At 41.2% G+C, this 113,572-nt stretch overlaps 2 protein-coding genes across 2 annotated transcripts; one reads left to right on the forward strand and one right to left on the reverse strand.

Annotated features, from left to right (window-relative positions):
• Positions 1–11,051: 11,051 nt before the first annotated feature.
• Positions 11,052–53,786, reverse strand: LOC119661729 (retinol dehydrogenase 12-like). Its single transcript, XM_038071196.1, has 4 exons — positions 53,195–53,786; positions 12,015–12,278; positions 11,534–11,941; positions 11,052–11,477 (listed from the first exon to the last, which is right to left on the reverse strand). The coding sequence occupies exons 1-4, from the start codon at positions 53,353–53,355 to the stop codon at positions 11,195–11,197; spliced, it is 1,116 nt and encodes a 371-aa protein (XP_037927124.1). The 5' UTR covers positions 53,356–53,786; the 3' UTR covers positions 11,052–11,194.
• A 43,456-nt stretch (positions 53,787–97,242) lies between these two features.
• Positions 97,243–108,904, forward strand: LOC119646608 (protein MTO1 homolog, mitochondrial). Its single transcript, XM_038047109.1, has 10 exons — positions 97,243–97,294; positions 97,357–97,493; positions 106,585–106,703; positions 106,811–107,473; positions 107,527–107,826; positions 107,886–108,056; positions 108,118–108,281; positions 108,344–108,565; positions 108,626–108,686; positions 108,767–108,904. Exons 1-10 carry the CDS (start codon positions 97,260–97,262, stop codon positions 108,884–108,886), a joined length of 1,992 nt encoding a protein of 663 aa, XP_037903037.1. The 5' UTR covers positions 97,243–97,259; the 3' UTR covers positions 108,887–108,904.
• The last annotated feature ends 4,668 nt before the right edge of the window (positions 108,905–113,572 follow it).

Here is a 113,572-nt window from a genome sequence, read left to right on the forward strand (position 1 = left end):
TTTGATCTTCAAAACAATGTAAATAAAAACTTTAGACACACACACATTATAAAAAATAAATAAATATTTTCCGATGCATACAATAGTTTTTATTGAGTTTTGAAAAAAGGAAGTTATGCTGCCGCACCCTGTATATTGAGATTTCTGGTTAAATACAAACTTTACGTTTGAGATTGAATTTCATTTAAAGGGAAAACGGTATGTAGATTGCTCTGAGATATATTACCTGTCGAATCTATGAATACTCATATTAAAATTGCTTCATTCCATGTTTGTGCATATTTTGCTCATACCACATTTCACTTTATACATAATTGTTTTTATCCAAAGCCTTAACATGATCGCTTCAATAAACAAAGTGCACAGTACAAGATTGCTCTGTAAATATACATACATGCAATAGTCATATTTGCTAAATTTACAAAACAGAAGTGCATCCACTATGCACACAGTACACCTCATCAATATGCCATCCAATATCGCCTCACCAATTAAATCGACTCACATCTCGCTGGAGCGGGTGTTAGCGTGCTAATTGTGCCGTTGAGAATGTGCTGATGTGCTATCGCATCAATTAAGGCGGTTCGATGTTTTCGGCTGGCCTCTCTTGTGATGAGTCACTCACGTGCATCACTGAACTGAGTAGCACAATTGAGTCGACTCACTCATGAGTTGCTCATCTCCAGTGGCCACCGCAAAGACATTTACACAAAAACACGATCCAAATCGGGACAACAAGATCGTTGCTCACCATTATAGCCTCTATTATAACATAATTTCTCCTATCTAGGGTCGAAAATCACAACCGACAACAGCTAAGATGATGAAATCCGCGCACGGTTGCTGGCAGCCAACAGAGCCTATTTCAGCTTACAAAAACTGTCGAAACGTCTCACCACAGGGTCAAAGCTCTTACTGTACAAGACAATGATCTTGCCAGTCCTCATGTATTCCTCGGAGAATTGGATTCTTAGGAAGAAGAATTGCGAACTCTTAGCCGCGTTCAAGAGAAGAAACCTCCGAAGAATTTTTGACCCCCTAGATGAGGATGGACGATTCCGCAGCCTACATAACGACGAAATCTATGAGCGATACCATGACCGTCCGGTTGTGGATAAAATCCGGCTCAATAGATTACGGTGGGCGGGTCACTTAATCCGTATGGATGAGGATGATCCAGCCCGGAAAGTCTATAAGGGCAATATCTATGGTAGAAAAAGAAGACGAGGCAGACCCTGCCTAAGATGGAGCGATGGCGTAGGTCAGGACGCCAGAGAGCTTTTAAGGATATCGAATTGGTGGATCTCGGCGCAAAACCGGGATGTCTAGAGTTCCTTATTAAGGCAGGCCTAGGCCGGATACCGGTTGTTGCGCCGTTGTTGATGTTGATGATGATTATAACATAAGAGGGCAGTTAACGAAAATTCTTAAAAGGTCCATTGGTTATTTTTTTTCTTTATCTCGTTCCGGCGGAAATGGGGAACGTCTCGCAGCCTCACAAGACGACTCGAAGTTAAGGGTTGGAATTCCCAACTGACTAGTAATTATTTATTCGCAGATATTTATAGAATAATTTTGCTTACTACGCTAACTACGTTTTTTAAAAAATACAAATTTTGTAATTCTGTGAGCAAGTATATGTACTATACAGATACTAGATATTATTAAGTTTATTGCTCCGTAAATATGCATTGAGTTGTGAGAATTGCAATAATTGAAATTTACCATTCAATGCTCTTTCACTCCGGCCACCAAGGGCCGCCCGGGTCTTAAACTGGATGCTCTTCCTACCAGGCTGACGATGAGACAAATACTCTTGACTCCATTGGGACCAGAATGAATGCTTCATGGATTGTACTAATTTCCACCTCTTTATAAGAGTTTTACTTGTCTCACTGGATTCATTTCGCAACTCAAATGAGTTGTCCACGAGGAGAAAATCCCCAGAATTAAAGCTGAAGCATGTGTTTGATCACTATTGATTTCTGTAAGTGACCGTGAATTCAGGCAAGCCTCTATTTGCGCAGACAGTGTGTTAAATTCTTCTAGGTTTAAGAGTTGTCCAATCGTTTCGTAGAGATCTGTGGAGATGGCACTTCATGGACACCGACTTCTCCGAGCTCATCAAAGTGGAGATAAGTATGAATTTCCACGCCCTCCGTTCCATTTTATAGCGAGGTAAGACTGGCATTAATTGTTCTCTGGATCTAGTGATCATTTTCCTTTCCCACTTCCTCCTATTATCCAGTGAATCAATTGTAAGGTGGTCAAAATTATTTGTCCACCCCCATGTAGTGTTTGAAGGTGTGCTCTTTGAGTTAATAACTTTGCTAATGTCCATTTTTGTAGGATCGCAGGATGCGTAGTTTCTTTTCCAACCAATGCATGGTTGCAATATGGACTGTGTTTTCAGCGGGGCTACCTTGGACTTCGATGCTACAAACCGCACACTTATTGATGAAGGAGTAATTACTCAGTATGTAGATAGCATCAGTATAGACCTTTGATGATGCATCGCAAAGCCCATGGCGCTCTAGTCGATTTGTCGGGCAATATCCTGTCCAACGTGTAATGCGTAAATTACGAAGTGATCAGCTCCCATCACTTCGTAATCAGCATGACTGAGATAATAACTTTATCGAATGCGTTTCTCTCTCCGTTTTGTGGAGAGGATGCAAGACGATATCAAACACAATGTCCTCACTTCTGCCGTGATCATAGCGAGTTATACCACTAATCCAACATATATTCGTCTGTGTAACCGCGAGGCATCGTAGACTATCTTCACTAGTTGTACAGCGGTCAAATCTATATATGACGACAGAGCAAACGATGCTATCATAGATTTTGGTTTTGAGGCGTTCATTGATACATCGGTCTCAAAGAACACCAGTTGAGGATTGCACTTCATCCAAGTTGTGCTGATACATGAAGTAATCTACGGGATGGTTCATCACCGACACCAGATACTAAAATCACTAAGTTCTGGGCCGCACGCCGTTGACTAAGAAGGCGCTCATCGTAGATCCAGTCCCAAAGAGATATATGGTACAGTTCAACTTGAATTTTGTAAATTACACCTTTTCATCTAGGCAGCATTCATTCCATTTTCGAACTTTCATCGGTTATCGTCAACGATCAGCACCAGGTCGCTTTAGAGGAGCGCAGTCGACCTACTTCATCATCAACGGCGCACCAACCGGTATCTGGTCTGTGCCTGTTTTTCGCCGAGGTCCATCAATTCGATATTCCTGTCTGGCGTCCTGGCCTACATCATCGCTCCATATGAATTAAGTCTTATTTTCTTATCATAAATATTTCCCTTATAGATTTTCTGGGCTGGATCATTCTCATCCATACGGATTAAGTAACCCGCCCACCGCAACCTCTTGAGCTCTACAAGCAGACGGTCGTGGCGAAATGGCGAAATATATGAACGATAATAAATTTCGCCATTATATAATTTATGAAGTCGTCCAAACTCGTGTAGGGGGCCAGAAGTTCTTCGAAGGATTCTCCTCTCGAATACGACTGAAAGTTCATATTTTTTCTTGCTAAAAACTAGAAATTCAGAGTAGAGGAGTTTTTGGAAAAAAAAAATTTCGATATTTAAAACAAGTCGGGAAAACGGAAACTAGATACTTCAGGTATAAACGTTTTTGTGTAACCTCATAAAACTAAATAAGTATATCAAACAATATATGTAGCAGAAGCAATAAATCGGTGTCTTTGCATATAAGTTTGCTTAAATTATATCGGCGCAAAATATAGAATATTCCACCAAGACTAATTTAACCAATTCGGAATTCAAGAAAGATGGTATTTGTATCAATGAATAAGACAAAGATGCTTCAATTATTTATGGTATTTCTGATGTTGACAACTTCGCCTCTACACAACTCTTATCGATAAGTTTCTTTCAAAATCTGTCATTCAAAGACCACTGCAATATTCTGTAACTTCCTTCGTGCATGGAGCATAATGACGTTTAAGGTACTTAATTGTTTTTCAGCCTTTCCCCCGTTCAGAAGTGGGGTCGTCTCATCTTGGTCGGCTCCTCAATTTTGCCAAAGAGAAGAGTCCTGCGAAGAATTTTTGGCCCCCCTACATGAGGATGGACGATTCCATAGCCTACATAACGACGAAATCTATGAGAAATACCATGACCGTCAGGTTGTGGATAAAATCCGGCTCAATAGGTTACGGTGGGCGGGTCACTTAATCCGATGGACGAGGATGATCCAGCAGGAAAAGCCTATAAGGGCAATATCTATGGTAAAAAAAAAAAAGGGGCAGATTCTGCCTAAGATGGAGCGGACGCCAGACAGCTTTTAGGCCGTTGATGATGATGATGAAAAGCCTCATTTGGATACAGTCGCGAAACTATCAAATCACCATCCAGCATAACAAACCATCATCGTTGTTTCGGCAGACCTTTGGTCGTTTCTCATCGACTTCGATGTTCAGACACTTGAGGGTACCATTGAAGACGCCTCTTGCAATTTTTCCACGATTGATGTATCCGTTCCGGATATCCTCATATAGTCCACCAATACTCAGAACCATCGAAGGCGACAGGGCCGACAAGACTGCGGTAAATTTTCGATTTAAGATGTTCGTTGATACGTCGATCACAAAGAACACTGGGTAGGTAGGTCGCTGACAGTGATAGTGCCTGCTTCATTAGGATCTGTCGCCGAAAATTATGTTTTATTCGGATTCAATCTGAGCCAGTGTTGCATAAGGCAATCATTCCATTTTTGAACAAGTTGCTCGAGATCAGCTTTATAGGGTGCAGGAAGCTGAGTGTCCCGTGTGCATATGAGCACTCTCACATGGGACATTCAACAAGATTAAAGAGGAGTGATGACAGAACGCTTCCTTGAACACCGACGGAGACACGAAGTGGTTTTAATATGTCGCCATACTTCGAACTTTACTTTTCGAATCGTGGTAGAGCAATTTAACCCAGTGCACCTGTTCTTTTGGCACTGTGTATTCCCGGAGAGCATACTAGATTAGTAGAGCCACACGGTTTCTAGATCCAGAAATGCAATGCCAATAGGACGATGCTTCTCATGGTGTTTCTACATGAGTGACCGCGCAGTGTGTATTGCTTCAGTAGTTCCAGAGTTCTTGACAAACCGGAGTTGATTCACGATTATTTGAACGATATCGCGAATACAGTCAAGAATACGTTCAAAAATCTTCATAGTATGGGACAACAACCCATAACCGATTTTTTTTATGAATAATGTTACTTACATACTGTAGGGAGGAAATTATCATAATTTTCCTGCATTGATCTAAAGTATAATGAGGATCGTTTGTAGTTCTTCTTCATACTTTTCTTTAATCTTTGTTCCGTTCGGTAGCGGAGTCGCTTCGTCTAGACCGAATTCGCCATTTTTTTGGTTATAGGCTTAGCCGGAATACAAATCACTACCTAGAATATCAAGTTATCGTTGTTTGGGTCGGCCTTTGATTGTCTTCTCCAGTTTCATCCTAACACTTTTACTGCATTTATATCCATATAATCATTCATGCAGCTGTTAGCGGAATATTGATGAGCAGAACAAAGGCAGTATTCGGTATAAATTATTGTTCAAAGAAACATCTGGCTGATTCTTTTAATTTCGTTTTACATATAATCTCACCCACCTAATTGGTATTTTAATATTGAAGATGGTTTAAGAAGCAAGCAAGATATTAAGAAAAATACGAAGAAAATACGAAGATGACAATGCTTTGACTTATTCGGTTCCTTGTGTAAACTTCCCTTAAATTAATTCAATTACGATGATATTCAAATATAGAAGCTTTTTCTTCTGTAACTAGCGGAACATTTAAAATCACAGACTTGGAATCTACCTCAAATCTACCGACAAAAGTTGCTTTGCTTGTTATCTTTCAAATGATATGTAAAAATAATAAGACCATTATTTTATGATCATCATCATCATCAACGGCGCAACAACCGGTATCCGGTCTAGGCCTGCCTTAATAAGGAACTCCAGGCATCCCGGTTTTGCGCCGAGGTCCACCAATTCGATATCCCTAAAAGCTATCTGGCGTCCTGACCCACGCCATCGCTCCATCTTACGGATTACGTGACCCGCCCACCGTAATCTATTGAGCCGGATTTTATCCACAACCGGACGGTCATGGTATTGCTCATAGATTTCGTCATTGTGTAGGCTACGGAATCGTCCATCCTCATGTAGGGGGCCAAAAATTCTTCGGAGGATTCTTCTCTCGAACGCGGCCAAGAGTTCGCAATTTTTCTTGCTAAGAACCCAAGTTTCCGAGGAATACATGAGGACTGGCAAGATCATAGTCTTGTACAGTAAGAGCTTTGACCCTATGGTGAGACGTTTCGAGCGGAACAGTCTTTGTAAGCTGAAATAGGCTCTGTTGGCTGACAACAACCGTGCGCGGATTTCATCATCGTAGTTGTTATCGGTTGTGATTTTCGACCCTAGATAGGAGAAATTGTCAACGGTCTCAAAGTTGTATTCTCCTATCCTTATTCTTCTTCGTGTTTGACCAGTGCGGTTTGATGTTGTTGGTTGATTCGTCTTCGGTGCTGACGTTGCCACCATATATTTTGTCTTGCCTTCATTGATGTGCAGCCCAAGATCTCGCGCCGCCTGCTCGATCTGGATGAAGGCAGTTTGTACATCTCGGGTGGTTCTTCCCATGATATCGATATCGTCAGCATAGGCCAGTAGTTGGGTGGACTTAAAGAGGATCGTACCTCTTGCATTTACCTCGACATCACGGATCACTTTCTCGAGGGCCAGGTTAAAGAGGACGCATGATAGGGCATCCCCTTGTCGTAGACCGTTGTTAATGTCGAATGGTCTTGAGAGTGATCCTGCTGCGTTTATCTGGCCTCGCACATTGGTCAGGGTCAGCCTAGTCAGTCTTATTAATTTCGTCGGGATACCGAATTCTCTCATGGCCGTGTACAGTTTTACCCTGGCTATGCTATCATAGGCGGCTTTAAAGTCGATGAACAGATGGCGCAACTGTTGTCCATATTCCAACAGTTATTCCATCGCTTGCCGCAGAGAGAAAATCTGATCTGTCGCTGATTTGCCTGGAGTGAAGCCTCTTTGGTATGGGCCAATGATGTTCTGGGTGTATGGGGCTATCCGGCCTAGCAAGATAGTGGAGAATATCTTATAGATGGTACTCAGCAACGTAATACCTCTATAATTGCTGCACTGTGTGATATCTCCCTTTTTATGTATGAGACAGATAATGCCTCTTTGCCAGTCGTCAGGCATTGATTCGCTGTCCCATACCTTGAGCACAAGTTGATGAACCACTTGGTGTAACTGGTCGCCTCCATATTTAACTAATTCGGCTGTAATTCCATCGGCTCCTGGCGACTTATGATTTTTTAGCCTATGAATTGCACGGACTGTTTCTCCTAAACTTGGTGGTGGCAGTATTTGTCCGTCGTCTTCAGTTGGCGGGACCTCCAACTCGCCGATGTTCTGGTTGTTCAGTAGCTCATCGAAGTACTCAACCCATCGCTCTAATATGCCCATTCTGTCAGAAATCAGATTTCCCTCTTTGTCTCGGGAGGATGAGCATCGAGGTGTATAAGGTTTCATCCTGCTGACTTGTTGGTAAAACTTCCGCGCCTGGTGCGGTTGCTCCCTGTACTTTTCTAGTTCACAGACTTGTTGGTTCTCCCAGGCTTCCTTTTTCCGTCTGTTAAGTCGCTTCTCCGCTCGACGGAGTTCGTGGTAAGTCTCTGCGCGTGCCCGCGTTCTTTGAGAATGCAACATTACTCGGTATGCGGCATTCTTCCGTTCCGTTGCTAGCTTACATTCATCGTCAAACCAGCCGTTCCGACTCCTTTTGCGGCTGGGGCCAAGTATGTTTGTGGCCGTATCCATGATAAAGTTCTTCAGGTGATTGTGAAGATCATTTGTTGATGCTTCATCTCCAGGTCCTCTGTTGACTTTAGATATTGCGGCATCCATTTCCCTCTTATAGGTGTCGCGGAGGGTTGTGTTGTGGATGGCTTCAGTGTTCACTCTCAGCTGATTGTCAGAGGGGATTCTAGGTGGTATTGTTATTCGAGCTCGGAGCACCATGCCAACGAGATAGTGATCCGAGTCTATATTGGCCCTCCTATATGTTCTGACATTCATCAAGGCTGAGAGGTGGCGGCGTTCGATCAACACGTGGTGAATTTGGTTGGAAGTGGTCCCGTCTGGAGAGGCCCACGTATGTTTGTGGACCGCTTTCCGCGCAAACCAGGTACTTCCAACAACCATTTCGTGTGACCCTGCTAATTGAATAGTCCGCAGTCCGTTATCATTTGTATTTTCGTGTAAGCTATGGGAGCCAACGTATCGCCTGAATACGGGCTCCTTCCCTACTTGGCTGTTAAAATCCCCAAGTATGATTTTGATATCATATCTGGGACAGGCTTCGAGGGTTGGTTCTACTGCCTCGTAGAAGGTATCCTTCTCCGACTCTGCAATCTCCTCTGTAGGGGCGTGAACGTTGATCAGGCTTATATTTCCAAACTTGCCTCGCAAGCGCAGAGTGCATAGCCGTTCGCTTATGTTTTCAAAGCCGATAACAGCAGGTTTCATTTTTTGGCTGACTAAGAAACCTACTCCGAGCACATGGTTTACTGGATGACCGCTGTAATATATGGTGTAGTGGCTCTTCTCCAGGAAACCGGTCCCTGTCATTCGCATTTCTTGCAACGCTGTTATATCAGCCCTATATTGGGACAGGGTATCGGCTAGCTGCTCATCAGCTTCATATCTGTACAGGGAGCGCACGTTCCATGAGAAAATGCGCAAATCGTTATTCCGTGTTCGTTGCCGGGTCCGTCGTTTTAAAATCCGTGCTGTCCGAGGCTCCTGTTGTGGCTTCGTAACAAGTTGTTTTCCGTGTAGGGTTGTCAGCCCTACCCAACCCCCAACCTGGAGGACCAGTTGGTACAATTTGTTCCGTTTTTAGGCGCCGGAGACTCGCCTTCATCCTTCTCCGTCTGCAGGTTTTCGTTAAGAAAGAGCTCCCAGCGGTCACCACGTGGAGGTGGAGATAGAGTTTGGTAGTAGAGCTGTTATTTTATGATATTTATGAGAAATTTACGAATATTACGAATTATGGGGGTCATCCCGTGTGTCGGATCCGCGAAATCGATTTTTTTTTTGGCATCAGTTGTATCTAGATATAGTGTAGAATATATGGGTAAAGTGATTTTTTGATATTCGGAGTCGTTCGAAATTATAGTGTTGAACATGTGATAGGTCACATGCCAGATGTATGTCGATCGCCGTAATAAAGCTCGTATTTATCGGTCCGAATGATGTTTGAATGACTTCGCTAAAAAGACAAGAATTGAAGCCAATACTATACATGTGCTTCCTCAAGAATCCTAAGGTTTATGGACTAGGTATAGCAGATTATTAGTCAGTTAAGATTTTATGGCCAAACATCGCATTCTACTTTTTAAATGCGTTTTTCTCGAAACCGCATGTTGAAAATCGGCCAAAATTTATCCAACGAAATTCTTTGAAACTTATTCAGAACATATTTGTACGGTCCGTAAACCTTCACAAAAAATTTCTAAATAAACGCAAAAAGAACGGCCTACACACGGGATGACCCCCTTAAGAGGCTATCCTAATGTAAAAGTTCCAAATGTAGTTACTTTTTCGGGAATTTTTTAAATAAAAAGTGCTAAATCAATTGTTTCCAAAATTTACAGAAGAATTTAACACAATATAGAGTATATGTAAAAACATATTTACAATTATTCGTTCTATGTACCATTTGTTGAGACTGTACAAAAAATTAGCGCCACTGCTGCAGGGCTGATTACTGATAGAGTACCTGAAGTATCCGTATCTGCCACTAAATGTCCCTGGATTTTGGACAATAGATATATCCCCTCCCCTTATTTTGGAATCGACTTCATTTCTCAGCATTTGATGCAAGGCAGCTAAATTTAGAGGACGCGATCGATGGGAGGAAGGGCATCCTGAAGGCCAAGACCCGGAATAGGCTGTAAAACCTTAACGTATTTAAGCTAATTTCCTTACGGTTACGGTTACGTATAATATTCGTAAATTTTTCATAATTAAGTCCCTTATTTTTAGCTTTCGAATGGCAGCTAATATAATGGAGCAACTGAAATTTAGATGAATATATAATATTATATTATATAAAATTTTTTGAAATTTCTAAAAATGATACCAAATCTGAAAGTGGAAAATTGTGATTTTCTTGGGCAAGTCAAGCTTTTTGACACTTTTCATGAAAAACAGTATAACTGTTCAACGGTAAAAGAGAGAGTGGCCTTTCTACAGAACAATTTCCCTCAATCGAGTGGTAATATATCCCCTTCAAATTTCTACCATCGTCAACGGGACACCATATATAGTAGTAGTAGTAGTAGTTATTAGAGAACTGAATCTAGTTCTTCTGAATCTCGAATCCCCATCTAGCAATCTAGCAAATATAAAGTTAGCCTCAAGCGTATAGAAAATTCACATAGACCAAAAATATATGGCAGTTTGTACTGAAGTAACTACGCTGGGTACCTGGTCGATGTGGCGTAAAAAGAAATGAAATATCGAAAGCCTTAGAAAACAGAGTTGACGTTCCCACATTCCGGAACCAAGGGCTTAAGTGTCGGTAGCAGTAGCAAATGTTACTATCAAACACTGGTTGCAAGTTTCCACAAGAACAACTGGCAGAGTAGAGTCTAAATTCGGCGGCTAAAATCACGATACACAAACATACTGCAAAGTTGATCCTGTTGAACAGCAGGAAGAATAGAAGCATTGGAAAATGGTACGTGCCCTCCTGTTGCGAAAAGACGGAAGCCAATGGATCATCGGACGACAGATTTTTGGTGCTGATGTACTACTCTCTATTCAGTGAGATATAAAAAGCATAACCTAGCCTTTCCGCAACTCCTCTCAGTTTACACCTCCTTTACACATATTTAATAGAACCGCCCCTCCAAATAATGAGTAATTTTATTCTAATTAAAACAAAACACCTTAAGTTCCTAACTATTTATTCTTATCAACAAAATAAAATAATTAAGACAAATTGTCGTTACAAATCGCGTCGGGAGTAACACATTACAATTGAATGCCGCCAATAAACCATTGAACAAAATTAGCATTGCAAATTCGTTAAATTATTTTGTCTTTTCAACCACTTTCCCCTCACTGCTAATATCTATTTCAATTGTCGATTTCTCGGTTTTCGGGGCCAAACCAGTCCATTCTTCACTTACTTTCCATAGCCATTCTGCTGTACTATCGTCTTTAGTTCGGTTCAGTGTTGGGAATTTAATGCAATCACTGTAATAATTTCCGGAAACCTTCTCCATATCTGGATCAATAGCTAACTTGATAGAAGTCTGTGCTCCAGATTTCGCAGTTTTAAAGAAGCAAGACATCAGTGGTGAGGTAATATTCCTAAAAATGATGGTGTTCAGTTATGACATACTTGATAAAAAATTATTTCAACATACTTCCATACACCGGAGACGATGTGCCGACCGAGCTCAGTCTTAACAACCCCTGGGTGACAACAATTTACGACAACACCTGTACCTTCCAATTTTTTGCTCAAATAGCGTGTGAATAATATGTTTGCAAGTTTGCTTTGTGAATAGGCAGCAACTTTGTTGTACGACTTTTCACTGTTTAGATCAGCTTTGTTGATTTTTCCGGTCATGTAAGCATGGCTGGAGAGAACAACGATGCGACTTGGTGCGGATTCTTTCAAACGGTCCAGCAAAAGGTTTGTCAACAAGAAGTGTCCCATGTGATTCACACCAATCTGCAGTTCGAAGCCATCTTTTGTGAGACCCTTTGGGCAAGCCATGATCCCTGCGTTGTTTATCAAAATGTCTAGTCTTGATTCCTCTTCTTTGAACCTGAAAAATAAAAATGCATGTGTTTTCTGAATCGAAGTAAATTAGCAATTTCGCACATCAGAATTCAACCTACTTAGCTGCAAATTTCCTAACTGACTCCAACGACGACAGATCTAGCGTTCTATTGAAAATATTCGTGTTCTTGGTTTTATCGATGATTTCTAATCGAGCTTCCTCACAGCGCTTAGGATCTCGACATGCCATATAAATTTTACCTCCTCGTTTAGCCAACTCCTTGGCGGTTTCTTTGCCAATCCCAGTATTGCATCCGGTTATTATAACTACTTTACCGTCAATTCGATTTTTCTTCATATATTGGCCACCTTGAATGAATTTCCTGAAAAACATGAATGCAAACACGGAATTAGTATTAGAATGGCCCCAAAATGAGTATTGTTTTATACATGTATGCAAAAAAGTGATGATAGAAAATCACAAGAAGCTAACCGCAAATGGAGACGCATTTGCAATATTTGTTGGAAGCTACAAATCAACGAAGTTCACACTAATCTGCAAAAGCAAAATTGTACTAGCCTTCAAATAATATACCACCAAGGTTAAATATTCTTCAGTAAGCAAATAATCTGAGGTTTCAAATTTAGTATTAGAGGACAAGCCAATGCCAGAAGATTAATACTACAGAAGAAGTCCTTCAGGGCTTATTTGCAAAGAAAAATGTAACAAATTTTACTTTGAAAATCGTGCTGCATGTACTTTATGAAATACCATTTTAAATAACGTAGTGTGCAGTATATTTTTATTATCTTTATTTAAAATTATATTAGAATAGAATATATTTTTCGCGAGATACGTTTTTAAAATGGCATCCATTACCACACACTTCGAGGTTCCTAAAACTTAAGCTGTAACTTCCCTTTTTCTCAACAGGTATTAAAGCTTACGCTAGTTCCGAAAAGTACTAATTAAGCACTTTCAATACTTCCGACCTGTCAGTTGAGTTTTAAGAATATATTCAAAGTATTCTCTGCTCTCGTAAAAGACGACTAAATGGATACAGATATGTATATATATAAATTATATTGCTACCGAAATGTCAACAACGACTCGGACAGGGACTAATTTCATGGCTACAACCCTTGGCTATCAAAGACAGGTTATAATTGCTTTCTCAAATATAAGCACGTTCCTCGATAACCGTATCGAGGGCTCTCAGAATGCTCCATTTCTCCAACTGGAACGGTGATATAGGCTGGAAATTCTGGGCCTAAGCGAAGTGAAATTGTAGGGGTCTGGAGAGTATACCTCTCCCTCTTGCCATGCTTATGGCACTGTACTTTTGTATTGAGAAAAGCCAACTTCTAGTTGACGCGAATTTGGTTTCTTCCAATCTAATGGGGAAGGATACTGTTATGTACTTCGCTTTATGTAGTTTCGTCTCTAGTTACTATTTGCTTTACATAGACTCGTATTACTGGATTGCGTAGCACTAGACAAAACCCCGTTCTATAACTTCAATATAAGCGTTTATTTTACATTTCCTTTTATAACCGTACTGCACAATTAATTATAGAACAATTCCTTAACTGGTTCAATTCGAGGCGTATTCATAACTGACGCAATCTATTCTAACTCTAGAACTAGACTGACCCCGTGGGCGGACCTCCGGCCCGCGGAACATTCCAGAAAGGTATGCAAACACTTCACTAGGAAATTACTTTGCGCCTCTGACAAGATCTCCTTTCCGGCATTAGAGTCATCTGTTAACAATTATCCTAACTAAATATTCGCCCATTCGGAATTCTATTTCCGTCCGACTTTGTCCACTTCGCCTAATTTAGTTAATAGCGTCCTAACTATCTCCCGTACTTTCCCATAACTATCTCCCCGTAGTCCTTTCAGTTTCGAAGGTGACTTTCGCTTATCTTCCTTCTTGGGCTGTGGAAAAATACTAGTTGGCCCCGGAAGGTGCTGCGTCCTGATAACGGCTTTGCTTCAATTATAAAATCCCATTCGAATGGCGGTTCCAAGTTCACATATCAGCATCTCACTGGTTACTACTTCATGATGTTCCAAAATAATGCCTCTTGCTCGTAACGCAACAATCAACATTTGTACGGCTCCGCAACATTCGTTTACGGAAACGTTAAATAGGTATCTTCTCACTTGCAGAAGATTCCAGATTCCTTAGCCATCCAAATTTTCACCATTAATTCAATCGAATTTCGTCTCTGGTACTGCTCCTCCCAACTAATTGCTACCTTCACTTTTACTACTTTTTCAGAGCCTTGCCATACTTGCTCGAAAGTCAGCTTTTTCTCTGCCGTGCCATTCAAACGATAAACACTGCTGTATCGTTCCACGATACCCACTCCTGTGTCCTTGTTACTTTTCAATTCATTTTATTTATCATTTCGCTTTCTTCACAGTAATTATCCCAAAACTCTTGCCTTTTCCGTGTCTATTTGAACTTGGCGGACCATTGCTTTCAAGACACTAAGCGAATTGTACACTGTTGTTAGATTCTACCTCTGTCCTTCAAGGTAACAAGTTCTTCTCAATCGCTTTTCGCCACTTCACACTTTCCGTCTGCCAACATATCACTTCTCCAATAGTCATCTCCTCCGGCTTTGCACGGTCCTGCCAGATATGCCCAACCTGCTTACCAATTTCTTTTTCCTGTTTCGTATCTTCTCGCATGGCCTCCTCCTGCCATTTTACACCTTCACTTATGACCTCTCCATGGTCCACTGCTTCTCGGTTTGGCTCCTCTTTAGTCACCTTCTGACTGATCACTTCTTGTGATTTTCGAATATCCTGACTGGACTGCAACTTGCCAACTTTCTCCTGCCGTTTTTCAATTTCTTGCAATATCCCGACTACGCTGGTGATATCCGCATTCTCTCTCTCACTGAGTCATGGTTCTCGATGTGGATAAACAGGTAAGTGGAGGTGGACTGACTAAACAATTGAGGCTGTTCCGCACCAGCGTCTTCCCTGTGCTATTATATGGAGTAATGCAAGGAAAGTGACCACCAATGTTTCTCATAAGCTTCAAGCATTCATCAATTCTTGTTTGCGCCTTACCATCGAGGTATTCTGACTTAATCCCGATTGCAGGTTAAAAGCGTAGCGCATCGTAGCGTGTATTATCCAATGAAGTGTAAGCGCAAAAAAGCGTAAACTTTGCACATTGGAGGCGTAGCATAGGGCAGCGTAATTATAATACGTATGTATTTTAGTGTTTTCTGTTCACGTTCTAGCTCCTTAACAATTGCGCCGTCATCGCAAGTAGTTACAATGATGGAAAATTATTTAAAGTGATGACTTTGGTTTTTTAAAGGCGCCATGCCTGCAAAAATACGTCTCCCATTTTCGTTCAAACGTATTTACCGTAAAAAGAAATTGTTTCGCGTGCAGGAGCAAATCGGCATACATGAAATAAATAAATTCCTCCGTGAACCAATTGCATCAAAAGTAGGACTGAGTGAAATACTTATCTCAATTGATATTTGTAATTTTTGCGTAAATTATTTTATAAATGAAAATAAACTTTTGAGAAATAAAAAGTTGCCGTCTTTGTCCTCGTCTCTGCCTCTTGGACAATATACATTTCTAATGACCTAATTGTTTTATATTCTCAAAGAATCATCCTTGGTCCTGAATGGTCGCTTTCGAAGTTTCGACATTTTTTTCCTAGTACCACTAAAGGGATAATTTCCAACCCCATTTCCAGAGAAAGGCGATGTTTCCCGCGTCAAGCTCGACGAAAACTCAGCATGGTAAAGTTCGAATTCAATTTTTAAACCTATTCCCGGAGGGCGAGAGAATAGTGTACATAGGAGAAAGAGGAAAGTCCATCCTTTCTAGCGAGTATCGTCGCGATATTTCCCCCTTGAAAAGTTATAGCGTCAAAAAGTGGGATAATTTTAATGCAAAAACGATAGGGTTTAATTTTGTATGCAACCCTCGAAGGGTGGTAGGAAGGTGATTAAAGAAGAAGGGCTTCTCGTTAAAAAAATTGCATCAGTAACCCCCCCCCCCCCCCCTAAAAATGATTGCTTTTCAAAAAATACTATTTTGATAACATGATAAATTCTTATTTGCCAACCTCACTCCATCCTCGCAAGAGAAAAGGGGTATAAGAGAAGAAAAAAAGCCCCTTCCTACACTCGCTAAAAATTTGCAGTTGTCGCCTACGCATACAGAGTTGCAACTTACTGGTAAGACAATTATCGGCGCCACGAATAAACCTACTAATGATATGAAATTAACCCCTAATTGGGCTGCCATAACTTTTAAAGGCTGTATCTACCGCCGTAGTCCTTTAACGGATCAAACAAAGAGGAGTTTCCTATCCTTCCTACATACTCTTCTTGCCCCCTACCCTCCGGGGGACCGGCTCAATTTTTCTGTGGGGTTTAATAGGGAGGGTGTCCGTGGGCAGTGGGATTTGTATCGTGATTTGACGTCGGATACCAGTCGACTCGGTCTTGAATGAAGTGCTCTAACACACTTCAAGGCCCTGATCCAATATGAATTGTTGCGCCGACGATTATTATTATATGGAGGACCTCTTCCTCCCCTCTAATTGAAAATTCAAAAATAGCTTCAGCTACAGCCAAAAGAAACGCTTTGGAGATATTTCCTCCGGTTTCTAAGAGCATTAATTAATATTTTTTATTCACTCAATAGGGGACATCCACACAATCTCATGGTCAAAACCAAAAAGCAGTGGCTACATGTAGTTTAGTGCCTATAATGTGCTGGGAAAAACATACATTTGCAAATCTGGTCCATTGAGTGTAATTATTAGATGTACCGTGGACGTGTTGATTAGAAAGCAAATGAGATCACATGTTAAGGAAGGCGGGTTATGCTAAGCAATACAACCCACTATTCCGGAATGGCTGGCGAGTAGGTCGCCTTAAAACTATATGGCGTAGAACAGCGAAGAAGGAAAGCAAGCTTCCCGGAAATTTGTGGAAACTGTTGAAGCTGCTTGCCAGATACCTACAGCAATGACGCGCAAGTATGCTTCAAGCACTATGCCCCACATAGGGTTTTATGGAAATCTGTAATTGACACTCCATATGACCATATTTTGAGAAAAGTTCACAAATGTGGTCGTTTTCGGGCATTAAATCTATTTTAGGACACTGCTACAGGACTGTAAATAGCTGGGAAGTTAATTCGAAACATCCAGCGATGACTGACTAAAAAAACCATAGCCCAGGCAGATAACTGCTCAAGTAAAATTAATAATATTACATTGGTGCGTTTTGGAAATTTACTACTACACTCTTAGTTTAAGAGTAAAAAATACAAGTCTTGACATAGGCCATAAAACTGGAAAGTTATGTGTTATGTAACCCACTGTAATTAATGAAGTTTAGCCAAGCTTTTCGTGAGAATTTACGCGAAGACATCAAATGTGTATTGTGAATTGGAATTGTCAATTTTTTCAATTAAAAATAAAAAGTCCACATTTTCATTTGATAAACATTTTTATAAACATGTATCGTTTGCACATAATCATTGAATTTTAATTATTCCAACAGATTTTAGGGTCCAGCGGTTCCACTAGTGAAAAGATCAATGGTCAGAAAATCCAAGTTAAAGGACTGTTGCGTTCTGAAACCATTGCTATTTCATTGTATTGTCATTTCAAAGCACCATTGTTTGATTTTACTATTAACTATTTTGTTATTCAGTTGGAATTACTTAGACAGTTTAGAAGAATAGAATGCATTAATTCTACGGCATTCAATCACATATTTAATATTAAAATGCAGTGTTTAGTCTCTATCGAATACATGATACCATACGAAAGATTTGCGCGTTGGAGAGATACAACATATAATACATATGTGTATGTACTATATTATAGCCTTGGGTATAATCTCATGTGTGTAGTAACAATAAATTTGTTTCTAGTAATTTGTTTACATAAATATTATTTAGAAGTAATGTTATTTGGGAAAATGATGTAAAAGTTGACAATAAAGGGGAGTGTCTCTGTAGAAGCTGGTAGGGGCTGTATGGAAGTCAACAAATAATAAACTTCCACACAATATCGAATAATAAATCTCTATTTTGTTGGTTTCATAATGAGGAAAATTACACCAGCCATGAGTGAGCGAGTGAGTGTAAACACTTCGGGACATTGCTCTTGACGATTTAACGATTCCTTCAAGGCCGCATTACTAATATACCTGTCAAAAATTGGTATTATTACATTTTTAACAATTATGTTTATAAGGGTTGTCAAATAAAATAGTTGAAACTATGTTATTATAATTGATCCTGTTTTCATCTTAATTCAAGGTATGAAACTGGGGGTTCAAAATTTAAAGTTCCAGGAGCAGTATGTCTGCAACTGTTGTTAAAACTGTTACAATAGAACTAAGAACATTCTTTCGTTATCAAAATTTCTTTGATACAGTAGTTTTAATAATAGTTTTTTTCTGAGCCACCAATTGTATACCGTATAAAATTATGTTGTTATAATGGGATTGGAACGGTTCGGATGATGCATATGCGTAGTTATTTTTAATGTTTTTGAAAATCATAAGGTTTTCAAAAATGTGTTCACTGACTGTTTGTCTGTCTGGTTGTTTTTTTTTATTTTTTATGGCAGAAGGAGGACATTATAAAAGGGCACAGATTCTCAACCACTAAAACTAAACCCACTTTGTCATTCGTCATCCCTCAGAGCCGTCGCAAAGCATCACTTCACGAAGCGTGACCACGCCCTCTGCACTTGGGGTTTCCTTTGTGCGCTTCCCCTCGTGACTTCATGCAATACAGATACTTTCTTTAATCACCATGCCACGTCAGGTGGTAATTTATGGTCATGGTTATGGGCAATGTTGTCAACATTGCGCTCGCCCGAGATTATTACCCTGATTTGACTGAGGTACTTATTCAAAGCTGAGTCGACTGGTATTGGATTTTCAATCACGAAAGCAAACCCCTTTGCCACCAGTGAGATTTGACAGCTCAGCGATCAAACCACTTGAGCCATCCGGACACATTTGATAACCGGCTTTAAAGCGATGGCATATCTTTCTATGGCTGACCTTACACGATCAGTATTCCATCAGCCTGTCATAAGTCAACCCAACAAAAGTTGACTGATGGACTGATTTGCTTGGTATAAACGAGACAACAAAAAACCATTTCTTGCAAGTATTTAAATGTCCGCGCCATTCGGTTGTGTTGCTTTTATAAAAGAAATACACAAAATCGTTCTTACCGGAAAACCTGATCTTCGGTTTCCGCCTTATGCGCGAGTAACGGCTTAAAATGTACAAACTTAAAGTGAGACACGACTCATTTTTGGAAAATAATCATTCCGATATCTGCTTAAATAAATTTGATAATAGTAAATTAGCAACTTTTTGAAAACGTGACTAACCTTTACATATATGGAAAAATGGGATGCACCTAATTAAAAAGTTTCTTATAACCTTGTGTGTAACGGTTTGCAAGTACACTCAAATTCTTTCTCTGTATTGAGAACCAAACGTACATTTATGTACGTAAATTGAATATCGCTGGTACTAAAGTCAAAATATATCACAAGTTTGCTTGAGATATACATGTACAGTCTGTTTCAAATAATTGATACTGATATATAAATAACTAATCATAAGTCGCCAGGAGCCGATGGAATTACAGCCGAGGCAATCAGTTACACCAAGTGGTTCATCAACTTGTGCTCAAGGTATAGGACAGCGAATCAATGCCTGACAATTGGCAACGAGGCATTATCTGTCTCATACATAAAAAGGGAGATATCACACAGTGCAGCAATTATAGACGTATCATGTTGCTGAGTACCATCTATAAGATATTCTCTTCTATCTTGCTAGGCCGGAAAGCCCCATACGCCCAAAACATCATTGGCCCATACCAAAGAGGCTTCACTCCAAGCAAATCAGCAACAGATCAGATTTTCACTCTGCGGCAAGCGATGGAAAAACTGTTGGAATGTGGACAACAGTTGCACCATCTGTTCATCGACTTTAAAGCCGCCTATGATAGCATTGCCAGGGTAAAACTGTACCCGGCCATGAGAGAATTCGGTATCCCGACGAAATTATGATAATAAGACTGACTAGGCTGACCCTGACCAATGTGCGAGGCCAGATAAAAGCAGCAGGATCACTCTCAAGACCATTCGACATCAACAGCGGTCTACGACAAGGGGATGCCCTATCATGCGTCCTCTTTAACCTGGCCCTCGAGAAAGTGATCCGTGATGCTGAGATAAATGCAAGAGGTACGATCCTCTTCAAGTCCACGCAACTACTGGCCTATGTTGACAATATCGACATCATGGCAAGAACAACCCGAGACGTACAAACTGCCTTCATCCAGATCGAGCAGGCGGAGACTGGCGCGAGATCTTGGGCTGCACATCAATGAAGGCAAGACAAAATATATGGTGGCAACGTCAGCACGGAAGACGAATCAACCAACAATATCAAACCGCACTGGTCAAACACAAACACGAAGAAGAATAAGGATAGGAGAATACAACTTTGAGACCGTTGACAATTTCTCCTATCTAGGGTCGAAAATCACAACCGATAACAGCTACGATGATGAAATCCGCGCACGGTTGTTGTCAGCCAACAGAGCCCATTTAGGCTTACAAAAACTGTTCCGCTCGAAACGTCTCACCACAGGGTCAAAGCTCTTACTGTACAAGACTATGATCTTGCCAGTCCTCATGTATTCCTCGGAAACTTGGGTTCTTAGCAAGAAAAATTGCGAACTCTTAGCCGCGTTCGAGAGAAGAATCCACCGAAGAATTTTTGGCCCCCTACATGAGGATGGACGATTCCGTAGCCTACACAATGACGAAATCTATGAGCGATACCATGACCGTCCGGTTGTGGATAAAATCCGGCTCAATAGGTTACGGTGGGCGGGTCACTTAATCCGTATGGATGAGGATGATCCCACCCGGAAAGTCTATAAGGGCAATATCTATGGTAGAAAAAGAAGACGAGGCAGACCCTGCCTAAGACGGAGCGATGGCGTAGGTCAGGGATGCCAGACAGCTTCTAGGGATATCGAATTGGTGGACCTCGGCGCAAAACCGGGATGTCTAGAGTTCCTTATTAAGGCAGGCCTAGACCGGATACCGGTTGTTCGCGTCGTTGATGATGATATATAAATAACTAACAAGTCGGGAAACCGGAAGCTTGGAAAGTTTTGTTTGTTCCTTCAGTGAGAATATTTGAGTTCAGAACAATTCCATTTATACATAGCCCGTTATGTATATGTATCAGCATGTGAGACTACTCACTTTAGCGTGATATTGATATTTAGTTGCAGTAAATTTACACGGTAAATTCAACTTTGAGCTACTGTAACTTTGTTATTAATAGTACAATTTTGATCAGACTTGGGGATAACATGCTCCATACTATAATCTGTATTACTACAACTTTACTTATTTTAGTTTTATAATTCTAGGATAAACAATTCCCCAAAAATATAGTAATATATTATACTATTATTAACTTAATTTGAGCAGATGTCGATATGGAGACTATTTCGAGACCTGGACACTGTGTAGAGGTAGCTTCATGATTTTTTTTCGATTTTTTGGTTGGGTAGTTTCTGAGAATGGGTCCGTTAACAAAAGCATTACTTTCGACCCCTCCCACCTCCCGCCTTTCCCACAAATGTCAAAACCAAGACCGGGTTCGAAAAGTACTAATCAAGATCTTTCATTGACTACATTCGGTGAGAAAAACTTTTAAACCCTCCTTTTGTATGTATGAGCACCCTCCTACCCTCTTAATATCAACGTTGGAAGATGTTACTCATGCATGTCTGGGCATTCACAGTTCCCACCTTCTCATCAAATTTCGTGTCGATCGATGTAGCCATTTCCGAGAAAAGTGCGTGTAACAGACAGACAGACAGCCATTGAAGTGATTTTAATAAGGTTTTGTTTGGCAAACAAAACTTTAAAAAAGCTAAAAAGGGAAAAATAAGCTGTTATCATGCGGACGTGCCATTCAGCTCTCAAATTCTCATGCTAGAAGTACAAAATTTGGTAGTGATATAAGGGATAAAATAAGGCACAACTTTTGGAAGTTTAAAGGAAACCCAAATATTATTAACAAAATTAAAGAAAGTGAAACTTTAACATTTTATGTATATTTCGTGCATTCTAAAACGCGTATGACATCATCATAACATATCAATTCGGGAATACCACAACAAAGTGAGCTGATATGAATGGGGGATCACAGGAAAACATGTCGTTTTATTGTTTTAATCATTGTATCAATATCAATTACTCGGGATATGTATGTGCTAATCAAGCTTTGGGACAATGCACATTAAACCAGTGGTATTCAATGTACGTACTGTATATGTACATATGTATGCTTTTGTGCACCAAGTAAATCAGAAATATGTGTACGATCAATTTATATACGTGCATGTATAAGTATAGTGTTCGGTAATAGGCAATATTTGTTTGTTTAGGGTGAGTATAATATCTATGTATGTAATATGTACCTAAATCTTGTAATTTGAATAAAATATGAAGGCATATTTTGGGTTCTTAGCCATATACGAATGGTCGTAGAAAATTTCTAACATAAGATGAACAGAAAACCTTTATACCGGAAGCACCAGCTTCCGATATTCCGACTTGTTTGTATCTCATCATCATCATCAACGGCGCAACAACCGGTATCCGGTCTAGGCTTGCCTTAATAACGAACTCCAGGCATCTCGGTTTTGAGCCGAGGTCCACCAATTCGATATTCCTAAAATCTGTCTGGCGTCCTGACCTACGCCATCGCTCCATCTTAGGCAGGGTCTGCCTCGTCTTCTTTTTCTACCATAGATATTGCCCTTATAGACTTTCCGGGTGGGATCATCCTCATCCATACGGATTAAGTGACCTGCCCACCGTAACCTATTGAGCCGGATTTTATCTACAACCGGACGGTCATGGTATCGCTTATAGATTTGGTCATTGTGTAGGCTACAGAATCGTCCATCCTCATGTAAGGGGCCAAATATTCTTCAGAGGATTCGTCTCTCGAACGCGGTTAAGAGTTCGCAATTTTTCTTGCTAAGAACCCAAGTTTCCGAGGAATACATGAGGACTGGCAAGATCATAGTCTTGTACAGTAAGAGCTTTGACCCTATGGTGAGACGTTTCGAGCGGAATAGTTTTTGTAAACTGAAATAGGCTCTGTTGGCTGGCAACAACCGTGCGCGGTATCTGTTGTAGGTTAACTTCTTCTTCATATTTCCTAATAATATTGAACTCCTAGCGTGAAGCGTACTTGTTTTATATAAATTTAGTAAAGTTTCTTAGTTCCTTCGTAGATGATAATAATGGTTATACTTATTAATAACAATACATTGGTTAGTACTTTTTGGACGAATCTTTAGTTTAAATTACAAGTTAGGGTGTCGAAGAGTAAAGACTTAAAGCGTGTGAAACTATTCAACTGGAAGCCCGAAAAAGGACGTCTCAAATACAAAATATTTGTTACTTTTCTCTAAATAAATTGAATAATATCAAATAAATAAAATTAATATATTTAATTGTAATTAGTTGGAAGTTCATTGTAGGAAACCAATTTATCCTTGACTACAGAATAAGCTAAGAAAGAGTATGTAATAATGCAGTACCAGAAGATTGTATGGAACAGTGCGTCTAAGCATAATGTGTTAACAGTCAGACTGTACTTCAGTTTCACAATCATCACACTTGACGCTATAAAACTGATAAGCCCACAACAGCGAGACAAACACAGGACGAATGCAGACACTCATGACGACTGGGATTCAAACCCAGAGAAGAGAGATTGAGCTCCTGACGCTCTACCCGTTCAACCATCGCACTGCCATGCTGCCCCGAAATTTATGCATGCATACAAAGGGCCCAGAAACATTTCTCAATTCAATTAACCAATTTCCGGTTTCCGACTTATTTTCACTGCACAAAATAATATTAGAGCATAAAAAGCGGTTTTTAATATAACACAACTCTTTCTTATTATTGCAGTAAAAACCTTTCTGAAAACTAGACAATATTATATCAGTCACGAATTATTAACTTTCCGTACATTTCCCTCTCACCCAAAACGATCATCATCAATAATACAATTTATGCATGTCCATTGACAATGAAAAAACTATTATAGCGCAAATATGCGGACTTACATTCAGTATTATCATCACCACTTAAGTTCCAAAAAAGATTATCATACGAAATTTTATTCGACGTTATCCCGTTAGTCACAATGGTTTTGGAAGCAGCAGCTAGGTCATTGAATGTAAAATTAAGCTTTCATTCATTCAGCACATGCCTGACATTGCTGAATTTTATACGCCGATATATAACCCAACTTATTAATAGATCCGGATAGCTGAGTGGTTAGAGTATAAGGCTGTCGTACGGAAGATCGCGGCTCAAATCTCGCTGGCGGCAGTGGGATTTGTATCGTGATTTGACGTCGGATACCAGTCGACTCAGCTGTGAATGAGTACCTGAGTCAAATCGGGGTAATAATCTCGGGCGAGCGTAATGCTGACCACATTGCCTCCTACAGTGCTCTGTAGTGTACCGTTACGGTCTTGAATGAAGTGCTCTAACACACTTCAAGGCCCTGATCCAATATGGATTGTTGTGCCAACGATTATTATTATTATTATTAATAGAGTCTATTATTTTTAGAGTTAATTTGCAATACGTATGATAATGTAGAATAGCATCTTCATGAGATTCAACGAGAAAGACTAGCTAATTATTAATCCTATTAACAATGAAGATATTTGAATGATAAGTAAAGGGAAACGATTTTGACCTAAGTCTGCTCCCAATTATTTGAAAAGGTCTTTCGAAAATTCAACACTCTACTTTGAAGCTAATGGTTATTGATTCTAGACACTGGGAGCACTCAAACAGTAGTGGCCTATTGCACTCGACGCTCCGTCTAAGGGAATATCCTAGATTCGTTTATGTATCGCAGGAATGCCCTTAGGGGATGTGATATTATCTGCTCCACCTGGAGTATATCAGCACTAAAAAATCTGAAGACTGATGCTCCTATAAGCAGGTCAGTCATATAGGAGTTGCTCCGTGGATTCCACTTCCTCATTACAGGGTACGCATCATCTTGTAGAATTCCTATTCTGAACATAATTCCAGCTAATGAATTATGGCCAGCCATAATACCAACAATATTTCTGCATGTCTTCCAGTAGAACGAAGGTTAATGGGATTCAAAGAACCGCGGAGGCAGGTGCTACCGGGGCTCTGCAGTCCTGCCCGGCAGATGCTCTTTATGTACTCCTGTTGTGTACAAAACCAGCACTGAAGGAGGGCACATGTTGTGTCCGAAACAGTAAAACCGAAAACTGTTTCTTTTAATAGTTTTACTTTACGGTGGACTTTCCAACCAGAGCCCAGTGGAAGATTGACCGTGTGTTGGAGTGTGGGAGTTTATTCCAAGTCCAAGTATTGGCGATACTGGAGGCCTATCAATGGGTGGAGCATTATCAAAACCCCAAGCGTAAGATAGCCTTTCTGACTGAGAAGCCAAGCAACTATTAAGGCCTTTTACTCAGTGGCGACATGGGGTGGGACAGCGCAGAAATGCGTAGCACAGTCCGGGTAGCACACTCAAGATCACCCTCCTCTAAGTTGCCGGTCATAGGAAACATAGAGGAAAATGAGCGGTAACCCTTCGGTCACTACAGTCTGTGTCCTGTTGATGACTTTTAAGGATGGAATCTACTCTATTTAGCGGCCTCGTGCCACAGATGGCGAAGGCCCACCTATAACAAAACAAGATCGTGAGAGCTCTTGTGCCAGACCCGTGCAAATGCATACACGATTACGGCGGTCTGAACGGGGCACTGGCCTATAACGGACCATGATGCCAGACTCGGCATACCCCACAATTCGCATTTCCGAAGCTGCGGAGAAGAGCCAGGCTACGGGTACAAAGTTAACCGTTCTTTGAGGATGCTGTCAAGAAAATGCAAAAGTTGATAGGGTTTTCACATGGTCAATGTGTTCTTCGGAAAGGTAAGGACACCTATTTGATGAACCACAGGTATAGATTTTATTCATGCGACGGAAACTCGAGTTGATCGGTCGCATCGAATAAGCGGATAAGGGCGCTTTTCCTAATTGGAAGTGATATATCAAGCAGGTCCAGGTCCAAATTTGACTACTGCGCCATCGAAAATACGAAAGTGAGTAAATACTGTAGAGCTTTACAAAAAGTTAAGACCACAATGAAACGCAAACGTACATACTTATCCTCTAATAGAAAATGTGAGTTTTGAGCAGTGGACCATCATCATCAACGGCGCAACAGCCAGTATCCGGTGTTGGCCTACCTTAATATCTGTCTGTCTGGCGTCCTGACCTACGCTATCGCTCCATCTCAGGCAGGGTCTGCCTCGTCTTCTTTTTCTACCATAGATATTACCCTTATAGACTTTCCGGAGCCGGATTTTATCCACCACGTGGTATCGCTCATAAATTTCGTCGTTATGTAGACTACGGAATTGTCCATCCTCATGTAGGGAGCCAAAAAATCCTCGGAGGTTTCTTCTCTCGAACGCAGCCAAGAGTTCGGAGTTTTTTTTGGTAAGAATCCATGTTTCCGAGGAATACATAAGGACTCGCAAGATCGCAGTCTTGTATAGTCAGAATTTTGACCCTATGGTTAGACGTTTCCAGCGAAACAGTTTTTGTAAGCTGAAATAGGCTCTGTTGGAAGCCAACAATCATGTGCGGATTTCATCGTCATAGTTATTATCGGTTGTGATTTTCGACCCTAGGTAGGAGGAATTTTCAATGGCCTCAAAGTTGTAGTCTCCTAGCTTCAATATTTTCGTTTGACCAGTGCGATTCGATGTTGTTCGTTCTTTCGGTTTTGATTTTGGCGTTGACGTTGCCACCCTGTACTTCGTCTTACCTTCAGTTATGTGCAGCCTAAGATCTCGCGCCACCTGCGCGAGCTGGATAAAGGTAGACTGTACATTTCGAGTTGTTCTTCTCATGATGTCAATATCGTCAGCGTGGGCCAGTAGTTGGGTGGACTTGAAGAGGATAGTGCTTCTCGCATTGACATCGCATCGCGAATCACTTTATCCAGGGCCAGGTTAAAGACGCATGATAGGGTATCCCCTTGTCTTAGATCGTTCTTGATGTTGAATGGTCTTGAGAGTGATCCTGCTGCTTTTATCTGACCTCACACATTGGTCAGGGTCAGCCTAGTCAGTCTTATCAATTTCGTGGGGATACCGAATTCTTTCAAGGCCGCGTACAGTTTTACCCTGGCTATGCTATCATAGGTGGCTTTAAAGTCGATCAATAAATGGTGCAACTGATGTCCATATTCCAACAGTTTTTCCATCGCTCGCCGCAGAGAGAAAATCTGATCTGTTGCTGATTTGCCTGGAGTGAAGCCTCTTTGGTATGGGCCAATGATGTTCTGGGCATACGGGGCTATCCATACTCAACAACATGATACCTCTATAATTCCTGCACTGCGTGATATCTCCCTTTTTATGTATGGAACAGATAATGCCCCGCTGTCATTCGTCAAGCATTGATTCACTGTCCCATACTTTGAATATAAGTCGATAAACCACTGGGTGTAATTGGTCGCCTCCATATTTAACCAATTCGGCTGTAATTCCATCGGCTCTTGGTGACATATGGTTTTTAGCCGATGGATTGCACGGACTGTTTCTTCTATGCTTGGTGGGGGCAGCATTTGTCCATCGTCTTCTGTTGGCGGGACCTCCAACTTTGTTCATCAAAATATTCAACCCATCGCTCTAAAATGCCCATTCTGTCGGAAATCAACAGGATGAGCATCGACGTGTATAAGGCTTCATCCTGCTGACTTGTTGATAAAGCTTCCGCGTATGATGCGGTTGCTCCCTGTACTTTTCAAGTTGTTGGTTCTTCCAGGATTCCTTTTTTTGTCTGTGAAGTCGCTTCTCCGCTCGACGGAGTTCGTGATAAGCCTTTGCGAATGCAACATTACTCGGTATGCAGCATTTTTCCGTTCATTTCCTAGCTTACATTCATCGTCGAACCAGCCGTTCCGACTTTTCTTGTGGCTGGGATATGTTTGTAGGCGTATCAATAATAACATTCTTCAGGTGGTTGTGAAGATCATTTGTTGATGCTTCATCTCCAGGACATCTGTTAGCGGCGGTTATTGGGGCATCCATTTCCCTCTTATAGGTGTTATGGAGGGCTGCATTCGTCAAAGCTGAGCCGCTGAAAAAAAAAATATTTTAGTGGCCCTTTTGCTCACCAAGGATAGGTAGCAATAGGAGATGAAATGTTTTCCTGGTTTATTTACCCCAACGCCGGATAAAGTGAGGCACAGCCTTGAGTGCTTACCCATCCTGGCTTTTCTCAAGTCTAAAAAAAATGTTGGCCATCATTACCTATAGTTACCTTTGTTCATCACAATCCTTCATGACTATATGACTAGAAAACTTGTTGTCTCTTTTCATATCTTCCATTCACAAACAGACAATAAACCGATTTTTATGTGTTTTTTTATTACATAACAAGGGCTATGCTTTCTTTCTAAAATAACATATCGTAATACTGCCAGCAACTTGTAAAATCTTTACCTGATAATTAGGCAAAAGCAAAGTATAAGAAATATTAACTGAATATTCTACTGAAAAATTATTGTAGATACTATAGAGATAAGATGACTAAATTTAACATTTATATCTATACGCATCGTTAACATGTAGAGAGCAATAACTTTATTAATACTACCAGACCATATTGACTACAAAACTCTCATGAAGAAGGCATTAAAAAACCCAGAAAGAAATGTCCTTATCATTTCCAACAATCAATGTCATTAAACTAATTGACTGGAGATAGGTGAAATGCATGCCCGAAACATACTTATCCAACCAAAAGCATTAAATTTTGATGTCCTGGCTATTAATGTTGTCCCTGTTCATGCCAGAACGTGGAAAGAGGCTATTAAGCCAGGAATAGACGTTGGTAGGTATTGACCCAATTCTGGGAAAGTACCATCGGTTTGGTGCTCATTATGAATAACAAAAGTGAGTAATAATTGTCCAAAATAATCAAAGTAGTGAAGCAAAGTAGGGAGCACTAATATGATGGCATTTATTATTCGCATATATGATGACACTAAGGTCTTTCGAAGGAAAAACCAGGCCCGAGGTAAAAAGCATGCGGGCCTTTCTGGAATTGCATAATTCATTTAATTAATTAAGGCAACTTTTCTCTACTCCGGGCCAACGGGAGAGTTCCATCCGCGGGGAATCTCACCTCTCTCGACGGAGCTGGAGGTGACTCAGAAACCATTTGAAGTAGAATTGATTCAATGTGCTCTTTATATAATATATACGCGAATCCTAGAAAAATAAACTAAAATTTCGCAGCGTATAACTAAGTTCTCTTTCTAAACACAACAAAGATAATGATAATTTTATAGATAATGGAAATTTGCGTATAATGTTTCTAAATATTCGGAGTTACGTTGAACATATATCTTATCTTAAACAGAAAAACACCTGGACCATGTGTACCTTGAAACTACTGCAAGTATGTAATTTATTTTATGTTCTGTCTAATAGTGAAATACGTAGCGTCTCAGGGGGTAGGTGAGGAAACTGCAGCAACTTTGCAGTCTTGCAGATTACTAAGAGAGGAAGCTATCATCACACTTGGCACTTAAATATAAAACCGCCACGATGACCAGGAGCGTTGCTCCACCTGCTGCAGCTGTTTCGCCACAATCTGTGGCGAACAATTCAGCAGGTTCGCGTAGGGAGCGGATAAAATGAACTGAGGAAATGAATCTCTTCATCATCCGCTCCTACTATGAAATAGCGGCGGAGGCGGATACAACATCTTACCGCCCCTTATTGCACCTGAGAATTGTCGGGCGTTTCCCGCAATTCGCGCATGTGACTGTGCAGCGAGTCTCAAACCAGTACCGCTTTATAACTCGCAGCGACCCAATCCCGGCCATCATCAGGGAGCGTGTTCGACTTGAGGTCACCGCGGAAACTGGTGATCGAGAGTCGATGGGGGCAAAAGCGGCGGTATCAACAACACCACGCCGTCCAGCTGAGATTTCCGTTGAGGTTCGGGACGAATGCCAACGAACGTGTATAGAATTCTTGGAAATGGATCCTTTGCATAGACCAGGTATTCCTAGGTTCTATGCACCTCCAGCAACTCCAAGAATTCTATCTCAAATCAATGATGAGTTTGCATCTCGACTGTGTGCTGATATGGCGCTGTTGCAACTTAAATCACTTGTGTTTTGTGGTGCAGTTGCGGCTGTCAGATTGCAGATGCAGATTGGTTTGAGTGATCGAAGAGATCTACCATAGAAAAGTTTTTAGTGACAGTTATGGGAGGGTCCTTCATCTGAGGGTCCCGATATTTCATATACGGAGGGGCATCTTCCAGAGGAATTCTTTGATTTTACATGGCACTGGACCTCCTTTCATGGCTACTGAATGATGCTAGAGGGCATAGTTTTTCAATAAAGTATGGCCTACGTGCTTAGTGCGAACTGACACACTTGATGTACTTAGATGACATCAGGTTGTATGCTGGTGCTGACGACACACCTTAGTAGTCTGTTTGGAGTAGTAGACATGTTCAGCCGTGATATTCGGATGGAGTTTGGACTAAACAAGTGTCGAATCCAAGCCATCCGCAAAGGTCATCACGAGCCGTATGGCAGACATAGCATTGGCGACCTCCACATCAAAGTTAGGACCAAAACAGACTTCTGCAGGTATGTGTATTGTATATATCAGTATGCGTTAATAGATGGCATAAGATTTATGTCTTCGATATGTACATATGTATATCTGAAAGTTTGGAAATACGTATATGGAGGAACATTTTGAATTTGTAGCTATCGATGATAAAACGCTGGCCAATTGGCAAATTTATAAGAATGCCGACCGACAAGCCAAGAAGGTGCTCGCTGTCACACGAGCGGTCCATTACGAAGACCTTTACGATAAATTGGGCACTCGGGATGGCGAGCGAGATCTGGATCGACTTGTCAAAAGCCAACACCAACACACACAGTATATCGAACAATTCCGTTGCGTTACTGACAAGAACGGAAATTAGCTTGCGCAAACGTTGCCGCGAAAGATACACTTCCGCAAGCAAATTACCAAACTACCTTCAGGTCCGGTTACAGAACCGAATTTGGGACGAGTAACCGTAAATCAAGTCGAGTTTGTCAAGAATTGCGGAACTCTTGACGCAACACACACTGCGCGGTTACTCATGGAGAAACACGGTAAGTAGCGTCGCCCTCTTTACATTGCATTTCTGGATCTGGAGAAAGCGTTTGACCGTGTATCACACAAACTCATCTGGTAGCTCTACGACAATACCCAGTACCAGAAGAACTCGTGCGCTTCGTTAAATTACTCTACCACGATCCGACAAGTAAAGCTGGAAGTGTGGCGGGTGTATCAAAACCGACTCGTGTCTCTGCCGTGGTTAATCAAGGAAACACCCTTTCACCACTCTTCTTTATGCTTGTTATGGACCCTATCATACGGGACATCCAATGTCCAACACCATATATACTGCTTTAGGCAAATGATCTCAAGCAACTTGTCCAAAAATTGAATGATCGCCCTATGCAAAGCGGTCTCAGATTGAATCTAATTAAAGCGGCATTTTTGACGACCGCCCAGCTTCCGGTGTTGCCACTTATTTCAGATATATGCAATACAGACGCACAATGGACGATGTCAACCCTTTCGCATAATCGATAGAACAAGTAAATAGAATTCTTTGGTCTCGGTTTTTTGTTGTCCTACAGGTACCAAGTCAAAGCAAGTTATTCGTTACAGCCCCTGCATGGAACACGAAAGCCACTCTTCCCTTCCGATATCTTGTTGGCCTCGACGTGGGCATTAATCATTTCGCTAATATCGGAGGTTATAAGTTTGTAGAGGGTTGGTAAGCAAGTTATTGATCTTCTGTCTTTTGATATGGGATTCCTTCGGCTGGCTATAGATCCGATTTATATTATGTACGACGGTGTATATTGATAAATATTTTGTACCATAAAATCTGTACCCCATCCATGGGGTGCTACTCGAGCCGACTGCATGCGAAGCAGCTTCGGGAGACCCTGCTCAGACGTTGAATCGGCCCCGACACAACTCAGAACAGCCACCAGATCAGACCACTTCCGGCGATTATTCGAACCAGTCCCTAAATTATTTCTCATCCTTTTTGGATTTGGATTTTATATGGTGTTGGATTTTATATCTGGCTGCCAGGTACTATGATAGCTGTCCTATTGAGCAGTCTGCGGGACCACACCTACGTCGCTTCCCTTTGAGGCGCAATGATCGTCTTCACACAATCAGACTGAAGCTTTTCATTCCTTTTCATTCTTCTTCCTTCCTCCTTCTTGGATTGATTTTAAACTCTTTAGAGTTCCAATCCATTGAATAAACTTTTATTTAGTTTCCAATATGTTGACAAATTGATAAAGACAAAAGGTAAATACAATTGGGGTTATATTTTTAATATTTGATTATACGACGAGAGTGTTATTTCGTCATATTCTGTTATATTGGAAAACATTCCAAATAAATTCGTAATCAAAGGAGACCATCACTTAGAAGTCATGAATTTGTTTATCTTCTCCTCGAGTATATTACCTCTGAGTGTAGATAGGCCCTGCCTGTGGAGTTTAAAGGAAATTCTCTTTAATGAGACCTTTGGACATTGGTTTCAGGCTTCGCACATTAAATACATTCTTAATCGTCGATAAGATTTGTCTTGAAATGGTCCATTCAAATTTACTATCGGAACTGGTAGGCTTTCTTTTCATTCCTTTGGGAAGCATAAGTATCCATACAATGTTTATTAGCATTGTTCGTATTATTTTCTTTTCCTTTAATTTTTTATGGATTTCAATGATAATGTTCTTGAGTTTTATTATCAACGCCCTTAATGCTGCGCAAGTGATAAACAGGAGCAGGATACAGGGTATTATTATTATTTTGTTAAGGGAAAGTCGCACCGCGTCCTTGAAGAACTATTGTGCCCCTTTTACTGGTTATAGTGTACCTGTTGATCATAGTATCTCAAGCAGGCCAGTGACCGTTAGGAACTTTAGTATGTTCCCCACTTCCAGAAGTTTCAGCTTTGCATCTGGTATTAAGTGTTCTCCCAGATGTATCGACCTACTTTGCACAAGTGCTGGACACTGTCCCAGGACGTGCATAGAGGTTTCGTCCTCCTCCTCACAGAACCTGCAGGCAGTGTCCGTAGATATCCCTAGCTTCCCTAGGTGGTAGTTCAGCCGACAATGACCAGTGAGAATTCCCACTATGATTCGGAGGTTCTTTTTGGTGAGGTTTAGGCAATCCTTTGTGCGCATGGGTTCGTATCCCCCAATAAGCACCCTGGACTGCTCCATCCCTGGTAGGCCCGCCCAATATAAGGATACAGGGTAACTCAAAGGCGAAGCATCCTGAATGAACCAAGATTGAAATCCGAGGCAACGAGATGGAGAAGCTTGCACTCAACAAGCTCGACCACCCCACAGTCGCAGATGTATGATAATTGCCTGCATCTCTTGAAAAAACCTTAGAATTACTAATAGTATTTAAAATATGTTGTTTTATAGAAGAACGAATTGACGAAGAATATTAACGAGTGCTAGTCATCCATCAAAAGAATTCCAGTAACGAGTACCTACATTGGTTATATACTAAATGTTTTAACAGATACGAATGCCAGCGTGTAAAAGCGAATTGATAAAGGCCATGAAGTAAGAAGAATATTTGTTTTAACAAGTCGGGAAACCGGAAGCTGGGCGCTTCAGGTATGAAAGGTTTTGTTTGCTTCTTCTGTGAGTATATTTAAGTGTAGAACTATTCCATTTGTACGTAGCCCGTTATGTATTTGTCTGACTACCCACTTCAATGTGATATTGATATTTAGTTGCAGTAAATTTACAGGGGAGAGTAAATTTTGAGCTAGGGTAACTTTGTCACTAATAGTATGGTTTCGATCAAATGCTCATATGCTTCATGTTATATTTTATACTACTATCAACTTTTATAACTCTGGGATAAACTTAAGAGGGGTTTTACTCAATTTCCCCAAAAATATGGTAATATACTGTTATTTACTTAATAACAGATATCGATATGGAGAGTATTTTGAGGCCTGGGCACCATACAGAGGCAACTTCGTGAAATTTTTTCAAATTTTTCGGTTGTGTAGTTTCTGAGAATGGGTCCGTTAAAGAAATCATCACTTTCCACCTCTCCCACTCCCCGCCTTTTTAACAAATCTCAAAACTAAGACCGACTTCGAAAAGTACTAATCGAAACCTTTCATTTGATACCCCACATGGCTACATTCGGTGGAAAAAATTTGTACACCCCCCTTTTACATCTATGGGGACCCCCCCTTAAATTCAACCTAGAAGAATATCACTCACTGCAGGTCTGGGGGTCCACAGTTTCCATCTTCTCACCAAATTTCGTGTCAATCGGTATAGCCGTTTCTGAGAAAAGTGCTTCTGACAGACAGACAGACATTGAACCGATTTTAATAAGGTTTTGTTTTGGAAACAAAACCTTAAAAATGTAGTAGGGATATGTCCAACTTTTTCCATATGAATGGTCTGTAACAGACAGATAATTAAGCAGCAACTTTTCGGAAGCCAAATCCACCGCAGAGAAAAACTATTTCGTATGTTTCGCCCAATTTTTGAAGCCATTTTTCCCTACTTTTTGTCAATTCAGTCGTTCTCCAGGAAAACCGTGACTTACGCCTTTTGACAACATCTTTTCTTTAATAATGAAATGTGTGACCTAGCGTAATGAAATTTATAAGGGAAATGGTGACTGTACATTTATTTATATATACAGTCAGACTCAACGGCCTACGTAGCACTGATGATGAGTTCAGCTTGGAAGAGTTTTCCCGAAATATTTGAATGTTTTCTCGGGATGTCTGTTCTTAGCAATATATGTACGTAGTCGAGTCATAATTGGAATTTTGGCTTAACTTCGGCACTAATTTGCGTCTGCAGCCCCAACGATTCAAAGGTCAACTTATCTTTGTTTTTCAACTCAAGGCAATATTTCTGGATATTGTAGAACATTGAAAGCGAGTAAATTAATTACGTTCAATCATTACGTTGTAATTGAGAAAAGCGCTATATTATTATTTTACATTTAGGACGCTGTAATTGCGTGCTTTAATTACGCGTACAAAATAACAATTGAGCTGGACTCTGGACTCAATAAATTACAAAGTCTAATCATTAGAATTGAGAAAGCATTCTCACTTCAAAATGATGCATACTCCATCTCTCGTGCGATTTTCATTACATACATGCGCATTTACAATATGTAAATATATAGATCTGCAGAGGGTTGCTAACGCATATATTGAAGCAAATGTCATTTTATATTCATGTCACGTATGTGTTTCCCATTGAAATGTACGATATAGACGAACTTTGTATATATTTAATTACATACAAATCTTGTAAACCACTCAGCACAAAAATTCGTTATCATATGTACATAAGTGACTTTTCGGACCTTATTATTTGACATTATTGCAGCAGTCACTTTGGTATTTGTGATAAGTGAAAACACACGAAAATTGTTTTTGTTTTTCATTCATTTTATTATGATATTAATATTTATGTCTCTGACGGTGACTTCATATAAAGTTGATTAAGAAAAATTTGGTTAATATCTAAGTTACTTTCCGAATAAATGTTTAGCTCTAGCTTTTAACTGCATCAGTTTTTGAAGCTCACCTGGGAGGACTCGAAAAGATTGTTTTTATATAAACAAAATTTTAATTCTAAACTGGATCCCATGATTATGCGCAAAACATTTGAAAACAATAAATCTTCCAGAATAGAGTTATTCTGGTTTATACCAGTTCTCAAATCTAAATTTAAACTGCAGTTAAACCATAATATAACTTGTTCGGCCTGCTTGAACCCGTTCATCTTGTTCTAACAGAAAATTAGTGATTCTCTTCACCATACTCATCACTCGACACAGATTATTTTCCTTCTCATAACAATTTTTTTTCAAAACCATCTAATAAAATATTTTTTTTTACATTCATTTTGATAATTTTATGGTATTTTGAATATTTCGAAGTTAAATTCCGATAAAAACTAGTTGGTTCGAATTGATCATATTTTAAAAGATGAATGAAAACTAGCGTTATTCATCGTAATTTTTTATAGTATAAGAAGGTAGATAAGCGCCAAAGGCATGTAATACACTCTTCAAAATCTTCGATAAAGTGCGGGAAGCTATAATTACGGTTTTGTGTGAAACTAAGCCTTATTAGAATCGATTCCATGTCTGTCTGTCACACCCAATTTATTCGTAAACGGCTAAACCAATTGTCCCGTAATTTTGGCGAGGATATGTGAATCCCTGTGAATCCTTTTACATACAGCAAGTTGTGTCATTTCCTGTTGAGTGTAAGGATGGGCTCCCCATACATGTGAGTGGGGAGTGTGGATTTTTTCAGAGAATGTAGGCAGTAGGGTAGCAAGTGAAAGAACTCAATAAGTACTTTCCGAAACAATTATTTTTGATAGTAGATTAAACATAGAGTAGTGAGGGCCTAGAACGTGTGCCGCAAAAAGCGTAATAGGTCTTGTTCTCAGAACCTATCCAACCAACAAAAAGTCTGAAAAAAATCACAATGGTGAATCCATACGGAATCTAGGTTCTTAAAATACATCCCATTCCGATATCCGTTTAAATAAAGTTGATAATAGTATATTACCATATTTTTGAAATTTACTCGAAAAACCCCTCTAAGATCATCCCATAAGTAAGAACTCTGGTACGATTATAAACGATAATATTAGGTTGAGGAAAAAGTAATGTCGTATTTTGTCAAAAGATGGCGACACTTAAACATATCTTGTGTACTTATCGCATCGGGTCATACTACACGGCGATTTGAAGACGACAATCTGGGCTACAGGTGTCTCTTTGGCAGTTTTATGATCGTACGTTTCAGTCTCAAGTTATAGCGCGTCAAAGATGGAGTCCACCAAGGAAGAAATTCGTCACATTTTACATTTTTACTACCTGAGAGGTAAAAATGCAACGAAGGCGGCCGAAAAAATTTGTGAAGTTTATGGGTCCGATACTGTAACGATTCGCACAGCACAGCGTTGGTTCGATCGATTTCGTTCTGGTGTAGTGTATGTCGAAATCATCCAAGTAAACCGGCATGTGAGCATTCGCTCGATTGGCCAGGAACTGGGTATAGACTACAAAACCGTTTGGAACAATTTGCAGAAGATTAAATTCCAAAAAACCTGGATGTTTGGGTACCACACGAGTTGACGGAAAAAAATCTCTTGGAGCAAATCAACGCCTGCGATGCACTGTTGAAACGGAACGAATCCGACCCATTTTTGAAGCGGATGGTGACTGGTGATGAAAAGTGGATCACGTACGAAAATCTCAAGTGAAAAAGATCGTGGTCGAAGCGCGGCGAATCGGCCCAAACCACCGCCAAGCCCGGATTGACGGCCAGGAAGGTTTTGCTGTGTTTGGTGGGATTGGAAGGGAGTCATCCACTATGAGCTGCTCAACTATGGCCAGACTCTCAATTCGGTCCTCTACTGTGAGCAACTCGACCGTTTGAAACAGGCGATTGACTAGAAGCGGCCAGGATTGGTCAATAGGAATGTTGTTCAGGATAACGCTCGGCCTCACACATCTTTGATGACCCGTCAGAAGCTATGGGATGGAAGCTGGGGATGGGATGGGATGTCCTATCGCACCCAACGTATAGTCCGGACCTGGCACCAAGTGATTACCATCTCTTCCGGTCCATGCAAAACGCTCTTGGTGCTACTAAGTTGGCCTCAAAAGAGGCTTGCGAATACTGGCTGTCTGAGTTTTTTGCAAACAAGGAGGGGGGGGGGGGCGGGGTTCATAAGAGGGGGATAGTGGAGTTGCCTTCTAAATGGCAACAAGTTTGCGAACAAAACAGCGCATATTCGACTTAAAACGGATAATTGTAAGTATGTTAAATAAAGCGTTAAAATTCGATCACAAATACGACATTACTTTTTCCCAACCCAATATAATGGACAATTCGTGAATTCATCCGACTCTAAGACGTGTATGCCGTCATCATCATATGCGCTAAAGTGAACGCATATGGACTGTGAATTTGGAGTTTGGAAGTACATATGTACATCAAGGAATATTTTGAGTTGCGGTATATACGAATGGGAAAACGTGAAGAAGGTATTTCTCACACAAGGTGAACACAAAACTTTTATACCTGAAGCGTCCAACTCCAGGAATTCCGACTTGTTTCTAAACTGTTGAGGATTTGGCTCATAGCCTTTCGCAATCACCAAACAGTACCACCAAGCACAATATATGATAACACGATACTCTTTGGATTTAGATTCCTCCCAGAATGTACTAAAAATTTCGGGTGTAAGGTAAATTTGGAACAAGTTTGCAACCAAAAACTGTTTTGAAATGGACCTCCTTATATAACAGCTGGGGAAGTCCAATAATTGTAGTAGAAGTTGATGAAGCAAATGGTGAAAGTGGTCATCCGGGTTAATTGTGTTCAACCACGGGGGCAGAAATATTCCAAAACCAGCAAAAGTAGCGACAGCTCCACAGAAGTTTTCTATCGTGACGCACTTGCATGTCTCTACGCTAGCCAGGCTCGGAAATGTGGAAGTTGGGGTCATTTTGGAAACTTCAATCACTTAAACGTCATGAACAATACTTCAAGTGGTGCTGCGTTGGCATCAAACTGAAATATCAGTTTGGGTAAATCCGCGAGAAGTTCTGATAAACGGCACGCGAAAAAAATTGGGAAAACGAAGAAAATATCCGCCCGACCGCACACAGGATACTGGAGAACTCGCGTCCTGAAGGCCTGAAGGTCATCAAATCTTCGTCCGATGCCTTTTCTGTCTCAGATGTCGATGAAGCGCGGCCTATGAGAATGAATATGGAGATGCCCATTTCGTGTAAGATTTCCGGGGAGTAAGGAAAAGGGATCATCAAATTAGAGGAAAATGAATTAATAAGTCATTATAGTTACCACAAAATTTATCAAGTAAATTTCATCTCAATAAAAAGAAAAAGATATACTAAAAACAAAAATAATTAAAAACTGACATAACGGAACGTTAAGAATTCAAACCAAACCGAAACCGTGCAAAAATCGGTAGAAAGGGGCAAATATGAAATTAAAAAAATACCGGAAGCCGGGGGCTTTGGGTATAAAGGTATTGTGTTCATGTTATGTGAGAAACTCGCTATGCACGATTTTCCATTCCTATATAGCTAAGAAATATTCCATCATATTTTGCCAAACTCCAAGATTCACATATCTACATATATTACAAATAAAGACCCTAATAAACAAACATTGTCTACTACCGCATGACGATGCAGGCCTATATATGTGCCCATCTAAATTCGTGTAACCACCCATTTCCACTTTACTCCGTGCACAAAAGCATACATATAATATATGTTAGGTACATAAGTTAAAAACCGCTGGTAACCACAACGCACATGTCTATTATATTAGTTACTACCGGCAAGCTTTATTACCATATACATATATATACACATGTCTACCTGGAGTAATGGACACTGAAATGCAAATAACTAAGTGGGGAAACCGGAAGCTAGGCGCTTCAGATATGAAAGCTTTTGTGTATTTCTTTTATAAAGAGATTTGAGTGTACATTTGTTCCATTAGTATGTAGCACGTAATATATGCATATATTATGTGAGAATATCAACTTTCAAGCGATATTGACATTCAAAGTCTTGAATTTGCACAGAAGCGACAACTTTGACCTATTATAACTTTGTTAGTAATAGTGCAATTTTCTCCAAAATTGGTAGGCTCATGCTCTATGCTGTAGCATACATTGCTGCAAAATTTCGTGATTTTAGGAAGAACTTAAGGGGAGTTTTCCTGCCAATTACTAAAAATTATAGTAATGTAATATTATTAACTTCATTTGAGCAGGTATCGGTATGGAGAGTATTTTGGGGCCTAGCTACCATTCAACGGCAGCCTTTTGACTTTTTTCAGAGTGCTCCGGTTAAGTAGTTTCTGGGAATGGGTCCGTTATAGAAATGGACACTTTCAACCCCCCGCACTCCCCACCTTTCCAACAAATGCCAAATCTAAGACCGGCTTCGAAAAGTACTAATCGAAACCTTTAATTTGATACTACACATGAGTATATTTGATGAAAAACAAAATTACACCCTCTTTTGCATGTATGGGGACCCCCTCTTAAATTTGACATAAAAGGATATAACTCACTATATGCGTGAGTGTTCCCAACTTCTACCAAATTTGGTGCCAATCACTGCAACCGTCTTCGAAACAAATGCGGACAGACAGACAGACACAGTCAGACAATAAACCGATTTTAAAAAGCCAAGGAAAACTAAAACGTTCCCACGACCCCGCCGTTCATATAAGTTCACTTTATAAGATGATGACGTCATACCTGTCCTGGGCGCCACAAATTTACCTGAAATGCCAAGCTTTGACCTCCTATAACTTAATATAATCGGATTGCCTTCAAACTTTCCAGGATGCGCCCATCCTCATGTAAGGGGCAAAAATTCTTCGAAGGATTCTTCTCTCGAACGCAGGCAAAAGTTCGCATTTTTTTTGCTAAGAACCCAAGTCTCCGAGGAATACATAAGGATTGGCAAAATTATAGTTTTGTACAGTAAGAACTTTTTTTACCCTATGGTGAAACGTTTCGAGCGAAACAATTTTTGTAAGCTGAAATAGGCTCTATTCGCTGCCAACAACCGGGCGTGGATTTCATCGTCATAGCTGCTATCGGTTGTAGTCTCCTGACTTCATTGTTTTACTTTGACTAGTGCGATTCAATGTTGTTCATTCTTTGGGTTTTGGCACTGGCATTGCACCATGTAGCCAAATTGGAGCTTGGAATCACCACCTTAACCTCCTCGTACCTCTTGTGTAAACATCCATAGGTTTTATTTCGAAGAATTTTCATCACTATGTGCAAGTAAGCGAATGCCAGTGATATTCATGTCAAACGGGGGTCCACAATTTTTTCACAGAATATGGAATATGTATGGTAGCAAATGAAAGGGCTCGATTAGTACTTTTCGAAATTGGTATTATTTCTGATACTGGGTGAAACATAGGGGAATGTGTGCTTCAAAAAGTGTAACAGATTCCGTTCTCAGAACCTACTCAACCGAAAAATCTAAAAAAAAATCAAAATGGTTCATGTAGGTTCCAAAATACATCCTATTTCGATATCTGCTCAAGTAAAGTTAGTAAACATCTCTCTTAAGTTCATCTTGGACTTACAAAATTTTCCACCAGAGTAAATAATAATACAGGACCAGCTCGAAAATTAGAAAAAAAAATTTTTACCAATTCCAATTTCTAATAAATTCTAATTTCCGAGCGCTCTTATTAATGACAAAAATAAAGTCCAGGATCAGATTTCAAAGGAATTTCACATAAGATTAATTATGTGTATGTATTCAACATATTCAACGTTAAAAAAAACCTCGATAATACATGTAGCTCGCTGCTGGCAGGAGCTAGCCGACGAGGTGGAGGTTATTAACCCAAAAATTCGAAATGATGCGGAAACCCTGTACACTTAATGCTGAACAGATGGGCCGACTTTTGTGGACATTATTCCCTGCAGATCTTGTTCGAATTGATGACAAAAACATGCAACGAGGGTTGCCCACTTTTGGCTATGAAAGAGCTAGAAGCCCTTTCTATGAAAATCGAATAGGCGCCAGGATCTGACAGTATCGCGGCAGATATATATAACCTGGTGTTTCACCATTTGTCAGACCTACTGCGCGGCGCATCCAATGTTTGCTTGAAGTTTGACATTTTTATTTGCCCTTGGAAGGTGGTGCTCAAAGTGGTGGGGATTCAACGAGGCAGCAACCCTGTCGACCAAACCAAAACCAAGTGGCTAAGGAAGCTGTGGTGGCACCGGGAAACGCTGCACTCACTTTGGTTTGCTGAGCTTGATGCAATAGGCGAATACTTCATAGCCTAATTAGGGCGACCAGATCCGAACCTGCACGGTGACTTATCTGAAGTGGCTTCGGTCACGAAACCTCATATTGAGGAGAAATTCTTGAGCAGTGAATTCAGCACGGTTGTTTGCGGTTAACGTTTAAGCGAACAAGATACCCTCGGGCTTCAAACGTGGTGTTGCGGTTTAACACGAGTGCCGGGCTCCAAAGTTCGCTAGAGATTCGGTCTTGCATCCACCAGTATGAATAAACTAAGCCACCAGCTCAATATAGACTGGTACCGTTGTGCTTGTCTCAGCGGCCCTCCTCTCCTGGATATTCTCAGCGAAGAGTATATAAGTCTATGTATATAATAAGCGCCTTACTCAGATACCGAGACCGTGTGCCTACTGCGGTGTATCATAACCGGCAGTGTAGGTGCCAATGGACATGATCTAAGTTATCCTCTTTCCTAAGGAATGCAAAACCATTCACAAGCACAAGGGAGACGGCTCAAGAAATATACTAATATATCATACTAATATTAACTCGTCTGTGGGCAATATTGCATAATATTTCAAGTCAAGTAAATAACCAGGTATCCTTATAACTGCTGATTTCTTCAAACATTCATCAAACATCTACAGTATCTCTAGAGAAAATGAATGCGGGGCTAGAAAATAGTCATTTATTTTAAGAACCCATTCTCAGAAATTACCCAAAAGTCTGGAAAATATCATAATGGTGCTCGTACACGGCATCTAGATCTTAAAATATACTCCGTTCCGTCCTTCCGGGGCAGGGCGAGGTAGCGTCTGATGAGTTGCCCCCGTCCTGGACGAAATCGTCAATTGCCTCTTTTTGTAAAACTACTTTGTTGTTAGTAGAAGCTTATTTACTTCTCTATCTGTATTATTCAACAAGCTCGTTCTTGCTGCATATAGTATATAATTTCACGTCGAGAAACAACTATATTTTAGAAAATTGGTTAACAAGTTTCTCACTTTCGACTTTCGTGTAGCCTGAATCTAATTGAACACTTGTTGATTTCACACAGCACGGCAAAAAATGGATAAAGTTTTGATTTCTTTTCATTAAAATCTATCTTTCTATTATGACTTTTATCTACGAAACATAAATATAAGTTTCGGAAGCAAAGATGAGATCGCTTTCTCATAAAATACATCCCCCCGTTAGTAAACAATCCGAGACCATGTTATTGTTTCCGACTCTTGTTAGTATTTTATGAAAGACAAGATTTTATTAAAATCGATACGTCGTCTTTTTTATGAAGTGTGTTTAGAGAATGAATTGCTATGAGACAATAGCAAAGTTTTTCCACTCACACCTCTGAATATAGCCATAATATATGAAATGAAATTTATTACGATTCTTGAAACTGGTCCTTCTTTAGACATCAGAGGAAGCGTTACCGAAGGAAACATTAGGTTGTATGACGGGAAGTGGAGTACTTACCTTCTAATATTAGCATTAGAATCTTTTTAGGTTTGGATTCATGTAGTGCGTTATGATAGGACCTTAGTCAAGGATTAGTCAACTATGTAACACCGTATCTAAAGTATTATCGTAAACGATATAGCAAATAAAGCAACTTTCAATCAATACCTCCCCACTAGAATTTACGCCATACACTGGATATTCTGGAATTATACGAGGTCAGATGATTTGACTCTGAGAGTACTCCACTCCCTCTCTCCTAACACACTGTGATGCTGTACTTTGGAAGGCCTGCCTGGCAAAGCGCGCTTTCACTACCTTGAAAGTCGGTTCAGATTAAGGAACATTTCAATAATATGTTGTTAGGCCTCGACGGCGATTTCCGATGCAGAAGAGAAGAATTCTTTCTATCAGTAATTGAATGTAGTCAAGGAAATACTTCTTTAAAATTAAATTGCGATCGTAATGGGTGCCCTGAATGCCAAGCTGGGCTCTGAAAACACCTTGCCCGCGTATATGGTATAATGGGGAAATAAAGTCTAGCGACCGTAACGATGATACTGCCAGCCTTACGAATTACTGCAGCTCCCACCGCGTTGTTATTGGTAGCACAGTGTTCGAATACAGAGCCAGCTATAAGCTCAGTTGGGTCACTATAGACCGGTGAGGTGTTATCCTCTGGATATGCATAACATGAAGAACGCTAGCACCGGCCTCGAACGGGATCATCATCTGATGATCGCGGCTTCTATAAGAGAATTATCTTATTGATGGAAAAACAAGACCTAGCTGACTTCGGTAACGTAAAAACGGGTCGAGGAGCTGAGAGCTTGTTGATTGCTGCAAGCTTGGTTGAGGAAGGCGGACAAGTATAGTGTAAAAAATTCAATATTGTGTTAGTAAAGAAAACAGAATCTGCCGCGAAAAACATCTTTCGATAGTCTCCTTAATCGTCCTTAATTGGACGTTAACAGTACGCTGCCCATCAACGATGATAAGCAGTTTAAGAGACGGGATTGGCATTTCACCGCTATACTTAATCGTGTGACATTCGGTGAAGCTCCTTCTTCCTTTTGAGGTGAAATGCTAGTCACCGAAACGATACGAAGTGCTCCGCCAAAACGATCCTCTCCGCGGTACTCTCCATGGCAGCGCCTGCATTTTCTGCACCCGAAAATTCTGAGTATTTATTTATTTATTTAATCTAATGGACAACAAACAGAGAAAACTCCAATTCATTCCTCGGAAGTTTTGTCACAAAGAGGAAAAAACAGCAAAAAACCCCAGCAAAAATTGCAGAAGGTGTGCTTCCCCAGGATCCTAACGACTGGGGAAGGACACCTTCTGCAATTTTTGCCGGGGTTTGTGCTTGCTCTCTGTCGGCTTCAAGATAATTGTTATAATAATTCTGGAACGGATCCAAGAGCAATTTCAGAGAGGTAGAAAAAGAGGGAGAGAGAGACAACGGTCCATTTTCCGTTTTGATCCTCTTATACTGACCATATTAACACATTAATAATATTTAGATGCCTGCTCCACATGTCCGTCGATTTCCAGATGGCTGCCGACAACGTGAACAGGGAGTATATCTGGAATATTCAACGCAGCAGGATACTCCGTGAAACTCAGCAATAAAAAGTATTATCAGAGCGACATATGATGACACAAAATGACACGGACTGCATCGAGATAAAATCTTAGACGAGTTTGAAATCTGCCACGGTAGCATTTTGTTGCCGATATTGTTCTTTTTTTTTATCGATGACGTTCTCTATGTTGCATTGGCTGTAAGGCATAGAGGGGTTCAATGGAACATGACGTCTTTTCTCAAACACCTCGACTACACTGATGATATCTGCTAATTTTAAAACCGAGTCGTGGATCCTAGCGAAATAGCCCTGGATTTGGATAAGGAAGCAAGCAGACTCGGACTAAAGATTAAAACAAGGTTTAACTGGTCTTCGCACGCTTCCTATCTGCATTAATGGGCAGAATATCTAGAGAAGTATTGTACCAACGAACTCGATGTCGCCCAACATATTGCAGCGCTAAATCCGCCTCCATCCGCCAAAGGCCCAAATTATAGCCTTTCAGAAATATAATCAATAGATTTTTCGATACGCTATAAAAGATAAATTTTACCAAATATGTCTTGTTGGGTATGAATCAAAGTATCAATTATCAATGTCCTAACGATTCCAGGCAAAAAATTTTCCAAATCTGGCCCTACTAGTCTAATAGACCTATTTTAATTTTTCACTGACAAGATAATGGTTTTCCGATCAGGGAAAAATTAAAATAGATTTATTAGAATATTTGCAAAATATTTGGAAGTTTTTTTGGTTGGAAACGTTAGTATATTGAAATCTATATATTTTGATTCACGTTTAGCCAGACTTATTTGGTCCAATTAATCTTTATAGTGTGTTGAAAAATCGACTGATCATTTTTAAAAATGTGGATACCTCAAATAGAGGTACTCCTAGGGACAATACATGGAACCATTGAGACTCCGAAGCTTCAAGATTTCATCAACACTTGTCGGTGCCTTGCCAACAGAATACTCCTGCCTGAGACAATAATAAAAGAATAATTCCATTAGAGTTACCATAGTCGTATCGACTGGAGGGCGGAAGTAGCAGTGTACAAGCTACATTTCAAAAAAGGACAATAACTTCATTGCTGACTACACCAATAGAATCTACTATCCCAGGATGACTGACGAGTCATAGCCCCAGAAATACATGGTGGACTGTGGGAGGAGTACAAGTTTCTCGGGAAACTATGGTGGTAGTTTACGTTTATGTTTACGTTTCAATAAACCGACAACGATTAATCGTTGCTGTGACTGATGCGCTAGCGCACAAAACTGTTTACATTTACTATATATGTATATTGTCATTCTGATAACAAAAATATATTATGTTGATCGCATTACACTCAAGAAACACCGACAGCGGTGAGTCATACGCCTTGAAAAAATTATTCCATTTTTTGAAGGATGAAGTAGACCTTGGTTATCCATGCCAAAAATGCGAAAAGTGTCAAACATCTCAGTATATATTTAACATTACTCCACCGATGACGATACTGGGATGAATAGTGTCTGGCGCACTAATAGCGCTTAATTTGGCTAAAAACTACTAACAAAACGTGGGTTTTGTAAATTTTCTCAAACCATTTATATTTGATCAATTTTTCATTTCATTTTATAGTCATTCTTTCTCATATCATATTGCATGGTCATATTGCAAAACTAGAAGAAAATTTTGTCGTGGGCGAAGCTTTCATGACAAATATGCTTATAATAGAGGCGTAGTACGAAGTATTAGTGATTATTTCAATAGGATCATCTCAAAGATGTATTACCTTATCCACCTTCGTGATCAGGTGAATCCAAAATAACTTTGAGCAGGCAGCTAATGATGGAATAGTCGAGCTTGACGCTCGCCGCATATTGACTCAAGTCATATAACAGCAACACCATCAAATGTGAGTCGATGGCATGGGAATGCTTCTTGATAACTCTCAACTCCATATTTACTGCTCATGACTTTTTTATAGTTCAATTTGTTATTTGTTAACTTTTAATCTTTTCTTTGATAAAAAAAACCCAGGTTACTGAATGACTAAATTAATTCCGTGAGTTTTTTACTATTTATATTTTCTGCACATGTACACATACCATTCATACATATATGGGCACATAACTAAAATTTTAGTCAAGCAAACTTCGAAAAATATTAGCAGCGACCCAAGTAATCACAACGTCAATTAATAAAGAAGCGTAAAAAGCATCTAGTGGCGTCAGCCCAGTTACCCAGACGCATATTGCGCAAACAATTCTTCAAGAAAAGTAATAATTTCACTAATTTTTCTGCAGCAAAAATAGTAACACCACATTGTGCTAAAAGTCAACCATGCGGTTCGAAAATGTACTTGTTGCAACATTTGGTGATAACAACATATATAAACACGTTATTGTCAATACTTGAACTTTGAGACTCTACGAATAGGAAGACAACACCCTGTAGAAGTGGAACTCATCGAACTAGCATTTATGTAAATGATTGTGGGTGGATTTTCTGACAAAATACCGACTTGGGCCATACTCATGGATAGAAGAAGTAAACAAATGATTGCCAGATTTAGATATAAAGTCGACTTTTTTATCAATCTGTTGTTTCGGTACTAAAAAAAATTATTAGCAATCAATAGAGAGAAAGAATATTGCTCAATGAAACAAACTGCTCGCTGTAGTAATACTCAGATTATGGAGAATAATTATTTATGGTGTTGAACTCTTTTGAAAGAATGATGCTATTCTGTACTATAAACGTCAAATTGAAAAAATGCAACGAGATTTTATTCTGATGTTAAAATGAAATATAATGTATATAATCGAAGCCTATACATCACCGCAGTTCTCTTCTTATGTAATTAGTAACATTGACTACAAGATAAACTACGTTTTCAGCTATAAAGTCCATAACATTGAGCTTGCTAGAAATCTGTATAACACTTAGTACGATTACGCAATTATTTTAATAACTGCCCAACCGGAGTATAAAGTTCTAGTTCTCAAGGTCTATGACAAGTTAGATTTTAGAATTATTGAAGTTAACAAGTGCTTACTTTGAAATCATATAAAGGGATAGTTTGAAAACAAAAGTTTAGATATATACTATACTATAAAAGGATGTCATCTGCACAGTTCAACAAATTTCAAATTTTGAAGAAACCAAGCAATCTGTGACCATATTTCCACTTCCATTATCCGTTTATGTTTGATGAAACCTTTTCATTGCATCCATAGCAGTAATTGAATAATATTGTTCCAATTTGCGGGAGGCAGATCATTTCGCCATTTACAATTTTGCTTATGGTTTGTGACAGCTTGAGGGGAGTACACTACATGAAAATTGATAAAACGCAGCAGTTTCGTCCTATGTGGTTCAATATTACATCTCTGTGGCCCAAATGGAAGTATTCGATTGTCATAGCCAGTCTAAGGAAAATTGGCACCCTCCTTTCATAACTTTTTCAATATCCAATAAAGCAGGAAGGTTTACCATTTAGGCGGTTTTTGGCCTCAGAAATATAAAACTCCCATTTTAATTTTGCGAATCATATGAATGGGTATAAATGAAAAATGGTGCCCAATCTAGGAAAAGTCTCAAATACATATTTTTTGAGAATTGTGGGGTCCTAAGTCCGCATCAACTTAATGCCAGACCGTTGTCTGTGTTATTTTTTTAATAAAGAGGGAAGACATGAAACGCAAAGGACCCGACCATCTTTCCAAAGTAGTGGTGCTTGGCGGCCTATACCTAGATGCGGATGATGATAAATGGTCAACACTTACAAGCTTTTCAGATTTTTTGAAGTTTTGCTATTCTTTGTATCATTGTGATCATCTCCGGTTTTCTGGATCATTATGGGTTACAGACTTTAGACTTTAACCACATGCAAAAAAATACCATTCTGTTCTTTACGGACTAACAAGTCATAAATGCTCTTCAATGTATGATTCTTCTTACTTTGTATTCTAGATGCCAAGGATTAAGTTACAACCGACGTTAATTGTTAATCTAAGATACTTTTTTATAATTTATCCCGCCATTTCTTGACAAACCATCGTTTAATATGAAGATTTTAGCTCATAGGTCCAGACCGTAAAAAGAATATCTGGACCACAATTATACTGCTCCGGGGTGAAAATTATGTTTGAGGCCAGTGCATCAACGTAGTTCTCTTCTTATTGAGATGTAGTTTAAAGAACAAGAACATTCTAAGACTTTGAAAAAACTCTAGAAACAGAGAGATTAATCGAGAAAACTTGGGAGGAACCTGCGTAATTGTCTCAGAGGAATCAACAAGTTGACAAGAGGGGAGTCGAATAAAAGGTAGTGTAATTTGAGTACATAGAAATATCAGCTAAATTACGGCAGGAGACCTCAACAATATTGGTATTGAGAAAGATAAGCTGTGGTTTTTAAGAGCAAGGATTAAAGTAAGACATAGAGAGTTACGGTTTTATAATATATTACATTACACAGCAATATTAAATACTTTTTTAAATTGACCGAGAAACTCCCGTTAGATTTATATATCAGATAGTACTGAATATTTTTCCCTTGTTATTACGACGAAGATGTAATTTCAGGATGAATTTACTTCATCCTATGGTATAAACATAAAATGTAATTTGAAATAATCAGACGGTTTCTGCCCTTTCACATATATAGCTACGTTTTCCCATTTCTTTTCGAGGTTTTGGGCGAAACAAAATCCTATTAAAAGCGATTTACTGTCTGTCTATTGGTCCTTCTGTCTGTCTGGTGCAGCGAGCAACATAGTTCCACGTTGAGTTTAAGGAGGATCTCCATACATGCGAACGGTGGGTGTAAAATTATTTTCACCGAATATAGCCATGTGGGGTATCAAATCAAAACTCTGGATTAGTACTTTCCGAAGCCGTCTTGTTTTGATATTAATTTCACAGGGGAAGTGTGCAGGGGCCCGAAAAAAGTTACTTCAAAGACCCGTCATAGGAAATTACCCAACCCAAATGTTTGAAAAGAAATATGGTGGGCCATGCACATGGTATCTAGACCTCAAAATATTCTCCAAATAAAGTTACTAACAGTATATTACCATATTTATTGTAAGTAATTTTTTTAGAAATCGCCTGGGAGTCCCCTTAAGTTTATCCTAGAATTATAAATTTTTGCGGTAATATAGGCTATAATATAGAACATTATACTTGATGCATGAGTTTGATGAAAATCGCACTATTACTAAGAAAGTTATAATAGTTCACAGTTGCCACTTTTGTGCAAATTGCTTGCTTTCTAAGACTATCCTACAAAAGTAAAGAGTCTGGCAAACTAAATGCATAAACATTACGAGCTAAGTACAAATGAGACAAATGCCCATTCAAATATGCTTATATAAGCAATACCCAAAAACTTTCATACCTGAAGCTTCCGGTTTCTCGACTTGATTGTATCTACTCATACTTTAAGGGGACTTTTTATAGACAGCATTTTTTGCAATTTTTTTATTTATTAATTTGATCGAATGGAGCATCAAGAATCAAGTCGAAACTCGCATTTTTTGAATTTTTTTTAAGACAAGTCAAGAAATTTCATACAAGTCACTAACTAACAAGGGATACAAAACATTTCATATGAATTATGTTTGTGACACCTCGTTTTTCCGAAATTGTTCGGCGATTTATCATTCCATTTGCTTGATTCTCTCTTTGTTTTATTCTATGGATTTACCATAACAAAAACCCGCACTTTGAAATTTTGCACGCGTTTATCTCATTTTTCCCAGGAACTATCGGGTCGCTTTTTTATTAAAATGATCGCGACACTCATTATTATAGCCGAAACATGAATTTCGGAGATTTGTTGATATTAAGTGCTTTTTTTCGGTGTTTTAGATAGAAAAAATGAGGGCAATTTTGAAATTTAAGTTTTAAAAAGCTACCAAAATTCTATTTTTCAACCAATCCCGTTAGTTCTATTTTGAGCAATAACTGCATGTGTTCTAAACTTTACGTTTACACTTTCTTCTTCGTCCAAAAAAGCAGAAGTTGGATGAATTTCTCAAAAAAGCAGAATTTCAATATCAAACAACAACAACCAGAACCAGATACATTTTTTATTGAGAATTCATTCTTTATATTCAAAATAAAAACAACGCAAATCAATGAGTAATTTCATTTTTGAGAAATCGCAGATTTGAATATTAGTCGCGCACTGATTGTCAAAAGTGCCATTAAGGGAACTTCTGCATTTTTGCTAAATTGTTCAAATCTGGCTGGTGACAGTGGGATTTGCATCGCATTATTTAAGGGGTTAACCTCACTTGTAACTTTGAAAAAAAACTAGTTTTCATTGCATTTTTTCAAGTGGAATTATCTGAAAATACGTCCTCCAAATTTCAATCAGAATTAAATTGACTGAGATATAGCTTAAAACCGGTGACCGAAATTACTCGAAAACTATTGAGCCAATCCTCTTGAAATTTGACGATTTAGTATTTAACCGTTTTTTTTTTCAATAAAAAATGGACGTTCTATAGCCCAGAAATTACCATTTTTTCAAAGAATAATGGAAATATTAAGTTTGACTGTGTACCACCAAAATCATTCGATCAAACACTAGCTTATACTGTTATTTACCTATATCCATCGAAATCACAATTTTGGTTACCGCAAAACATCAAAATAAAAATACATTTTTTGACGACCATTCATAACAAAACTGTGGAATATTTTTCAATAAAAAAAATTATGAAAGCTTTTCAATGTGTGTACTTCAAAATGATATAATGATCTTTAAAAAAGTTTCGCAGTTTTCCTAAAAGAAATCATGAAAATGACCTATTTTTCTGCGCCGTAAATGGGGTCGAACAAGAGCTAAAAAATCCCCTTAAAAAGAGAGTTAAGAATATCGAAATGCCGCAATGTTGTCCTTTTTCATACAAAATTCTTCTCAATCAAGCAATTTAACTATCAAACCATTTGAACTGGGCTAATCTCGTCAACAATAATTTCAATTATCTAAAGGCGTGTTGACGGTTGTTGATGCTTAGCTCAACTATTCTTCAACTTCCCCCAATTATTTAAACACTTTTGGTAAATGGACTTAAAAAACTTAAAATAGTAAACAAACAACAGCATTATGCTTGAGAAAAATATGAAAAAAACTCAGGAAAGGCACCAAAAACATGTTGGTTGTTTTCTATAGTATTAATTGAATCGAGTATCTTTTTTCTGTGATCTGTTATATCATTACTTTGAATTTAATGATACCCATAAATGTTAGAACCTTGCTTACCTTGATGCATTGGACTAAAATCAAGGTGTTGTACTTTGTTTCGATTTAGGTGAATAAATTTGTAAAGCATGAGAAAAATGAATATAATCTGTACCAATTAAAAGATTAAAGTTTCTATAGTGCGTTTCATCTTATTGGCATTGTTTTTTTATGAATTATTGAGATTCAGCACCGCAATCCAATTATGCAAAACGTATTTGATGCACGATTTTCACAAATTAGCGGGAAAAATTTCACTGTACTTATTCATAAATATTTAGATATAAATAAGTCGCATATTCACAGAAACGTTTTTTTTTTGTAGATCAAAAATTTACCTCATTCGTGTGACTCTCTGAAAGAAGCGAGAAAACACGTCGCTTTTTGGGATTACCTGCAAAGTTAATTTTACCACCAATCAAATTTTTTAAGCATGACACATAAATAGAACCAAACAAGGTATTTCAATGGAAATATTTTTTCAAACTCCCAAGGTCATGTACGTAGCTAAATTTCGGCGCATATTCCATGACCCACGCGGTTTATTAATTGTGCCACTGCAAGAACGAATCAAAGAGAACACAAATCGCCAAAAGTGGCTAAACCAGACCAGTCCAGACAGTCACAAAAAATGTAAACAGCACTAGAAACTATGCCTTCACAGCCACAACAGTGGAAAGCGCACACATTTTAGAAATTTGGAGCGTTGATTTCGTCGATGATTAATATACAAGAAAGTTCTCATTAGCACCTGTGAAATGTATTGTGGCACGGTGAAAGTAAAGCATGCCGGCAGTTAAATATTTCACTGGGTATGTTGTTTTTCTGGTGTAGAAACACTCACCGAATAAGATACATTAGGATGAGTACTCCGAGGATAATCCCAATCACGGTGAGCACCAGCTTCCAAACCTCTTGATCCTGCTCGCCGGCTTCGCCCTTCTTCACACTGTCGCCGCTGTCACTGCTGTTAGTAAAAAGTTGTTCGGAGCGAGTGATTTCCATGGCTGAACCGTCTATCGAAATGTTTCTTTCACCTCAATTTTCACTATTGTTATTGTACTATGCCATTCACTAAAACCACGAAGTACTAAACTGTATTAGCGTCGACTCATGTATCTGGACGCACTGTAATCGGTCAACCACACTCGCTTCTGATGCCACTGATTTCCAAATATGGATACAAGAACTGCGCTCGCAGGGGGCAGCTCCCATACGAATGGACAAAGATCAAGTTCGGTTCCTCGAACCGGCTTCTGCCAACTGTATGCGGTCAAGTTAGCGATTCGACTGAGCGCCAACTTAGAAAACACTAAGCTGGACTACCTTCATCTTAGCGAACTGATAACGTGGCCAGGTATTTGAGAGTAACATCGGAATGTTGAATCGAATTTCCAGGTGAGTCCACGAGAAATCCACGTGTGGTTTAACCGAGCCATGCGCTGAAGCCCATTGCTGCAACTCTAGCGAACCTCCAAGCCAGCAGATTAGAGTATCATTGGAATTTGATGTAATGGAACTTTGGGGCTCAATCTAGTGTTGTTATTCTTGGATAATTCCTTTCTTATAAAGAAAATAGAAGATGTCGTTCTTATGTGTATCTGAAATGTAAGATAAATGACCTGTTTATGTGCCATATTAATGCAATATGTGCAACAATAACAGAAATTTGAAAATTGATTAAAATAAATTCTTTAGAAAAATTACGTAAAACTGGAAAAACAATAGTTGAGGCGGGAGGTTGATGAACCACTGAACATCTCCCAATGAATGAAACAATCCAAAGCTATCTCACTTATGTGGGTGGGTATAAATCCTCACATCCTAATAGAAAATTAAGATTTAAATAACTAAAATTGTGATTCTCGAAATTACAACCTTGACAATCTTAATTTAGGCAGAATATCTGTTGAACTTTCTACTAACCGTTCCTGGCGATGCATTTGGATAGCTCCCACGATTTGATTGAGATAATTCTTTTCGTCCATTATATCTTATTTTATTTGACGAGCACCGTACATGTAGCAGTCCATTCATTCCAATAAAGTCGAGAAACCGGAAGTTGGATGCTCCATGTATGAAAGGTTTTGTTGAATTTTTATTGAAGAATATTTGGGTACACGATAGTTCCACTTATATATATTTCATGGCATATATACGTTGAATATACCCGATATTCAATTCGATGAGGTGCTGACATTTTATCTTGTGGGCGATTTTAACCTACTATCACTTTGTTAATAATAATAACATTTTCACCGAACTTTTCAGCATGATACTCCATATCAAATCCTATACTACTGCAACGTTCACGGATCTAAGATGAATTCAAGGGGTTCGAAGTAAATTTTCAATATATAATAATATACAGGGTGCGGCAGCATAACTTCCTTTTTTCGAAAACTATTGTATGCATCGGAAAATATTGATTTATTTTTTATAATGTACGTTCATATCTAAAGTTTTTACTTACATTGTTTTGAAGATCAAATCTGTTAGGTGACGTCTCCCATTCTCCATACATGGCGTAAACCTATTTCTGGCGTTTGTCATGACTCTTGTTAGCAACATTGACGCTCTCACTGCTTCATTGTTCTCAGGTGATCTAACGGGCCGAGGGACTCCAGTTCTTCTTTTTGTCGCACTTGCAGTTTGTCTGAATGTAGTGACCCATGTAATAATTGATTTGCGATTCCGAAATGCACGCTGTGTTGCAATAACCGAACATCCGCTTGAAAAGTAAACCTCAACGGCAAAGGCACGCTTTTTTTTGAAACTTTACAGTATCCCCTCTTGAACGAGACCACCAGCGCTCCGCTATGACATCAACTAACTGAGTGGCGCGCATTTTAAAAAAGGAAGTTATGCTGCCGCACCCTGTATAATTCATTTGAGCAAATATCGCGGCGAGGAGTAGAGCGATGTTACTTATTGCATGCAAGGGGATTCACAGTTCCCGCCTTTCGTTGTATCAATAGGTGTAGCTGTTTCCGCGAAAATGGGTGTGACAGATAGACATACAGGCGGACGAGCAGACAGACAGACGGTAAACCGATTTTATAATAAATAAAGTTGTGTTTTTGATAAAACCTTAAAAATGTGACAAAGTCACGGTTCCTCAATCCTTATACGCAAAGTTCATTTCGGCCAAACTTAGGTGTAAGCAAGGCAATGTTTTTATTTTCATTGGTTATTCCGTACCCATCGGATCTGTGAAAAAATTGAGCGATCAAAACCTGCGGCCAGTTTCGATCAAGCTACTCCCAGAGTTTAACGAGCTGTTCCTGCCCTGAACAAAAGTGCCAGTTGTTCTTTTTTAAGAAGCTTGGGGGCTTAGCCCGAAAAATGGGTCCGTGGACCAAAAAAGTAAAAGAACCGATGTAACAAGAGTGACACATTGGCAGTTGCTTGTCGTTGCTTAGGATGACGGTTGTGATAAACAAATAGGAAAAAATGTTGTTTTGAATTGTGGCATTTTTCTTGTTAGTAAGTTAAACAAGGAGGTAGAAATATGGCAGAAGGTAAATAACAACATGCTACTCATTTCGAAATACATATGTCACTGTTGTCGAATCATGTTGAAGCATTTTAATAATCTGATGAATTGAGATAACTTTGATATCGATGGATCGATCGATGGATCCACAACCGTCTTACTTTACAGGTATTAACGTGCAATATTTTGCTAGGCATGTCCGATCACTTCGCAGTTGAGCTAAAACACCCCTTTTCCTCTCAGCTGCAAAAGCGTGTACCAAACAAAATTAGATCTTTCACCCACACTAACTGGGATAAGTTCAGGTCAGAATTAACAATGAAGCTAAATCTGAGAAAACTCACAGTCAAACAAAATCTAACGCACAAAGAAAAAATTTTCGAAGAAGCATGGCCAGTGAGGTTGATCCAGCACCGCGATCAGACAAGCATTATTACGAACCACCAGACCAAGCACGGAACTTAACTCGTACTAAGCTACCTTCACGAGACAGTGAATAGCAGACTTAACGTTAACAACAAAACTACAGTATTATGTGCGATCCTTGAGAGCGGCAAGGCAGCTAATGCAATTGAGAGTAAGTGGTACGTAATGAGCAGTTCTCGAATGAATGAAATTCAAATTCATTCAATGAAATACTTCGGGATAGTATTTCATGAGCATCTAAAATCTAATCCCCCCCTTGAGCTCGCTCTTAGCAAAGCACGCGGTGAAGTAACTAGTATCTACTCTATTATTCGTAAAAGAGAAAAGCTAAGCACTAAAACTAAATTTTCTCTACAAAGTTACCGTGCCCTTACATGAATCACACACAAAAGCTGTAAGGAAAAGTAAGTCCTTGAGTGCAGAATCTTCAGGCCGTGTACCGGCTCGTCGTACAATTGGAAAAGCAAGAAATGCGGCCACAATGCCCAAGTGTGACGTCTTCGAGAATTCGCTCTCATTCTGAAACTTTTCGCAAGACCGGAGAATCATTCCAATCCACTTATGAGACAACTGTATCTGCAGGGTAACTCACTCTGGTGAGGCTGCCTCACCTCTGTCTGATAAGTTGCCTCTGACCTGGACGAAACCGTTAACTCGTCGTTCCTCCTTTTGGAATATTTGGGTGTAATGCCCTCTATTTGGTCTATCTGGTCCAGTGCAACTAAAAGTAGATGTGAACTTAAGTTCCCTCATAACCCTAAAAAAATGAAAATGTGTTTGTGGTAAGAAAATTGATCAGTCAGCTCGAATTGAAATCTTTAAAAATTAACGGGTCTCGCTGATTGACAAGAACAAAAAGAGTTCGTCATGAGGCACACAACATTTATAAAACCAAAATATCGATATTCAAATATCTAAAATTTAAGAAGCACGAAAACCATTGCACTTTTGCTCTGATTTTAAAAATAGAGTGAAAAAGTTTGTTGACGTTATTCCTAGAATCGAGTTACATTACCTAAAGATCCAAACTACGCAAGAGTTTATAGATATTGGTAGGTGCCTAACAGACCTCCATCTCGATTACAAACATAGCTAACAAGAAAACTGATCACATCCAAATGCGGCCATATTACAATATTCCTTTTTATATGCCAACAAGTTTGGAAATCGGAAGCTGGACGCCTCAAGTATGGAAGGTTTTGTGTATTTCTTTTATAAAAACATTTGAATGGACATTTGTTCCATTAGTACTTAAGATGACAATATCCACTTTCGGGTGATACTGACATTCAGAGTCTTGAATTTGCACAGAAACGACAACTTTGACCTATTATAACTTTGTTAGTAATAGTGCGATTTATACCAAACTTGGTAGGATCATACTCCATATTATAGCCTATATTACTGCAATTCTTTTGTTTCACGTGAACTGCTCATTACTGTACTACTTACTCTCAATTGCATTAGTTGCCTTAACGGGTCGGAGGCTAAATAAGAAGATAAGCATGTCGTCAGCAAAAATAGATTAAGGTAATATACTACTACAAATTATAGTAATATACTATAATATACTGTTATTAATATACTGTTATTAACTTTATTCATACAGCTCTCGGTATGGATGAAATTTCGGAACCTAGGCACCATATAGTGGCAACCTCTTGATTTTTTCAGATTTTTTTAGTAGTTTCTGAGAACGAAACCGTGGAAGAAATGATTACTTTCAACCCCCGAAATCCCCACCTTTCCAACAAATGTCAAAACTAACCGGCTTCTGAAAGTACTAATCGAGACCTTTCACTTGATACCCCACATGACTATATTTGGTGAAAACAAATTTTACACCCGCCTTTTGCATGTAGGGAACCTTACCTTAAATTTCACGTCGAACGATGTAGCTCACTGTATGCGGGAGCATCCACAGTTCCCACCTCCCCACTAAATTTGCTTCAATCGAAATGACCTTTTGTGAGAAAAATAAGTGTGATAGACAGACAGACAGACATTAAACCGATTTTAAAAAGGTTTTGTGTAAAACAAAAAAGAACCAATGCGATCAATGTAAATCATTCAAAAATTCCGAAAAAGCCATTACTTGACGCCTACAACCTGCACCAGAGGGAAAGTTTTGAAAGAGGGAGAAAGAAGCACCACACAATGAAAAAGATCAAAAATGATTTTTGACTTGTGTCATACGTTTGCGATATATAATATTGAAATTCTTAAATTCCCCAGATAACACATGTGGCCAAAATATTTTTACATTTACATAATTAAAGTCCTCTCTCTTCTTTAAAATGTCTTCTCATTTTATTAGGGTAGATCCAAAGCTCATGGATAAATTTTATCGTAATCCATTGATAGGAGGAATTTCTTTCATATTCGAATAGTTATAACACTGCTTCCGAATGATTAAACCGAACTAATCGAGTTGATTAGTCATGTCTGTTGTTAAAGTGGTGGTCAATGTACCTCTATTTCAATTATCAGTTTTTTTACTTATTCCTATGTGAGTATATTTTCGAATTCAGCAACACTGAACTTGACACGATTTCTAGACCGCATAAATTTATCGTTATGAATCGCACGAACGATTTCCACTAGGTGTATTCAGTTTTCTACGGTATCTGCTTTCTTTTGGGCGATGAAACTGCAAACAGTGCAGCGTTTGCGCATTCAATTCACCGCATAAATTGAAGTCAAAACCGAGTTACTGAGGAGCAAGGCAGAGTTACTATAGCGTGAAAGTGGACAAGTTTTCCCGCTCGATAGCTGAACGTTTTGGAAGCGTCAGTTTCCTCACCAAGCAGGCGACCACGAGTTGCACTCAGATAGCCCCGATAAAGTTCAGTTAGTAAGGTCGTTGCTTGAGATACTCGTTGCCATTGAAATGAGGCGAGCTAAACCAATAAGTCGTTCCAACGAGTTTTGTATGCCTTATTCAATTACCAACGAGTGAGCTAATCCACATGAGCAGTGGACGCAAAGCGTTAATTCCTTTCTACCATCTTCGGAGTATAATCTCAACTCAATCATAGATTACCTGTTTTCAGTAGATTATCGAAAGCAAATGGAAAATCGAGAAGTCTATATGCAATTATGAGAGATTTTCCTAGGAAAAGCACGAAAAGTAATAATAGTTGAATATGCGATACTTGAAAATGAGAAGTACAGTATCAGTTGCATTTCTGGTGTTGAGAATTTCAGTCCTCAGAATATGTTCGTAGTCAGAATTAGCTGCCTAGAAGATTACCGTTTCCATGGCGTCTCAATTTGGCAATAAATTGTACTCTTGATTATAAATTCTTCTTGAGTACTTTTCGGGAAATCCAAGGCTGAAATTTTCGATTTTTCGCTTCAGGTATGAAAGGATTGGTGTATTTCTTCCTTGAGAATATTTCTGTTCATGACAGTTTCATTTTCACGTAACTATTTAGTGTCACACTCTTCACGATACGAACAATTTACATATTGTAACGAAAATGTCGTCAGTTTAAATTTGCAGTAACGGCATTTAGAGAAGACGCAAAAACTGTATAAGGGTAAGATGCATCTGCTATCTATCTTGGTAAGTGCATCTGCAATCTATCTTTTACAGCCAATGTCAACACCAAAGCCTCTTTTAATTGATACCTTTTCTAAATGAGAGCTCTCCAATTTGAGTCCAACCATGGCTATTTTTGGTGGGAAACATTTGACAACCCCTTGGCATATATGAAGATTCCTTCCCTCCTCAAACCCAACGTAAAATGATGTTATTCACTACATGCATTATTCAACACAGATTTAACATTTCTAATAAATTTAAAGCAATAAGTGGTACCACCTACCAGACAGTGAACTGATTTTAATAAGCTTTTGTACAAAACAAAACCTTCATACCTTCACTGCTCTGTCTTCTATATACGTCTTTCAAGATAATATAATAATCATTAACCATTTCCAAACTAGCAACTCTTTTCTCTATTTGATTAAACGTACAGTAGAACATTCTAAATTACCTGTTTTTTTTTGTTTTTCTATCGATCTTTTAGTCGGGAAATGCGCCAAGGGAAAGTATGTTTCATTCGTACTAAAATGGGAACCTCTCTGTTCGTTATTCTCGAAGTCTTTAATGGTTCCAACCTAACACTTTCTTAGCTCTTTTATTTTTTATATGATCACGCAACTTTTTTTTTCTAATTGCGTACCAATTATCATCATTTAGCTATTTTATAGAAGACGCCAAAGTTGACACCGCAAAAACGAACGGTAGCGAAGATGATTGTATACGGGGGTGAAACTGGTCGCTTCAGGTATGAAAAATTTTGTGTATGTGTTCCATAGACATAGAATTATGTAACTCACTGTATGCGTGAGCGTTCACAGTTCCCACCTTTCCACCAAATTTGGTGTAAATCGCTAGAGACAACTGCGTGGGACAGACAGACAGGTAGGCAGATAGACAGACCCTTGAGTGGGGTACCAGAGAATCAAATGCCAGGGCTGCAGTTTATTAGAAGCTTTTGTGCAGATGGACATAGTTTTGGCTAACCAAGGTGCTGTGAACACCTTTCAGAAGGGGGGTCCGGTTCAGTTCTAGACCTGACCTTTGTCAGCCCTACGCTGGCGCTTGGTATGGGCTGGTACGTCAGCGAACGCTACATCCACAACGATCACCAGGCGATCTTCTTCGAGACATATGTCCAGCCACAGGGCAAAGACCTATCATGCCCGAAACCAAGAAAGATTCCACGCTGGCCTGCAAAATCTTTGGATGAGGAGACCTTCATAGAGGTGTGGTTAGGCGCCTCTACAGAAAGAGCCGTCCATATGACGTGCCCATGCCTAGGAGGTGCTCATTCCCCAGTAGGAGACCAAACTACTGGTGGAATGGTGAACTGGCTGGTCTTCGAGCGCCGGGACTGGACGGAGTGCCGAATAAGGCCGTTAAGCTTGTAGTGAAATCCAGACCGGACATGTTCGCTGAGTTGTTCGAAGCGGCAGAAGTGGGTACTTCTGCCTAAGCCAGGTAAACCTCCAGGTGAACCATCCTCATACCGACCCATACGTCTTTTGGACACGGTGGGGAAAATGTTAGAGCGGGTAATCTATAATAGATTACCCCCGGTTGTTGAGAGCCAAGGCGGCCTTTCAGATCGGCAATATGGGTTCCGTAAAGCCAGATCAACCATTGATGCCATCAAATTAGTTACTGGCTTGGCCGAGGATGCAATTCACGGAAAGGGTAGTACCAGCAAATATTGCGTGGTAGTAACCCTGGATGTGAAAAATGCATTCAATTCGGCCAATTGGAAACTAATACGGAAATCTTTAGCGAAGGTGGGTATTCCCGCCTATCTCGCTACTATCGTCGATAGTTATTTAACTGAAAGGAGGCTCTGGTATGACACCGATGACTGACCCCAGGAGTACGTTGTTTCCGCGGATGTCTACTGTGGAACATCATGTACAACGATGTACTTAATCTTCCCCTTCCGAGGGAAGCCACAGTGGTGGGTTGCGTGGGTTACATAGCGCTGGTTGTTGTCGCAAAGCATCTTGAAGATGCTGAGTTATACTCAAGCGAGGCAATCAGTGCTGTTAAAAGTTGGCTAAAAAGCTCTGGTCTTTCACTTGCGGAGGAAAAAACAGAAGCGGTCCTCATTACTAACCGCCGGAAGAGAAATTACGCCTGTATTAGAATCGGGAATCATATCATCACTTCCAAGCAGACCATCAAATACTTGGATTCGGTGATAGACAGTAAGCTTAGCAAATATGGCCCTGGCAAGGATGATGCCGAACGTTTGAGGGCCACGGCATACCTCTAGGTTGCTTATAGCCAGGGTGGTGACCTCAATCATGTTCTATGCAACCCCAGTTTGGAGGGAGGCGTTGCGGATGTCAAGGAGCGCTACCAAACTGAGTTCAGTCTACATATGTTGAGGTATTGTCTGTTGTATTCCTCTAGCACTTCTATATATGTGAATCCATGTATAGTAACAAGGCAACAAATTTTGAAAGAAACATTGTCATATTATTCGGATCGCCGCGTTCTACGACTGATTTTGACATCAAGCTGGAAAAATTGTATTACAAATGCAGCCAAATGCACTAACACCGTGAAACAAATGGGAACCAATACTAATGAAGAATGTAACTGCGACCTTGACTGCACACCGGACGTTATATTTTTTATCTTGAAAAAATGTAATTAGCCAGTCTCATCCTGTGAATTGTCTTCTTGACGCCAGCTAATCTAAAAATTGGAAAGTTTAAAAATTTGATAAAGACAAAAAATTGCTGAATTTAAAAAAAAAATTTGAAAAATTATCCCTTTTTTTCAGTCGTTTCTTCCATGCCAAAATTTTTTTGCGGACCGCACGAGCTTCAATGTACAATTTGTTTTTTTAAACTCGACCCTCACTCTGTCCTTTTGGTCACTCCTATGTGGAAAAGAAAGTGTTTGTATGTTTTAGTATGTGGCAAGTTTTCGATATTATTTATGAGTTTCTTTTAACACTACTATCTCACTAGCAATCAAAGGGTAGTATAAGTCCCAGGGCGAAACTTGTTGGGTTTGTTACAAAGTCACGACAGGAGCCTCGCACTGGATGGATTTTGCAACGACGAACCCGGCAACGAAAAAGGAATAACAATTTGCGCATTTTCTCATGGAACGTGGGCACCCTGTATAGACTGAATGTTGCTGAGCAGCTAGCCAATGATGTAACAGCGTTGCAAGAAATGCAATGGGCAAGGATCGTTTTTCTGCAGAAGAGCCGCTACACCATATATTATAGTGGCCATCCAGTAAACCATGTGCTCGGTGTAGGTTTCTTAGTCAGCCAAAAAATGAAACCTGCCGTTGTCGGCTTTGAAAATATAAGCGAAAGGATATGCACTCAGGGCTTGCGAGGCAAATTTAGAAACATAAGCCTCATTAACTTTCATGCCCCTACAGAGGAGACTGAAGGGTCGAAGAAGGATATAAAATCATACTTGGGGATTTTAACAGCCAAGTGGGGACGGATCCCGTATTCAGGCGATACGTTGGCTCCCTCAGCTTACATAGAAATAAAAATGATAAAGGACTGTGAATTATTCAATTAGCAGTGTCACACGAAATGGTTGTTGGAAGTTCCTGGTTTGCGCGGAAAGTGGTCCACAAACAAACATGGGCTTCTCCAGATTGACCACGTGCTGATTGAACACCGCCACCTCTCAGCCATGATGAATGCCAGAAAATATAGGGGGCCAAAATAGTGCTCCGAGCTCGGTGAGAATGAATACCGAAGCCATTCACAACACAGCCGTGCGCAACACCTATAAGGTCGAAATGAATGCCGCAATAACCGCAGTCAATAGAGATCCTACAGATGAAGCATTAACAAATGATTTTCACAATCACCTGAAGAACGTTATCATTGATACGGCCAGAAAGGCAAAAAAAGTTGGAACGGCTGCTTTGACGATGAATGTAAACTAGCTACGAAATGGAAGAATGACGCATATTAAGTCATGTTGCATTCTCAAAGAACGCGGGCACGCGCAAAGATTTATCACGAACCCAGTCGAGTGGAGAAACGACTTCACAGACGGAAAAAGGAAGCTTGGAAGAACCAACAAGGCTGTGAACTAGAAAAGTACAGGGAGCAACCGCACCAGGTGCGCAAATTTCACCAATAAGTCAGCAGGATGAAGCCTTATACACCGATGGGTTGTGTATTTTGATGAACTATTGAACAACCAGAACATCGACGAGTTGGAGGTCCCGCAACTGAAGACGACGGACAAATACTAGCACCACCAAGTGTAGAAGAAACAGTCCCTGCAATTCATCGGCTTAAAAATCATAAGTCGCTAGAAGCCGCAGGAATTCAGCCGGATTGGTTAAATATGGAGGCGACCAATTACACCAAATAGTTTATCAACTTGTGCTCAAGGTATGGGACAGCGAATCAATGCCTGACGATTGGCAACGAGGCATTATCTGTCTTATACATAAAAAGGGAGATATCACACAGTGCAGCTATTATAGAGGTATCATGTAGCTGAGTACCATCTATAAGATATTGTCCTCTATCTTGCCAGGCCGGATAGCCCCATACGCCCAGAACATTATTGGCCCATACCAAAGAGGCTTCACTCCAGGCAAATCAGCAGCAGATCAGATTTTCTCTCTGCGGTACTATCCTCTTTAAGTCCGCCAACTATTGGCCTATGGTAACGAATCGATATCGTGGGAAGAACAGCCCGACACGAATAAACTGCCTTCATCCTATCTAGGGTCGAAAATCACAACCGATAACAGCTATGATGATGAAATCCGTGCACAGTTGTTGGCAGCCAACAGAGCCTATTTCAGCTTACAAAAACTGTTCCGCTCGAAACGTCTCACCCTATGTTCAAAGCTCTTACTGTACAAGACAATGATCTTGCCAGTCCTCATGTATTCCTGGTAGACTTGGGTTGTTAGCAAGAGGAATTGCGAACTCCTGGCCAAATTCGAGAGAAAAATCCTCCGAAAAATGTTTGGCCCGCTACATGAGGATGGACAATTCCGTAGTCTACATAACGACGAAATCTATGAGCGATACCATGACCATCAGGCTGTGGATAAAATCCGGCTCAATAGGTTACGGTGGGCGGGTCACTTAATCCGTATGGATGAGGATGATCCACCCCGGAAAGTCTATAAGGGCAATATCTATAGTAGAAAAAGAAGACGAGTCAGACTCTACCTGAGATGGAAATATGGCGTAGGTCAAAACGCCAGACAGCTTTTAGGGATTTCCAATTGGTGAACCTCGACGCAAAACCGGAATGTCTGGAGTTCCTTATTAAGGCAGGCCTAGACCGGATACTGGTTGTTGCGCCGTTGATGATGCTGAATTGGTGAACCTCGGCGCAAAACCGGGATGTCTGGGGTTCCTTATTAAGACAAGCCTAGACCGAATGCTAGTTGTTGCGCTGTTGATGATCTTATTCAACTCGATAGTTTTTTTTAATGAAATTTTAAGCGTTTTCTTGATCGGGCTGCCACAGGATCAGTCACCAAGGAAGATCAGATAGGATTCAATATGGTAGAGTAATTCCTATTTTAGTTCTTTCATCCCTTTCCATGACCCAGCATTTTATTTTTATTTTACTGAGAATGGTCGACAGTACTTTGCCTTAAACCCTGATCTTTTATTTAGGGTTGGGGCCGGTGTGCTATGTAAATAACATGGCGGAGTTCTACTTTTAACCAAGAAGACTATACACAGGGGAGCAACTTCTGTGGCAAACGGGCATCGAGTCTGATTGTGCACATTGCGGGTAAGAACGAAGTAAGTAAGTGGTATTGGTGTGTCGGTCGATGCCGCCTAGATGGGTTTCTTGAGGGTGTTTCTTCATCTTATCCCAGCAGGAAACGGATGCAACCGAAAGATGGATCTTGGAAGCATCTACAACAAGTACATGTTTCCTCCACAGTTCCTAAGACTCTTGCGCGTGCTTGCTTCCACTAACCATTCTATAGAGGATTTTTGAAGCATCATTCGTTCAGTGATTCCATTGAGATAAATTACCATTAATCCGAAATGAATTTTAAAGGAAGCTCTACTTCTCATTTCTGTTGGGAAGTGGGAAGTCGCAAACAGTTGTGCAATATCTATTATTATGTCAGATACTACCACGTGCTCGCAGTAACTCGGAGTCATGTACTCGCAACTACGAGAACGCACACCAATGTCTTGCATCACATGCACGGCACTAACACCAGCCCTTGGCGGTCGAATGTGTGCAAGACTTTTCCTGACTCCTGTGTATAGTCTTCTTGCTTCTAATCTATCCCTTAAATCGTTGGACTAGAAGAAAACGTACCACCATCGGCAAGTTCTGTTAGAATACATAGACATACTGAACCATTTTCATTTGCCATAACTTTTTCTGAAACGCGCGCAAAAAATAATTTAAAATTCCAATATCTATTAACCAGCATTTAAGCAACCAACGTTAATGGCTAGATATAATCTTTATCAATGCTTACGACGAAGTGGTGGTTAGTCCAACTATTGATGCCGAGAACCTTTTCTCCAACTCTCCCTATCATTCCGTCCTTACAGTTCAACTCACCTCCACGGATCCTGCCCTTATTCATTCGTACAATAATAAAGTTGAATATGACTTTTTAAATGCTGACTATGAGAGCATTAGAAATGGACCAGCTTTCTTTAAGCTTCGAATCTAGATGGCTTCGTAACATCGTTCTACAAGATAACCCTGGGTTGATAGTCATTTAAGACATCTAAGGGATAAACGGAATAAACGACACAAAGCTATGAAAACGGCTACACCATTAGCGAGGATATTAAGGGGAAGTACGATGCAATTTCCAAGGAATTTACCTTGAAATCCCACGGAGCATGTAGGTTATATGTTAACTCAATGGGTGCAAAAATCATCAAAGATCCTAAGAAATTTTTCGTCTTTGCTAATATAAAGCGAAAGACAACCGGTTTCCCTGCTTCCTTGTTTAGAGAGAGCATAATTTCCTCTCGCCCACAGGAAATATGTGGCTTATTTGCTGATCGCTTTCAAAGTACTTTCTGTCCACCTTTTATCCCACTGCCTACTACGTTAGCTGATTCCGACATCGCTTATTGGTGACATAGTTTTGATCCATGATGAGATCAGCAAAGATTTTAAGGAGATCCACGTCAACAAAGGTCCCAGCCCCGATCTAATCCCTCCCTACGTTTTGGCGCAGGTACAAACCAATTGACTACTCCTCTGCATTTGATCTTTAACAAACCGCTCAATCCATCCATGTGAAAGTCTTCTCATCTCACGTCCATCTTTAAAAGTAATGACAGACGGTCGGTTGAAAATTACCGAGGTGTTGCTATCTTGTCAGCTAACCCTAAACTAAAGAAGGGTTTCGAGAGAGTAAGTCGACCCCACCTAATCTCATCATTCCAGTTTCTAAGGTCCTCTGTGAGTTGCAAAAAATACACCAAGTTGACGCGATCTATACAGACTTCAACAAGGCTTCCAATCTCTGGAACGTTGATGTATCCATAATAATCTCTACCTGAATGCTAATAAATGCAACACGATAAGCTTCTCTCGCAAGGGTTTAACCACGACTCATTGCTACTCTGTCGATAACGTGAAACTGAACAGAGTCGATCATGTTATAGACCTTGGTATATGTAGTTTTTTTTTTTGGGGTAGGGTAGGTGAATGCATTTACGCGCACAGTGTTGGAATCCCGATTCGGTACGTCGTCGGACTACCAACTAAACACCTCCCCATCGTCAGAGAGCTAGCCTGGAACCATTTGCCGCATTACTTCGGGCTAGTCCCCGAACTCTCCCGCCTTGCGAAGCCTTCAAATCCGGGAATTCCTTTGACCAACGGGTGGGGAGAGGAGGAAGGGAACTGTCAGTCCAAGGAATCCCCTGCCATCCGGCTCCTCCGCCGGTCGAGTTCTATCCTCTTAGCAGCGAGAAGGACCCGAACGTTATTGGCAATACGGTTCCACCTGTCAGCAGTCCTCAGCATCTCTTCGACAATGTTGTCTGGGGAGAGATCCCCTGTGTTTAAATAGAGCTGCTGACGAACCCCATCCCACTTTCCACAAGAAAACAAAGTGTGTTGGGCGTCGTCCATAACTCCATTGCAAAACACACAATCCGGAGAACGCGCCTTTCCAATCTTGTGCAGGTAAAACTGAAAACTTCCATGCCCACTTAAAAATTAGGTAAGGAAATAGTCAGTCTCGCCATGCTTCCGATTCAACCACGCACCTAAGTTGCCGATGACCCGCGCAGTCCATCTGCCTCTAGTTTCATTTTGCCAAGAGAGCTCTGTGTTGCCGTTCTTCGCGAGTAACCACCTCCCTTGGCTCGTCTCCCTTGCGTTTGTATATGGCCTGACGCTCCCTAGCAAGAAGGGCAACGGGGATCACTCCCGTGATCACCATCACGGCCGGTTCAGAGACAGAACGGTACGCAGACGCCACCCGCAAAGCTCCCCGTCTCTGTATTTGCACGAGGCGTTTGCGATATACCTCTTTGTTAAGAGCGCCAGTCCATACCTCTGCGCCGTAGAGCAGGACAAACTGCGTTGAACTCATCAGGAGACGTCGCCTACTAGACGTAGGACCCCCAATGTTCCATTAGCCTACTTAACGCCGAAACTCCAGCCGCAGCCTTGTTCGCTGCTGCTTTGATTTGCTGAGAGAAGCTCATCTTTGAGTCAAGAGTCAACCAGAGGTACTTTACCGCTGATTTTGACTCGATTATCGACTCGCCGAACGATATGGGACGCAGTGTCGGAATTTTCTTTTTAGTCAGGATGACTACTTCGGTTTTTTCCAGGCAAGGTTGAAACCATGAGTAGTCATCCATCCCCTTACCCGTCGCATCAATATACCGAGTCTGCTTTGCGCCTGTTCGACAGTGCGTCCAGCAACAAGTGCTGCGACATCATCTGCATAGCCGACCAGGCGCGACTCTTCTGACATGTCGAATTTAAGCAGACTGGATCCCTTTGCTACCCCCGACGTGACCTCCATCTACCTTTGACCCTCTAGTGTTTCGTAGAGCTGGGAGCGGTTCCTCAGATAGTCCATCAAAATCCGTAAGAGATAGTTCGGCACATTGAAAGTATTGTCTAGTGTGCCTAGAATGTCTTTCCATCTTAAGGAATTAAATGCGTTTCTGGCGTCAAGTGTTACGAGGAGCACCACCCGTCGAGTTCGGCGGCTATGTGCCTCTGCTCGTCGAACGGCGTCCACGACTTGCATGACACAATCAATTGTCGATCTCCCTGCTCTAAAACCAAACTGCCGGGGAGATAAATCTCCGGCAGCGCGTATCGCTTCAGCAAGTCTACTTCTGATGAGCTTTTCGAGCACTTTCCCAGTGTCAAACTGTAGTGACCGCGGCTGCGCGACGGGAGCGGAATTTCATTCGGCTCTTTCTTAATCAATTTGCTTAAACAATGCATTTAATAGTGTGCAATTGCCTTAAAGTTCGCCGCAGATTGCACATTATTCAATGTATTCAAGCGAATTGATCTTGACAGGAGGGGAATGATTTGCCGCATCCGCAGGCGCATGCGTATGTTGCCGCAACATTGCCTAGCGAGTGAGAAAGGCTATGTAGCGGGAATAGAAGCGGTGCACGGAAAGGCAGCGAGAATGTTGCTGGGAGAAGGTTTTTGGCGGGAAGGAAAAAACGGGGGAGTTGGATTTGAGATCTAGAGGCGAGCGGTTGAATGAGATTCGAGAGGGGTTTTGGAGTTTTTTTGGTTGAAAGATATAGATCTAGAGGCGAGTGGTTGGATGTGATTCGGGAATTGATTTGGAGTTTTTGTGTGAAATCTAGAGGCGAGTGGTTGGATGAGATTCGGGAATTGGATTTTGAAGATTGGAGTGGAAGAAGGAGAAAAAGGCAGCAGCGAGTTTTTTTTCTTGGGCGAAAGAGTTTAGGAGGTGAAGGAGGAAGTTTTTGGAGCTTGAGAACTTAGCGAAGGAAGGTGAAGTAATGACAATAGATTCACAATAAAGAAGCAATAGGCACTGGATAAATTTTCACCCGAAAGCAAAAATTGGAAAGGTAATAACCCATAATTGACTTAAGGAAAAGATCAGTGAAGCGATTCGCTAATGATTTGATCAGACGAGCAATATAAGTGCCTCTATTTAAGAAATCAGTGAAGTGTTTCGCTAATGGTGTGATCAGACGAGCAAAATAAATACATTTATTTAAGAAATCTTTGAAAAAGTTGTACCTATAGTCGGAACTAAAAAAAAAAAAATAGTGAAACAGAAAAACTGTAATTATCATATTGTCATTGCATACGTGACATAATTTATTGTTTTTCTTTTAGAACATGTATACCAGCGTTAACCGAGCTCGGCGTGACGACTAGAGTACGTAAGTGGTTGGATTTTGTTTTTTTTCTCTTTTATTTTATTTTATTTTCTTTTTTTTTTATTTATGTTTAATATTTTTCATTTGCCATATTATTTCTTTTTTTTTTTTTTTTGAATTGGTATAATTAATTATTTTATTGTCACCTTTGTGTTGATAGATAATATCTTAGAATTTTATATTAAATAATGAATTTTTCGTAATCGGAAGTAGTTTGAGGACTCCCTCTCCTTAGTTCCTCCTTTTCTCCCGCGGAATTCTTACAAAAGGGACATCCTCTAAAAGAATAACTGGCCGGAGGATGTCGAGGAAGGGTGGGAACCTCACCGGCCGCGCCTCGTCCAAGATCTGAGGCGGAAGGGACGGCAATCGGGAAGGTGATCCGTCGTAGATTTTCCAATACTTGATCGCGGCACTCGGGTCCGGAGACAAACGGCTCCACGCGCGCGGTCGAGCCGTTTTTTTTTTATTTTCCAATTTAGCTCGCGTTCTGGTTTTATTCGATAGGCCGTCGCGAATTCTTACGTGAAATTCGATTTTAAAATCCGGTGCGGACCCACGCACCGGTAAAGACACGTTATATTTAGTAATGAAGCGTGAGGGATCAAAGCGCTCAAAGGACCCCCCCACATTCCCGAGCCTGGCTAGCACAGAGGCGTGCAAGAACGTGTCGACCGAGAGCTTTGATAGAGCTGCAATCTTCGTGGGCGGACCTTCACGGTCAAATTTTGCCAAATTGTTTAGTTTTTTTTGGGATAGCTCTGCCCTCTAGGTCGTTATCGGCCACTCAAGGGATCGACTGGATCTCTTATCTCCAAAAATATCATTACAAATGGCGCCCAACGTGGGGCTAAACATTTCCTGGATTCAAGCCTAATTAATTATTTACAGGTTTCCTGAATCATGTGGAAGATAGCCTATTCCGGCTCACAACTTCGTTTGGTGGTGTCGGATAGAGAATCAATAGATTCTCAATATTGTTCCCGGCTAGGCTCCACGTACACTTGCCTTCAGATTTCTAGTTTTAGGTTTCACGCCTTTTTCCCCGGAAGCAAGTGTTCCTAAGCCTCAATTTCCTTTCCCACCTTGTAACGTAGAGTTTCCTGCCCTATCCTTGGTAGAATACCATAAGAGCTAGTCGTTTGTTGTGTTTGTCTTGAGACTTAACGTCTCGTAGGTGATTGCCTCCCAGAAGTCTCTGGATCTACGGGCCTTTGCGGCTATAAGCTGAAAGGTATTGCCGTCCGAGCTTCTGAGGAGTGTCCTTCCCTACCTTTATGTGAAACGACTATCTCTTCGTTTCGGAATTTTGAAGAAAATTAAATATTCTTTCTTCTTCGTAGGGATGAAGTGGCGGGTGAGATGGATCCTTGATGGAATACGGAGGTAGTCGGCTATATGCTGTGCCATTCCGTCCTCAATGATTCATCTTCACTTTGTTCTCTGACTCCAGACGAGGAAGATTGAATTCTCGCGTTCCCTTTTTGCTTGTTCTTTTATTTAATATTCTGCGACGGGGAGCAACTCGATTGTTGTCTCTTCTTGGAAAACACTGTGTGTGGAAGTTCTGCACACAGATGAGAAAATTTATGAGGTTGGGATGGCATTTTGGTCATCCGAGAGTTCTGCGGGAGTTGAATATGGAGTTGAAAATTTGGAGAGGGAGGAGTCCTCGGAATTCGTTTTTTTTTTCTTTTTCGTTCTACTTTTTCACTATTTTCTTTCTTTTGCTTTGTTTTTGTTTTTTTTTCGCTTCTTTTTCTTTTCGATTGATTTGACAATTTTCACTTTTTTTTGCTTTCTTTTATATACTTCGTTTTTTTTTCTTTCTGCTTTTGCAACTTGTAATTTCGCTTCTTTTCCTTTTTTCTTGGACTTCCTTTTGGTCGTTTCCAATTTTATTTTTTTTTTTTTTTTTAAATTTCTTTAACGATATGTCACATCGACGAGATCACGGGTCTCGCGACCTTTATCGCCTTCCTTCCACGCTACCTCCAGGTCAATGGAGCTCAGCTGAGCTTGACCTGCCAGCACGCCGTGACGACTGACGGTGGCATGAGGCGGCGAGGAGAGATCCTGTGGGTTGGGTTGATCCTTCCACGCGGGATGCTAGGACGACGGACGCTTCACGAGTTGAAGGATTGGTTCGAGAGCAATTTGCTGCGCTTCGAGACTCGAACCAGGACACGCACTCAGTGCATCAGGCAGCTCAACATCAGCCTGCTTCAACTCGTGCAGTGCATTTTGAAGACGGACGTGACCATGGACATCATAAAAACAATTTTTACATACATGACCATAGACGTAACGTTGATTTTTACGGACTTGACGACAGGTCCGGATCCGAGAACTTTCAACGACATGACGACAGATCCGGACTCGACTATATGTACGATTTTACTGACTCTGACGAGGACGATTTGCCGTATGGATGCCAGGCACGACCGTTTAGTACCATGTCAGCGGATCGTGTTTATTCAATTTTGGCATCCTGGGACTTGGTTTTTGATGGCACATCCAAAACTTTGCCAATCAACCAATTCCTGTTCCGCGTGGAGGCTTTGACCAACACAACCTTACAGGGGGATTTTGGCCTGCTGTGTACTTATGTACACACCCTTTTCAGAGACAGAGCAGCAGATTGGTACTGGGACTATCACCAGTCTGTCGGACGAATCGAGTGGACCTCTTTTCGTGAGGCTCTTCGCCATGAGTTTAAGGATTCTCTAGATGACTGGGATATCCTTGAACTGATGAGGGAGCGCATGCAAGGTCCATCCGAAGATTTCGACAGTTACTATAAAGCTGTGCGTTCGCTAGCCAATAGGCTAGAAAATTCCTTAACGGAAGACAAATTGGTAGAGTTGCTACGTCGTGGATTGAGACCCGACGTTCAGAGGCAACTTCTCTATTTTCCGGCTAGCACGGTTCGCGAGCTGCGTAAGTTAGTGCAGCAGAGCGAAATTTTAGAGGAGCGTCTCTCAAGTAGGCTCTCTCACCAATTACACAGCTATTCTGCTGAATCTGAAGAGGGTGTTGACATAAAGAACATCTCAGGAAATCCTCAGTCTGAGATTCAAGATCGAGATTTGGACTTGGTCTGCTGGAATTGTCGGCAGATTGGACACTTGTTTGAAGACTGTTGGGAAGATCCCAAAGTCTTTTGTTTCGGTTGCGGGCGCCCGAACACGCGTAAGCCCGTATGTCCGAACTGTCGAGTTCCAGAGCCCAGCCCCAGTCATCAGGGCGTTCCTACATTGGACGCACGTGACTGCGCAGGCGTTGCGACAACGTCTTCCACAGTAACTCCGAAAGTTACCGTGTTGAAGCGGTCCGATAACTTAAACATGACCTACCCGGATTTGACCCCACCACCAATTGTTTCAAGGAAACCGATGCTTTCGGTTCTGAGGCCGTTGCACGTAAGACTGCAACAATATCAAGCGGCCAGAGAACGGATCTTCGGAGTAGCAGAGATGACGACGAAAAAACCGAAGCGCTCTACTCTTCGCTTACGGCACTATTGGATGCGAATAATGCGCAACCGTCGTCTTTACTACTCTGCCATTCTCACGAGCCGGCCCAATAATGATATTCGCCCGTATGCGGATGTCACAGTCTTGGGTGAGCGTGTTTCAGGACTGATTGATACCGGAGCCACTGTAAGTTGCTTAGCTTCGGATTTCGCCCGGAAAATTATTAACGACGGTCGGTACAAGTGGGAGAGATTACGCATCGATCTCAGGACAGCTGATGGGACTAGCCACTCGACAGTAGGCAGAGTGTCAGCTGACATCACGTTTCGTGATCGGACGGAATCGATGTCGTTCCTCCTTATCCCGTCGTTAACGCAAAATCTTTACCTTGGAGCTGATTTTGTGCGCAAGTTCGATCTCGCACAGGACTTATTTGTACCTTCAGTTTGTTCTGTCGAAAATGTTGAGAACGTCAATCAACACCAGTTGACGACACACCAGCGAGCAAGGCTCGATGCTGTCATTGGCAGTTTTCCATCTTTCGAGTCGGAGGGCTTAGGACGTACAAGTCTCACGACACACGTCATCGATGTCGGCGGTAACAAACCGATTAAACAGAGACACTTCTCAGTCTCTCCCGCCATCGAAAAGCTCCTCTACGAAGAGATTGATAGGATGCTGGCTTTGGGAGTCATCGAAGAATCGCAAAGCGCCTGGTCTTCACCAGTTACCCTTGTGGTGAAACCTGGTAAAGTGCGACTTTGCCTTGATGCACGTAAAGTGAATAGCGTAACAGTGAAGGACGCTTATCCTTTACCTCTCATCGAGGGGATTTTCAGTCGTCTCCCGAAGGCTAGATTCATTACGAGTCTAGATCTGAAGGATGCGTTCTGGCAAATTCCTCTGGATGAGGCGTCCAAGGATAAGACTGCCTTCACCGTCCCAGGTCGGCCACTCTATCAGTTTGTGACCATGCCGTTTGGGCTCTGCAATGCACCTCAAACCATGCAACGACTGATGGATAAGGTCATCCCTGCTCACTTACGTCATCAAGTCTTTGTATATTTAGATGACTTGCTGCTTATTACAGAGACCTTCGACCAGCACCTGCTGCTCTTAAGCGAAGTGGCTCTCTGTATGAGACGCGCTGGCTTGACGTTGAACATCCGGAAGAGCAAGTTTGTCATGAAGGAAGTTCGATACTTGGGGCACATCATCGGTAACGGGACGATTTGTACCGATCCCGACAAGGTACACGCCATTAAAGATTTTCCGCGGCCGAAAACCGTCAGGCAACTGCGGCGGTTTCTTGGGATGTGTGGGTGGTATCAGCGATTTGTGCCAAATTACGCTTCGCTGACTGCACCGTTGACAGACATGCTTCAGAAGAAGCGGCAGTTTTGCTGGTCTGAGGAAGCTATCTCGGCCTTCGACGCTCTGAAAACGAGTCTCTCCTCGGCTCCAGTTCTGCACAGCCCCGACTTCTCCAAGCCTTTCGCTATACATTGTGACGCAAGTCAACATGGCATAGGAGCGGTGCTGATGCAGAAGACAGAGGAGGGACATGAAGTTCCTATAGCGTATATGTCGAAGAAGCTTACACAACCTCAGCGAAACTACACTGTCACTGAGCAAGAATGTCTGGCAGCGGTGGAGGCAGTGCGCAAATTCCGAGCGTATGTTGAAGGCACAACATTCGAAGTGGTAACTGACCACGCTTCGCTCAAATGGCTGATGAACCAGTCCGACCTTCACGGCAGACTGGCCAGATGGGCATTGAAGCTTCAAGGATTCTCGTTCATCATTAAACACAGAAAGGGATCACAACATCTGGTCCCGGATTCTCTATCTCGCATGTATTCACCAGCGGAGGTGGATGCTTTGGAGAGAAGTGGGAACAACGCAGACGTGGATTTTAATTCATCACATTTTCGGTCTGCGAACTATTTGCAATTAATAGAGCGTATTAGGGAGAATTCCAACAAACTCCCTGATCTGCAGGTGTGCGATGGATTGGTATACAAACGAACCAATCATGCTTCAGGAGATGAGATGCAAGAACAACAGGCTTGGAAGCTTTGGATTCCGGAGGAGCTGACGATGGAGGTGATCACCCGTGCCCATGATCATCCTTTGAGTGCACATGGGGGGGTTGGTAAAACCTTGGGTAGACTGCGGTTGTGGTTTTATTGGCCTAAAATGGTTTCACAGGTCAAGGACTATATCCGCAATTGTGAAACGTGCAAGACGTCAAAAGCTCCCAACCAAACGCTCCAACCTCTAATGGGAAAAGCGCTCATCTCCGATCGGGTATTTCAACGTTTGTATATCGATTTGATCGGCCCATACCCCAGATCTCGCGCCGGAAATATCGGAGCAATAGTCGTTCTCGATTCTCTCTCAAAGTTTTCATTTGTGGAACCGATTAAACGGTTTACCGCAAACGTGCTGACAGAATACTTGGAGAAGAGAATCTTTCATGTGTTTGGAATCCCTGAGTCGATCACCTCTGATAATGGGGTACAGTTCAAATCCGTGGCTTTCAACGATCTTCTGAACCAGTATGGCATTCAACACATTTACACCGCTTTATACTCCCCGCAGGCAAACGCCTCGGAGCGAGTGAATCGCTCACTGTTGGCTGCTATACGCGCTTATATCGGTCCTGATCAAAGAGATTGGGATAACAAGTTGTCATCCATCAACTGTGCCTTGCGTTCAGCGAAACACGTCTCGATAGGGACATCACCCTATCACGTCGTTTTTGGGCAAAGCATGGTCACCCATGGGAGTACCTACGCCCTCTTACGACGCCTGAACGCCTTGCCTGATGCTACCTTGGAGATCTGTTCTCAGGATAAACTTGCTATTCTGAGAGCAGAGGTTCAAGGGCGAATCCTCCAGGCAAGAGAGACACAGGAAAGGGGTTACAACTTGCGATCCCGAGCTCGTGAATTTCAGGTCGGAGATATCGTGTATAAGCGGCTCTTCAACTTAAGCAGTGCAGCAAAACGATATAATGCCAAATTGGATCAGAAGTTCGTGAAGGCGAAGGTCATCGGTCGAGTCGGAACGGTTCAATACGAGCTGGAGGACATGGAGGGTCGTAACCTGGGCATCGCTCACGCGAAGGACCTCAAGGCCTAATGTGGGTTTGGATCTCGGTCTACCTTTCTTTGTAACCGCCAACACCCAGCCGCTATCAGCAGTGAGGCCCTCACTGGTCTTCAGCTTTCTTTCCTCGAGCGGGTCTCGAAAACCCAGCTGCCCTGTAGTGACCGCGGCTGCGCGACGGGAGCGGAATTTCATTCGGCTCTTTCTTAATCAATTTGCTTAAACAATGCATTTAATAGTGTGCAATTGCCTTAAAGTTCGCCGCAGATTGCACATTATTCAATGTATTCAAGCGAATTGATCTTGACAGGAGGGGAATGATTTGCCGCATCCGCAGGCGCATGCGTATGTTGCCGCAACATTGCCTAGCGAGTGAGAAAGGCTATGTAGCGGGAATAGAAGCGGTGCACGGAAAGGCAGCGAGAATGTTGCTGGGAGAAGGTTTTTGGCGGGAAGGAAAAAACGGGGGAGTTGGATTTGAGATCTAGAGGCGAGCGGTTGAATGAGATTCGAGAGGGGTTTTGGAGTTTTTTTGGTTGAAAGATATAGATCTAGAGGCGAGTGGTTGGATGTGATTCGGGAATTGATTTGGAGTTTTTGTGTGAAATCTAGAGGCGAGTGGTTGGATGAGATTCGGGAATTGGATTTTGAAGATTGGAGTGGAAGAAGGAGAAAAAGGCAGCAGCGAGTTTTTTTTCTTGGGCGAAAGAGTTTAGGAGGTGAAGGAGGAAGTTTTTGGAGCTTGAGAACTTAGCGAAGGAAGGTGAAGTAATGACAATAGATTCACAATAAAGAAGCAATAGGCACTGGATAAATTTTCACCCGAAAGCAAAAATTGGAAAGGTAATAACCCATAATTGACTTAAGGAAAAGATCAGTGAAGCGATTCGCTAATGATTTGATCAGACGAGCAATATAAGTGCCTCTATTTAAGAAATCAGTGAAGTGTTTCGCTAATGGTGTGATCAGACGAGCAAAATAAATACATTTATTTAAGAAATCTTTGAAAAAGTTGTACCTATAGTCGGAACTAAAAAAAAAAAAATAGTGAAACAGAAAAACTGTAATTATCATATTGTCATTGCATACGTGACATAATTTATTGTTTTTCTTTTAGAACATGTATACCAGCGTTAACCGAGCTCGGCGTGACGACTAGAGTACGTAAGTGGTTGGATTTTGTTTTTTTTCTCTTTTATTTTATTTTATTTTCTTTTTTTTTTATTTATGTTTAATATTTTTCATTTGCCATATTATTTCTTTTTTTTTTTTTTTTGAATTGGTATAATTAATTATTTTATTGTCACCTTTGTGTTGATAGATAATATCTTAGAATTTTATATTAAATAATGAATTTTTCGTAATCGGAAGTAGTTTGAGGACTCCCTCTCCTTAGTTCCTCCTTTTCTCCCGCGGAATTCTTACAAAAGGGACATCCTCTAAAAGAATAACTGGCCGGAGGATGTCGAGGAAGGGTGGGAACCTCACCGGCCGCGCCTCGTCCAAGATCTGAGGCGGAAGGGACGGCAATCGGGAAGGTGATCCGTCGTAGATTTTCCAATACTTGATCGCGGCACTCGGGTCCGGAGACAAACGGCTCCACGCGCGCGGTCGAGCCGTTTTTTTTTATTTTCCAATTTAGCTCGCGTTCTGGTTTTATTCGATAGGCCGTCGCGAATTCTTACGTGAAATTCGATTTTAAAATCCGGTGCGGACCCACGCACCGGTAAAGACACGTTATATTTAGTAATGAAGCGTGAGGGATCAAAGCGCTCAAAGGACCCCCCCACATTCCCGAGCCTGGCTAGCACAGAGGCGTGCAAGAACGTGTCGACCGAGAGCTTTGATAGAGCTGCAATCTTCGTGGGCGGACCTTCACGGTCAAATTTTGCCAAATTGTTTAGTTTTTTTTGGGATAGCTCTGCCCTCTAGGTCGTTATCGGCCACTCAAGGGATCGACTGGATCTCTTATCTCCAAAAATATCATTACAAAACATACATAGTGAGCGATATGAAGACGGCAATTCGGGGTCGTCTGTCCTTTTATGGATCAGCGCAAGCCTCGCAACTTTCCAACGAGCAGGGAAAGTGCCCTCTTTCAGGCAAGCGTTGAATGCGCCTAGCAGTAGGTCTGGCTGGTGTTGGAATACCAGTTTGTATACCTCTGCTGGAATACCATCGGGCCCTGGCGCCTTCTTGTTTTTCATAGAGAGGACTGCCTGTTCCAACTCTTTTATAGAGAAAAGTGGACAGTCCTCTGCGCTCTCCACGCCGATGTCACCATCCCATACGGGGTGCGCAGGGGTATATGTAGTTCTGGGTAGCAAATTGCACTTTAATCTACAATATGAGAGAATCCTGTCCACGGCAAATAAACAACTTGGTTTCATCAAAAGGCGAGCGAAGGAATTCAAGACATTTGGGTCACTAAGTCCTTATACATATATGACATTGTATGTCCACTGCTTGAATACGCCGGCATTGTTTGTGCTCATTCTACTAAGATTATCTTCGACCAACCGAGACGCAAAAGACATTCTTCTTTGTTTAAAAAATATCAGCACCAAACTGTTTATGGATTTAATGAACCCATAAACAGATGCCGATGTATTAGGTTGTTGCACATGAAATGGCCGATTTGGCACTCAAGTGAAATTAGTTGCGATTATCAAACCATGAAGTATAAGTACTCCTACAGTTAATCAAGGAGCCATTTCAGTTTTCACCATCGTTGTGATACCACTGAATAAAAAGGAAAAAAGGATGCAAAAGAGCCAAGAAAGTATACTTTTTCTGTATGAGTTCAAACTTGGTCATAAAGCAGCGGAGGCGACCAGGAACATTAACAGCGCATTTGAAGCTGATACGGTAAGCGAACGAACCACACGGCGGTGGTTCAAAAAATTCCGGTCAGGCGCCGTAAACCTTCAAAGGAAGCCACGTGCACATCCAGGACTATCGATTGATAACGACGAACTGCGTTTGCTAGTTGAATCCGACACACGTCAGTCTGTGAGAGACATTGCAGAGAAACTGGGCGTACACTATTCGATAGTTTTCCGGCAGTTGCAACAACTTAGAAAGATGAAAAAGTTCGACAAATTTGTTCGGATGCCCTGACGGAGCAAAACATGGCGCTTGGAATGGAAATTTGCAGTTCTTTACTCTCCCGCAACAGAAGCGATCCCTTTTTGCACAGAATAGTGGCATGTGATGAAAAGTGGATATTATACGACAATCGTCGCCGATCAGCACAATGGTTAGATTCTGATGAGCCACCAAAGCATATGCCGAAATCGAGCCTCCATCCGAAGAAGGTAATGGGGACTGTTTGGTGGTTTACAGCTGGAGTTGTCCACTCTTCTTTTTTGGCACCTGTAGAAACGATAAATGCACAGAAATACTGTGCCCAACTTGAGGAAATGCACCAGAGATGGTGTGATACTCTTCACGACAATGCACGATCTCATGTATCCAAAACAATGGTTCAAAAGTTGGACGAATTGCAGTATGAGACTCTGCCTCATCCACCATATTCACCGGACCTTTCGCCAACCGACTACCACTTTTTTAAGCATTTGGATCATTTTTTGGCGGAAAAACAATTTAGGAACGAAGAGAATGTCAAAATTGCCTTCGACAGTTGGACTTCTACAAAACTGATATACATGCTCTTGAATCTCGCTGGGAGAAGTGTTTTGAATCGACTGGCACCTATTTTGATTAAATAAATAAATTTTTGTAAGCTTTACAGTCGTTTCAAATTTGAGTACCAAAACGGCCATTTCATTTGCAACAACCTAATATATTCAACACTGTCGAGGCGCACAGCTTATGTAGATCATCATCATCATCATCAACGGCGCAACAACCGGTATCCGGTCTAGGCCTGCCTTAATAAGGAACTCCAGACATCCCGGTTTTGCGCCGAGGTCCACCAATTCGATATCCCTAAAAGCTTTCTGGCGTCCTGACCCACGCCATCGCTCCATCTTAGGCAGGGTCTGCCTCGTCTTCTTTTTCTACCATATATATTGCCCTTATAGACTTTCCGGGTGGGATCATCCTCATCCATACGAATAAGGTGACCCGCCCACCGTAACCTATTGAGCCGGATTTTATCCACAACCTGACGGTCATGGTGTCGCTCATAGATTTCGTCATTGTGTAGGCTACGGAATCGTCCATCCTCATGTAAGGGGCCAAAAATTCTTCGGAGGATTCTTCTCTCGAACGCGGCCAAGAGTTCGCAATTTGTCTTGCTAAGAACTCAAGTTTCCGAGGAATACATGAGGACTGGCAAGATCATTGTCTTGTACAGTAAGAGCTTTGACCCTATGGTGAGACATTTCGAGCGGAACAGTCTTTGTAAGCTGAAATAGGCTCTGTTGGCTGACAACAACCGTGCGTGGATTTCATCATCGTAGTTGTTATCGGTTGTGATTTTCGACCCTAGATAGGAGAAATTGTCAACGGTCTCAAAGTTGTATTCTCCTATCCTTATTCTTCTTTGTGTTTGTGTTTGACCAGTGCGGTTTGATGTTGTTGGTTGATTCGTCTTCGGTGCTGACGTTGCCACCATATATTTTGTCTTGCCTTCATTGATGTGCAGCCCAAGATCTCGCGCCAGTCTCCGCCTGCTCGATCTGGATGAAGGCAGTTTGTACATCTCGGGTGGTTCTTCCCATGATATCGATATCGTCAGCATAGGTCAGTAGCTGCGTGGACTTGAAGAGGATCGTACCTCTTGCATTTACATCAGCATCACGGATCACTTTCTCGAGGGCCAGGTTAAAGAGGACGCATGATAGCGCATCCCCTTGTCGTAGACCGTTGTTGATGTCGAATGGTCTTGAGAGTGATCCTGCTGCTTTTATCTGGCCTCGCACATTGGTCAGGGTCAGCCTAGTCAGTCTTATTAATTTCGTCGGGATACCGAATTCTCTCATGGCCGTGTACAGTTTTACCCTGGCTATGCTATCATAGGCGGCTTTAAAGTCGATGAACAGATAGTGCAACTGTTGTCCAGATTCCAACAGTTTTTCTATCGCTTGCCGCAGAGAGAAAATCTGATCTGTTGCTGATTTGCCTGGAGTGAAGCCTCTTTGGTATGGGCCAATGATGTTCTGGGTGTATGGGGCTATCCGGCCTAGCAAGATAGTGGAGAATATCTTATAGATGGTACTCAGCAACGTGATACCTCTATAATAGCTGCACTGTGTGATATCTCCCTTTTTATGTATGAGACAGATAATGCCTCGTTGCCAATCGTCAGGCATTGATTCGCTGTCCCATACCTTGAGCACAAGTTGATGAACCACTTGGTGTAACTGGTAGCTTCCATATTTAACTAATTCGGCTGTAATTCCATCGGCTCCTGGCGACTTATGATTTTTTAGCCGATGAATTGCACGGACTGTTTCTCCTAAACTTGGTGGTGACAGTATTTGTCCGTCGTCTTCAGTTGGCGGGACCTCCAACTCGCCGATGTTCTGGTTGTTCAGTAGCTCATTGAAGTACTCAACCCATTGCTCTAATATGCCCAATCTGTCGGAGATCAGATTTCCCTCTTTGTCTCGGCAGGATGGGCATCGAGGTGTATAAGGTTTCATCCTGCTGACTTGTTGGTAAAACTTCCGCGCCTGGTGCGGTTGCTCCCTGTACTTTTCTAGTTCACAGACTTGTTGGTTCTCCCAGGCTTCCTTTTTCCGTCTGTGAAGTCGCTTCTCCGCTCGACGGAGTTCGTGATAAGTCTCTGCGCGTGCCCGCGTTCTTTGAGAATGCAACATTACTCGGTATGCAGCATTCTTCCGTACCGTTGCTAGCTTACATTCATCGTCAAACCAGCCGTTCCGACTCCTTTTGCGGCTGGGGCCAAGTATATTTGTGGCCGTATCCATGATAACGTTCTTCAGGTGATTGTGAAGATCATTTGTTGATGCTTCATCTCCAGGTCCTCTGTTGACTGCGGTTATTGCGGCATCCATTTCCCTCTTATAGGTGTCGCGGAGGGTTGTGTTGTGGATGGCTTCAGTGTTCACTCTCAGCTGATTGTCAGAGGGGATTCTAGGTGGTATTGTTATTCGAGCTCGGAGCACCATGCCAACGAGATAGTGATCCGAGTCTATATTGGCCCTCCTATATGTTCTGACATTCATCAAGGCTAAGAGGTGGCGGCGTTCGATCAACACGTGGTCAATTTGGTTGAAAGTGGTCCCGTCTGGAGACGCCCTCGTATGTTTGTGGACCGCTTTCCGCGCAAACCAGGTACTTCCAACAACCATTTCGTGTGACCCTGCTAATTGAATAGTCCGCAGTCCGTTATCATTTGTATTTTCGTGTAAGCTATGGGAGCCAACGTATCGCCTGAATACGAGCTCCTTCCCTACTTGGCTGTTAAAATCCCCAAGTATGATTTTGACATCATATCTGGGACAGGCTTCGAGGGTTCGTTCTACTGCCTCGTAGAAGGTATCCTTCTCCGACTCTGCAGTCTCCTCTGTAGGGGCGTGAACGTTGATGAGGCTTATATTTCTAAACTTGCCTCGCAAGCGCAGAGTGCATAGCCGTTCGCTTATGTTTTCAAAGCCGATAACAGCAGGTTTCATTTTTTGGCTGACTAAGAAACCTACTCCGGGCACATGGTTTACTGGATGACCGCTATAATATATGGTGTAGTGGCTCTTCTCCAGGAAACCGGTCCCTGTCCATCGCATCTCTTGCAACGCTGTTATATCAGCCTTATATTGGGACAGGGTATCGGCTAGCTGCTCATCAGCTTCATCTCTGTACAGGGAGCGCACGTTCCATGAGAAAATGCGCAAATCATTATTCCTTGTTCGCTGCCGGGTCCGTCGTTTTAAAATCCGTGCTGTCCGAGGCTCCTGTTGTGGCTTCGTAACAAGTTGTTTTCCGTGTAGGGTTGTCAGCCCTGCCCAACCCCCAACCTGGAGGACCAGTTGGTACAATTTGTCCCGTTTTTAGGCGCGGGAGACTCGCCTTCATCCTTCTCCGTCTGCAGCTTTTCGTTAAGAAAGAGCTCCCAGCGGTCACCACGTGGAGGTGGAGATAGGGTTTGGTAGTAGAGCTGTTGGTGTTCGTTCAGCATGCATTTCCCAGGTTTTATGCTCCATCGAGGGTACCAATCCACGTTTCGCCCTGGGACCTATACTACCCTTTGACCACCATATAGATCCCGGTTCAAAAATATTCTTACTGGGGACCTCCTGTCCTTGTGATCCTTTCTCTAATCAACGTCCCTTATTGCGTTTTGCTTTCTATTTTGTAATTCTATGTATTACTTGTAACCTGACGTGTGTCGTATTTTGTATAATTGTATATTGTAATAAATAAATAAATTACTTATAAGGAATATTGATAATCTTCTTATTATTGGTATGGGAACATTTCAGTGGGACTGCACGTTCTATAGTTTCTATTTGAATTTGGGACCGTCTACGGAAATAAGAAAATACCTGCACAATGCCCATACATTATCTGAACTACTACCCACGGCAGCTAAACGTTTCTCACCCATTTAAACGGCAGTGCCTTCCCTCCACCCAATCACAATTGGGCTTAAAACATTCAATTTTCTTTTGAAAGCCGAATACATTTCAGATTACGATTGATAATTCATAGGCAGTGTTCCAATCATAATGTCTCCAAATCAATATCGATAAAAAGTACGATGTATGGAGCTTCCCCGATTACTTTCGTGCTTTTAAATATTCCATGATTATGTTTCTATTCGAATATGTGCCCACATACTTTTACATATGTATATTACGGTAGGTCGGAAATATTCGAGGTCGTGTGTTGCGGCTTGATAATGTGTACTATAATTACAGTCAATCATTGATAATACTAGACGATGTCCGCCAGCGCTTTGGGCCAATAGCAATTAACAAATATTTTGGACGAGATTCCTGGGTATGGGAATGAGTTGCTGCTATACATATGTACGTTACCATAGTTTTGCTGTTACATTATATAACAGCTGAGCGTAGTAAACACTATAGTAAAGCTAATATGTGTTATTGTGTGTTTATTTATTTGGCTTGTCTAAAATGGGCGAAGTAATAACGTGAAATTATTATATTTTTGGGGTTTGTTGATTTTTTCTTTCAGCTAGGTCCAAGCCCTGCAGGAGATAAATGATATACAGTAAAGCTTCGTTATAACGCTCCCGTTTAAAATGATTTGCCGGTCATACCGGGTAGGGAAGTTTTCTTCTAAAATTTGATTCCATGTTATTTATTTATAACGCCGACATATTTGGATTATTTTTTTAAACTGATGTCCGATAAATCCGAAAAATGTAACGGTGGAAAATTAAGCAAAGAACGTTTGATAGTCCTCGTTTGCACAAATAGCATCGAAATAGATAAACGAAAACCTCTTGTGATCAGTAAATGTGGTAAGCCGCGTTGCTTGAGCACCTTAGCAAGTAACTATTTGGCGCGAATGGAGCAACTTTGGCTTACTATCACTTTATTCATATTAGTTCGATTTCCACCAAACTTTTCAGTATGATGCTTCCTTTAAAAACCTATTCTATTGCATTTTATAGATCTAGGATGAATTTAAGTGAGTTTCGCAATAGTGCCATGATGATGATTATTATTATATACCAATTCGATATCCCTAATAGCTGTCTGGCGTCCCGACCTACGCCATTGCTCCATCTCAGTATCAAAATTAATATCCGATTCAACAAAACCTTAAAAACATCAAGTTGGGGTTTATGCCGTTTAACACAAGAGTGAACTTCATCCCTATGATCAGGGTTTAGTAAAAGTTTTAAAACAAGCCTACGGAAAAAGGGAATTCACCAATACTTTCCAAGCATGGGCAGCTCTAGGTCGACGGCGCCGAAAATCTCAGTTTCAGATGCCATCCACTTCTTGTATGCTGCGTGGGCGGACATCGATAAAGGAACAATTTGTAATTATTTCAAAAGACCAGGCCTAACCGGGGCTACTACTGAGAACAAGAAATCGAAAAGGTAGTTTCTATTTATGCATGTGCCTACATTTCTACCTTCTGGCAATTTTGTTAATAGATTAATGATGAAGAAAGTTGACAAGCTCTTTTATCTGAAGCAAGATTGAATGACTTGGAAGGTTTCAATGATATTGACGATGCCCTTGTGACTAATAAATTCTTAAGGTTGAAGAGTCACAATAAAAAGGATGATGAAGATGAAACTGAATACGCTGAAATCATTTCACCAAAAATAAGCACGCTACGGAAGCGTTAAAGACAATCTTCTTCTCATGTACAGCAATGGAGGATGATGATGTCTTTAAAGCAATTGCAAAATTAGACAACACAACTTTTATTTGATCGTTATTTTGTTTTAAACAAAGCAAAATAGACAATTACTTTAAATAGTACGTATGTAGGCATTTATTTTGAAATAAATTTATTTTTGTTCATCAGTTTTTCTTTTCTCGGGATTAAAGCGTTCTTTTTCCCTGGACTCTGTAAGAGCGTTATGACGAAGTTTTATTGTATTCTAGTAAGGTAGATAAGCAATAAGACATGCTACTGAATTTCACTACTTCTCTAAAGACTGTTCATTTTATTTAAAATTGTTCTAACTTGTCACAAAAGCTCAAATATTCCACAAGACATTTATTAGCCAGCAGCTTGTAAACATCTACCAAGGGGCGTTGTTTCTGACTTTTACAGCAAATCACACGCTTCATTTCTTCGATTGACCCAATACTGAGAAAGATACTCGTACCTTTTAGCAGCAACTTGACACAAAGCCCTGCAGCGTGTTTGTCGAGATCTGCATCATCATTGTGTGTAGAAAGTTAGACGGCAACAGTCGCCATGGATGAAAAGGGTTTGGAGTACGCAATATTATTAGTGTTGGCGAGAGATTGGCGGGTGTTGGAGAAAGTCTCATCGTCAGACCACCTTTGCTTAGAATTCAATTTAATTGTTGCAGGCGAACAGACTGTAATACAAAGACGGAAACTGATTGTCAATAAAGTGTGGCTCCCTAGGCGACTAAGGATTGCTTTCGCGATAGAAGATCAATTGGGAACTCCCACACTTTTAGCTTGCTCTGAAGAGGCTTGTCTTATGACTCTAGGCCAACGCGGTAGTACGGTTCCCTGATGGAACCGAGAGTTGCCAATACTCAGGAAAACGATCAGATAATTTCCGAGCGTGCTTATGAAATCAATAATAATGAAGACTAGTTAAACCGCAGGAATTCACAAAGTGAATATAGGAGGCTCGCTTCGAAGCGGGACCCCTTTACAACGTACTGTGAGGGACTGAAAGACGAAGAAAGACTTCAAGGCTGTACAAAGTTTTTAAAAAGGATTGGTTGGTCGAGTTTGACTCTCTTAGAAAACCGGATGGAACTTCACGAAATCCAAAATTGAGTCTGAATACACTTTCTTGAAAGTACACCATTCGAGGGAACAGGTGATAGAATTGGGAAGGTGAGAGTTGGCGGTTTACACAAACCTTTCAACAAGAAACTGCTGCAAGGAGAGAGCTACTATATTGCCCCTTGAATCAGTCCAAAGTACCCAGATGAATGGCATTCTAAAGGAGAGTGTAGAGCACTTAGAGCTTCCCCTAGGAAATATTTTTCTATCATGACTCGGCACGTTCCCTACCGTCTTCATACCGAAATCTAGGAACGATGACTATTTAAACCCAAAGGACTTCAGACAGATCAGCTTAACATAATTCTAGCTGAAATGTTGGGAGAGACTCGTTTAATGTCCCATTCATGAGAAGGCTCTAAAGTTGCGTCCACGAAATGAACACCAATATACTTACCAGCGTGGAAAGTCCTTGTGTGTCTTCATTGCTTGGGTTCAAGGGTAGAGAACGCAACTCTGAAAAAGGAATAGGGCGTTGAGGGCAAGAAGAAGGAGAACTGGTTTGGACTTTATTTCTAGATTCAATACGGCCGGAACTACTTTGAGTAACCAACAATTGGAGTGGCAGTAGCATTGGTTAACGCTTCCATCAAAAACTGGGAACAAACTTCCCATAAGGACAAACTTTTTCTGTAATAACCAATCAGACATACTGAAAAATGTAATCTGTCGAAGAGCAGGAAGATTTGCAGAAGTATTGTTGATATTCTGACTGGCCATAATAAGAATAGGAATTAAACAAGATGATAGTGTTTATCCCGCCTAAAGACATACCAAGCATCAGAATTTTTGGTATTGATGTACTGTAACTGCAACAACAGTAGATGGCTTACATCCACTAGCGAAAATCCCGCAATATATAAATGAATCTGGGATATTCCGTTAGACGGGGGAGTTGAGAACACGATTTTGAGGCGCGATGGGCTTAGAGGACAGTGCTGTCGGTTATAAAATATCGGCGCCTTAGGAGTATATAGTCGTACTCTTTAATTTGACCCTACTTTCAACCAGATCGAGCAAACAGTGCGAGATCTTGGGCTGAACATTAATGAAAGCAAGACGAAATACATGATGACAACGTCAGTGCCAAAAACCAGAGAATCAACAACATCGATTTGCAACGGACAAACGAGAACAATAAAGATAGGAGTCTACGACTTCGACGACTTCGAGAGCGTTGATAATTTCTCCTATTTAGGGTCAAAGTCACAAACGATAACAGCTACGACGATGAAATCCGCGCATGGTTGTTGGCTGCCAATAGAGCCTATTTCAGCTTACAAAAACTGTTTCGCTCGAAACGTCTCACCATATGGAAAAAAGCTCTTACTGTGCAAGACTATGATCATATCAGTCCTTATGTATTCCTCGAAGACCTGGGTTCTTTGCAGGAAAAATTGCAAACTTTTAGCCGCGTTCGAGAGAAGCATCCTGTGAAGAATTTTCGAATCCCTACAAGAGGATGAACGATTTCTAGCCTCTATAAGGCTTAAATTTTTTAGCGATACCACGGCCGTCAGGTTGTGGATAAAATCCGGCCCTATAGCTTACAGTGGGTCACTTGATATATGGATCAGAAAATCAATGAACAAAAAAAATTCCAAAAAAAAGTTTAGAAACCTAGGAGCCTTAAAAGACCTTAGAAAGTCAAGTGATAAACTTCGGAATTACCAAAAGCGGTTAAGCGCGCTTTTTACGGCCTATGCCTTTTAGTTTCTTCCCCAAAAAATGTTTGTACTTTTTGGAAGAAATTTTAATGAATAATTTTTCCAAGTAGAAGGCTTACTTTATATTCCTGGCATCGCAGATTAAGTTTTACTCGCGTTTCTCTTTTAAAACATGTTTTTTCCATGTTGTGGAATATAACTTAAAAATTAAAAATCAACTTTTGTATAGATATCCTTTAACCTATTGGGATTAGCATATACTTAAAAATATTGTTTTTATCAGTATGTTTGAAAAAGAATCGTGTAGCTCAGCGTAGTAATATGCGCTACGCTTCTGCCTGTTAGTTCCAAACTTCGATTCCGAATTAGTACGAACTATAATGATAGCTTTTTATTTACCTCTCTATATTGTAAATAATGGCATCATCATCAGATAAGTGCTTATCTGATGGCCCAGTGGTGGAAAGGACTGACCTTGTTTCGAGGACAGGGTCGCTAGGGAGTCTCAAGTTCCTCCCGTATACTAGTTCGGCGGAGTTGGCGGCAGACTCTTCACGATGGGCTGTACATAGGCCAAGTAGAACGAAAGGCTCAACTTACGACCACGAAGAGTCATCGTGTGCTATTATAGCGGCCTTCAGCGTACTTTGCGTACTTTCTCCATGTGCTTGGTGACTTTACACTTCTGGTACGCGATGCACTGTCTGCCTCAGGAAGTAACATCCTTATTCATTGAGGGCCAGAAATATTGGTTAGTAACCAGCCGATTCGTTGTCCGAATGCCTGGGTACGCTAGATCTTCAAAATTCTCACAGAGTATTTCGGAGATTGAGCCGAAAGGGGGATACTCCCGAAATTTGTATTTGGGGTTGTTCCTGCGGTTCACAAGCCCTACGTCATTCTTCTATGCCTCGGCGATTGCCGAAAAATCGACCGTAGATGTCCGAAGTAAACTGGCTTATCAAGTTCAGGTGCCAAGGTTGGCGAGGGACGCTCTGTCGGACTTCTGCTTAAAAGGCAAGGTGAGAGGCTTGCAGTCCATGGACACTGTGAACGCTCTGCCTTCTAGGGAATATCGGAAGTATTTGATTGCAATCTACGCAGCTAATGGCTCACGACCGTAGGTGGTGTAGTTCCATTGAGCTGTATTCAATTTCATAGAAAAGAAGCTCAACGGCTGCCAGATTTGGTTCACCTTTTGGTGAAGGGCAGCACCTACCGCGATGTCTGAGGCATCGACTAATACAGCTACGGGGGGCATCTGTTTGAGGGAATACCAGGAGTCTAGTGTCCGCCAACTGTCGTTTGGCTTGCTCAAATGCCTGGACGGCTTATGCGAACCACGCAATCACGCGTGAGGCTTTGGTCTTGGTTCCAAACAAGTAGGCGTTGAGCATCGTTTGATGTTGAACGGCTTTGGGCAAGAAACAACGACATGCCCAAAAACCTTCGCAGATCCTCGACTGTTTTAGGTTATGAGAAGTCTTTGGTGGCTTAAACCTTGTCTGGATCCGGTTGAATTCTCTCGGAGGAAATCGTGTGGCTTAAAAACTTCAGCTGCTGTTGAAGAAATTGCATTTTTCAACATTAGGTACAATACTTGCTTCAAAGACACGTTGAAAGATGCATTCGAGACTCCGAGAAAGAGGTGACCAAGATATCATCCAAGTACACGAAAGAAAGTTAAGGTTTCGCAGAATAAACTGGATGAACTACTGAAAAGTTTGCGCCGCGTTGCGCAGACCAAAAGGCATCGTGTGAACTCGAAGAGTCTGAAAGTTGTGCATATTGCCATTTTCGGAATGTCTTCTGGAGCTACTGGGATAATGGTACGCCTGAGGTAAGTCCAAGGTCGTGAAAACACGCAAAGTAGTGGATGAGTGGCATGGAGTAGCGGTCTAAAATAGTCTGAGCATCTGATGTCTGTAATCGCCACATGGTCTCCATTTGCCGTTAGACTTTGGGACCATGTGTAGTAGGGAAGACCAGCAGCTATTTGATGGTCTGCAAATCTGCTTTAAAAGTATATCAAGTTCTTTCTTAGCAGCAGCGAGCTTCTAGGGTGTAGTGCGGATGTGGCACTGTACATCATGCTTAGCTGGTTGCAAGAGACTACTTTCGGTAGTTATGTTGCTGTATTTTTGAAGGAGAGCGCGAATGCGAAGGTCGGCTACTTCTTCAAAAATGATAGACAGACTGACGCTTGAGCAGACGTTAGATTTTTCCCAAGACCTGAGCGAAGTTGCGGGGTCCATAAGAGACCTGCTCTGCCGAGCTACCGCTAATCCGTAGTGGCCTGAGAAATCTTCGCCTAATATGGGACTGCTAATGTCCGCTATAACAAAACGAAATGAAAAGGTCTGTCGGATTCCCAGACTTACGCCTGCAGGCGTAAGTGTGTGTGGTTGAGGAGTTTGCTTGCTCTAGTTTAAGCGGGATCAATTGTGATTTTGCGATACCGGGAGGGCTAAGACGTCTGTTCCTGTGTCTACAAGGTAATGGGGCTTGCTAAAAGGAGAGTAGATTTTTAGACGGTGTGGAGCTAATTAAGTCCCTGGCTCCGAGCGGGGACAAAAAAAAAAGAAATATAAATGAAAACAGAATTTTTACTTTTTTTTCGAAATATTTATTCCACACAATAATAATTGACAATATGAAGTGACGGGTGATTCGCGGCAACTGGGCGAGATGTTATTTGATATCCTATATTTATTCATTTATAAATGCTGATTAAGCGTCTGACTGCTTGCATTTTCCCAGAAATGCAGCAAATTCTTTTCAGACGGTATCTTGTTTCATCGCGTCTAAGGTGTCTGTATCTGGCGGATTAGATACAGGCACGTGTAATCTGTTTTTTTTATTTATGTGTGCTGACGCATACATAACTAGCTGCATTCTGGGTAGCTGCCGCAGGAGCTCCCAACGAGTTTAGTTTTTTGATGTTGTAAGCGTGCACGGGCTGGGGCACTTCTTTGCTTTGTCGACAAAGACGCGGGGCACCAGCAAACTGTAGGAATCGTCGAACGCCCCGACGCGCGGCTACTCGATCGCTCATTTCGGTTGGTGGATCTTGAACGAGTTGGGGACTTACCTGCCGAGCGCAAAGCTCCCACTGTTGCCACTAGCTTAGAGACGGTAGTCGTGAGGGTAGCCACGGTCAGCTGAAGCTAGGCTTAGCCCTTGGCCTCCCGCCTCCCCTTCAGTGAACGCGGGGCGCGCATGTACCTCGCGGATATTGTCAGCGGTTTTCGGTAACACTTCCGAAGATGCGGAGGCCGCACAGCCCAAGATAGCTTGGGTGCGCTCGCTTCTCACGATTTTATAAATACCGCTCATATCATCTACCATTTTTCGGTCCCTTTCTCTAGCAAGCTGAAATGTTTTTCTAGTCGTATCTACCACCTTGCTAGAGAAAAGTACCGAAAAACGGTGGATGAGATTAGCGGTATTTATAAAATCGCTTGCTCAGATTGTCTGAAGGTGTATATCGGACAAACGAAAAGGCTAGTAACCATGAGATTTAGGGAGCATATGAAGGAGGCAGAGTTGGCTATCAAGTTCGCCCGAAAACCCACAAAATCGATGGTTGCTAAGCATATGGTGGAATGCGGCCATAAAATATACACCAAAGATCTGAAAGTATTAACCAGCTAGAAACCTAAGAAAGCTTCTCTCAGGATATACGAATAAGTCTTTAAAATGTAATTAAATATTTCTTCTTTTTCAGGATAAAGTTTAAAGCTTTTTAAAACTAATTTAGCAATATAATTAGTTAGAGTAGTATTATAAGTTTAGATTAGTATATAAATAGTTAATAAGTCCACCGAAGAGCAGACTTGTTAGCACTGATGAAGGGAACAAGTGGTTTCCGAATTATCGGTATTTGCAGAACCAATAAATATCACTAGCGAATAGGAAAAAAGCAAGTCTTAATTATTTCAAATAATTTAATCCCAAGAAGCACCGTGAAATTACACTTAGATAATTCCTCTTTCTGACTAACACTAAGTTTTCAACCAAATTTTGCACAAGGATACTACACGGCCCGTATATATGAGCACACAAATTGAACATTACCAGATCACTGATGGAATGCACACATATATACATCCATGTATGTTTTTGAATTGAGACTATTGCAACTGAAGAAATAAAAGTGTCCCAGCAACGCAGCCGTTTCAGCAAAGAAATCTTTTTTCAAATAAACTTAAAATTGTGCCAACATCTGTGGTCCCAGCTTCGAACAAATTAGTCATCAAAGGCACACAAACAGAAACTCAAATGTTTTCAAAATGAATTTATTTTATGTTAGCACCAGAGCCTCAAAGTACTTCAAATTTCAATTTGCATAACTCTCATCGTTGTTACTTATTATTATTCTGTTAAGGGAAAGTCGCACCGCGTCCATGAAGAACTATTGTGCTTCTTTTACTGGTTATAGTGTACCTATTGATCATAGTATCTCAAGCAGGCCTATAACTGTTAGGAACTTTAGTATGTTCCCTACTTCCAGATCTTTCAACTTTGCATCTGATATTAAGTGTTCTCCCAGATGCCTCGACCTACTTTGCACAGGTACCGGACATTGTTCCAGGACGTGTATAGAGGTTTCTTCATCCTCCTTACAAAACCTGCAGGCAGTGTCCGTAGATATCCCTAGCTTCCCTAGGTGATAGTTCAGCCGACAATGACCAGTGAGAATTCCCACTATGATTCAGAGGTTCTTTTTGGTGAGGTTTAAGCAATCCTTTATGCGCATGGGTTCATATTCCCCAATAAACACCCTGGACTGCTCCATTCCTTGCAGGCCCGTTCAGTACAGTTCCCTCAACCGTTTCCAGTCATGAAACCGTTTCCCATTCCACGCAAGGGTTCTAGCAGGGGTAAAGACGTCCATGCTCCCTTCTTGGCTAGTTCGTCCGCTGCTTCGTTGCCTTCCAACCCAGCATGGCCTGGAACCCAAAGTATCCAGACCTTGTTGGACGAACCGAGTGTATTCAGTCTCTCAAGGCATTCCCATACCAGTTTAGAGTTCACCTGGTTGGCCCTAAGTGCCTTGATCGCTGCTTGGCTATTGATGAGAATAGCTATGTTCCGCCCGCTATAGTTCCTTTGCAGATTAAAGGAGGCACATTTGTCTATAGCGTATATTTCCGCCTGGAATATGCTAGTGTACCTGCCCATTGGCTCAAACAACATTTTTCTTGGACCAATGACCCCGGCACCCGCTCCCTCTGCTGTGAGGGATCCGTCAGTGTACCAAGTAATAAGTTGCTGGTTTAAGCCGTATGTCGCAGCCACACTCTCCCAGTTTGCCTTGTTACTCCAACGTGTTTCAAACTTCTTATCGAAGTGAAACCTCGTTGTCATGTTATCCCTTGGTATCAGTAATTCAGGGTACCGCCTAGAAAGAATATCAATCTTCCTTCGATTTAGGCAGCTCCCCGCCTCATTCATACTACCGGCCATCCTGAATATTGCCCTCCTTGCCTGCATCTGTATGTGCAGATGGAGAGGGGCTAATCCCAGAAGGACCTCCAGGGATGCCGTTGGGCATGTCCTCATTGCCCCACTGATAGATGATGGTAGAGATGGCTTAGGTATGTCCTGAGCCTTCCTAAGGGCCTCTTCTGGTTTCAGGCCTTCCTTCAGATAGCGCAGGTACCATTTAACACCGGCGCTACTGAGACTTGTCTCCTTCCTGACGTCTGTTATATTTATCTCAGACGTGCTTTTGCTGGTCCCTGCTCGTTGAGCAGTGGTGTTCGTAGGTTGTTGTCCACGCAGTATACCAATGTTAACCTTGGATCCACTGCTTGACGTCCCAACTTCTTCCTTCTTGGGTGTAATGTACCTCCGCCTGATTAACCAGTTTTTTTGCGGTACGGGGCCCCGCTTGTTTGGTTTTCGTTTTTTTTTTTTGTAGTCATTTGATTCCCACAAGTATGGGGGTTAAGAGGTCCGGCGTGCCATAGCCCCCGTAGTACGGAAAGGTCTAACTTACTCACTGAGGCGACTAGATATCAGTGAGGTTCCGTTCGAATACAAGCAGTTACCCCCGACTGCAAACTATCCAATAGGCACGGTTCGCATAACACCCTGGATTAGGGGAGGTGTTTTTCGACTCCCCAGTCTAGATCCGTAGCGTTTTGTTAATAGTAGGGTCACCTCGTACAGGATGTGGCTATCACCACTCACTAACGGTATTGGTAGACGAGAGGCTTGGCTCCCAGAAAGCTACGCACCGTCCCAGAGGAGAGACAGCTCATCCTCAGAGAGAGATAGGTTGGCCTCAGGGAGCTATATTCCGCGTCAGTCTATCCTGCAGTGCACCGCTTGACCCCATCGTTGTTATTAGGTTGTTGTACGTGAAATGGCGGATTTGGCAATCAAGTGAAGTTAGTTGCGATTTTCTTGTATCAAACCACCACCAGTTGCCGCTGTTGGTGTCGGATAACGAAGTATAAATACTCCTACATTTAATCAAGGAGTCATTTCAGTTTTGACCATCGTTGTGAAAACAGTGAATAAAAAGAAAAAAAAGGATGGAAAAGAGCCAAGAACGTATATTTTTTCTGTACTGTAACCTCGGTTTTAAAGCAGTGGAGGTGACCAGGAACATTAACAGCGCATTTGGAGCTGATACGGTAAGCGAACGAACCACACGGCGGTGGTTTGAAAAATTCTGGTCAGGCGACGTAAGCCTTCAAAGTGAGCCACGTAGACATGCAGGATCATCGATTGACAAGGACGAGCTGCGTTTGCTACTCGGATCCGACACACGTCGGTCTGTGAGGGACATTGCAGAGAAACTGGGCGTACACTATTCGACAGTTTTCCGGAAGTTGCAACAACTTGGAAAGGTGAAAACGCTCGACAAATGGGTTCCGCATGCCCTTACGGAGCAAAACATGGCCTTTCGAAAGGTAATTTGCAGTTCTTTACTCTCCTGCGCCAGAAGTGATCTCTTTTTGCACAGAGTAGTGTCATGTAATGAAAAGTGAATATTATACGACAATCGTCGCCGATCAGCACAATGGCTAGATGCTGATGAGCCACGGAAGCATATGCCGAAACCGAGCTTCCATTCGAAGAAGGTAATGGTGACTGCTTGGTGGTCTATAGCTGGAGTTATCCAGTATTCTTTTTTGGCACCTACAGAAACGATAAATGCACAGTACCCAACTCGAGGAAATGCACCAAAAATTGAGTATTCAACGGCCGAGATTAGTCAGCAGAGATGGTGTGATACTCTTTCACGACAATGCACGACCTCATGTTTCCAGAACAACGGTTCAAAAGTTGAACGAATTGCAGTATGAGACTCTGCCCGACAGTTGGGCTTCTACGAAACTGGCATACATGCTCTTGAATCTCGCTGGGAGAAGTGCTTTGAATCGACTGGCACCTATTTTGATTCAATAAATAAATTTTTATAAGCTTTACAGTCGTTTGAAATTTTAATACTTTTTAATTCTTACTCTGCCCACATCTAATCCACTAAATTGTTGTTAGTTAAAATCCCAACAACTGCACAAAGCACAAACAACATCGCTCGAAATGGTAACTACGGTGATTTCATATGATTCGATGATTATGATTACGGTGGCTACCATTTCATGATTACATGTTTACAATCGCACATTTCTAATTATAACCGCAATCATAATCGTAATCATAATCACAATTTTGCCCAACTCTGCTTTATAGTAACATTTATTAGTGAAGTGTGTAGGACTTTTTTGATTGACTAAAATTTTACTATTTTATTGCCAAATTTATACAAATTTTTCCGTAAAAAAGGTAAATTTTTACTTCAGGTTGACTCCACTTTTTGCAAATCAAAATTTTGCTTACTTCACTAGGTTTTTACCATATTTCCACTTTAGCAAACTTTTTCGTTTGTTCTCTAAATGAAAAATTACGACTTGCAGCCTTTCGGCCACAGAAGTCCTTCAAAAAAACAGGTACATCGAATCATCTATTGCGCAGCCGTTTTGCTTTAAAATAATGTAGAAATATTTTTTTCTTATACCTCAAACCTTAGATTAACATATAAAAGAAGAGACAGAACTAAAGGTATTCGTTTTTCTTCTGTAAATCCTAGAAAAGGACTCTTGACTCCATGCGCAGAAAGTAGCATTACATCTTAAGATATTAGATGCCTTGCTTAGAAGAATTTTTAGTGAAATGTAACCAGAATTAAAATTAATCACAAAATGTCTTTTTACTCAAGGACGGGAATAACGTTAAATAAGTGTAATGCTTGCATCCTAGATTCCTACCCGATTTTCGGAATCTTATTCATGCTGCTACTTAAGAAATTACTCCGAAAATGTATTTTCTTGAAGTAAACAAAGCAAATCAGCTGGCAGTGAACATCTTTCATCGCAGCTGATGTTGGGATGTATCGATTTGGAGGTTATTTGCTTGATAGGCGGTAATAACATGTTTGAATTACATAAATACATTTTTTTCAAAAGGGAATAACTTTTTAAATAGGAAACTGTCTACCGACATCAGAAAAGTTTACGATGTAGTCGTTATTGGAGGCGGGCATGCCGGTACGGAAGCATGCGCGGCTGCAGCCAGAATGGGTGCTCGGACGTTACTGGTCACACACAAGAAGGAAACAATAGGTAAGCCTAGTTTATTCTACTTGCCCACGAAGGAACTGAATTAACGAGGGAAGAGCTATTCAAAAATTTGAAAAGTACACTTCCGTCAACGCGCTTGTATTTCTCTGCATCAGTCCAGCTCTGGACTGTGCGTGTGGTCTTTTAGAAACTTTAGTCTTTATAATTCATACGATTCGAAAAAGGACGCCTCTACATATTGAAGCCCGAAGATGTTTTGAGCGTAGATGCAGGGGATAGCCAGAATGATCAATTGGGTTTACTACAGTCAATCACGGCTTCTGACGAGCATGTGTTTACCCCGAATATCAGTGATTGTTACAGATCTTATACTTGACGGGCCGTAAATTGCAGCACTTCGAATATCCCTAAGCCAACTTAAGATATTATCTAGTTGGATTATGGCAAATTTTGGATTGGTGTATAATTTGCTAGAAGGGGGAAGTTGTTACGAAACATCTCATATCGTGTGCAAACCATGCCGATATTTAAAATAAATTTAGCGCCCGGTGAGTTGGGGCTTAAGAATACACTTAAGTCTTCCCAAGTAAATTTTGAAAATTTACTGTCACCGAAACGTCAAGAAAGCCTTGGATAGGGACTCATCTCACGGCTAGGACCTTTAGCTATCGAAAACGGACTATAATTGGTTTCTGAAATGTGCGCACGCTCCTCGGCAACGGTAGCGAGGGCCGCCAGAATGCTCGCTTCCTCTAACTCGAGCGAGAATTCCAACGATATAAGCTGGGCATTCTGGGCCTAAGCGAAATAAGATTGTGGGACTCTGTAGAGTACTCTTCTCCTTCTTACCACATTTACGGTACTGTGCTTTTATACTCTGCAAAGCCGTCTGGTAGCAGACGCGAAACCGATGTCGGGTTCTTTCTGAAGGCTACCGTAAGTCACACTCTCTTCACCTGGGAGCCGGTTTCTGACAGACTTCTAACTGCAAGATTCCGGCTCAGGTTAAGAAGCATCATAATTGGACAGTGTTGGCTGCGGAATGGTGGAAAGAAATCAATAAACGGAAGGGGTTGAAACCTCTATTGATCGCTGCGATTGATGACGGGCGTGACGCGTTCAAACTCCGAGATCGTGCGAAATCCTGTGAAGTTCAACGTTCTGTGCGCCATGACAAAAGGAGATTTTTATTACGGTGGTTACTGAAGCGGAAAATGCCGTAGAACGCAATGATTTAAAAACTGTATATCGGTTCACGGATGCACTTGCACGTGGTTGCGAATCTTTCAATGGTTTTGTGAAATGCGTTACCGGTCGACCCCTGATGACGATGAAGCAGTGGAAGGAACACCATAGTTCTCAACCGCATCACGTTCGATGAAGTTTCGCCTCATGCGAATGAAAGGGCTAGTCACCATATCATGCGGATACGGAAAGTTCCTGCAAACAGAAAAGAAATCATATCGACCATTAACGCAGTCAAACGGACTAAAGCCGCTGGGCCCGATTGTCTCTCCGCAGAGTTATTTATCGTTGCGGATTTGCTGCTTCTGCTACTACTATGAAAATCTTAGAAATCCACGACCTTTCCCAGGGAGTGCAAAGTGTGGATGATCGTTAAGATTCCAAAGGGGTATCTGCGTGCTCCCTGCCATTGCAAAGATAATGGCTAAAATAATCATCCCGGAACGCATCAAAGAACATTTCGAAAACTTGATCGGCAGAGAGCAGGTTGCTTTCCGCTCCTGATTCTCCTGCATTGATCCCATTAACATTACAGATCATTTTGCGACAGTGCGCGAAGTTTAGATTTTCGCTTCAACTGCTCTTCATCGATTTCCAGAAAGCTTTCGACAACACGAATAGGGAGTGAATTTGTTGACGTGTCCTACACAGGAAGGAAATTCCGGTGAAACTATTATAGTAGCTATTATCAGAGCGACATGTGGTTGCGCCAGATGTCACAGAGTGCACCGAGATAAGATCTGTGAGTAATTTCAGATCCAACGCGGAGTCCGCCCGGGTTGCAGCTTGTCACCGATATCATTTCTACTTGTTATCGGTGACATTTTTCATATTGTCTTGTCTCGAAGACGTAGAGGAGTGCAATGGGCTATGACATTCTTCCTCAAACACCTCGACTACGCTGGTGGCATCTGTTTGCTCTCTCACGGGAATGCAGATCTTGGTCTAATGGCTTTGAATTTGGAAAGAGAGGCAAGTAGAGTTGGACTGAAGATAAACACCAACAAAACCATGGTTATCAATCTGACGAGCCATCACACGTTCACTGGATATTGCCTGATCTTGTCTATAATGCAGTTATCTCAATACCAATACCAAGTTGGGACTGTTAGCTACTATTGTTGTTTCTGTCTTGCTATATGGGAGTATCACAGCAACCCCCACTGTCATTCGAAAGTTCCAAGCGACGTGTCATTGGAGTGGGCTGAAGTGATACTATTTCAAACGAAGAAATTGGTCAGCGCTCAGGCTTGCCACCCGTTGGCGATGTGATCGGAAGGCGGAAGAGGCAGTGAATAAGTCAAACATTAAAGCTTGGCGATAATTTCATTGTTGACTACACCATGCAGTGATGCCAACTTTCTCAAGATGACCGACGAGTGGGTCGCCCAAGAGTAACTGATGCAGAACAGAATAGCAGAATAGAACCTCGGTAAGTCCTGGAGGTAGCTGAACCGCATTTCAGCGAACTGCAAGCGATGGCGTGGGGCAGTTGACGCGCTATACCCCACCATGGGGTAATCGCCAATCATATATTACGTGTATCAGAAAGTTCGCGGAACGCTATCCATCCGTCGATATTATAGCTAGGGTTTAGACCACATTTCAACATTCCATCTCTCATTAAAGTATTCCCCGAATTTCAACTCGACCTGGCAATTATGTTTTTGGTTACAGCTATTTTAAGTTGGCATTTCAGTGCATTTTGCTACAATAAAAAACGTCGGGCATCGTGTTTTTTTGTAAAAAAAGGTTTGAGGCGAATGGTTTACAAGTGGGCTGGTGAATTTGAAAGAGGTTGTACAAGCATTGAAGGCGATTCAATTGCGGGGTGCCCAAAGAGTGCATCAACTTCAGAAAACATGAGAAAAATACAGGATATGGTTTTGGAAAATCGACACATGGAAGTGACACAGAAAGAGTTAGTGGAGTTCGTAGGAATTTCAGTGGGGAGTATAAGTCATAATTTAAATGACATTTTGGGCTTGAGAAAGCTGTGCGCGTAATGGGTGCCGCATTCTTTAACAACGGATCAAAAACGCATCCGAATGTGGCTTTCTCAGCGATATTTGGATGGGACCTGGATTTATTATCATAATCCTGGATCGAAACAAGAGGTTAATAAGTGGTGCCCACACCCGAATTTTCGGCACCGGAGCGAGTTAAAGGGGTTAGCTTTAGTGTTTTGGGATGCTAAAAGAATTCTATTAGTAGATTACCTTTAAACTGATAAAACAATAAATCAAGATTATTATTGTAACCTTTTGGATCAGTTGACGTGAAAATTTATGAGAAAAGGCCTGGTTAGCAAAAGAAAAACGTAATTTTGCATCAAGATAATGCACACGCTCACAAAACCATTGCTGAAATCACGGAATTGAAGTTCGAATAGTTGCAATATCTCCTGACTTCCGGCTTTTCCGACACCTCAAAAAATTCTTACGTGGATATCGATTTTCATCAAATGAAGAGGTAATAGCTACTATGGGTATTTTGCAGATCATTCAGAAAACTACTAGGGATGGGATCCTTAAATTAGAAAATGGCTGGAATAAGTGTGTAGAAGTTAATTTTTATAAATATAAATACGCTTTTCGCTTCGCATTCCGCGAACTTTTCGATATACCGTTCGGATCATTTTGGAACCATGTTTGTGGTTCATATTGCGGTTTCACCTGTTTTTCTTCGATTTCGCTTTCGTCAGCATGAATGTGCTTGGAGTGCCCTATGCAGGAGAGACATTCCGATGAAATTAATAGTTAATAACATTGCATTTTGTCACCGATACTTCCTTGTTAGCAGTAACGTTTTCCATGCTGCCTTATCTGGAGGATGTGAAGGTCTTGAATAGACCATGACGTCTTTTTTCAAATCTCAACTACCCTGATAACATCTGCTTTCTCTCATACCGGGTCATGGAACTTGATCAAATGGCTCTGGACTTGGAAAATGAGGCAAGCGGAGTCAGACTGATGATCAACAAACAAACAAACCTCTCAGTTGGACCGTTCATCGCGCTCTTCCTATCTGGATTAAAGGACATAACATCGAGGACGCAGATCAATTTGTCCCTCTTGGTAACGTTATGATGGTCAACAGTGGCAACCAGTTTGAAGTTACCCGAGGCATTAACCGTCCTAGACCCACCTGCTATTTGGGAACAGCACATGGAAAGTGACGACGATTGTTGCTCGTGCGCTGCAAGCATTCACCGGTACCTGTTTCCGCCGTGTTATCGGTGTATTTTTGCCCAACACAATCTGGAATGAAGAGCTGCATCGGCCTAGAGACTAGATATAGATAACCATGTTAATTCGGAGAGAATTCACTATCGCAAAGTGCCCGGCGAATGGGCTGCCCGAGAAACATATGCCGCAGAACAGTAGAGGAGAAGTGTATGTTTCCCGAAAAGACCTGATTCAGGGATATTGGCAACCATTTATTTAGAGATATATATTTCTCCATTTGCAACACCAGAAAATAAAATTATGGCGTTGAACGGAATGTCGACATTTAGTTTTCCGGAATAGGGTCCACTTTTTGCACCGAATAACCCTTCGAGATTTTCTTCTTACCTTCCAAAACTATTTTAGCTATTATCTTTGCAACAGTAGAAGTACGCAAACTACCTTCTTGTTGTTAAATTCAGGGTGAGGGTCTTTCGATTACTTTTCCATTCCCTGGAAAAGATTTCAGTCTTCCGGGATTTCATCATCAGAAAGACAGTCAAATCTCGTCGCTTCACTCCGCTTGAGTGCATTGATGATTAAAGTTTAGTCATTAGAAGTAGAAATTAAAACCTTAGGAATTGGGGAGGTAAAATCTTGCTTACTTTGACTGAGAAGAATGGAGAATTCGGTCTAGGCGAATCAACCTCCCGCTGAACGGGACAAAGGCTGAAGAAAAATGAGATCATCATCATCAACGGCGCAACAACCGGTATCCGACCTAGGCCTGCCTTAATAAGGAATTGCAGACATCCCGGTTTTGCGCCGAGGTCCACCAATTCGATATCCCTAAAAGCTGTCTGGCGTCCTGACCTACGCCATCGTCCATCTTAGGCAGGGTCTGCCTTGTCTTCTTTTTCCACCATAGTTATTTCCCCTATAGACCTTCCGAGCTGGATCATCCTCATTCATACGGATTTAGTGACCCGCCGGATTTTATCCACAACCTGACGGTCATGGTATCGCTCATAGATTTCATCGTTATGTAGGCTACGGAATCGTCCATCCTTATGTAGGGGGCTAAAAATTCTTCGGAAGATTCTTCTCTCGAACGCGGCCAAGAGTTCGCAATTTTTCTTGCTAAGAACCCAAGTCTTCCTTGGAATACATGAGGACTGGCAAGATCATTGTCTTGTACAGTGAGAGCTTTGACCCTATGGTGAGACATTTCGAGCGAAACAGTTTTTGTAAGCTGAAATAGGCTCTGTTGGCTGCTAACAACCGTGCGCGGATCTCATCATCGTAGCTGTTATTGGTTGTGATTTTCGACCCTAGATAGGAGAAATTATCAACGGTCTCAAAGTTGCATTCTCCTATCTTTTTTCTTCCCGCTTGATCAGTGCAGTTTCATGTTGTTGGTTGGTTGGTTTTTGGTGCTGACGTTGCCACCATTTACTTTGTCTTACCTTCATTGATATGCAGCCCAAGATCTCGCGCCCATCGCCGCCTGATCGATTTGGATGAAGGCAGTTTGTACGTCTCGGGTGGTTCTTCTTTTTGTTGGGTGGACTTAAAGAGGATCGTAGCTCTTGCATTTACCTCAACGTCACGGATCACTTTCTCGAAGACCAGGTTAAAGAGGACGCATGATAGGGCATCCCCTTGTCGTAGACCGTTATTGATGTCGGATGGTCTTGAGAGTGATCCTGCTGCTTTTATCTGGCCTCGCACATTGGTCAGGGTCAGCCTAGTCAGTCTTATCAATTTCGTTGGAATTCCGACTTCTCTCATCGCCGTGTACAGTTTTACCCTGGCTTTGCTATCATAGGTATATGGTGTCCATATTCCAACAGATTTTCCATCGCTTGCCGCAGAGAGAAAATCTGATCTGTTGCTGATTTGCCTGGAGTGAAGCCTCTTTGGTATGGGCCAATGATGTTCTGGGCGTATGGGGCTATCCGGTCTAGCAAGATAGCGGAGCATATCTTATAGATGGTACTCAGCAACGTAATACCTCTACAATTGCTGCGCTGTGTGATATCTCCCTTTTTATGTATGAGACAGATAATGCCTCTTTGCCAGTCGTCAGGCATTGATTCGCTGCCCTCCCCCCCTTGAGCACAAGCTGATGAACCACTTGTAATTGGCCGCCTCCATATTTAACCAATTCGGCTGTAATTCCATCGGATCCTGGTGACTTATGATTGTTAAACCTATTTATTGCATGGACTGCTTCTCCTATACTTGTTGGTGGCAGTATTTGTCCGTCGTCTTCAGTTGGCTGGACCTCCAAGTCGCCGATGTTCTGGTTGTTCAGTAGCTCATCAAAGTATTCAACCCATTGCTCCAATATGCCCATTCTGTCGCAAATCACATTTCCCTCTTTGTCTCGGCAGGATGAGCATCGAGGTGTATAAGGCTTCATCCTGCTGTCTTGTTGGTAAAACTTGCGGGCCTGGTGCGGTTGCTCCCTGTATTTTTCTAGTTCACAGATTGGTTGGTTCTCCCAGGGTTCCTTTTTCCGTCGGTGAAGTCGCTTCTCCGCACGACGGAGTTCGTGATAAGTCTCTGCGCGTGCCCGCGTTCTTTGGGAATGCAACATTACTCGGTATGCGACATTCTTCCATTCCGTTGCTAGCTTACATTTATCGTTAAACCAGCCGTTCCGACTCCTTTTGCGGCTGGGGCCAAGTATGTTTGTGGCCGTATCAATGATAATGTTCTTCAGGTGGTTGTGAAGATCATTTGTTGATGCTTTATCTCTAGGACCTCTGTTGACTGCGGTTATCGCGGCATCGATTTCCCTCTTATAGGTGTCGCGTGTTGCGGAGGGCTGTGTTGTGGATGGCTTCAGTGTTAACTTTCACCTAATTGTCAGAGGGTAGTTTGGGTGGTGTTGTTATTCGAGCTCCGAACACCATGCCAATGAGATAGTGTAGTCTATATTGACCCCCTATATGTTCTGACATTCATCAAGGCTGAGAGGTGGCGGGGTTCAATCAACATGTAGTCAATTTGGTTGGAAGTGGTCCCGTCTGTTGAGGCCCACGTATGTTTGTGGACCGCTTTCCGCACAAACCAGGTACTTCCAACAACCATTTCGTGTGGCCCTGCTAATTGAATAATCCGCAGTCCATTATCGTTTGTATTTTGGTGTAAGCTGTGGGAGCCAACGTATCGCTTGAATACGAGCTCCTTCCCTACTTGCCTGTTAATATCCCCAAGTATGATTTTGATATCATATCTGGGACAGGCTATGAGGGTTCGTTCTACTGCCTCGTAGAAGGTATCCTTCTCCGACTCTGCAGTCTCCTCTGTAGGGGCGTGAATCTTAATGTGGCTTATATTTCTAAACTTGCCTCGCAAGCTCAGAATACATAGCTTATGTTTTCAAAGCCGATAACAGCAGGTTTCATATTTTGGCTGACTAAGCACCCTACTCCGAGCACATGGTTTAATGGATGCCCACTATAATATATGGTGTAGCGGCTCTTTTCCAGGAAACCGGTCCCTGTCCAACGCATCTCCTATAACGCTGTTACATCAGCCCTCTATGGGGGCAGGGAATCGGCTAGCTGGTCAAAAGCTTTATCTCTGTACAGGGAGCGCACGTTCCATGAGAAAATGCGCGTCTGCAGCGTTTCGTTAAGAAAGAGCTCCTAGCGGTCACCACGTGGAGGTGGAGGTAGGGTTTGGTATAGCTGTTGGTGTTGGTTCAGCAGGCATTTCCCAGGTTTTATGCTCCATCGTGGGTACCAATCCACGTTTCCCCCTGGAACCTATACTACCCTTTGACCACCCTTTGACAAATGAGATGTCGACGTCAATTCCTTCGCTAAATTTCTCCATATTTTGGCTGCTTCGGTACTCGGTGCGCGTATATTACGATTTTTCTTTAAATCCGTTCATATCACATTCATAAATAACAGAATCATAGGAAAATGTTAGTTGCTTTTGGTCGTTTGTGTGGCTTTAGTGCGAAGTTTTTGAAACTGTGTTCATAATACATTTTCGTAAACTTTTATAAAACAATGGGAAGAAAAAGTGTATCAAATGAATATGAGAATCTTTGCCGCTTAGAGATTTTTGTTGCTTCCAAGGGTTACGGTTCGCAAAAATTTTCTGGTTGTCCGAAAGTTCTAAGCTGTCATAAAAAGCGGGAGATTTTGAACTGAGCGTCAATTGAGCGTGAATTTGTTCAACATGTGCCAATTTGAAAGAGTATAAAAGAATCACGAAACTAATGTTATCTGCGAATGCTCAAGCACCGATGTTGAAGCTGGAACATTGCGAAATTAAGGCCAATTTTGCAGATTGTCATTAGACGTAGAGGCATCAAATGTATTTTCATTCCTTTATGGTTAGGTTGTCCGATGAAAAGTTTTGCCTTGACGGCCCAAACCAGTAAGCATTTTTGGTATGGCGATGATATATAATAATGATGGTGTCCATTTCATTTGTGAATCGAATATGCATTGCTCGATAATCTGACCCCTCTCTGGCGACTACCCGCGTTACTTAACAGCGTTTTGCGGTTAGCCGCGGAGGTCAATTGCCTTGGAGGTTATCAACTTCGGTATATCGACTTTTTCGGGATTCTCAGAGGTTTTATAGTCCACCATCCACTTTCCGTCAGTTTCGTTATTAGCTGCTATGCAATATTTTATCTTCTTTCTCATTTCGTGACTGAATAAAATAAGACTCAGGGCATTTTCAACCAGGTGAAATGTCTTGCAACCCTTCATTTGGAGGCATCGGCAAAGGTCATTTGGTTCGAGAAGTCGATGCATTGGACGGAGTCTGTGGGAGATGTTGCGATGTTTCCGGTGTACAATACAAGGTATGTGTCAGTTTTCATTCATTCATTTTAGGGCTTGGAAAAGTTTGAATATTGAATGGTAAGGATTACATTGATATGGCGCATCAGAATCTTTATTATTATTTTAGGTTCTTAATCGTCGCCGGGGTCCGGCTGTATGGGGTCCAAGAGCTCAGATTGATCGTAGTCTCTATAAAGAAGCGGTCCAGAAAGAATTGTTTAAAATTCCTAATTTAGAAGTAATGTGTCAACCTGTCGAGGACCTAATTATTAATCAGAATGACATATATGCTAATTCAAATTCGAATGTAAGATGTGATGGGGTTATCCTTCAGGATGGGAGCCGCATTGAATCTAAATGTGTAGTAATTACAACTGGAACATTCCTCAGAGGCCAAATCAACATCGGACTAGACATAAGGCCTGCGGGCCGTATTGGTGATGAACCGGCAATTGGATTAGCGAAAAGTCTAGAAGCGTTAGAATTTCGAATGAGTCGGTTGAGAACTGGAACACCACCAAGAATTAAATCCAGCTCAATTAACTTCAAAGTACTCGAAGCCCACTATGGTGATAATCCACCGGTTCCATTCTCCTTTATGAATGACTCAGTGTTGCTAAAGCCTTCTGAACAATTGCCTTGTCATTTAACTTATACTGGTGAAGCTGTAAATAAAATTGTTCATGAAACATTGCACTGCAACCGTCATGTCACAGAAGAAGTGACGGGACCCCGGTACTGTCCTTCTATAGAATCGAAAATATTACGTTTTGGCAATAAACCACATCAGGTATTATTAAAGTAATTCTTTTACTTCCAATAATAAATACTACTTCGAAATAGATTTGGTTGGAGCCTGAAGGTTTTAATAGCGATATCACTTATCCGAATGGCATTTCTTGCACAATGCCGGAGGAGCATCAAATTCGATTAGTTCGGACGATACATGGTTTGGAAAATGCTGAAATCGTTCGACCCGGTTATGGAGTTAGTTATGATTTCATTGACCCGAGGGAATTATATCAAACGCTTGAAACAAAGAAGATAGCAAACTTATTTTTAGCTGGTCAAATTAATGGAACCACGGGGTATGAAGAAGCGGCTGGACAAGGCATTTTAGCAGGAGCAAATGCTGCGGCTAAAGTAGATCTACCAACTTTACATATATGAGATCCCCAATTAATTGTTTTATGTTTTAATAGTGCTTGAATCGAGAACCTCTGACTGCTAGCAGGACTGAAGGGTATATTGGAGTTCTCATAGACGACCTTACCACATTAGGCACGAGTGAACCTTACAGGATGTTCACGAGCAGAGCAGAGTTTCGTTTGATACTCCGGCCGGACAATGCTGATCTTAGACTAACGGAGAAGGTTTGTGGTTTGTTCGCAAATAGTTCCTCTGAACATATCCTCACCCAAATATACTTTCCAGGGATACAAAATTGGATTAGTCTCTAATGAAAGATTCAACAAAATGACTTCTGTTCGTTCAAAATTACAAGAAGGTATCTCCCTCCTAAAATCGATTAGTAAACCATCGAATGAATGGCGGGTGCTGCTTAAAAGGCCTGTCTCTAAGTCATCTGTTATGAAAAGGTTGTTAAAAACTATACGTCTGACTGGTACATTGTTTATTACCAACTTTTGTAATATTTTAGCGCTTTTGATATGATAGCTATACCGAGTGATGGTATTTCTTGCGATGACTTAGCCAACATTTTACCTGAACCGTTAGGCTGGCTTCGAGATCATCCACATGTGGCTGATCGGATCAAAATAGAGGCTTTATATGAGCATGCCATTGGTGAACAAGCCAAAGAAGTTGAGGAAGTTAGAAAGGATGAACAACTTAAAATTCCAGTGAATATTGATTATTTTGAGTGAGTGAAATTTAGATATAGTCCTTTTCAGTTGTCTGACACGATATTTTCTTACTGCAGGAAATCTCTTAGTTTATCAAATGAGGAACGAGAAAAATTGACCATGATCCAACCACAAACGGTAAGCCTAATTTGCAAAGCGAAGTGTTGTTAGATAAGTTTCTGAGAAAATGTCCACATAACCTAATTTCTGATTCATAGATTGCAGCCGCCAGTCGCATTCAAGGTGTAACACCGTCAACAATTGTACGATTGCTCAGATTTGTTAAGCAAACTCACTCTCTGAACTCCGATGTTAATCATGTTAATCATGTTGTGTGAATAAAGGGTAAATATCTGACTCACACCTTTTTATTACTTTCGCTGGATCATGGTCAGTTTTCCACAATTATCAGGGTCATGGCCTATCTTTTTAGCTAACTGATTTCGCGTGCTATCATGGGAAGAAGGTTTTTCTGGTCTTTGCAGACGTCATTTCAGCACGCACATTGGATAAGGATCTACGAATGTAGGCTCTATTCCATTTATTTTATTTTGTGTAAAAGTATGTTTTTGTTTACGAGCGATACCGGTTTGAACTGGTTGTTTGACTTTCATCCGACTATCAATCAGACCTGATCCAGCATTGATCCGTTTGGTACTCAGTCAAAGCTACCCCGAAGTTCTTAGGTGTATTCTTGCTCACTAAGTGCTTGTATCTTCCCCCAGAAATTTATTTGGTAATACTCGTTTGTGCTTCAATTTTCGGTGTTGTATTTAGAATACTAAACGAGACTTAATTTCTTTTTCCTTTCGGATTCTGCTGGAAGACCTGTTGAGAAGAACCAGTGAGCTATCATCTGCTAGGCTGCCAGCAGTAACAGTTTGCACAGTTTGCAGTTTGCTTATTCATAATATTTCCAGCCCCAGCAGGCAAATGTATAGATTTTTCGAAGAAATTTCTTGATACGTCAATCATTTCAGTAAATGTGTAAATTGTTGCTTCTTTCATTACATTTTTATTCCGTAATAGTTATGAGTGAATCTTCTGCTTCTTTGACCTTGGTGCCGTTCGGTAACGGGGCCGACTTAGCCACTTTTCTCGGTCATAGGGTTGGCCGGGTGAAGCCAACAGATCCTCAAATTACCACCTAGCGTATGAGTTCATATATTGCTGTTTCAGTCGACCTTTGAGTTGAGCTAATGTCATTGTTAAGAATGCAATCAAAAGATTCATGGTATGGGACAACAACGGAATCAAATGGTAATTTGAGGATTCTCTCTCTTTTTACATATTGGAACGGTGGTGCTTTCTTATCAGTTAGATAGTGTTGTATTCTCCTCAACGCGATTGAAGAACTCCCTAAACTAGATGGTGGGGTTCCAGTTATTCACTTCCCCCCTGACAGATGGATAAACAATTTCTTCCTATGAAATTTGGTTGAACAATTCCCGCCACAATGGAAGTTTTCGAAATTCTGTGTGTATTGGCCTCGTTTTTTGACATCTTGAATATCCAGTTTATCATAAAGATTTTGTAGTGGGCTACTCGGGTAACAGCGATCGCTTTTTTGTTTCCCGGTTGGCATAAATTTGTGTCATCGTCCTTCGTTTCGGCATTGTCATCCCAAAGCGAAGTATTTCGGTTGATGAACCGCTCACCGGGCTTGGTAAACCGCAGGGTCGCGTAGGTTGCTTTGTGGCTTGTAGTTCTGTTTTGCTTCCTGATTTTTTCGATGCTTGCAATAGTCGGCAGTGGAATTAGTGGGATCATTTCTTTGTACGTGCCACCCTGTTTACATTTGCCAAAGCCTCTTTATCCATTGCATCGGATTCTTTTCTTTTCTCAAACGTGACTACTGAGATTACTCGTAACGACGATGGTCTTCGGCAGGCACGTAAACGGTGTTTGTGTCAAACTGCTGCCATTTTTTAAGGTTTTGTTGAAAATAAAATCTTATTAAAATTGGTTTACTGTCTGCTTGTCTGTCACACGCACTTTTCTCAGAAACGTTGACATGAAATTCAGTGGAAAGGTGGTAACTGTGAACATTCACGCATGCAATGAGATAAATCATTCTATGTCGAAATAAAGAGGAGGGATCCCCATGCATGCGAAAGAGGGGTGTATACTTTTTTTTACCGAATATGACCATGCGAGGTATCAAATGAAAGGTCTTGATTAGTCCTTTTTGAATCAGTTTTGAAGTCAGTTGCGTAATGGAGAAATGAGGGGCCATAAACGGGTCACTTAAATAAAGAAGTCATCCTTAGAAAATATCCACAAACTTGAAAAAAATCAAAGTGGTATCCCTATATGACACCTAGGCCTCGAAATAACTTCGACACCGATATCTGCTCAAGTGAAGTTGATAAATATTAATATATTTTAAAATTTACTGCGAATCTCCCTTAAGTTCATCTCATAATATGGGCTTTAACATGATGCTTCATACTGGAAAGTTTGGTAGAAATCCTACTGTTATTACCAAATTTACTGTAGTTCAAATTTGCCTATAGCACTACGAGGAAAATTTCACTTCACCTATAGCACTATGAGGAAAATGTCATATTGAAAACTTAAAAATCAGCGTAAAACAATAAATAATAATTTTAGAATGAAAAATTTTCCTAATATATTGTGATTTCGTTTTGCTTGTATTTGACATTCAGAAATTAGAAAGAAGTCTAGTTAAACAAAAGAGCAAAGTCTCGTTGTGCTGGGGTTATATAAAAGTCAACACAGTCCTGTCAATCCAGCACTTACCTGTAATTCATACCATAAATTCAAGAAGCGTATTCCTCAATTTCCAGAGTAATATTTCCCAATTCTACCCACATACTCGAAGGACTATAAAATTCAAGCAAATTTGCCTGAGATCTTTTCGGCGATTGAGTAACGTCTAGAGCATCAAATTTACCTAAAACGCAACATTTATTTAAAGGACGAGCTATTTAAATGTACACCTATGCGTTTCCGCTTTGAAGTAACATTTTAGTTAACAAGGGAATTTGTAATTGGTTGCATTCAAACTGTGAATAAAAAAAGATTCAATCCCGAAATTGAAGTTGTTTCATTCGACCCTCCATAACTTACATTGCTCTTGCTTCCGACAATAGCATGCATATTTGTACATATTATCTCATCTTGTTCACTAAAACGTGATAACCTCATGCGAAAAATTGATATGAATTTGCAATTTGACTTGTTAAAATGTGGCTCATATGTAAGATTAGGTGTCGAATCAATGAATATTCAAGTTATGTACTTCATTCCATATTGAAATTTATGCACATTTTGTTCATACCTCATCTTACCTAATAATTGTTTCCACAAAAACCTTTAAATGATCGTTTCGACGTGCACGCTACAAGATTGCCTTGTAAACACCCCTACCTACATACATGCACAGGTACGATTCTCATTTGTTGCAGTTGCAAAGCAGAAATGTATCCCCTATGCACACAGTACACCGCATCCACAATCCTACCAATATCGCCTCACCGATTGAGTCGACTCGCATCTCGTTGAGTCGGATGTGTAGTGTGCCCATTGTACTGTTGAAATTTTGCGGATGTACTGTTGCATCAATTGAGGCGATTCGATGCCGTCGACTCTTCTGAGGTGGTACTATGTATGCCTCTTTTGTGATAAGTCCATTCATTTACATCAATGGGCTGAATAGCACAATCAGTCGACTCACTTGCGAGTTGCCCATTTCTATATTCAACGGATATTCAAGGGATAGTCCTTCCTGCTATGGTGTGGAGGGAGTAAAAAAATGAATCGTCCGATCACCTGTGTTTCATCAGCCAGTCATCAAATCACATGTGGACGCTAAATTATGTCAGACCAGAACGCAATGACGAGACGTAGGTAGAAGTTACGTTTTAAGATGATATGGTCATGGCGATATAGAGAAAATCCGAGCCCATGATAAAAATTATGCAACTAAACTGGGCGCCTTATTATCCCTTTTTTCGTTGAAATTTCTTATGCTAAATATTAGCAGACACCCGCCACTGAAGAAAGAAACAAGATGTTCCCGAAATATCAGTATTTGTCAAATATGCCAACACCACTAGCGACGGAGACGGTGCCGCGTTTCAATCCCCTTTTCGCTAGAAACAGCACAAACACAGATTGACTATAAATATTATTCGTTTTCCCAACAAATGATGAGAGTTTTGTGCGCAATCAAAGGTTTTGGCGAAAAATCGAGTCAAAAGCAAGAACAAATGTGTCAATGCGGGGCCTGCGACAAACGATTTGGAACCCAACCGAAATTAAAAGCATATCAGAAGGTATATTTTGCTCTCAAGGAATCTATATGCGATCAACGCCAAAAGGGATTTATACAGAAAGCCAAATTAGAAAAACAAGCATAGCAGTATTTACCTTTAACAAAACCTTAGTTTAGAGCGTTTCAGAAAAGTTCTTTCCAAAAGAGTTTCACTTGTTGATTAAGGCGACAACTAGTCGCCGAAATCTGCATATTTGCAGACAATAAACAAGTCGGAATACCGGAAGCTCGCGCTTCGGATATAAAGGTTTTGTGTTCATCTTATGTAAGAAATTTCAACGCATATTTTTCTATCCGTATATAGCTACAAATCCAACATACTCCTTCATATTTTTCGAAACTACGAGACATACGTACATATTACAGCCATAGATATTACGCTCACCCTAAACAAACAAACTGCCTATTTCCGAATACTGTACACATATAGGCACATATATAAATTGATCGTACCCATATTTTCGATTTACTTCTTATATCTATTTGAATTAGGCACTGCCCGCAAAGTTCATTAGCACGCATATATTATATACCTACATACACACATGTCTGGTTGGCAAATAACTAAAAAAACTAAAAGAAAATAATTCTCTCGGACCCAATTCATAAGAACTCATTTCGTTGTGGTATTGATGAATTGATATGTGATGATGACGTCATGCAGGTTGTAGAGTGCACGAAATTCACAAAAAATTGTAAAGTTTCACCTCCTATAACTTTGTTA

The sequence above is a fragment of the Hermetia illucens genome, chromosome 1 (genome assembly GCF_905115235.1).
Source record: "Hermetia illucens chromosome 1, iHerIll2.2.curated.20191125, whole genome shotgun sequence".
Classification (NCBI taxonomy): domain Eukaryota; kingdom Metazoa; phylum Arthropoda; class Insecta; order Diptera; family Stratiomyidae; genus Hermetia; species Hermetia illucens.

Coding starts and splice junctions, on each gene's coding strand:
- LOC119646608 (XM_038047109.1), top strand. CDS start 97,260: ATGTATCGATTTGGAGGTTATTTGCTTGATAGGCG. Junction 106,704..106,810: donor TTTCCGGTGTACAATACAAG/GTATGTGTCAGT, acceptor TTATTATTTTAG/GTTCTTAATCGTCGCCGGGG. Junction 107,474..107,526: donor TTGGCAATAAACCACATCAG/GTATTATTAAAG, acceptor ACTTCGAAATAG/ATTTGGTTGGAGCCTGAAGG.
- LOC119661729 (XM_038071196.1), bottom strand. CDS start 53,355: ATGGAAATCACTCGCTCCGAACAACTTTTTACTAACAGCAGTGACAGC. Junction 12,279..53,194: donor ATCCTAATGTATCTTATTCG/GTGAGTGTTTCT, acceptor CATGTTTTTCAG/GAAATTCATTCAAGGTGGCC. Junction 11,942..12,014: donor GTTAGGAAATTTGCAGCTAA/GTAGGTTGAATT, acceptor TTTATTTTTCAG/GTTCAAAGAAGAGGAATCAA.